The sequence below is a fragment of the Macaca nemestrina genome, chromosome 11 (assembly GCF_043159975.1).
Source record: "Macaca nemestrina isolate mMacNem1 chromosome 11, mMacNem.hap1, whole genome shotgun sequence".
In the NCBI taxonomy this organism is placed as follows: domain Eukaryota; kingdom Metazoa; phylum Chordata; class Mammalia; order Primates; family Cercopithecidae; genus Macaca; species Macaca nemestrina.
In genome coordinates, this window is record NC_092135.1 from 112,721,585 (window position 1) to 112,865,763 (window position 144,179).

The window sequence follows — 144,179 nt, forward strand, 5'->3', positions numbered from 1 at the left end:
AAGGAGGCTGTCACTGGGACAAGGGGAGCTAAAGCATACACCTCCCAGAGCCTGACAGCTGCATGCCCAGGGCTGCTGCTACCACTGTAAGCAACCTCCCTTCCTCTAGCAGCAAGGCCACTGCTCACGTCTTCAGGGGGCCTGGGTACTGGCATGAATGAGCATGTCATCCAGGTGCCCAGGGATCAATCTGCCCTACTTGTGGCCTTCAGTACCTGCACACATTACTGGGGGTCCTGAGGACAGTCCCACTCCATCACCACTGCTGTCTGTGCATGCTGCCTTGGGGCCTGGGAGTAGGCCTGCCCTGCCTGCTGCCACCAGTGCACACATGCACTGTCTAGGGACATGAGAAATGAGGCCACTCCGCCCACACTACTAGCACCCGCATGAACCTCCCTGGGGCCTGGTGACCAGCTCAGCCAGCCTACCACCACCACTGCTGGCACCTGTGCATGCCACTCAGGTTGGCCTGCTGCCACAATTACCACCACCAATGCCATGCATGCCATCCAGGAACAAAAGGCCCACCTGGCCCACCACTGCCAGCACCCAAGCAAGCTACTTGGATGCCCAAGGACTGGTCTGCCTAGGCCCACCATTGCTGGCACACACACTACTTAGGGACCTGAAGACCTGCACACCCAGCTAGCTGCTGCCACCACTGATATCCAAGGACTGGCCCTCCTGTCATCCCTGTCCTGTGCAAAACCTCACCATAGACTGCTAACAACTGCAACCTAAGCCACTGAGGAACTCACATACACTGATTATAGCAGAAAAAATTATACAGACACTATACTACTGCAGCCACTCAGAATCAAAGCCAAGTCATCCTACCCAACCAATGCTATAGATACATCTATAGAAAAAAGTCTTTCTGTACAAAAGCCAATCCATAAAATTCAAAGGAGTAAGTCATACCAAATGCACAGATATCAACATAAGGACACAAGAAATATATAAAAGCAAGGAAACATGATGCCTCAAATGAAAAACAACACTTCTCCAGTAAAAGATCCCAAAGAAAAGAATATCTATGAAATGCCTGGAAAATTATTCAAAATAATTTATTAAAGAAACTAAGTGAGATGCAAGAGAATACAGATAAACAATACAAATAAATCAGAAAAACAATTTATGGCTATTTTGACTGAGCAACCTTAGTGACAGGAGCCAAAGCAGCAGCATAGGTTGTCCCCGTTTCCCTTCCCCTTTCCCTTGTCAGGTTGACTTTCTGGGCCCTCCTACACTCCACAGACTCAGTCCCACCACATCCCAGTAACAAGAAAGACAGAACCCTGTGGAGAAGACCAGCAAGGAGAAACGAAGATGCAGGATAAAGAAGATACTCTCTCTGAGAGAGTTGAGGAGCCAAAGCTAAAGTCCAAATACCCAAGCCTAGGACAAGAGCCCAGAGGCTCCGACTTCCTCATGAAGAGATCACAGAAAGGGAAAGGCACTTTGTCTCAGGAGACTACAACATGGCCAAAGCCAAGATGAAGAATAAGCAGCTGCCAAGTGCAGAACCAAAAAAGAATCTGGTGACTAGTGACCACATTCTGCCCCAGAGAAAGTCCTTGGTTATCACCAGCAAGCTTACAGGGTAACCCAGGCTGCCCTCTCCTCCTACTCCTCACCCCACTGGATGTTTATGTATTATAGGCAGGGATGAAATGGGCACCTAGTCAGATCTCAGTTTCTAGGCAGAAATGATTGATTCTCCTAGTGGCTGCTGAGAAGGTAATGTAAGTTAAGGGGGGGCTCTGAGTCCATTTCTTTGGTTAAATTGAGACTCCTACATCCTCCCTATAGTACAGGTAGGGCCCAGAAATAGGAAAGACTAAGATTGGATAATGCTGCAAATGCTTTCTCTTTTGTGAGAAACTGGAGAGATGTGATTTCTCCTTTTGGAGGAGAATATCCCAAAATTGATTAAGCTGAGCCTTGGGAATAATATGGCAGGTTTTACATCCAAAAGCTAACCTGACGTAGCTGAGAAAGGTAGATTAAATGAGACATGTTTTTGTGCTTCTACGTGTTTTGTCCCTTATGCTGCTATTGCTTCATGTTTCCATTATGGCAGGTTTAGAAAATCCTTAAAAAGAAAGACAGACTTGCTTGCCTAAAACTACAATGCCCACTTAGTCCCCTTTACTTAGTATCTCTTGCAGTTTGCCCTGGCTCTTAAATAATTTAAAGATTGATGAATATTACTCACAGAAAATGGGTACTTTTTCTCTCACTCTCTTCCAGTATGTTGCTTTTGAAAGTATTGTGGGATAACGGGAAAAGCACTGGTTTAGGAGTCAAGGCATCTGGGTTCTAGTTCTACTTTGTCTTAGCAGAGCTCATGTATAACCTTTAAGTCATTTAGCCTCTCTGGATTTTGATTTCCTCATCACTAAAATATAGTTAAATATATACAAGATTGATTCCGATTCTAAAGCCCTATAACTTCCAGCAGAAAAACTCTGTATTGCTCATTGTAAAATTAAAAGTGAGGAAAGCAACAGGTGATGAAGTAATACTGTGGTGCTATGAAATACTGCAAAAGTATTACACAGGGGAACCATTTGAGGGCTATATGACGAGAGAGAAAGTTGAGATTTGGGAATTACAAATTCAGGCAAGTGAACCTGAACCTCATGTAGGGCATGGTCTTGAGGGTCAAAAAAAAAAAAAAGAAGAAGAAGAAGCAGCAGCAGCTAGCCATGGAAGCTTCTTGCCTCTGATGCAGCCCACTTTTCCAGTCTACATTGGGGCCTTAGGTTCTTAAAAGCTGCTCTGGCAGCAGAACTGTGCACCTGGGAAGACATGCTCAATCACGTATGCATATGCAGTCAGATATAATATGACACCAGGTGTATTGTGGGGAAAGAGGAAGAAAAGGGATAAACTGAACTAGCCTTTGGGGCTTAGTACTACAGTGGAGCTGGATGAGGAGGTACTTAGGAGATGATTCACCTTGGAGGAAGCTGGGGAGAGTGTTTAGGGAGATGAGGAAGACTGAGAAATCTCTGCCTTCCCAGAACTCGGCAACCCAGCTCTTGTGTGATGTGGAGAAGCAGCAATGATGGTGATTCATGAACAGGAGGAGGAAAGGACTTGAAAGTGACCAGCATCTACAGTCTAGTTCGCCAGCTTGGACTGAATCTTACTGAATACAACCTGCTAGTTGTAACAGAGAAGGCCAGGGTGAGAACTAACTATTCAAGAGAGCAAGATTCTGTAATCCTCCCTTGCCCTCTTATATCACAAATTCCAATATGCTAAACATTTGGCCCAATGAGAATGACTGAAGAACTTACTGATGTGCATATAGGGGGATAAGGTATGTATGTACTTCTCTTCTGACTGGCCATTCAATTGTCAGGCTGTCATTCAGATTGGACAGGAGAAAGTTGGTGAGGAAGGAATGAAGAGAGCAGTATCCCTGGAGTCTCTGGCCCCTAGACTCCTCGGCTGTTACTTGTATATAATTTCTGTGTTTCTGGCTCCATTTCCTCATGCTATCACCCTTAATTTAAAGTCCATATGGGAAGGGGAAAATGTTGAACATCATTGTATAGTTTCTTCAATGGTCCTAGCAATGTTACACATAGATATGTCATATTATTACGTATGTAAACTTTAAAAAGTCATGATCTTGATGAGAAATTCAAAAAAAGTTATAAAAAAGCTAAACAGAAATCCTGGAACTGAATAATTTAATCAATGAAATTTTTAAAATGCACCTGAGAGCTCAACAATAGATGAAGTCAAGCAGAAGAAAGAATTTTTGACGTTGAAAACAGGTGTATAGAAATAAACCAGACAAAGAAAAAGAACTTTTAAAAAAGAAGAAGAAAGTCTATATAAGATATGGGACACTGTAAAGTGACTATTCAAATGTGGCATGATTTGGAGGAGAAAAGATGAGCAAAATACAGAGAACCTATATAATGAAATAATATCTGAAAATATCTGTAATAGATATAGACATCTGGATACAGGAAGCTCAAAAATTCTTAAATAGATTCAACTCAAAAATCTTTTCCCAAGACACATTATCATCGAACTGTCAGAAAAAGACAAAGATTTCTAAAAACAAGAGAAAAGTGTCAAGTCTCACATAAAATTATCCTTATCAGACTAACAACAGATTTCTTAACAAAAACCTTACATAAATCCAGTAGAAACTGGAATGATATATTCAAAGTGCAGGAAAAAAAAAAAACCTGTCAGCCAAGAATACTACATGCAACAAACCTATCCTTCAAAACTGAAGAAGAAATAAAGTCTTTCCCAGACAAGCAAAAACTGAGGGAATTCATCATCATTAGACCAGTGTTAAAATAAATGCTTAAGAGAGCCTGTCTTAGTCCATTTGTGCAGCTATAAAGAAATACTTGAGGCTGAATAATTTATAAAGAAAAGAGGTTTATTTGGCTCTTGGTTCAGCAAGCTGTTCAAGAAACATGACACTGGCATCTGTATCAGGTAAGGGACTCAGGCTGCTTCCTCCAATGGCAGGAAACAACTACAACAACAACAACAACAACAAAAACTGGAAGTAAAAGAGGAAGAAAGAAACAAAGGATATTTAAAAAATCAGAAAAAAATTCAACAAAATAACAGGAGTAAGTCCTCACATGTCACTAACAACCTTCAATGTAAATGGTTTAAATTCCCCAACTAAAAGATATAGATTGGCTGAATGGATTAAAAGCAACAACAAGACCCAACTATATGCTGCCTACAAGAAACTCATTTTGCCTCTTAAGACATAAACTAAAAGTAAAGGGATGGAAAAAGATATTACACACAAATGGAAACCAAAATTGTGTACAAATGGCTATACTTATATCAGACAAAATAGACTTTAAGTCAAAAAACATAAAAAGAGACAAAGAAGGTCATTATATAATGACAAAGGATCAATTTAGCAACAGGATATTACAAATGTAAATATATATGCACCCAACACTGAAGTACTCCGATATATAAAGCAAATATTATTAGAGTTAGAGAGATAAAGCATAACATAATAATAGGTGAGGACGGCCGGGCGCGGTGGCTCAAGCCTGTAATCCCAGCACTTTGGGAGGCCGAGACGGGTGGATCACGAGGTCAGGAGATCGAGACCATCCTGGCGAACACGGTGAAACCCCGTCTCTACTAAAAAAATACAAAAAACTAGCCGGGCGAGGTGGCGGGCGCCTGTAGTCCCAGCTACTCGGGAGGCTGAGGCAGGAGAATGGCGTGAACCCGGGAGGCGGAGCTTGCAGTGAGCTGAGATCTGGCCACTGCACTCCAGCCTGGGCGACAGAGCAAGACTCTGTCTCAAAAAAAATAAAAATAAAAAAATAATAGGTGAGGACTTTAACACCCCACTTTCAGCACTGAACAGATCACCTAGCAGAAAATAAATTTAAAAAAAATCAAATTTAATCTGCACTATAGACCAAATGGACCTAACAGACATTTATAGGACATTTCATCCATCTTATCAGCACATGGAACATTCTCCAGGATAAACTACATGTTAGCCCACAAAACAAGTATCAAAAAATTTTTAAAATCTAAATCATATCAAGTATCTTCTCAGACCTCAGTGGAATAAAACTATAAATCAGTAACAAGAAAACTTTGGAAACTATACGAATACATGGAATTTAAACAAAAAGCTCCTGAATGACCCCTAGGTCAATGAAGAAATTAAGGAAACAATGACAACAGAAACACAACATACCAAAATTAATAGGATACAGCAAAAGCAGTGCTAAGAGAGTTTATAGCAATAAACACCTATCAAAGAAGTAGAAAAATTTCAAATTAACAATGTAACAATACGTCTCAAATAGCTAAGAAAGTAAGAACAAACCAAACCCTGAGTTAGTAGTGGGAAAGAAATAATGAAGATTAAAACAGAAATAAGCAAAATAGAGTCTAAAAAAGATACAAAGGATCAGTGAAACAAAAAGTTTGTTTTTGAAAAGATAAAACTGACAAACTGCTAGCTAGACTAACCAAGAAAAGAAGATCCAAATAAATTCAGAAACAAAGAAGGAGATATTACAACTTATAACACAAAAATACAAAGGATCATTAGAGATTATTATGAACAACTATCTGCTAACGAATTGGAGAACCTAAAAAAATGAATAAATTCCTAGAGACATACAATATACCAAGATGAAATCAGGAAGAAAGAACATCTGAACAGACCAATAAGAGGTAAAGAGATTGAATCAGTAATGAAGTCTATCATCAAGAAAAGCTCAGGACAGGATGGTTTTACTACTGAATTCTACCAAACCTATAAAGAAGACCTATCACCAATTCTTCTCAAACTATTTCTTTAAAAATTAAGGAGGAGGAAATCCTAATGTATTTTTTGAGGTCAGCATTACTCTGATACCAAAACCAGATAAGAACACAATAAAAAAAGAAAACTACAGGCTAATATCCCTGATAAACATAGACACAAAAATCCTCAACAAAATAATACTAAAGCAAACTAAATTCAACAATACATCAGAAAGATAATACATGATGATCAAATGGAATTTATCCCAAGGACACAAGGATGGTTCAACATACACAAATCAATAAATGTGATACATCATATCAACAGATTGAAGGAGAAAAACCATATGATCATCTCAATAGATGTAGAAAAAGCATTTGGTAAAATTCAACATCCCTTTATGATAAAAACACTCAACAAATTAGGCATAGAAGAAACATACCTCAACATAATAAAGGCCATATATGAAAAACTCATAGTTAACATTATACTGAATGGGCACAAGTTGAAAAGCCTTTCTTCTAAGAACTGGAATGAGACAAGGATGCCCACTTTCACAACACTTATTCAAAATACTACTGGAAGTCTTAGCCACAAAAATCAGGCAAGAAAAAGAAATAGACATCAAGACAAACAAATCAAAAAAGAGACATCAAAATTGGAAAATAGGAAGAGTAACTGTTCCTCTTTGCAGACAACATGATTTTATATATTAAAAAAACTAAAGACTCTGCCAGAAAACTTTTAGAACTGATAAATGAATTCAGTACAGTTGTAGGATACAAAATCAACATACACAAATCAGTAGCATCCCTATACACCAATAACAAACTAGCATAAAAAAGAAATCAAGAAAGTAATCCCAATGATAATAGCTACAAAACCCCCCCACAAAATACCTAGGAATAAATTTTACTAAGGATGTGAAAGACCTGTACAATGAAAACTATAAACCATTGATGAAAGAAATTGAAGAGAACACAATGACACCCTATGCTCCTGGATTAGAATAATTAATATTATTGAAATGACAGTACTACCCAAAGCAATCTATAGATTCAGTGCAAACCCTATCAAAATACCAATGGCATTCTTCAAAAAAAAAAAATAGAAAAAAAAAACTAAAAATTTTTATGCAACCACAGAGAACCCTAACTGGCCAAAGAAATATTGAGCAAAAATTAAAAAGCTGGAGGCATCACACTACCTGACTTCAAAATATATCACAAAACTATAGTAATCAAAGTAGCATCGTATTGGTATAAAAACAGACATATAGACCAATGGAATGGAATAGAGAACCTAGAAGAAAATCAACATATGTACAGCCCACTGATTTTCAACAAAGGCACCAAGAACATGCAATGTGGAAAACACCTCCTCTTCAGAAAATGGTGATGAGAAAACTGGGTATCAATCTGCAGGACAACAAAACTAGACCCCTATCTCCCACCATATCAGAAAGTATTACAGCCTTAAGAGTATGATCTGAAACCACAAAATTAGTAGAAGAAAACACTCCAGGACATTTGTCTCATCAAAGATTTTATGGCTAGGACTTCAAAGGCACAGACAACAAAAACAGAAATAGACAAATGAGACTATATTAAACTAAAAAGCTTCTGCACAGCAAAGGAAGCAATCAAGAAAGTGAACCTGTAGAATGGGAGAAAAAACTGCAAACTATTCATCTGACAAGGAGCTAGTATCCAGAATATACCAGGAACTCAAACAACTCAACAGCAAAAACTCAACTAATCCCATTAAAAACTAGGCAAAGGATCTAAATAGACATTTTCCAAAAGAAGGCATAGTAATGGCCAATAGATAGGTGGAAAAATGCTCAACATCACTTATCAGGGAAATACAAATCAAAACCACAGTGAGATATCATCTCACCCCAGTTAAAATGCCTATTATCAAAAAGACAAAAAGTAAATTCTGGTGAAGTTGTGGAGAAAAAGGAACTCTTATATACTGTTGGTGGGGATGTAAATTATTATTGCCATTATGGAAGACAGTATGGATTTTTTTCTATAAACTAAAAATGGTACTATCATATGATCCAGCAATCCCACTACTATATATTTATCTGAACGAAAGGAAATCAGGATATCAAAGGATACCTGAACCTCCATGTATATTGCAGCACTATTCATATAATAGCCAAGATATGGAATCAACCAAAGTGTCTATCAGTGGATGAATAGATAAAGAACATGTGGTATGTATAGAAAATGGAATACTATTCAGCCATAAACAAGAATGAAATACTGTCATTTTCAGCAGCACAGATGAAACTGGAGGTCATTACGTTAAGTGAAATAATCCAGGCACAGAGAGACAAATATCACATGCTCTTATGTGAGAGCTAAAAAAGTGAAAATCACAGATGCAGAGATTAGAATGATGATTACCAGAGGCTGGGAAGTGGGATAAGGGTGTAAAGAGAGGTTGGTTAATGGGTACAAACATACAATTAAATAGAAGAAATAAATTCTAGTGTTTGATAGCATGATAGGGTGATAGTTAACAATAATGTATTATATATTTCAAAATAGCTAGAAAATAAGATTTTAAATATTTCCAACACAAAGAAATGATAAATATTTGAGAACTGAATATCCCAAATGCTCTGATTTAATCATACATTGTGTGCATTTATCAAAATATCACATGAACCCCATAATTATGTATATTTATTATGTATCCATTAAAATGTGTTAAAATATTTTAAAATTTAGATAGGTTGTAAATATTCTGACAGTAATATTATAATTATTGCAAGTCTACATCTCAGAACTAGGGAGTTCCTGAAGATGCTACTCACCTCCAAGATGTCAGATTTATTTTATGTCAAAAATTCTTCCTGTTTCTCATGACAGCCAAAAACTGTTTGCTTTGGTCAAGTACATCCATCAGCTTTTTTGTCCTTAGGTAGAAAAGCTCTGAATAATGGATAGTTTGGTGTCAAAAATGTCTTAAATTATAGTCCTGCATATCCATGGAGAACCTAATAATTTATACAGGCATTATCTTATTTGATGCTCAAAGTAACCCCACAAGATGGTTAAAGATTATTATTTTTGTAATACAAGTCAAGAAAATGAGACTCTAAAAAGCCTTGTTCAAGTTGACAGTAAATGACCCAGTGGGGATTCAATCCAGAACTTCCAAAACGTGCAGCTAATGCCCTTGCTGCTCTATCACTCTGCTTCCGATCACACAATATACTTTAACTTGAGGGATTGATAGCAGAACCTACAACTGCTGTCTTTAAAAGGAAAGCATACATTTATTTTACGGTATATTAGAAATTACAGAATATTGTAAAGGACAGAGATGTAAAGCGTGGTTATTGTCAAAAAGAGGCTTTGCAAAACAGTGTCTCAGAAGAACATTTATTTCCTTCCCATGTGTCTTCTGATTCATGTCTGCTTAGTTTACTCAGAAAAATAAATATTATACTACCATCTGCCCTGCAGAACCAATATTACTACAGAAGAGCAAAATACATGCCATTCTGCTTCATGAATCAAAAATATCGCTGACTAAATTCTGATTGCAGAGTCACCATTGTTGGCAATGAAATACATGGCAAGAGAAACGCTTCTTTTTTTTTTTTTTTTTAATGTTTCCAATGCTATATTCTTAATGTATAGAATACACATAAATATTTGGCAAAATGTTATATTTGAACCTTGTTTTAGAAATACTTGGATTTATCCTGATAGAGACAAAAATGCTTGATATCTCAAGTCATGAATGTGGGAGTGTGCTCTGATATGAGTGGCAGTCACAGATCTCATTATCAGGAGATAGAGATTTAATTTAATAAATCCTTGATTTTTATGTGATAGTAATAGCAGCAAGTCTCCAAGAAATTGAGAAACATTGTCCTGGTCCAATCATGCCTAACAGTGATTTGAAATTAGCTAAAGTAGAATTCTTCAGCCACAGAAAGTACATCTACATAAATATCAGGAGTGTCTGTATGATTGCATCAGCTCTTATCTTTATAATGGCAAAGATCCAGCAGCCGAAGCCAGCAAACTCAATCAATGCCACAGTGAAACTTGTTCCACTGTTAACTGCAGGACACAAATGACTATCTGCCTCCAAGAGCAATAATGACTCTTCAACCTGCAACATTAAAGGATTAGTTAGGAACTTTGGGTACAATTCAGACAAGATCAGGCACATTCAGGGTGGTACAGATGTAGACAACTTTGGGTACAATTGAAAGGCAATCCAGCATTTAAATAGTTCTCCAAATTTTTGAATGTTCCTTTTGCACCAGATAGAAATTTTTGCCTCCTTTCTACATTATTTTGTCACTAGTACATTTAACTTAAAAAGCAAGAATCTTCTCTGAAATGGCCTATCTTGTGAAACGGCAGAAATGAACTTTATCAGACCAGAGGCACAGAGGCAAAAAATAAAAAAAAAAAACAACCTCACAAAAAACCCCGTTGAATCCAGGTCACTCTCCTCTCTTAAATTCAGGCACATTAAAATCACATTACCTTCATATTTTAAAGCAGATGGGGGAAAATCATAGTTATATTTTTCATCCAGTCCATTCACCAACATTGTAAGATAGCTACTCTTAGCAGTGAACCTGGACACTATCCTTCATGGCTATATTTCTCTTTCATTTGTCTTTCATCAGAACTCTTGAAGATTCTTTTTTTAATCCATTAATTTTACAATTACAGTTATTAAAAACTCCATTTATATGTTATCATCTTACATATTGAATACTGACAACTGGATTTGTCAAATGAAACTCAGTATCATTAAAAAATTACCTTGTTCTTAGAGTTGGCATTTTCTTGTTTATCTCAACCTTAGAAATGTGCTTGGAATAACTGTATCTGCATTTGTCTTCACATGAATTGAACTTTATCAAACAAAATGATACCAAAATGCTATCTACCTAAATGTGCTCCGATCATGCATTCAAGTTTAAATTAACCTTTGATTATATACTTGGTCTGAACAATGGAGTCTGAGCATTGAACGTCTTTATTTTCCACTGCAGATCAATAAAGCTAATGAAATCAACCATTTGCAGGTCAAATGCCAGGTAATGCATTGGATCAACTCAGGGTTAAGGAGACCTGTGAAGTGAAAGGGTCACTCCAGTGTGCAGCGGGCTGATGACAAATGGGCCCCCTATGATGGCTCCCACACTACAAGCCAACTATGTCAGCCCATCACCATATACTAACTCTTGTCTTTTAAGCGGAAATGATGCGATCAGTCATTTTCTATTAAATGAGTGTTCTGTAGTTTTGGTTTGCTTTTTCCCCTGGGAGTGAAAAAGCACTGTTGAGGTTGAGAAAAAATTTTTAAAAATTCAAATTATTGTCTGGACCTACCCTCACAGGGTAAGGGGGCAGGTAATTATTCCCTGCAAAGTCCAAGCCCAATACAGAGGCTTCGTTATCACTCTGTCTAACCAATTAAGGCAACTTCTTAAGACCTGAATGTGACCTCCTTTTATATATTTGCATGCCATTATTTTGAAAGGGCCTAGCTCATATTTTCCTGTCTTAAACATATTTTAATGTATGTAGCAGGAACATCTCATTCTCCCTGCAGCCTTTATTAGCTGCTTAGGATTGCTACTCGTGGTAGGCCGTTCTCTTTTCCCCCCATTTTGTGTTTGTTTCTGCTTCTTCTTTGGTATAAAATACACACATATAATCACCATATAAACACACACACACACACCTTCTTCCTCACTAATAGTTACATTTCTTGTTGTTAGAATCAACACTTCATTGTCAGTGATCATGTGCCTTCCTAGCCAATAAGATATAGGAAGTAGCTTTTGGGTGTGGCTGACAGAACTAGTGGGCTCTTTTGTCTGCCTCTCAGTCTCAAATGACGTGGTGGTCAGAATTTTAGTGGACACCATGTAACAATGATACAAGGTAGAAAATGGGAGCCACTGCCCTAGCCTCCAGACTTCATGTTACAGAAGAGAAAAACAAACCCCTACCTGCTTTAGGCTGCTGACTTTCAGATGCATGTGACTGATCTGAGATAGACCAAGTATTTATTGCCCTCCTTACGCCACGCACTTTATAGGTTCCCATTTCATCTTCATAGCCCTTCAAAATATCACTTTCCCCATTTTACAGATGAGGAAACTGAGTATCAGATGTGAAGGTGCTTGTCACAATCATGAAAGTTAATTTTTCTAACAAAGTCAGCCCAGTATTAAACACTATGGTGTGTGGCCTCTGACACTGCCTTTCACAGTTAGTTCTTGTTAGATGTTGCTTCAGGGAAATCAGGGGCTGATTCTTTGTGCCAGACTCTTTCCTAACCACACCTAGGTTCAAAATTGTTGTGGAAGGATAAAGTGGTAGTCGATAGTTTGGGCTCTTGAGTCAGACAATCTGGGCTCAACTCTCAGCAAGACGAGGACTACCTGCATAACCCTGAGAGCTTAGTTACTTAAACTCTCATCTTTAAAATGGGACGACAACAACACTACTGAGAAAATGTAGGCTGTTGTGAGAATTATTTAATACACATAAAAGAATGAAAACAGTGTCTGATCATACTAGGCAGGCAACAAGAAAGCATTCGTTGCTATCTATGATTACTATATGGTACTAGCTTTAAGGAGTTTATACAAATTAGAGCACTTTTGCTTTACTAATAAAAGCCAAAGGGCTGTTGACTTTCAATAGAAACTGGAGACAACAATTTCCCTAACTTTTTGATAGTTACAGTGAGTGAATGTTGGGGTAAAAGCCAAATTCTGGGGGCAAGGAGGGGAGGAGAAAGAAAGAAAGAAAGCTAATAATGTAAAGGGCAAATGGAAAATAAAAACCCATGTTGCATTCATTGAAGTGGGTGAACTTCTGATGGCTTATAAAATAGGCAATTCCAAGTATTCTGCAGAACATTTTCTTTTCCCTCTGAGATGACAAAGGTAGAAAATAACCAGAGAGCATCTAAGCTCAGAGTTTTTAAGACTGAATGCCATTGAAAGGTCAATAAGGGGTAAAAATACATAGCAAGGCAGGAGAGTGGTGGTATGGGGTGAATGGAAGTCCAGCAGCAGCAGAAAAATAATAACGGTAAGCCAAAGACAATGCGATTAGCCTTCTGTTCAAGACGTTAAGACAGGGATGAAGACAGAAACGCTTCTATGAGGGAAGATCCTACTAAAAGCAAGAAGAAAACACCCACATTTAAGATGGAGAAAAAAGAAAATTGAATAATTAAGGGAGAACAATACTTTGAGCTCCAATTCTGTAGCCTTTCAGCATACATGTGACATAATATTTAAAATAAGACAACTGAAGCAGGCTGTTATCTTTAGTAATCCTGATGACCACCTACAAATGCAAAAGATTTGTAAAGAAACAAAATTTTGGAAAAGCTTCAAAACAAGAGGAGGAAATGGCTCAGGATCAATATTTTAATTCACTGTTTCCTGACACTAAGCACATGCTGAAGATTTCAGTAGGCATGATCCCATTGAGGACGGCAAGCTCTTAAATTCTTTTTTGTTACATGAATTATTTTCCTTCAAATATTATAATATAATATTTAAAATATTTCCCAGAGGTAACCACCTGAGTATAGTATTTCTACAGATTATTTACTACTCAAAGAAGGATAAATGGTTTATTTACCCTAATTCCCACAATGTACAGATATAATGAAAATTGAATAGCTGTATTTTCTTACAGATGAAAACAACCACAAAACCACAAGCTTATCTTTCAGTGAAGCAAAATAGCTTGCCTGTCAATTCTAAAGAAATTATAGAATAACATAAAAAGACATAAAGCAATTATTATATATACTTCCATTAGTTTGTTCTTTCTTCCTCTTTCAACTGTGGTCATAGAAAATTGGTTGGGTTTCTACTTGATATCTGCTCGCCCCAAATGTCTAATTGATTATCAATTGATAGCCTTATATTTTTGTATCATAATTAACACGGCTTTTAAGAGTATATTCTTCTTATGCCCTTTTAAAACTCCCCATCACCCTCTCTACACCTACATGGCTTACATTTGCATTTTAGCAGATCTTCTATGAATACTGCCTTTACTTTTGGGTTATAATAACAAGATTTTTATACATCTCTATAGCATTACCAAAAGGAGAGTGTCTGGCCAGGAAACATTACAAAGACTTGCTGCTAAAAAGATTAACTATGAATGTACAGTTTTTTTGGTATAGAATACTATGGATAACTCAGTAGCCATTTGGGCAGGGGATGACTGGTCATTTACAGTGATCATTCAAGAGCCCACGTCTCATTCGGAAAGGAAAATGCTTTCTAAGTTTTGTCTGCAAGTTGTCCCAAGCCTCAAATGACCAAGTTGCCTTATCAAATATTCCTTTCAAATGGCCAGGTTACATCATTTTAAACAAGTCTATGCCAATTATTTCCAAATGGCAAATGTAATCCAATGCACCATTTTATATATATTGAGTTTCTGGTTTTCAGAAGAATGCGTGTGAACGCTAAAGGTGTTGTTCCCATTGACTGTCCCTTTATCTGCCTGAAAACCACAGTAAAATAACACAATGAACAACCTGATGTACCTCTCAATACAACATATGATGAGCGAAAATGACTTAGGTAGAGGTACTTTCAAATCCAAGTGCCGGCATTGGGAACATAGACAATAAGGAAGAAGCTGATTCACCCCTCAAAACCCCACTAAGGGAAAACAACTGCCACCTTATAATTGCCAAGCCAAACAGTCAGGTGTGATGATCAAATGAAAATCTTTTCCAGACAAAATATTTATTGATTGTATTCTTTCTTACAAACCAACTGATACACTCCATTGAAATATAAACATAAAGTAGAAAACAGGGAATCCAATAGAGAAGAAAAGCAACAGGGTTCCCAGCAACTGGGAAAGAAGGGGAGTCCCAGGATGAAGGTGAGGTGGCAGGTCTCACTGGCAGCCAGTCCAGATGGGAGTGGGAAGGCATTGGGGGTGCCAGGGGAAGTATTTCCAGGAAAAAAAAAAAATGAAACTATTCTTCTACTGCCTGCATAGGTTTGTCTTGGAGAAAAAATTGTATTGTAAGACTGTGAGACCTTTTAGAAATATCAAAGTCATGGAAGATTTAGATATGAGTTCAAAAATTTAGACAAATTTTAAAAACTAATAAAATGAAGAAAAACAAGGTTTACAAAAATGCAATTATTGCAAATGACTTGGAAGAGCAATGAATATTTCCATAGGCATTGTGGTGAAAACCCCTGAAAGAGATTTAAATTATCCACTAGGAAGGTGGGGAGACGGAGACAGAAGGAATCTGAGTGCCAAAATCATCATCCAATCCAACAGGGAATCAATAGATACCTAAAATGAAGGAGTCAAGAAAATGCAGTACAGACATACGTACTAAGTAGAAGGTGAAATACCAAAATAAACTGCTACAGGAGTACTAAGTGTTTCTAGGCAGAAGTTAAGAGAGGTAGAGAAGGCATATATTTTAGTCTAAATCTTTTAGCAATATTTGCATTTTTAAACTACATGCACAAATTGCTACAAAATAAAAAGATTTTAAATGCCAATAATCTGTTTTAAAAACCTCTCTGACATAAACAACCACCCTCCCCCTTTTTTTCTGTTTTTTTTTTTTTTTTTTTTTTTTTCCTTTTTCTTTGAGACGGAGTCTCCCTCTGTCACCCAGGTTGGAGTGCAGTGGTGTGATCTCGGCTCCCTGAAACCTCCGCCTCCCAGGTTCAAGGGATTGTCCTGCCTCAGCCTCCTGAGTAGCTGGGACTACAGGCATGTGCCACCACATCTGGCTAATTTTTTGTATTTTCAGTAGAGACAGGATTTAATCGTGTTAGCCAGGATGGTCCTCATCTCCTGACCTCATGATCTGCCCACCTCAGCCTCCCAAAGTGCTGGGATTACAGGCGTGAGCCACTGCCCAGCCAAAAAAAAAAAAAAAAAAACCCTTTCTAATGACTACATCTGACTTCATAGAAAACCAGCATGAATATTAAAAAGATGCATTGTTTTAGAAAGGTAGATGAAATAAATCTGGATAGATTTAACTACTGTTTAATCCCTTCAGATTAAATTTGCTAACTTAGCAAATTAAATACGGATGGCAAAAAACTCATTTCCCATTCATGGTTTCAGCAAACTGCATTTCCTATTTCTGACTTGAATTCATAATTTGAAAAAAAAACCAAAAACCGCTATTAAATATTGATAAAATGCCTTTCTCTTCTGCAAAAGACTAGAAGTAGCACTCAAGAGTAATCAAACAATGTTTAGTACATACGGTGAATATTAACTCATCTGATAGTAAGGTAAATCCTAGATACCTTGCCAAAAAATACCCTGACTGTGTCCAGAGCAAACACTGATTTGGTTCTTTTAACAAGTGAGTCATGTGTAGCAAGGTAGACTTTGTTGAAACACAGCAATACCCACTAGCAAGCAGGTCTCCAACATGATGTTTCTCTTGGACAGGAAAATAGGGGTCTGCCTTGCCAAAAACAATACCTGTGCAACCATCTGTTTATTCGTTTGGCTCTTCTACTAGAGTGTAGTAAGCCCATTGAGGACTGGGGCTATATCTTACTCACCTTTGTTCTTCCAGGTGAGCAACACTGTCTGATACCCAGTAGGTCCTCATAGTCAATGAATCAACATAGTACAAACTACTGGGTTAATTAGTAACAGATTCTTCCTCACCCTCTTAAAATGTAAAGCCAAATCCTTGGCGGGCGCCTGTAGTCCCAGCTAGTCGGGAGGCTGAGGCAGGAGAATGGCGTAAACCCGGGAGGCGGAGCTTGCAGCGAGCCGAGATCCGGCCACTGCACTCCAGCCTGGGCGACAGAGCGAGACTCCGTCTCAAAAAAAAAAAAAAAAAAAAAAAAAAAAATGTAAAGCCAAATCTTTAGGAAGGAAAAGGATAAAATGCATATGTATCACTGCAAGTGAATCTTTGCATGGCACTTTAAGTAAGAGGATACTTACTGAAAAAGTTAAATGCCTAATCTTTATACTTTCTGGCACATATCTGCAAAAGAAAGGTCAATAGAAAAATAATATCTCGGCCAGGCCCAGTGGCTCACACCTGTAATCCCAACACTGTGAGGCTGAGATGGAAGGATTGCTTGAGGCCAAGAGTTTGAGACTAGTCTGAGCAACACATGAGATCCCATCTCTACAAAAAATACAAAAATGAGCTGGGTATGGTGGCACGCACCTGTAGTCCCAGGTACTTGGGAAGCTGAGGCAGGAGGATTGCTTGAGACTAGGAGTTCGAGGCTGTAGTGAGCTGCGATCGTGCCACTGCACCCTAGCCTGGGTGACAGCAAGACCCTGTCTAAAACAAAAAACAAAAAAACAAAAAACAAAAAACAAAAACCAAAAAAACCTCAACTGACTTCATTTATTTTTCAGAATGTACTAATTTTCTTTTAATATAAATGCCATAAGTGTTAATCCTTAGTTCCACAGCCCAGAAAATTAATCTGAATTTACCACGATGCCAAAATTTCAGCACTTATAGAAAAAAGGAAAGAATTATTACAAAGAGGATGGTAATGACTTTAAGGCACATCATCATATTCTACAGCAAATTCCACATACCTTAGCTTTAGAAATGTGTGTGATGAGTAATCAGACACACTGCATACATAATATACAGTTATAGGCAAACACACATACACATACATACATACTTCTCGCATCACAATAGGTGCTTAAATAAAAAATAAATTTCTGAATGGTGTGATGATGTCACAAGTAAATTCCAGCAATAAATGGTGCTACAGCAGTAGTAACTTGAAACTGGGAAATGCAGGCATAAAAATCACCTAGAGAATTTTTTTGAACCATATTCCTTCTTTCCACTCTCTTTCTCTTACCCTTTGGTGTTTTTTTCATTTGTTTTACCCCTTCTACCCTCAACTAGGAGGGCATGGCCCTCAGTTGAAAATCACTTGTACTGAGCCACAATTATGAACTGGAATATCATTAACTGGAATATTACGTACTTCTAGTCTGCTGCACGGGAAAGCAACACACACACACACACTTAAAAATTACTTGTGTTTTTAAGCATGGCTTACTTTAGAAATGGTAAATGTATTCCAGCTGATAAACCAACTTGACCAACTAGATGTGGTTGTCTGAAACAAAAATTGAGAAAGATCTCCAGATCCTTTGCAGTCTCCAAACCAAAGTATAGTGATTAGTAAGTCTGCTGAGGTAGAGCTGAGGTTGCCCCAAGTGTGGGACTGACAGTCTTCCTTCTGGTTGTCCTAGAACAGTCCAGTAAATTCATTCAAGTAGATATCAGATCAAAGGCTCTATTAAAGCATAATAGCAAATGCTTTAATAGCCTTAAGGACACAGGTGCCCCAGGGGGTAGTATGGGATAGAGAAAGAACACAGGCATTTGATGTAGGTCCTGCCATTAGTGAGTAGAATGATCTTGGGCGAGTCACTAGAGTTCTCTGGACCAGTTTCCTCATCTTAACAAAAGAACTTCTCACAATCAATATAATCTCTTAAGGTCTCTACCAAAAGGCAGATTGTTTCTCCTTTTTCTTTTTATGGTTAGTTTTTAATGCATAAGGTGTTTTTAGTCACACAGGTTAAGTTTCACCAACTCATGAAAATCACAGCAATCAGTTAAGGCTCCTTTTCTAATTTTTGTATTTTAGATGCAACTACAGGCTATAATTTAAATGTGTAGTCTATGCAGTGCATTCTACAGAGATGGTAGCCATGGATACTGACTTAGCATGACCTTTTAAAGAAACTTAGGCCCCTCCCACTCCAAATGCATTATAAAGATAATAATATTCAAGACCCATCCTGGCCAACATGGTGAAACCCTGTCTCTACTAAAAATACAAAGATTAGCTGGGCGTGGTGGCACGTGCCTGTAGTCCCAACTACTTGGGAGGCTGAGGCAGGAGAATTGCTTGAACCCGGAAGGTGGAGGCTGCATGCAGTGAGCCATCGAAAAACTGCACTCCAGCCTGGGCGAGAGTGAGACTCCTTCTCAAAAAAAAAAAAAAGAAGTAATAATAATAATGTAGTCATTGTTTCTATAATAGAACAATCCAAATATTCAACACCAGGATTCAGTTTCATAAATCATGATGTATCTTGTTGGCTACTATACTTTTTGAAATTATGTATAAGATACTTAATTACATGGAAAAACAAGGAAAGTAAAAGCATACACAAGGTTTAATGCCTTAGTTATAAAAGCTATGTAGGTGTGCTTAAACGGGGGGAAAAACAGATTCGGAATCCTATTTCCCTAAAAAGGAAAACAAATTCTCGGATCATCATGGCGGTGGGAGGCAGGACTAGATTGCAGTTTTGGACAGAGCAGCGTGCAGAGGCTCACATCATGAGTTTTAACTCCAGATTGACTTCAAGAACAAACCAGCAATCCCGAGAAGACCCACAGACCCTCAGAAGGAAGCGAACTGCTCTTGCAGGACCCAGGAGACACTCCAAATACTGTGAGTGCCCCAATTGCACAAGTGGGAAAGGGAGACCCTCGTTTCCTGAACACACAGCCCCACTGGAGAGGCTGAAAGTCTGTGTGTGGGAGAAGTTACGGACTTTACTTGGAGCTGAGTCAGTTTGGAGAGCCAAGTGAAACACAGGGGTAGAGGAAGCAGCAGAAAGACCCTGGGAGCTCACTGGGTCCCCAAGCAGCCCATTCCTGCCTGGTTTAAAACAGGGATCCATATGGAGGGCAGCCAGAGAAGCAGGGGCTAAAACTCCACAGGGAGAGGGAAATCTCTAGCGGAAGGTTGTAACAATTTGAACAGGGTGAGAAACCTCCTGGCCAGAAGTTGGGGGCGGGCGCAAATGTGGTGTGCAGATGCCACAGGTGGGGATAGAACCAAGTCCTTTTCATTCCCAGCTGGGAGGCGGGTAGCCTGGGGCAGTTTCAAGCCTGTCTAGCCCTCCACCTGGAAACAGACTCAGGGCCGGTGGTCGGGGGAACACAGTGGGAGTGAGACCGGCCCTTCGATTTGCGGGAGCTGGGTGAGGCCTGTGACTGCCAGCTTTCCCCCACTTCCCTGACAACCTGCATGACTCAGGAGAGGCAGCCATAATCCTCCTAGGTACACAACCCCTGGGTATACCATTCCCAGTGACCTGGGAATCTCACTTCCATCCCCAGCTGCAGCAAGACTCGCCCAAGGAGAGTCTGAGCTCAAACATGACTAGCCCCACCCCCACCAGATGGTCCTACCCACCCTGGTAGCAGAAGACAAAAGGCATATAATCTTGGGAGTTTTAGGGCTCCGCCCACTGCTGTTTCACCCACATACTACCACAGCTGATGCTCTCTGGAAAGTGCCACCTCCCGGCAGGCGGCCAACCAGCTCAAAAATAGAGCATTAAACCACCAATGCTAAGAACGTTCACGGAGTCCACTGCACACAGCGCTCTCCTCCCACCCACCACCTCCACAGGAACAGGCACTGGTATCCAAGGTAGAGAAACCCATAGATGGTTTATATCACCGGTCTCTGTGCACACAGTCCCCAGTACCAACCTGGAGCCAGGTAGACTCGCTGGGTGGCTAGACCCAGAAGAGAGACAACAATCACCGCAGTTTGGCTCAGTGTATCCAGAGTTGGTTCCTTCCAGTGGGTTCTTGGTCTCACTGACTTCAAGAATGAAGCCGCAGACCTTCACGGTGAGTGTTACAGTTCTTAAAGTTGGCACGGACCCAGAGAGCAGCAGCAAGATTTATTGTGAAGAGAGAAAGAACAAAGCTTCCACAGCGTGGAAGGGGACCCCAGTGGGTTGCTGCTGCTAGCTGGAGTGGCCAGCTTTTATTCCCTTATTTGTCCCTGCCCACATCCTACTGATTGGTCCATTTTACAGAGTGCTGATTCGTGCGTTTACAACCCTTTAGCTGACACAGAGTGCTGATTGGTGCGTTTCTACAGAGAGCTGACTGGTGCATTTACAATCCTTTAGCTTGACACAGAGTGCTGATTGCTGCATTTATAATCCTTTAGCTAGACACAGAGTGCTGATTGGTGCGTTTTTTACAGACTGCTGATTGGTGCATTTACAATCCTTTAGCTAGACACAGAGCGCAGATTGGTGCGTTTACAATCCTCTAGCTAGACAGAAAAGTTCTCCAAGTCCCCACTTGACCCAGGAAGTCCAGCTGGCTTCACCTCTCAGCAGGAAGCCGTATCCACAGGAAAAGGTGGAGAGTTCTACAGCAAGGGAACACTCTGTGGGACAAAAAAATCTGTGGGACAAAAAAAAAAACAGCAGCCTTCAGCCCTAGACTTTCCCTCTGACAGAGCCTACCCAAATGAGAAGGAAACAGGAAAGCAACCCTGGCAATATGACAAAACAAGCTCTTCAACACACCCCCAAAAAATCACACTAGTTCACCAGGAAGGGATCCAAACCGAGAAGAAATCCCTGATTTACCTGAAAAAGAATTTAGGAGGTTAGTTATTATGCTAATCAGGGAGGGACAAGAGAAAGGCGAAGCCCAATGCAAGGAAATAAAAAAAATTATACAGTAAGTGGAGGGAGAAATATTCAAGGAAATAGCTTAAGAGAAAATAAAAAATCCAGGAAACATTGGACACTTTTAGAAATGCGAAATGCTCTGGAAAGTGTCAGCAATAAGACTGAACAAGTAGAAGAAAGAAATTCAGAGCTCAAAGACAAGCTCTTCTAATTAACCCAATCCAACAAAGACGAAGGAAAAAGAATAAAAAAATATGAACAAAGTCTCCAGGAAGTCTGGGATTATGTCAAATGACCAAACCTAAGAATAATCAGTGTTTCTGAAGAAGAAGAGAATTCTAAAAGCTTGGAAAACATATGTGGGAGAATAATCGAGGAAAACTTCCCTGGCCTTGTGAGAGACCTAGAGATGCAAATACAAGACGCACAAAGAACACCTGGGAAAATCATTGCAAAAAGATCTTTGCCTAGGCACACTGTCATCAGGTTATCCAAAGGTAACACAAAGAAAGAATCTTAAGAGCTGTGAGACAGAAGCACTAGGTAACCTATAAAGGAAAACCTATCAGATCAACAGCAGATTTCTCAGCAGAAACACTACAAGCTAGAAGGGATTGAGGTGCTATCTTCAGCCTCCTCAAACAAAACAATTATCAGCCAAAGATTTTCTATTCAGCGGAACTAAGCATCACTTATGAGGGAAAGATACAGTCTTTTTAGACAGACAAATACTGAGAGAATTCGCCATTACCAAGCTATCACTACAAGAACTGCTAAAAGGAGCTCTAAACCTTGAAACAAATCCTGGAAACACAGCAAAACAGAACCTCTTTAAAGCATAAATCACACAGGACGTATAAAATAAAATACAAATTAAAAAGCAAATACAAGAAACAAACAAAAATAAACCTAATGTGTACTGGCAACAAAGAGCATGATGAATGCAATGGTACCTCACATTTCAATACTAACATTGACTGTAAACGACCTAAATGCTCCACTTAAAAGATACAGAACCACAGAATGGATAAGAACTCACCAACCATCTGCTGCTGAGACTCACTTAACACATAACGATTCACAGAAACTTAAAGTAAAGGGGTAGAAAAAGGCACTTCATGCAAATGGACACCAAAAGTGAGCAGGGGTAGTTATTCTTATATCAGACAAAACAAACATTAAAGCAACAGCAGCTAAAAGAGACAAAGAGGGATATTATATAATTGTAAAAGGCCTTGCCCAACAGGAAAATATCACAGTCCTAAACATATAAGCGCCTAACATTGGAGCTCCCAAATTTATAAAACAATTATTAACAGACCTAAGAAATTAGATAGACAGCAATACAATAATAGTGGGGGACTTCAATACTCCACTGACAGCACTAGACAGGTCATCAAGACAGAAAGTCAACAAAGAAACAACGGATTTAAACTATACCTTGGAACAAATGGACTTAACAGATATATACAGAACATTTCATCTGACAACTGCAGAATACATATTCCATTAAACAGTGCATGGAACTTTCTCCAAGTTAGATCATATGACAGGCCATAAAACAAGCCTCAATAAATTTAAGAAAATTGAAATTGTATCAAGCACTCTCTCAGACCGCAGTGGAATAAAACTGGAAATGAACTCCAAAAGGAACCTTTAAAATCATGCAAATAACCTGCTTCTGAAAGAGTACTGGGTCAAAAACAAAATCAAGATGGAAATTTAAAAATTCTTGAAACTGAATTACAGTAATGACACAACATACCAAAACCTCTGGAATACAGCAAAGACAGTGCTAAGAGGAAAGTTCATAGCCCTAAATGCCTACATCAAAAAGACTGAAAGAGCACAAACTGACATTCTAAGGTCATAGCTCAAGGAATTAGAGAAATAGGAACAAACCAAACCCAAACCCAGCAGAAGAAAGGAAATGAGCAAGATCAGAGAAGAACTAAACGAAATTGAAACAAAACAAAACAAAAAATACAAAAGACAGATGAAACAAAAAGCTGGTTCTCTGAAAAGATAAATAAAATTGATAGACCATTAGCAAGATTAACCAAGAAAAGAAGAGAGAAAATCCAAATAACCTCACTAGAAATGAAACAGGAGATATTACAACTGACACCACTGAAACACAAAAGATCATATAAGGCTACTGTCAACACCTTTACACACATAAACCAGAAAACCTAGAAGAGATGGAGAAGTTCCTGGAAAAATACAACCCTCCTAGCTTAAATCAGGAACAATTAGATACCCTGAACAGACCAACAACAAGCGGTGAGATTGAAATGGTAATTTAAAAATTACCAACAACAACAAAAAAGTCCAGGATAAGACGGATTTTCAGCAGAATTCTACCAGACATTCAAAGAATTGGTACCAATCTTTTGAAACTATTCCACAAGATAGAGAAAGAAGGAACCCTCCCTAATTCATTCCATGAAGCCAACATCACCTTAATACCAAAACCAGGAAAGGACATAACCAAAAAAGAAAACTACAGACGGGTATCCTTGATGAATACAGATGCTAAAATCCTTAACAAAATACTAGCTAACCAAATCCAACAACTTATCAAAAAGATAATCCACCATGATCAAGTGGGTTTCATACCAGGGATGCAGGGATGGTTTAACATATGCAAGTCATGATAAATGTGATACACCACATAAACAGAATTAAAAACAAAAAACACATGATCATCTCAATGGATGCAGAAAAAGCATTAAAGAAAATTCAACATCCCTTTATGATTAAAACTCTCAGCAAAATTGGCCTACAAGGGACATAGCTCAATGTAACAGCCAACATAATACTGAATGGGGAAAAGTTGAAAGCATTCCCTCTGAGAACTGGAACAAGACAAGGGTGCCTACTGTCACCACTCCTCTTCAACAGAGTACTGGAAGTCCTAGCCTGAGCAATCAGACAAGAGAAAGAAATAAAGTGCATCCAAATCAGTAAAGAGAAAGTTAAACTGTCACTGTTTGCTGACGATATGATCATTTATTTTGAAAACCCTAAAGACTCCTCCAGAAAGCTCCTAGAACTGATAAAATAATTTAGCAAAGTTTCTGGATACAAGATTAATGCACACAAATAAGTAGCTCTTCTATATACCAACTGCAACCAAACGGAGAAGCACATCAAGAACTCAACCCCTTTTACAATAGCTGAAAAAAAAATACTTAAGAATATACCTAACCAAGGAGTCAAAAGACTTCTACAAGGAAAACTACAAAATACCACTGAAAGAAATCAGACAGCATGAACAAACGGAAATGCAGCCCATGCTCATGGATGCGTAGAATCATTGTGAAAATGACCATACTGCCAAAAGCAATCTACAAATTCAATGCAATCCCCATCAAAATACCACCATCATTCTTCATAGAATTAGAAAAAAAAATCCTAAAATTCATATGGAACCAAAAAAGAGCCCGCATAGCCAAAGCAAGGCTAAGCAAAAGGAACAAATCTGGAGGCATCACACTATCAAACTATACTATAAAGCCATAGTCACCAAAAATGCATGGTACTGGTATAAAAAGAGACACATAGACCAATGGAACAGAATAGAGAACCCAGAAATAAACCCAAATACTTACAGCCAACTGATCTTAGACAAAGCAGACAAAAACATAAAGTGGGGAAAGGGCATCCTTTTCAACACATGGTGCTGGGATAATTGGCTAGCCACATGTAGGAGACTGAAACTGGATCCTCATCTCTCACTTTATACAAAAATCAACTCAAGATGGATTAAACCTAAGACCTGAAACTGTACAAATTCTAGAAGATAACATTGGAAAAACCCTTCTAGACATTGGCTTAGGCAAGGATTTCATGATCAAGAACGCAAAAGCAAATGCAATAAAAACAAAGATAAATAGCTGGGACCTAAAGAGCTTTTACATGGCAAAAGGAACAGTCAGCAGAGTAAATGGACAACCCAGAGTGGGAGAAAATTGTCATAATCTGTACATTTGACAAGGACTAATATCCAGAATTTACAACAAACTCAAATCAGTAAGAAAAAAACAAACAATCCTATCAAAAAGTGAACTAAGGACATGAATAGACAGTTCTCAAAAGAAGATACGCAAATGGCCAAAAAACATATGAAAAAATGCTCAACATCAGAAATGATCAGAAAATCAAAACTACAATGTGATATCACCGTACTCCTGCAAGAATGGCCATAATCAAACAATCAATCAAAAAACAGTAGATCTTGGCATTGATGCAGTGAACAGGGAACACTTCTACACTGCTGGTGGGAATGCAAACTAGTACAGCCGCTATGGAAAACAGTGAAGATTCCTTAAAGAACTAAAAGTAGAACTACCATTTGATCCAGAAATCCCACTACTGGGTATCTACCCAGAGGAAAAGAAGTCATTATTCAAAAAAGATACTTGCACATGCATGTTTATAGCAGCACAATTCACAATTGCAAAATCGTGGAACCAACCCAAATGCTCATCAATCAACAAGTGGATAAACTGTGGTGTATGTGTATATATACATATATATACACACACACACACACACACACACACACACACACACACACACACACACATATATGATGGAATACTATGCAGCCATAAAAAGGGATGAATTAAGAGCATTTGCAATGACCTGGATGAGATTGGAGACTATTATTCTAAGTAACCCAGGAATGGAAAACCAAACATCGTACGTTCTCATTGATATGTGGAAGCTAAACTATGACAATGTGAAGGCATAATAATAATACAATGGACTTTGGGGACTTGGGAGGAAGACTGGGAGTGGGGGCGAGGGATAAAGACTACAAATATGGTGCAGTGTACACTGCTCAGGTGATGGGTGCACCAAAATCTCACAAGCCACAACAAAAGAATGTATGTAACCAAATACCACCTGTACCCAAATAACTTATGGGGAAAGAAAGAGAGACAAGAATGTTAATAGTTGTGGATTAAGTCAATGTTTCCAAGGCCCAACTAAAAGAATAAACGTTAAGGGGTGAGAGAGAAGTGGTGAGGATGTGGTGAACAGAAGCTCAGGTCCCCTGTTATCAGCATTCGATGTACTTTTAACACTATGAAGGCCACACAAAATAGTTTCGGTTTAATGGCCCCTGGATTTTGTGCCTGTTTTCTTCCTTGTGCATTTGTCTTCTGCAGAAAATTCTTTTTATATTTCTCAACTATGTAATACTTTTGTAAACAGATTTGTTTAAAAACTCAGACATTTACATGAGAAAGATTCAGAAAAAGACCTTTATTTTTAGGTTACATTATCTTACACAGCAGGCAAATGGGGTGTGGTTTTGACAAACTAGTGGTCTTAATGAAAATATGAGTCTCACAAACTATAAACTAAGGCAGGAAAGATAAACATTCTTGTCTTAGGCCTCAAGTGGAGGTGGCGGAAGGGTTTATGATATTATGGTGACAGTAGAAGCTTTGCCAGTACTGTCCAAGGTACACCACTTCTGTGTAGAGGCCTAAGCAATCTTGGTATCCACGGTAAATACACAGAGGGGATGAAAGCTAAACATTTTAGTTAAATGAGCAGGGGTGGCTATATAGATGGGCAAACTTTACCAGTGCAGATGGGATGGCGAGAAGTCAGAAACAGGAAACAAGGGCCTGGCTCTGGTTGTTGTTCAGGCTACAACCAGTAAAGTGAAGACAGGAAGACGCCCAGTAGTAGATGTGCATGGGACACAAAAGCCAGGATACTCAGGACTGACACAAGCTGTGCTACCAATAGCCACTTTTTCGTGAGCTTGCTCACAGGGTTCCTGGAAGGCGAGTTGTGAATGCCTACAGTGTGCTGAGCACTTTCACACATCTTTACACCCGGGTGAAATCAACAGTATTTCCCCCGCTTTATCACTGACGATACAGGTTAGATTGTTAACAAACTCATGTCTAACTTCAAAGCCGACGCAGAATCCTCCCTAGGGCTGGAGTATTAGTCATTAACCCTTTAAGCCTAGTCAAAGAACACGCTTTTCCCACTTCTCTCACATCACCATTCTAATAGAAACTTACAGGTATCAGAAAGTGCACCTTGTGCCTTAGAAAGCTACACAAATAATCAACAATCCCTAATTTATAAGAATGTCTGCAGCTTAATTAGCCAGGCATAAGCCACATTAGTTGACTAAAAAAAAATTACAGCTCTTAACCGAAGACAACTTCTCAGTAGCTATTCATTAGTTCCTGCCATTTTAATGTGTTCAGAGTAGGAAACAGAATAGACAATTGTGACTGCAATGAGGTCCACGAACGTTTAGAACACAATTAATGTTTTTTCCACATTGACTCATGGAAACAATAACAGCTAATGCAGCCCCATTCCCACCCGTGAATCATCTTATTCCCACAGAAAACATCAAACCTCCCCAAATATCATCCTCTAGGCAGAGGTCACTTAATTATTAAATTCACAAAGCAGGCCGGGCGCGGTGGCTCAAGCCTGTAATCCCAGCACTTTGGGAGGCCGAGGCGGGCGGATCACAAGGTCAGGAGATCGAGACCACAGTGAAACCCCGTCTCTACTAAAAATACAAAAAATTAGCCGTGCGCGGTGGCGGGCGCCTGTAGTCCTAGCTACTCAGGAGGCTGAGGCAGGAGAATGGCGTGAACCCAGGAGGCGGAGCTTGCAGTGAGCCGAGATCGCGCCACTGCACTCCAGCCTGGGCAACAGCGTGAGACTCCGTCTCAAAAAAAAAAAAAAAAAAATAAATTCACAAAGCAGGTGCAAAAAAAAAAAAAAAAAAAAAAAAGAAAAGAAAAGGAAAAAAAGGACCAATGAAATAAAGGAAAAATTCTATTTACTGAAATTCAAGTAGCTAAATTACCTTTTAGGTGAAGTCAGTGAAAACCCTCACACATTGCTCATTTACCCTTATTTCAATCATAATTCTAATATGCTTCCCATCTGGTTTCTATTTTTCAGCAGGCCAAAAGAAAAAAAAATTAAGTTAGATATGGTGAAGTATTAGCAGAGACAGAAAAATAGCTACAAAGTGGCAGCTGTCAAGGAAAAAGAGGAACAGTTACAAATTCAAGTAGAACTAGAAAATAGCCATGAGAATGTGGAAAAGCTACCAGCCTCTCACTTTTATAGAGACACAAAGGAATCGGTGTATAATTGTTTCTTAATGACGATTCCCAACTATCAAAGTTATACTATATTCGGAATAATCTAAGGTAATAAAGTATCTAGTACATTTTAGAAATACTTTTATTCAAAATTAATTAAAAAGTGTTATGTTCAAAATGGTAAGATTTTGTTAGTTAATAGATTTCCTCACCAAGTCATGTTGGGCCTCATTCAACAGCACAGAATAAGCCAATTTTATACAAGACACAGATATATGGAAACACAAATAATTTTTAATGATTTATGGTAAATAAGAAGGAAGTTTGAATCTATGATTGAAAAATAAAAATTACATATATATCTACACAGAGTGTACAATCACAAGTTTCAAGAGCTTACACAAACTAACTGCTATCAAAATAAATATTTAACAAAACAAAGATGAAACTGCTTAACAGTCAGGGAAAAACAACAAAAAGAAGGGAGGGGTGATAAACCAAGAAAATGAATGACAAAAACTGAGCAAGAGACCTCAAAGGTATCTTTACAAACAGGAATTCAGATGCAAGGAACAGACACAAACCTGTCTAAAATGTGACCTATGAGGCAATACAAAGTGACCTGAAGTCAGTTATAAATAAAAAATGACACCCAAAATCCCAGAGAGTCTTAAATTATTTAATCCAGACATTATCTAACCCCTCGGATTTTTGTTTGGTGCTATGGTGTTCGTCATTTTCCATCAGAATGAAATGTGGGACAAACGCATTACTGGTTGCAGAGAGTGTTTCAGAGCTAATTCACCCAGCAAGGTCAGGGTCAAAAGGTTATTTTGTTCATACAATATATTTCTTGATATGAAAAAAACAACACGTCAAAGAAAGAATTAAAGCAAAATGTATTTTCAAATGATAAACAGAATCTCAAACTTTCAAGTAAGTGCATCTTAAGATGTTGATGAACTTCAGAGATTCGCAATATTTTAAAACTAGGGATAGTCTATTCCAGTTGTTATCAAACTGTCCTCTTTTGTTCATGAGGAACCAAACTGGCAGGTCTCTCAGTGTCTCCTTCGCCAAGTCTTTAATTTTATAAGTATATTCAATGTCTAGGAAGGAATTATTAAAGAATTCTGCTTCTTAAAAAAATGTTTCAAAATAATCGAATGTATCCTTGTCGATTCGGGAATGAGAGCACACAGAGCAGAGTAACCTCCCAGGTCTGGCTGCTCTCAGGTGGTATCCCGCCCACTCACTGAGGCCTTGCCTGTTTGATACTAGTAAGGTCTCCCCATGCCTACTTCTACACTTACTGTATGGCCTTTTGTATGATCTGGAAAAAATCTGTTGTAAATCAAGTAATCACCAACTTCTGCCTCCATGCCAACCTAAAAACTTTTAAAAACTTTACAAAGGAAGAAATTAAGACCTTCAAAATTATTTTGCAAATACCAACAAGGTTTACCAGAAGAAGACTGCTTTTTAATTTAAAGTAATGACGTTGGACTGATAATGTGCTAGATTGGTCAGACTTCTTAAAAAAATACTGATATTAAAATGTGTTAGAGAAAATGCTCTAAGTATATATACATATGTAGTAGATAAACAGTTATATATTGATAGTTATAAGCAAATGTACAGAATACAAATATGTACTATGAGCCTAGTGTTGATTTTTACCACAAAAAAAAAATGTTAAAGATTAAATCACGATTTCCTGATGAATATACAACATAAAAAACCGAGATAAAAATGTAGAAACAGACAACAAAGTAAATTACAAGAAAAGAAATAAACACAATATAGGATAAAGACAATTGCAGATAGGAGAATTAAACACCTAAGGTGGTTAGTATATTTAGACCAAATACTCTCTTTGCAATAAAGCCAAAATATTTGATAATATTCTCTGTTTACTTAAAAAAAATGGCAAGTTTTTTCACTGGTGGCAGGTATGGATTTTATTAAAGAATATTCAAAGACTCAAACAGTAATGATACCACTTGTCCATTTAACCAGGATTCTGGTGTCCTCTCATTAATCTTTGATACTCAATAATCTGAATAGAAAGACATGATGAATCAAAAAACATGCCAATTTTAAAAAGAAAAACCTTTAAAAGCAATCCCAGCATCTAAACGGTAAACACAACATGAATTCCTAATCTGGCATTAGACCTTTTTTTTTTTTTTTTGATTCAAAGACAAATATGAATGACTCTACCTATTTGTAAAAATGTGAAAAATTAAAAACAGTACAATGACTGGGCTCTCACAAACCGTGCAAGTTCAATTTGAAATGTTCATCTGGTACAATATTCAGCTGTCAAGAGGAAGCAACTCAAAGGACATCACACAGTCTATAAACCAGCTTGAAGGAGCCTTCCAGACTTTGCCCTGCCGAACCCTCTCTGGGTGATAATTAGACAAATCCTCATAGATGATATACTGCGTGCAGAAGCGCTGATCAGAATCGGGCCTTGCATGGTATGCGACTGTATTGATGGTCTGAGTCACGTCACTGTCTGGCTTGGGCTTTCTACTGAGGATCTGGCCCCCACCTGCAGTGACGAGCTTAATAAGGTTGTCCTTTGGATGGTGTTTGAAAGATCCCCCCAAATAGAAGTAGCATCCATCAAATAGCTTTGGCAACTGAAATAATGAGAAAACATTTGTTAAAGGCAGATCAAAATACTGTATTCAAAAACACTGCATATGAATGAGGAAAATAAAAATACACGTTGAGTATCCCTTACCTGAAACATTTGGACCAGAAGCATTTCAGATTCAGAAATTTTTTGGGTTTTGGAAAATTTGCATATATATGAGATATCTTAAGGATGAGACTCAAGCCTAAACACAAAATTCATTTGTGTCTTGTACACTTTATGCACACAGCCTGAGGTAATTTTACACAATATTTTTAGTAATTTTGTGCATGTAACAAAATTTTGACCGTGTTCTGTGACCTGTCACATGAGGTCAGGTGTGGAATTTTCCACTTGCGGCATCATGTCAAAGTTCAAAAAGTTTTGGATTTTGGAGCATTTTGGATATTGGATTAGGGATGTTCAATCTGTAATAATTATGAGCAGCTAAGAAGCTACTTAATGAGGTGCTGGGACAAGTTAAATTTCAAGCATACTAATTGGATCAAGAAAAATACTTAGGCAAATAGGGGGCTTCCTATTTATAATTTTTTTCCCTAAGATTCAGTCACCATTTTGGTTCCTTTTCACTCTTCTAAAATTTTAGATGTGTTTGGTATAAAGAAAACAAAAAAATGTTCATCAAACTTTTTTAATCAGGATGTTTATGCTTATGTGGTGGGACCTAAAAACCCCACAATTCCTAGCTTTTATGAAATAGGCTTCAGAGACACAAGGCAAATGTAATTACAAGAGTAACATCTTTTCCATGGACTTTTATCCAGTTCTGCCCGTCCACATTCAGGTCCCTACACACATTACCAACCTAAGGTCTCCAGGGCAGCCACCGTGGGGGGTGTGCCCTCCACGGTTCCAGAAATGTATTCATAGGCACAACAGATTATTGTGCTGAGGCTAGGGATCCAATTAGCTATGAAACACACTTCTGTATGCTCGTTGGAAATTTTAAAAAGTTTCATAATTCCCTTCTACGGAAATTTTCTTTGTCACTTCTAATATACATATATATATCAACAGGATAATGCAATATTATCCATTAAAACTACAATATGTGGCCATAAAGACATATGGTAACTAAATCCGAGCAGCAGCTGTAAGTCTTCTTCCAAGCTACTTCCTGTATCTGAGATTTACCTCCGATTCTGAAAGGTTTATGGGAATGTTCAAGATGCCAAAAATCCATTAACAGTATGAAATTATTACCTTCTGGATTTTACTGCTCATCGTGATCATCTTTCAGAATCAAGTGCTTGAAATAAGCACAATTAAAAATTTAATCAGTCACCTGTAGTTGTTGAAAGGGCAGAAGTTTTCCCTGATGGTGATAATAATAGTATGTCATAATAAGAACAATGAAAGTTGTAGTAAAAGAAAAATACCAGCTGTTCTCTGTTGAGCCTGCTTCTGTGTGGACCTTCAGGAATTTCATACTTTTCTTCCTGTTCACATACTCTTCTTCGTAGACATGCTTTTACCCCTGGCAAAAACACAAGAATTAAAGCAAAATAAATATCAAGTGAGCATTACTTCTCTTTCATTAAAATTAAGCAATTTACCTAAGTGGTTTTTCTTCTTCATGGCAGTTTTTAAGTATTATTCTAAAATGCAAACAGAAATCTTACTTATGCCAAAACAAAACATAACACAATTGGTTTTCCATATAAAGAAAACATTTAAAATATTCTTTCTTTGGAGGATTAAGCCATAAGTTAGTACTGAACACTAACTGTAATTTTAATCTCCTTTCTGAAAAACCTAAGCCAGGATACTATTTCAAACACACACACACAAGTCTACATTTTCACTCATAGCAATTACCCAAATTTAAGGTGAATAAAAAGTCCATGATGCAGTCCTGCCCACAATAACCTAAACTGAGCACTTACCATCTACACTGCTCATTTTGGCAGCTATATGTCTAATCGTCTGTTAAACTGTAACTGATCTGACATGACGGAATGAGCTTTAGTCTACAGCACCTAGCTCAGCTAGCCACACAACAGGGGCTCAACAGTGCTTGCTAAAATAAACAGGCAGAGCTTGGGATAGGTTTGGAACGTGACAGGAACACAACTGAGGTCGCCAGTCTAGAGATGATTTGGTTGGGCTTTGCAGGAAAAAAAAGCATTCTTTTGATGGCTTGAGTAAGTCTGTTCACAGCTTCAGGTTAAAAAGCAAGATGCAATAGAGACAGCTCAGCCTGGCACTGTTTAGAGTCATTCCACTGCCTGGCACCTGGGTGGGGAAACCCTAAGTAGGGCCACTGGCTGGCAGCCAGTACCAATTGTCTTGCTAGGCTCTAGAAATGAAAGGAACCCTTAGGATGCCCAGGACCAATCATGAAGGACATGGTCAGCTTCAGCTAGAGACAACATCTTGGATAATGCCTGTTCACCAACAGGCAAGGGAACTGATGGCATGTATATATATATTTATTATGCTTCTGTTCTGATAGCATATAACTACTAAATTTGAGATTTGGAGTTGAAGGACTTGGCTATCCCAATTACTTGTTCTGGAAGTTTCCTTGCCTATGGAAATAAAAAATGAAAACAGTGTTTTTCACCGGGCTTCTGTGGATAAAATGCAAGAAGCATTCTATAAACTAGATACTATAATGAATTATCTTCATTATAAAAACAAACCCTCCATACAATTTCCTATTTGTCTTTGAGGTTGTTTTGCTCAATATCTCATTTTATCACTGAGGGCAGAAACCATGTATTATTCATTTATGCATTCTTCAGAATTTCATACACTCTCCCATAGAACAGGAGTTTAACAGCAGAGGGTATCGGGAAAGTTGGAACAATAACTCAGGTATCCCATTCACTGTCTAGTGTTGTTAACACAAAGGAACAAAAGTTTTTTAAAATTCACTATGGACACAGCATTGATAAGATTGTATCCACACCAATAAAAATAAGTAATTGTATAGCACCTGTAAGAGTTCAGAGTTACACATAGTTTTGAATATCAAACTATTATATCCTGTTATCACTTGATATCTAATGGCTTAAAACGACCAGAAAAAAAATCTATGGCAGCATAAACATATACTTTAGATCGAGGATTAGACATGTATGTTGGATATACTACAGTGTTTTGGAAACCTCTTGAAAAATGCTAGTGATAAAGTTCTGTCCAGCTGATCCCTACTTACTTCAACAGTAAATTGATTCCAACACAGGAGCTGAACCACTACTCGGCATGTAAACTCTGCATTTGCCTGTAAAAGGGCTCCTTTCTTGACTGAAGGGTGGCCAAGAACCAACAGTTAATCTGCTACCCAGAACTGTCCTGGGATTGCATCTACTATAAATTTAGATTCACTTGTGTATGAGTGAAATGTCTCTTGACCTACAATGATTTTTTTTTTTTTTTTTTTTTTGAGACAGAGTCTTGTACTGTCACCCAGGCTGGAGTGCAGTGGCATCATCTCGGCTCACCGCAAGCTCCGCCTCCTGCGTTCACACCATTCTCCTGCCTCAGCCTCGGGAGTAGCTGGGACTACAGGTGCTCACCATGCCCAGCTAATTTTTTGTACTTTTAGTAGAGACAGGCTTTCATCGTGTTAGCCAGGATGGTCTCAATCTCCTGACCTCGTGATCCGCCTGCCTCGGCCTCCCAAAATGCTGGGATTACAGGCGTGAGCCACCACACCTATAATGATTATCTTGAGAGCAAAAACTTATACTGGAGAAGATAAAGAAACGCAGTGTTTTCCGAGAGTAAGTAATGGTTCACTTTAGACTGACTCAAACTTGATGGTACAATCAGTTTTAAACTTTCTTCTTTATTACCCCACACTGACACAATAACAGAACTTCATCGGATTACAGGAGTCAATCAGCAGAATTTGGAGTACGCGACAGAACTGAAAAAACTGGTACTTTCTGGGGAAAAAAATGTGTTTGAGTCCTGTTTATAAATGTTTTATTTATTCTAATCTTGTAACTTGAATTTTGAAAATACCCAGAATCAAATTACTTACGAGGTAGAAAAGACCCTGAAGAGCTAGTCCTACTTTCTTGTTTTATAGATTCGCACAGTCAAGTGCAGAAACAGAGTGACTTGCTAAGATCACTAATAGCAAAGATAAAGTGAACCACTTCCTAAAGCAACAGACTTCCACATCGGTGCTCTTCCTGTATCATATTTACAGGCCAAGTATCCCTTATCTGAAATGCTTGAAACCAGAAGTGTTTTAAAATTCAGTTTTGTTTTGGATATTGGAATATTTGCACATACATAATTAGGTATATCTTGGCAACAAGACCCACATCTAAAAAAGAAATTCATCTATGTTTCATATACACTTTATACAGATAAAACATATATGAAGATAATTTTATATACTATCTTTAATAGTTTTGTGCATAAAACAAAGTTGTGTCTGCGTTTAGACTGTGAGCCATCATGTGAGGTCAAGTGTGTCATGCTGGCACTCAAATAGTTTAGTATTTTACAGCATTTTGGATTTTCAGATTAGGAATGCTCAAACTGTGTTAAACACCTATTATGTACAAGAGAAGTCATAATCTCTTCCCTAAGAAGAAAATCCTGCTGTTTCCTGTCACTTTATTTCAATAATCTAATCCTGAACTTTCATTAATATTAGAATGCTCTATCTCAGACTGCCTAATTTTAAATGAAATTTTATTGCTTTATTTTCCTCTATCAACAAGCAATCCATGATCAAATTTAATTTTTCAAGCACATTTAAAATTACGTCCATGTTTTAAAGATATTAAGGATGCCACTGAGATAATCTCAAGTCATGGTATATATAATAACAAAGAAAACTCCCTACTCTTGTCCAGAAATTCTAAGAACTTCATATTATGTAAATTTCTGTTACAAAGTCAATTAAAGAACAAAGGTTAATAGTTTATACATAGACAAACATGAGAAGATTCATTTTTCAGATTCAGCTTTTCCCTCTTTTTCTATTTAACATGGCTTACCTTTCAAAGAATAACAAATTTGGGAGCAGATTTGATTGTCAGAAAAATAATAAAATATTCTTTTATATTTTGCATTTATTTCAAATGTTAAAAGCAAAGATAATAGGCTTTTTGAAAAAAATGTTTGAATGCACAGTTGTTTCTGAAAATAATGGAGGACCAATATATCTTAAATATTAAAAAAATAAAATATTCTGGAAGTATTAATGGTTTACATGTATTAGTGAAGTGGTATTCAAAAATACTTATAAAGCAGGAAATAATACATAGCCAGGGTTTTAGTCATTTATAGCTCTTGTTAAACAAAAATGAAATGGCAATATTAAATATGAAAAGAAAAAGTAGAATATCATTAATAAAATATGGAATAAGTTGTTCCATTGTTACTTCCCTGGGTTTAAACTGAGTAGAACCTGAGAATTTATTTGATTGTATATAAGTTTATTTTACACCTGTAGATACTAACGGACAGAACTCTCTTCTTATAAATTGTTATTAATAGAGAACCATGAGAGCAGCATCATTTTATAAAAACTATGAATGCTATGTTACCTAATATTCATCCAATGAGCAAAATACTTTACTATAGATTGAATGTGTACATTGTGCAGTGCTCTGAAAACTTTAATTTTTCCATAATGTAGAATAAAACACTCATAAATCATAAGGCCTAACCAATCCAATGCTAAAAATCACACACCAATATTTTCTGGTCAAAGGAGAAAAAAAAAATTCTTAAAATACCAATTTATTCTATTCTGTTTTCTTTTTACTTTTCTAACTTTAAATGACCAAGGACACAACTGTTTGTTCTAAGAAAAGATCCTGATCAAAATTACTGTGATGGTAACAGCTACTAAAAGTACTTGTACCCTTCCCCAAATACAGCAAGAGTAGTATAGCCAATGCTCATTATCTGCAGTAGTTATGTTCCATAAAGATGCTATGAACACCGAATTAGTGAATAATGAACCACGGCTGTTAAAGGAAATACAGGTTTATGTTTCTGTGAGCCTGTGGTTCCAGCATTTTCATCAACTGATCAATACTTTGTTTTATGTATGTTTCTGTTTATACACATTATTTATTATATACTGTTGACTCATTAACATTAAACTTAGCACCAGCAGTACTACAATTAACACCTTAACAAAGCTTATCTAACACAGTATTTAATATTTTCCCTGAAAGGCACATCACAATCTTCTTGAGCTTAGACACATAAAACAGCACTTCAGCACTACATTATGAGGCCATTTTAAATAATAAAATCATCAACAAAAATACAAAAATGCAAAAAACATGGCATCAATAGACTGTGAAAGGGCCACTTGTTTACAGTGTGAGAGCTGGAAAAAGGAGGCAAGTATCACCTCGTTTGACCTCAGCTGGGGACACACTTGTTTGGCAACTAAAGTTCGTCACTACTCTGTACATGTCTACAAAAGCACTGTGAGTATTGATTTGGGGATTACAAGAAAAATTTTAGCAAGTAAGAAAACTCACAAACACAGAATCCACGAACAATGAGGATTTACTGTATATTACTTCCAATTCAGGGGAGGGAACTGAAATGCTAAGAAGTTAACTTGCTTAAAGCCATTCAGCCATTAAGTGGCAGAATGTGAATCTGAACCTAAATCTGCTTAGTTTTCTAAAGGCTGTGTATTTCACACTGGAATATAACTAGTGGTATACAAGATAAACCTTGAGTATTGTCTTAGCTTGATGTGAATATGTCAAACGCTTAAAAGCTGCTTGAATTGAGTGTTCCAAGGTGTTGTCTATTATAAAAAAGGTCAGAAGCAGAAGACTAACAACTGAGTACTCCATCTCTCCAAAAGCAGAGGTTTGTCAAGAGACCGAGTCTTTCCTGAATTGGATTGTTAATGCATATTCAAATTCAACATTCACACTCAGGACATCTGTAATTACCCATCATGTCAATCTTAATTTGTTAGTTTTATCTGTGCTTTCTTTGGCACTCATCTCTCTCTCCCCCATTGTTTTTAATATAAAAATCATATTCACCCAAGTTTGCTCAGCTGAGTTTCTGAATCTTTTAATTTTAAATTATCATAAATGTGCTTTGAAAATTGTGTTTTACATATAATAAAAATTATACTCTAAAAAGGGCATAAATTTTAATAAGCACTCACTGAATTAAAAACTACCTTTCTAATAAAGCTGATATGAAATATTAACTTTATTATACATTGAAAATGAGACTCAAAATTCTTGACTGGGTCAAAATACCATACTAGAAGCCCTGCCAGTGTGCTGGAATTATGTTATATATTGTTTCTATACTAAAGATCAAACCAAAAACCATCAGGAATCCAGTGAAATGGTTAACTCAAATTCACTATATGTAAATTTTTAAATTTTCCTCATTATATAAGCAGGTATTCCGCTTCCCAAATCTATTCCCCTTCCCAAATCTCCTTCCCAATGATACTTGCAGAGTGTTCATAATTGTATCTTTAACTGAATATGGTGGCACAGAAAGCCAAGGACTGAACACTTCTATGATATCTCCTGTATCAAATGAATGGCTAATGTCTAATTGCAGAATTAAGTAGGCTGTGCTTACGCCAGCTGCTTCTCCATTTTATGGGTTTGACTATTTACAAGAAATACATTAAAATGACATCTATTGCTCCTGACAACGTGCTAGCATTAGTCAATCAAAAGAATTTAACCTTAATAGATACTAGAATCCAATAAGCACGGCATCAAGAAAAATGAGATGGCAGATACCAACAGGGCAGCATGGTACTTCAATGGGAAGGAGCCGGTGTAAGTCTTAATTCATTAAGTATTCAGTTTCATGAGAGTTGTGTAGTAAGTTTCTGTCAAGTAAGGCAAATTCAGTGCTCTAATTATAATGATTGAGTTAAACAAATACACTCCTCTAATATGCTTTTACTCCAAGCAACAGTTTGCAAAATTCTTATGTCATCTAAGACCAACTAAGGAAGAATGAAAGTAGCTCTTTTTCTTTTCCTGAAAACAAAGGAAGTTTCCAGGTCTATAACTACATTTGAATGATGGCAAAGTGCTTTGTTAAGAGTTGCTGTCATAGCATAGAAAATCTCAAGAATTATTTCAAAGCTGGGAGTGACATCTACTCCAAGGATTGTGACTCAAATGCCTACAAAAGCCAAGTAGATTACATAAATGTGTGAAGAACCTGGTGTGAAGTGGTAGGAACCTATGGAGACTGTAACAAACATCATACCTAAATATATAAAATTTAATTATGTTAGAAAAAACCACAGACATTGTATTTCCTTCAGCCCTCAGAGTCCTCAGTCTACCAATTTGAAACTTCTGATGCTTTGTCTAATCAACCTCTTTTATAGATAAGGAAACTTAAGTCCCAAGAGATTTAAGTGGCTTTCTCAGTGACATAACTGGGATGAGAACTGAAATATCCTACATGTCACAGATCAAGTTTTTTTCGTTAATCTTTATTCTTAGTTGGATCAATGTGTTTATTCAATCTGACATGCTAAAGTTGCTACTCTCTAACTTGTACCCTGTGAGTTTCAGAATGATGACATACTCCATAGACATTACCATAGTTACAAGTTCATATCAACTTCCTACTGAACCCTTTTTAAGACAAATCAATGCAGTTGATTTACTAAAAAGTAAAATAAGAATGAAATGCTTTAAAATAAACTTTTAGCGATTCAAATGGTGATACATTATCAATGCAATGGAAGAATCTACCAGCCAAACATTACTTAATTAACCCAAGCCTAAATAATGACTAACATTTTAAGATTTTATTTATAGAATAAAAGTTAAGCAATCTGCAGCAAGAATTTTTAACCTATTTTCCATTTAAAACACACTTACATCTTAAGATTTAAACTATTTTATATTTGTAATAAAGTTAATAAAGTCCATAATTATTCCATCAGTTTAGTAGAAAGTAAACTCTTATACTTCCTTTTGAAGAAAAAAAAAAAGCAAAAAATACAAATACAAGACCACATTTTAGTTAGTTTTCTTGGCTAACAATTTCCTTACTAAAATTACCTTGCATGGATCAGTTGTTATTTATGTAAACATAACTTTTGCATAGGCCAGAATGATACATACTTGAAAATGTGTCAAGCCACTATCCTTATAAAATGTATGCTTTATTTCATCTTTGTTACTTTTCATATGTTCCTTTATAGTTGAAGGTTTGGACTGAAGCTATCACTTTGCAGAAACAAAGGATGAGCTACTTTTCTATTAAAACTAAGAGATCCTTTTAGCCCAGATGTATTCCTGATCATGTTCTCCATTTCATGTAAGCTTTCCTTTTCCCTGAGATCTTAATACTTTTTTAACAGAGGTAAGCAGCCCCATTCCTAAAGAACTGATTAACCCAAAGTAATTAACTCAAAGTCATTAAGGTAGCTCTGTCTACCTTAGCAAAGCCTGGAATTTTTGCATAATAATGAAGCTTATGAATTCCAGGGCTACAACACTTTTCTATAAAGAAAATTCTACTGTACAGAAGGTATTCTTTTATTCTAAATTGCTAATAACCACTCTCTCCTCCTACCTCATAAAAGCATATACATCAGTAGATGTATGTTTCTATTTTAGCTGCATGGACCACTGATGATGGTCATGGATTTATATTAAGCTTACTTTTCCTATAATAAGAAAAGATAATACAAATAAAAGGAAATTTAAAAAAGGAGGGGTGTTCCTGAATCCACAGTTAAACAAAAATGATGAGAGAATATAATGAAGGTGGAAGAAAACTTCAAAATGGAGATCTGTTAAATGCCCAAAGGAGGAGACGATTATTAACTATGCATGGAAAGCCCTACGTAGAATTTTCTCATTCTTCAAATCCCAGAGTAGTAAACAGATCTACATTTTAAAGAATTTTTAGGCCAGACCTGGTGGCTCGCACTTGTAATCCTAGCACTTTAGGAGGGCAAGGCAGGAAGATTGTTTGAAACCAGGAGTTCAAGAACAGCCTGGGCAAGAAAGTGAGATCTCTGCCTCAACTAAAAAGAAAAAAAAAAAATTAGCCAGGTATGGTGGTGAGTGCCTGTAGTTCCAGCTACTCAGGGGGCTGAAGCAGGAGGATCACTTGAACCCAGGAGTTCATGGCTGCAGAGAGCTACGACTGCACCACTGTACTCCAGCCTGTGTGACAGAGTGACGAAGGGAAAAAACGGTTGTTATTCTTCTGGAATTAATGGCTATTTGTAACTGAAATAGCTATGGGAATCAGAATTAACCACTCTTAGTCAATACAAAATATCCTAAAAAAAAAAAAATTAAAATACAGAATCAAACGTCACTACTCCATATGAAAACAAATGTTCTAATAGAATAATGTCATTAGATCTAAACTAGGGATGTTTAAACTAGGGATGCGTTTCACTCAAGATAATAAACATTACAGAATTTCCTTTTGATTCTATTAAAAATCAGCACCCAGATTGTAGAAGCAAAACAATTGTTTTGCAAATGATTTTATTTTAGACTTTTTAGTCGAGCAGACTATAACAGCACTAAACTTTAGTAAAAAGGGAAATCACAATAGGCAGCCTACAACAATGACAGAAATGAAAAAACAGTAGCATACTATTACTGCAATTTCTGAAAAACTTAAGTAAAAGAACAGAGAAATGAGTTTGAAATTTGAAACTTCCATGGCCAAAAGTGAAAGGACAATGAAATAAAGGCTGAAAATATAAAATAAAGGCTAAATGTTCCCATTTAAGATTTGAGATATCTCATTAAATACTGTCGCGGGTCATTAAATCCTGGCTCCATACAAATATCATTTAGCAATTATTTATTTTTTGACATTTTAGTAAAAATTCTAGCTATCAGCATATTTATATGTAGAAATATATTTCTGCACATGACAATATGTGTAATTTGCTATTTTACTTAATGTATTGAGAAGCAGGTCAAATTCTATTGCAAAAATATATTATTATTTCATAAATTTTTCTTAGGCAAAACTTGGTATCAATTCTAAGACCTTATATTATGAATAATATCAAAATACCAAAATAGTCTGTCTGTTTTATTATGAATAATATCAAAATTATCTGTCTCTATATAGGTATGGTTAAAAACCCGTCTAATGTCCCAAAATTGTCCTGTTAGTAAACTCATGCTCAGTGTTCTTTTGAAGTCATATATTAAAAGTTCAAATTTTTATGTAAAGATGTCTGTTCTGATTAGGGCAATCACCATATTCAAATGTATTTGCTGGGTATGCATTAAACAGGTATAAGACCTGGTGTATCAGACAGGAGGAATAAATACATGTAGGTTTGAATTTCCCTAATTAAGACCAAAGCTCTTCCCTATTCAATTAATCTTTAGAAAAGTGAAAATACTTCCAATTATTACAACTTGAAAATTTGAATGCATTAATTTATTCCTAGAGACCTTAAATTTGATCTAACAGGCACACATTATTTTTAAAACTGTTATAAACAAATAGTCCTCTTCAGTAACCCACCAATTTACTGTTGTTTCTCTTTGATTTTTTTTTACCCACATGCATGCACATATATATATATATATATATATATATATATATATTTTTTTTTTTTTTTTTTTTTTTTTTTTTTTTGAGACGGAGTCTCACGCTGTTGCCCAAGCTGGAGTGCAGTGGTGCGATGTTGGCTCACTACAAGCTCCGCCTCTCGGGTTCCCGCCATTCTCCTGCCTCAGCCTCCTGAGCAGCTGGGACTACAGGCGCCCGCCACCGCGCCCGGCTAATTTTTTGTATTTTTAGTAGAGACGGGGTTTCACTGTGGTCTCGATCTCCTGACCTTGTGATCCGCCCGTCTCGGCCTCCCAAAGTGCTGGGATTACAGGCTTGAGCCACCGCGCCCGGCCCACACATTTATATATTGTTGAAAGTGAAGATATAATTATTTGATGTGTTTAAAATCTAAACAATTCCATTTTTCATAATACTTTAGTCTTAATATTTATCATATAAAATATGAATTTTTTCCAGAGAATATCTTCAAGCATTTCAGAATTTTCCTAATCTTTCATATGTAGGTTATATTCCCTACTTCTTGCTATTAGAAGTAACACTGCAAATACTCTTTCTTTCTTCTGTATTTCTTGCATAGGGTAAATTCTCAGAACTGGAACTATTAGATCAAAGGATGTTAATTTTTTTTTTTATTCTTAGACAATCTTTGGTGGTGGAGGCCTTCTGTCAGCATAAAGTTGCCTAATCAATCTTAATTTATAGGAATGTTTTGGTACTTTTTTTTATAATTAGCAAAGTTTGTATAGAATAAAAATTGTATTTAATTTTAAAATTCCATAGTACTCTTGGTATCCATTTAAAGAAGAAAACTTGTTAGAATTTGTTTGAAAAGAATTAATGTGTTAGCCTGATTACGAGGTTATTACTTAAATGATGATGTAATGATTGTCTTCTAGGGTCCATCTCTCCTCAGCTAAAACAAAAATGAAAAAACACTCAATTTAGCCCTTCGCCATCTCACAGACATAAATCCAGTGTAAAATGTCTGGCACATTCCTTCAGTAATTCCCTTAGGTACTGGAGAATTTTACAACTTCTATAGCCGCAATTTTATTTAAACTTAGATGAGAGTGGAGAAGAGAGAAAGATTATTAAAGAAAAGATGACAGCAATCTGTTCTCCCCTTCATAATGAGATAAGATGCAGAATTCAATTTCTTTTAGAAAAAAGGCTAAGACAGAAAAAAAATTTGAAAGCAGTGTACCAAAAGAACAGGTCAGTAGAAAACATTTTATCTTGGCCTAGTTTGCATCTTTAGGATACAGTTTCATCTTATTCATACTCTATGAGATTAGTAAGATGATTTATTTATATACCTTACATTCTTTTATTCTTATCACCTCTTTAATACGAAAATCACCCTTGTATAAGGGTGGTTACTAATGGCCTGTGAGAAATTAGCACCCAAACGAGGACTAAAGTAGAGTCTCCCTCACCAATTTGATGTTGAAGAAGGGACTTTTCTTATCTATAGCTCTTATTTCTGTAAAATATAAAATAAACATCATTCTGTAAAATATCTGTAAAAGAAATATAAGATAGACTGGATGGTCTGTAAAATTATGGCTTAGTCTCAGAATCTTCATGCTAAGTTCCTTAATTGTGGCACTGTAAGATATTCTGCATAAACAATGTAGGAAAATAAGATATTAACCAATTAAGACAGAATACTTCAACAGAAAACTTCTCATAGTTAAATTTGGACCCAATGGATCCAAATATTTTGTATAATTCTTTTTGTTAAATTGTTTAGTTTGTAAAATGAGTCGATTATCTACAGAAAAAAATTACAAATAAAATTCCTCTTGAATCTATTTGGTTTATGAAAAATCCCATGAAAAGTTAATATGAAAGTTTCTTAATAGTTAATCCTGAAGTTTTATCTACCAGCAAGTTAATGGACAGACTCAAACATGAGACCTAGTTTTAAAAAGTCATAAATCTTTAAAATTAATTTTGAAAGCTTTGGTCCACCTATTATCTTTTAATAAGAATGGTTTTCAAGTAGTTTTAAATAGCTCTGAAACATTTTAAAAAATCAAAGGGCCAGGTGCAGTGATGTGCATCCGTAGTACCAGCTACTCAGAAGGCTGAAGCTGGAGGATTGCTTGAGTGACACCTCGTCTCTTAAAAAACAAAGAATCAAACTGAGATGCTTGATAGAAATAGAAAGTATAGAAACTTTATAGTATAGAAACTATGTATAGAAACACGGTATAGAAACCATGAGAAATATATATTAGGAAAGAAGTATTTGAAGGTTCTTGCCTTCTTTTTGTAAACCCAGTGACTATTTAAAGGAATTGTCTCAAACTTTGAACCTGTCTCTCTTTGGACTCTATATTAGAAAATATGAGGATATGAACTTCAATAAGGGATTCCATCCATCCTTTATCCTAAAAGAACCACTGATATTAGAGGATGTTATTCACTACTGTGAGAATCACCAAATAGCACACTATTAAGTCAGTCTGAGTCCATCAGTGATTCTATAAAAATGACACAGCCAAGATATTAAAGTGACAAAACCTACATTTCCCAAAAAAGGCAGATTTTATGGAAATGAATCATGTAGCCTGTATATGTAACCAAATGCCAGTTCAGCATATTCACAAGAACTGGACTCAAAAGTTAAGTGGTAAATGTCTTAACATTCAAAATTACATATGGCTTCTTTATTACTGCAACCTTATTATGAAGAAAATCTATTTCTTCCTATAGTCACTGGAAAGGTCTCTGGCACAGGTTTGATACAAAAGCATCCCTGATCATGAAACCATTTTAAACGAATTTTTAAAACACTGAGGCTCAATAAGACTTTCACAGATTTAAAAGGAAAAAGAAAGTTCAAAAATAAGTGAGACACATTAGTCCAATTACTTATACTTCTCAAACTCGTCATAACTAGGAGGGACTAATTAATAGGGATTGATGAGAACAGATGGAGTGGCATTGCTAGTCACAGCCTCTTAGCTGGATGAGACTGCATCGGTTGAGACAAGCATCACAAGGAAAGAAGTGGTAGCTGTATTTGAAAATGACATGAATACCAATTAATGAAAGGAAACTGTTTTACAAACCAAATCAACTTCAAACTACAGATTAAATTAATAATATAATTAAGATCTTGATAAATCAAGCATTCTACCATAAAACCTTCAAAGCACAAAGCCGTAACGATTTTTATAAACTAATTTTAATCCATCAGTTGCTTCATAAAGGGTTTCATTAAATATACCCACTGTTCTTTTTTAACATCTTATTTAAAAATAATTATAGTTACAGGAAGTTTCAAAGGAATGTACAGATGTCCCACGTACCTTTCCTTCAGTGTCCAGTGTTAACATCTCACACCACTATAACATAATACTAACTAATTGACTTCAATACGATCCATAGAGCTTACTCAGATTTCAATAGTCATTTATTTTTTTGAGATGGAGTTTCATTCTATTGCCCAGGCTGCAGTGCAGTGGCACCATCTCAGCTCACCTCTACCTCCCAGGTTCAAGTAATTCTCCTGCCTCAGCCTCCCGAGTGGCTGGAATTACAGGCATGTGCCACCATGCCCGGCTGATTTTTCTATTTTTAGTAGAGAAGGGGGTTCGCCATGTTGGCCTGGCTGGTCTCAAACTCCTGATCTCAGGTGATCTGCCTGTCTTGGCCTCTCAAAGTGATAGGGTTACAGGCATGAGCTACCGTGCCCAGCCTGATTTCACTAGCTATAAATGCACTCATTTAATTTTATCTCAGGTAGTCTTGTGTTACATGACCACCACTAACATCAAAATACTCAACTGTATTGTTCCCCATGTTCCCCCTTTGTAACCACTAATCTTTTGTAACCACTAATCTTTTGTAAACAATTAATAAACACAAAAAAGTGAATCCACTGTTCTATGTTAGCCATAGTATCAAAAGGAGATGTGTTGACTATTAAGGAGTAGAAAATAATTGTATATGAGCTTTCTTTTCAAGTCCCAAGGGAATCCGAGTAGAAATGTAAGCGAGTGACAGTGGGGAAGGTGAGAGGCAGCTCTGAAGGTGGTGGTGGGTTGACTATCAGCAAGAAGAGGGGAACAGGAACACATTTTCAGTGGAGGTTGAGAAAGCTCGTGTAGTGACTCCAACTAAAGTAGTACAAGGCAGTCATTTCCCAACAGCTTCCTAAAAATACTGGATTAAATTAACTAAGACCAAAAGGGTGTTATGCAGGTAATCATAAAGGAAAAGCAATAAACTGCTTTCATTTTTCACAGACATGTCATGCCATATATTTAAAATATGTATTATTAAATTCAATATATCATTTAACAGTAACATGAATTGCTTAGGCTTAAAAGTGCACTATGTACTCCATTTACTTTTCATTGAAATAGTTGGTATTGAAGGAAAAAAAGACTTTAAAACCAGAACATATGTGTATACATTTACTAAGGACATCTAAATGACACCATAAATATGAGAAGCTTTTTCAAAATGCAGTGACTAACCAGAGGTAAGAACATTAACAACAAGTTCCTTAATCACGGGCATTAATAACCATGAAAAATGAAACTAGTCTAATTCATTTCTTAATTCTCTCAAATCCAACACTTACATTCAAATTTTAGAATCCAGCATCCATTGAGAATCCCAAGCATACACTTCAAAGTACTTTGAACTGCATCACCAGGAACAACAACATGAGTTACTAAAATACAAAAAAGGTAGTAAGAGAAAGAAAGATAAAAGCCAAAGTATTTCTTTGGCCTGCTTTATATAACTAATCTATATTTTATAAACTTGTATCTGAATCTTCAAAGGCAACAATTTTTACACTTAAGTGTAAGACTACTTCTATTTAGTACCTCATTCTCTAACCTGGCCATCAATATGAAAAATCAGATCATAAACCATGTATCTTAAAGTCACATTGGCAAACACAAATTTTTATTTTATTTTCAAATTACACCTAAGGGATTAGGAATTACACTGCAGTACAATTTATTTGTCATTAGCAAAGTCACAAATTTGCTCTTCTGAAATACTGTCTTGTCCTAAAATATATGCAAACCTTTAAACTTTACATTTCCTAACTACATTGTCTATAAGTAGTTTATTACTGAAAAAAAAAACTTAGATTTATTACAAGATGCGAAGTATACAGCCATCACCCAATGGTTAAAATATATGTAAATTGTCAAAGGTAGTTCTCCAAAAGGATTATCTAACATTTTTTTCTACCCCCCCCCCCAAAATTCAAAATCCTCACCTGTACTGTCAAACTCAGTACATTTTTTAGCCTTAAGAATTGCTGCAAGTTCACTGAGCATCTTCTGTTGTTCTGAAGACAGCCCACTGCCTATAAGTACAAGAGGTCCATCCCTACGCTGCCCAGTGTTCATCTGTTAATATAAAAGGAGATGCCACAGTGTTAAAAACATTAGAAGACTAGATTAAGACATTAAACAGTTACTTGATATAAGCTTGAATTTCATTACTTAGTTTACTCTGTCTAATAATTTTCAGTAATTTCCATTGAATCTACACCCAGAACCTTTTAATTATTTTTCTCTTTATTTTTCCCTCAAGAAAATGTCAACTGAGATAGCTCTCCATACCCAGGGCATCTTGTTTCTTCAATTTTAAATTGCGTCTCTCCAGGGTTTTACTTCATTCTGTCACCAGTAAGTCTTTTTCTTTCCCCAAGTAACCCAAAATATCCACTTAAAATCAGCAGTTCCCTATTCCACCTCCACTAACTTGTCCCAATAGAGTAACTCAAACTTGGTCTGTTATTAAACTGAGATTATCTGAAAAATCAAAGAATGCCAAGGCTTCTAGAACAGTGCTGACCTAAAAAATAGAAAACAAATTATCAAAATAGTAACCCCTCGAAACTAAGAAAAGAGAAAAACAGACAAGTTAATTCAAAACTTAGGAGATCAGATCCATAAATAGTCCATGCAGCTCATGACTAAGAAAAAAGTGCTCTAACAAAGACTAATAGTTTCACTTTAAAATGTAGACTTAGAATTCACAGAGTTAAAAAAGACAAAAATAAAGAGAAGGTAACAGTGGATAGCATTAAGGCTGAGAAGTGAAAGACTCAAGGAAATAATATATGTCCATATATATCTCATATATATATATATTTACATAAAAGTGTTTGTAAATGACAGAATTCAGCTCATCTTTCCTAGTCACTAAATTGTAAGATGATGTAACCACATCTAACCTAAATGTTATAAATACTCCTCACATGAAAATAAATAATTCAGCATACTTTATGGATTATTCAATTACTCTTTGATAATATTTAAAAATACAGTATTTCAAAATTTCTTATTAAGTTACACAAATACCATAAAAATAGAACACATTACTAAATACATCTAAATAGAACACATTACTTCTCAATATATAACACTACTTCAGCTACATTAGTTCTCTGCACAAAATACAAGAGTGAAAAAGATATCATTTCTAAATATAGCATATGATACTATTTCTAGCAACCTAAGGAAAGCACCAAAGTGGGTCAAGTATTTTCCTATCGTACTTTTAAAAATTTGCATAAAAAATAGAAACTGGCACTCATTTCTCACAGTTAAAGAATGCTATAATAAAACATAAAGCAAACAGCTGCCAAAGCCACATGTCTGATTTGGGGTGAGGTGGCATAGGGGCTGGGGATGTGACTTGAATAAGCATAGGTCTCTGACCCATGAGGCTCAAAAGAGGTGCAAAAAAACACCCCGAAGGTTGAATACCCTGATTTTATAGAGATCAGATACTATGTTTATTAGCATTAAATTCAAAGGAATAATTAAATAGGGTACTTTTTCTTAGATAAAATCATTAGTTTTTCTTAAGTTCATCAAAAATGGGGTTAAAAAATCTAGAAAAAAATCTTCTTAGATAAATATGCTGCTCAAAATGAATCACGAACACAGAAGTCTCAAAGCGAATGATAAGGAGCTTTTTAAATTTTTAAAAGATTAGAGGTTGCTTCTCAAACTTAAAGCCGTTTTCCAACAGCCACTAAATTTTACTTGAAACACAAAAATCCTAAAGGGGAAGTAGGGAAATTCAAACCCCTTCCCATCTGCGTGACGTTCCCTAAAGCAGCTCACTGGACATCACTATTTAAAGGGTTCCAGACTAAGCTACCAAGCACTTGTGCTTGTTTCAGAGGCAAGTATGTATCATAAAGAATACTCTCATGCTCATTCATGCATTCAGCAGAAACTTACTGAACACTCAGTATGTGCCAAACACTGTTCTCAATGCTAGGGCTGTTACAGTAAACAAAAAAGCCAGCCCCTGCCCTCACACAGTTTATATTCTAGTTGAGAGGGGAAAACAACACGATAAAATAAAAATACATTACATCAAATGAGAAATAGTACGGTACAACACAGCAGGGGAAGGGGGCTAGGCAGCATTGGGAGGTTGCTATTTAATATGCAGCAGCACAGAGTCCTCTCTGCTAAGACTATGCTAGAGCTGGGTCTGAAGGGTGTGAGGAAGCTGGCCATGGGAACATCTAGTTCCCAGAAGAAAAAAAAAACAAAACAAAAAAAACAGGTGGTGCTGCAAACCTGAAATGAGAGTATGTTTGGTGGACTCAAGACACAGCAAGGCAGCCCATGTGACTGAAAAAGAGTGGGTGAAGAAGAAACTGGTAGTGGCTGACGGAAGGTACACTCCAGAGGTTCCATCTTCAGGACTGCACATTAAGAAACTACCCTTTAAACTTGAAGGACTTGATATTATCTTTTCCTTAGCCAAGTACCAACCATTAAGACAGTAAATAAGAATACTCAAAAGGCCATGTCTACATGACATGCGTGAAGTAGAGGTCTCTTCTACATAATAAAAACCCTCCTTTTCTGAAGGCATTGCCACCCTCAGACTCCAAGAATATCATCAAGATATCTTTATTCTTGACACATTTAAAATAATCATTTTCCAGCTTTTACATAAAAGGAACACCAGCAAAGGACAACTCTGTTATTCTACGCTCTGCCAGACTGCAAGTACAAATGAAGAAAACAAGTCAATTTATAGTTGCTGAGTATGGTGGAACTGAATGGAGTACTGACCTAAGGTTTCAGAAATGTAAGTTCTAACTGGTCCATTAAGAAAGAAAAAAACAACCTTTTTTTTTAAATGCTGGTTAACGCTGGGGCAAATCATAGCCTCTTTAGGTCTCACTTTTCTCATTTGTAAACGGGGAAAATTAAACTGCTGATGTCTAGCTTCTCTTCCAATTCATTAACAAAACTATAGTTTGGAACACATTTATAAGGCTGAAGTCTAAAGCAGAAGACACAGGGTATTCAAGATACGAAAGTAACTAGCTCATGAAAGCACCTATGAGAGTATCAAACTGTAGCTACCTTCGGCTACCTCTTATCTTAAACAATGGCGTCTACTACTACTCTTGTGAAGGATCCTTGACCTCAGCTCCTCCCTTTCTGTTATTTTTCCCCATCTGAGCAGTACTAGATATGGTGAGTCTACCAACTCTCTCTAAAATTCCTTCTCTCCATCCCCATATAACTACCATCTATAATTCCAGTCCTCAGCATTTCAAACCTGGACTCCAGTACTGCAGCTTCCCAATCAGTCTTCAGTCTCTTCCCACTCCCAGCTACCCTGCAGACAGTCCTATTTCAGTTACAAACACATTGAAGGTGCCCTATTAAGTCTAAACTCGTATTGGGGAATTTAAGGCTTTTCACAACCTGGTCCCAACCTAGCCCTTTACCCTGAATCCCTCTTAAACACACGTCATACTCCTCTCACAGTAAATGCTAGTTTCTCAAATTCCTAAGGTCCTTTATGCCTTCTTGTCTCTGAGCAGCTGTTCCTTAGATGTGGGCTGCCATTCGCACCTTGTATACCTGATTGCAGTGGGGAATGTTGGCTGTCCACTCAAAGTCTATTGCTCACTTCCTCCACACTAACAGAAGCCCAGTTTTATTCAGGTAGCCTCCCTTTCAAAGACTGACTCTATCCTCCAGCCCCAGGAGGGGCTGTCAAATCAATTTCTGACAATAAGACACAGGGAAAGCCCACGGAAAGTCTCTTTTCAGTTGGCCACTGTCGTATCTAGAATTGTGGCAATCATTCTACAACCACTAAAGGAAACTTCTTAGTGAGGACAAATCCCCCAAACTGAGGATGGCAAGGTAAAGAGATACAAAGAATTGGGTTCCTTGATGTAACCACTAAGTGCTAAATTAAGCAAATACAGAGCTATCCTGCATTGGGATTAATTCTATATAAAGTAATAAACTGTTTTCAAGCATTTGAGTAAAGGTTTTCTGTTACTGGCAGCCAACAGCATTCTATTAGATACTTTGCTAAAATGTTTACCCTGAAAGACTTAGGACACCTTCTCTGTGAAATTCTGTCTCTCTCTCTCTCTCTCTCTCTCTCTCTCTCTCTCTCTCTATATATATATATATATATATATATATATATGCATATATATAGTTTTTGAGACAGTCTTGCTCTGTTACCCAGGATGGAGTGCAGTGGTGTGATCTAGCTCACTGCAATCTTTACTTCCTGGGTTCAATTAATTATCACGCCTCAAGTCTCCCTAGTAGCTGGGACTATAGGTGTGTGCCACCACACTTGGCTACTTTTTGTATTTTTCATAGAGATGGGGTTTCACCATGTTGACCAGGCAGGTCTCGAACTCCTGACCTCAAGTGATCCGCCCACCCCAGCCTCCCAAAGTGCTCGGATTACAGGTGCGATCCACTGCGTCTGGCCTTTCTGTGAAATTTTTCCTGACGTCTCCTGTAGTTTCTACTTACTTTGATTCTATTGTATATTTTTATAGCTTATTTTACAAATTTATTACAATGTACAGTAAAAGTTTTTACATCTGAAATCCCTGCTAAGCTATGGGTTCCTAAGAAACAGGCACTCTTGCCACTTTATCTCTAGCTTGTACCTCTCTCCTAAGCTCCATAGTTTCATATCCAATGATCTATTCGATATCTCCATTTGATGTTTTACAGACATCAAATTGGCAAATAAAACAATTAATTTCCTTCTCCATGGCAACAAATGGCATTACCATCTACTTCACTGCTAAGGTCATACTTATTCCATTCTTTCCCCACACTTCATATGTAATCCATCCGAAAGTCCTGCTTAGATGCTTGCTAGTCTCCAGCAATAACAAACTTCTTTCTAACCTTCTAACATACCAGTCTCATTCACTGAAGGGCCTATACACTGTGTCCTCCAGTCACCTGGCAGCCTCCTCACTTCAACATTCAGGTTTCAATTCAAATCAGTGCTTTAAGGCTCCCCTCTGTGACCCTAGCTAAAGCAGTGGCCTTGCGGAAGCCCACTACCTCCATCCAACAACACTCTACAACATCTTCAAAGCACTCATGTCTAAGCTTCTGAAATTATTTTATTTCTATTAGTTCACATATTTCCAGTTTGTCTCTTTCCTACCTCTCATCAGATGGTAAGCACCTCCCTGAGAATAAGCGTTCTATCAGTCATAGTCATTGTTTTATGAATGCTGCCTAAAATACACAGCAGGCTCAATAAGTATTTCTAGATGGTTATACTCTGATTATGTCTTTGAATCCACAGTAGTTAACACTCAGGAAGTGCTCAATAACTGTTTGGTGAATGTAAGCAATTTGCCAAATGGAAATTTTTCTATTATGTTCCTTTCATAACCAATTTCAATAAAATATATAAATGTCCCAAAGCTGAATCCATACTTACTACCGAGCAATGGCTAGTTGTGGATGATTCATTCTTCTCTGGTAGCAGCAATAGTGATTTCATATTTTCATCGTCTGTATAATCCACAGGCCGCAGACCAAATATGTTACTGGTAAAGTAAGTGCAGATGTGTTTAAGTAAGTCAAATGAGTCTCTTAACTACATGAATGCACCAGTAGAACAATTTTCCAACATCCTTAATAATATACAATTTTAACTAAAATAAATTACTCAGAACTCACATGAGGTAGAAGAATCTAGAATCAAAAGCTGCTGAACTCAAAGGAGAAATGATGTAAAATTTCAGTCTGACATCAGATTATAGGGATTGTTTTTATTGAATATAGTATTATGAATTTTTTCACAACTGTATTCTGCATTCTTATTCATATTAAAATATGGCTTCATAATCACCAATCACTATGAGTGACAGACTTTCAAATGCCAATAAAAATCATTTACTACAGCTATTATAGGCCCTATAGTCTTTATAAACCAATACAAAATTAGACAAATTCACAGGACAGGGATTTTGTTCTATTAGAAGGAAAATTATGCCACATAACAAACAGTTTAATAACGTAGTGAAAAGAGTACTTTCAAAATTAATTTAAACATGTATGCATACAATAACTTGTAATAATCACAACCATTGCAGAACAAACTATTATGGCTCAGAGAGATACAAAAGTCTCAGCATGTACTAATTCACGAGTCACAGAATGTTATGCTGGAAGAGATTGTAGAGATCCCAGTTTGATCCTGTTCGAGACAAGAAAACAAAGAGAGAAGAACAAGTTCCAATGGCTTAACTAAGGTCATATTCTCCTTGTTCAATTTCACTGAAATGAAATATTGCCCAGCCTAAAGTCTTTCAATTATAAGTAACTTGTTAAAACTAAAGGACTTCTGTCTACTATTCTGTTTCCTTACATACGGTTTCAGAATATGATTTAAATACACTATACTATGGCAAAAAGTTTTCAAAATGAGCAATTCTTTTATAGTCTTTTATGGTTTTTATTAAAGATTATGCTATATTCATATAATGGCCACTGAAGTTCATGTGAAAATGCAATGTGGTAAATAGGATATAAAGTTATAAACATGGTATAATACTAACTCTGTAAATTGTATCAAATGTATAGAAAAAGATCTGGAAGGAAACAGAGAGAAACATCAAGGGAAGTGGAAGGTAGAGAATGCCAATTCTGTTTGATGCTGCATAGAGGTCACGTAGATGAAGGACATAAGCATCTACTGAGTTCACAGACAAGGTCATTAATGACCTTGGTGAAAATTGTTTTGATGGCAGAGTGGGAAAAGAAAGCTAGTGTAGGCCGGGCGCGGTGGCTCAAGCCTGTAATCCCAGCACTTTGGGAGGCCGAGACGGGCGGATCACAAGGTCAGGAGATCGAGACCATCCTGGCTAACACGGCGAAACCCCGTCTCTACTAAAAACACAAAAAATTAGCCGGGCGAGGTGGCGGCGCCTGTGGTCCCAGCTACTCGGGAGGCTGAGGCAGGAGAATGGCGGGAACCCAGGAGGCGGAGCTTGCAGTGAGCTGAGATCTGGCCACTGCACTCCAGCCTGGGCGACAGAGCGAGACTCCGTCTCAGGAAAAAAAAAAAAAAAAAAAAAAAAAAAAAAAAAAAGAAAGCTAGTGTATTAGAGTAAGAAATGAACCACAGCAAATGTTTCTCTAATGACTGCAATTCGTGACTATCAGGTCCACTTGCTTTCTTCTTTGGACAGTCCTGGGTAAACACTGACAAGTTTGTATTCTGACTCTTCTTTATGTCCAACAACCTTCCTCTGGCAACAGTCTTTCTCCAGCCAAGATATAACACAGTGGATTGCATTTCAGCTTTATAATTTAAAACAAAGCGGCACACATCACAGCTTACATTTAGAGCAGACAATCTCAGGGTATTTTAAAAGAAACTCATCCACTATTTTTGATACTTCCTAATTCATTCTCTAAATTATGTTCATATACCAAATACACAATCTCCTCACACACATATGCTATACATATGACAATAAAAAAATAGAAATCTGAGTTGAAGAACCAATGTTCTAGGTCTTAAACCACCAAGTGCAAATATGAATAAACAAAACAACAAAAATACGTCACATTAAATGCCATCCAAAAAAAATAATAAATAACTGTGTAGCCATGATTGTGCCACAGTACTCCAGCCTGAGTAAGAGACACTGTTTCAGTGAAAAAAGAAAAAATGAGAAAAAAAAAAAAAATCCATGCATACACTAGGACTTTTTGACAGAGACAAACGTAGATCTTACACCTCAAAAAAATAAAAAATATAAGAGCCCAATCAAGTGCATTTTAATGCACGGCAACTTAATCCATTAGCGTAGTTATTTTACACATATATGAAAAAAAGTCCATGATGACAACACGAAAAACTGGTAAGTGCTTCTCAAAGTACCACCATCAGCTAGGGAGGAACTTAAACCAAAAATCAACCAGTAAAACATAGTCTAAGCCAGTAAGATGATTTTACAAAGTGACTACCAGAGTTCCAATTTATATTTAGGATCCTTACTATACAAAGCTTACTATCTCATATGGTCTTAAAACATGTGGTTTCTCTGCTTGGATTATGGATGGCTTCTGCTCACACACAATTCACTAAACTCTTAGCCCTCCTGTAACGCTAATGAACTGAATGGCACATTACAAGTGCTACAGATGGAAAGATAATCGGTTAACCTCAGTCCTGCATAATGGGAAACAGAGCCTATTAAATCCAGTCATGTTGCTTCTGCTTTGTCATGAACCATTAACATTTGGAAGTAGATGTGAGTTTACATGTGAAACCTTGAAAGACCACAGCAAGGAGATGGGGCGTGGGTAAGATTTCTTATTATTTGGGCACAATAATGCGTGCTTTCTTCCCATTGATATATTTGAAGAGACTAACACTTTAGTTAGAGAATTAGTGTGAAAAATCAATTTAAAATGCACAGAGGTGGATTTTATTCCCATTATAAAACAAACAGGTACTACATAGAGGAAAAGTTATGTTGCAACATATCTCAGGCACTGTTAATATGACTCATTACTAAAGAGAGAAGTCAGTGATAAATACATTATTCTTCATCATTATACAAGGGAAGAAGACTTTTTAAGATTTACTACATCATGGACTCAAAATAGATATCAATAACTTAATGTGCTATTTATTAGAATGGGTGACCAGGGAAGCTTATAAAATGGCTTTTTCTAAATACACTTAAATATAGTAAATTCTCTCTTTTCTAGCATGATTTAACCTAAAGCTTTACCACTCAAACTAGGTGTTTTGGAGGGATACATAAGACTTAGAAAACACTGTCCTTGCCTATAATCCTACTGAGGATAAACATTCCTTCAACAAGCAGGTATCAAACTGATAAAGTACAAATCAAAACAAGTAATAAGGTGAAATAAAAGATGGATTTAAATGGCCTTGAGCCCAGGACTAGAAACTGGAATATGGTGGTAAGCCATTAAGGGCCCGTGTAGGGAATAAGCAACATGATTACTGAAATGTACGGAACTGATGGAAGAAAGCCTTCTATCAAACCTTCTAGGCACTGTGTGCTCATGTGTAGAAACCAAACACAGCATGAAAAACCAATGAAAAAATCAGGCATAAAGCAACAAACATTAGAGACAAAAAGTGTACGTCGCTGTGAAAATGGAAAGGCACATGCATCTACTAGTTAAATGGTATGGGTCAACGCAACACCAAAGTATTTAAAACTATTTTGGAATATATGAAAATGTCGAGATCTTAACTGCTGAATTTACATCTAGTACATGACAGTATATTAGTATCTTTTACATGTACCACTTTCGACAGTTCTTTTAATGCCTTATCAAAGACACTCTCGAATTCAGTGAATTGCAAATGAGTACATGTAGATGATATACTTTACTTATACTGATATGGTTTCGATTTGTGTCCCCACCCAAATCTCATGTCAAATTATAATTCCCAATGCTGGAGGAGGGGCCTGGTAGGAAGTGACTGGATCATGGGTGCGGATTTCCCCCTTGCTGTTCTTGTGATAGTGTTTGAGTTCTCACCAGATCTGGTTGTTTAAAAGGGTGTAGCACTAATGACCAGGCAAATGCAAATCAAAACCACACTGATACCACCTTACTCCTGCAAGAATGGGCATAATTAAATAATTTAAAAATAACAGATATTGGCATAGATGTGGTAAACAGGGAACACTTCTACATTGTTGGTGGAAATGTAAACTAGTACAACCACTATGGAAAACTGTGGAGATTCCTTAAAGAACTAGAACTATCATTTCATCCAGCAATCCCACTACTGGGTATCTACCCAGAAGAAGTCATGATATGAAAAAGATACTTGCACACGCATGTTTATAGCAGCACAATTTGCAACTGCAAAAATGTGGAACCAACCCAAATGCCCATCAATCAACCAGTGGATAGAGAAACTGTGGTGTATTATACAATAGAATACCACTCTGGCATAAAAAGGAATGAACTAATGGCATTTGCAGCCACCTGGATGGGATTGGAGAATATTACTGTAAGTGAAGTAACTCAGGGGGGAAAACCGAACATTGTATTTTCTCACTCCTAAGTGGGAGCTATGCTATGAGGATGCAAAGGCATAGAATGACACAACAGACTTGAGGGACTCAGGGGGAAAAGGTGTGAAGGTGGTGAAGGATAAAAGACTACAAATTGGGTTCACTGTGTACTGCTCGGGTGATGGGTACACCAAAATCTCACAAATCACCACTAAAAAACTTACTTGTGTAACCAAATACCACTTGTTCCCCAAAAATCTATAGAAATAAAAAAATTATAAATAAATAAACAAAAAGGGTGTAGCACCTCCTTGCCTCTTCCTTCTGCTCCGGCCATGGAAGACGTGCCTGCTTCCCTTTCACCTTCCATCATGACTGTTTAAGTTTTCTGAGGCCCTTCCTGTACAGCCTGGGGAGCCATGAGTCAATTAAACCTCTTTTCCTTATAAATACCAGTCTCAGGTGTTTCATAGCAGTATGAGAACGGACTAATACATATAATGAACCCTAAAAATTCGAAGGTTCTAATTTTTTTTCTGTTCCTTGACAACACAGTACACTGGCAGATTTCACCAGTTTTTTCTCTCTAATGTACTCTAGCGTTATTCCTTTACCTATGATTTTAAATCATAATGTGGAAAACAGGCTTCATATAAAATCTTTAAAGATATGACTGGAGATTGTAAGTTTTAAAATCTTAAACAGACAATCCAGGTGTTCATGTGTCATTGCTTTTTGCTATCTAAAATGTAGTACGAAATATTGGATGATTTATTACTGATGTTGATAGATTCGATGTGAAAATAGATATATATATTAATATACATAATGTGTGATATACACACTGCATATATCAGAAGTAGCATTAATCATTTATTTATTTAACACACATGGAATGAGTATATTTGTATAACCATGTAGGGGAAAAGTCACAAACACTGTTTTGTAATTAGTTTGGAAAATACTCATCATTCCACAAGTACTTTGAAGAAAATGTACCAACAACTTTTGGCACTAAAGAAACAATGAGATAAAAGGTAGTTTCTGGCCTCACAGAACTCAGAGGAGGAAAGCAGAGAGGCACACAGAAAAGGTTTTGCAGTCTGGTGAAGCTCCCCAGACCTGAAAGGGTAAGGAAGAAAAGAAGGTACATAAAAAAATAAGAATAAAACTTTGAAAATCCTTTTCCTAACTAGGAATCTTTCTGATCCTGAAGATGAGGAAAAGGAAGTACTTATGAAAGGGTTAAACTGTGGTGTTTAATGTTTCAGTTTTGTCCCAAAGGCCATATTCAGGATGCAGTAAAACCTTTTAATATCCTTTTCCCCTCAGTAATAATATGGTAGACAATGGTGATCTGAATTCATTACACCACTAATAAAAGAAAGGAGAGATGGGCAAATTTAAACTTGTCCTTCCATGTACAGATCATCCAAACTGCAAAAACATATGAAAAAATGCATTTTTACTAATGCTAAATCTATCACCATGACAGGATACCAAGAGAGTTCATGAATGAAATCCTTCATGAACAACCACAAAATTGCAAACACATAGATTTAATTTTTCAAGTCACTTTGCCTGCTATGGAGCAGGATAAAGCAGAGTAATTCAAAATAGTGACATGGGTTTTTTAAGCTATAAAACATAAATTATCTCTGTTGTAGGCAATTAATTTTTTAAAATTAACCTAGGGCAGTGGGACAATTAATAGGTCCAATGGTCCATATAATATTCTCTACTTCAGAATTCAACATCCTTCCAAGGAAAACTCTGTTAATGGTAGATCAAGTACCACATTCTAAAATCCTACATATCCATTAAAAAAAAAAAAAAAAAAAAAAAAGCATATGTTACTCTCCACACACTCAAAATGGTTCTGATGTGACCATAAGAGCTGTGGTTCTAGCTTCACACTGGGATGTACAGAAGGCAGTGGGGAAGACAGATTACCAATGATGTTTTGAACAATTATAAATATTCCCAGACAACAAAGATTATATAAACCTTTTTCTCATGATCTAGGGTTAAAGCAGAACTGATTTTCTTTCTTATTGTTTTAGCTCACAAAAGGTACATTTTTATGCCAAAAAAAAAGGGGGGGGGTTAAATGATTTTATACTGTTATTTAAATGCAAAACACATAAAAAAAAGTAAGTTGCCAGAATAGTAAAGTTAAATCAAAACAAAAGAGAAAGTCTGAAGTAGATATATGACTTTGCCCTGTATATTCGAATCCTCCATAATTATAAAGATTTAGGGCCCAAAAACATTGCAGTAGGAAAATTAATAAAAACATAGCCTCTATGGGAAAAAAATAGGGTTGGGAGACTTCACTGGTGAACTATAAAAGCTTGTTTATTTTAAAATTAAACAGTGAAGATGGCAAATAAAGAGTATCACTGACTTTAAATTCATACCGCAATATGGTTAATTCTTAGTTATTGTGTGGCCTTATAAGGTTTCAAGATTTCCCTCCACCAATATTCAATAGGATGCTTTTAAATTCACTTGGCTTTGCAGCAGAAAATACTCCATTCTTTTTCCTATGTCTAGTTTTCCACACACATTCAATGCCTAACTTACATGACTAAGGTATTAACTGTACCCACTTCCTGGGCTACAAAAAAAGCTCTCAGTTATCTTTGTATTTTATAAGCCACTACTGAAAAGACAGTTCTTAAGCCTGGTCTCCAATATTTAAAGTCACATCTTACTTAGCACCATTCATGGTAGCTTATTATTATTTTTTGAGACTGAATCTCACTCTGTCACCCAGGTTGGAGTTCTGTGGCACCATCTTGGTTTACTGCAACCTCCGCCTCCTAGGTTCAAGCAATTCTTGTGCCTCAGCCTCCCGAGTAGTTGGACTACAGGCATACACTGCCACACCTGGCTAATTTTTGTATTTTTAGTAGAGATGGGGTTTCACCATGTTGGCCAGGCTGGTATTGAACTCCTGACCTCAAGTGATCCACCCTCCTCGGTCTCCCAAAGTGTTGGGATTACAGGCATGAGCCACCACACCCGACCCATAACTTATTAATAATACCAGAACATGTATCAGGATAAAACCTGGATTACTTAGCCCTCTTATACAAGCTTTCCTCTCTCCCAGTGATATCTGAGACTAACTCTAAGGCTGGACTTTGTCTTAGTTTTTCTTCTCTCTCCTAGGGCTGCATTACAAAAATATTTACTCTTCTAATTCAAACTAATATTCTTACAGTAACAGGAAAGTTATACATTTAATCAAAATTGCAGCCTCAGACAAAATGGCAAAATAAGTAAAATTTTTACAGTCCACAGGGACTTTTTAAGGATGAACTTCATGGGATAAAAAGAAAAGTCCATTTTCTCTTTAGTGTCTGTATTTTATTATTAATACATTAGTATATCAGATTACTACTAATAACAAAATTGGAGAGATCTCCAAAAATTATATAATATGTGAGTTATCAAAATAATGTTATGTCAACTTAGCAGGGGGCAGGATATTTCCAGAAGATATTCTATTCATGTTCCAGAGAACAGAAAAGGTAAAAAGAAAAAAAAAAAAAAAAAGCATCCTGGTTACTTTTTAGAAACTATGACTATAATTTTGGTACCAAAATCTGAGGTAAAAAAAGAAAGATAAAAATCACAAATCACTCTAACTTATAATCATAAACACAAAATTCCTAAAACCCTAGCAAATTTATGTAAAATTTGTGTTTAAACATACTACACCACGTCAAGTTTATCCCAGGAATACAAGCATGATTTAATATTTAAACATGTATTAATAACATCAATAGTCAAAAAAACATAAGCTTTTTGGGAGGCTGAGGTGGGAGGATCGCTCGAGCCCAGGAGTTCAAGACTAGCTTGGGCAACACAGTGAGACCCTATTTCCAAAACAAAAACAAACAAACAAGTTTAAGATCATCTCCGCAGAAGCTGAAAATCATTCAATAAAATAAAATACAATCTTATCAGAAAATAATAAAGGGAAGAAAGCTTCCACATGGCAATAAAGAACATTAACCTTTGTATTTAATATGGATATTAAAATTGAATATAACTCTACGGGTCAGTACTTTTTTAAAAAAGGAAGAACGAAACAAGCAAGCCAACTATCATTATTGTATCATTCTGGAAGCACTGACAAATGCAATAATAAACAGAAGTTAATAAATTAGATCTTTAGAATTAGGTGCTGACTGGATAGAAATGTACTAAATTAACAGCTCTCCTATATATCAAGAATAACAAATTATGTTTATTAACACAATATCTAGTTTACTAGCAACAAATAATCAAATACTATACAGGTTGAGCATCGCTAACCCAAAAATCTGAAATTTGAAATGCTCCGAAATTGGAAACTTTTTAAGCACCAACATGACGCAAGTGGAAAATTCCAAACATAGTACTTACAAAACCCTTTTAATGCATAAAATTGTTTAAAATATTGTATAAAATTACCTTCAGGCTATGTGTGTAAAACATTTATGAAACATAGATAAATTTCACATTTAGTCTTGGGAAGCATCCCTAAGACATCTCACTATGTATACACAAATATTCCAAAACGGGAAAGAAATCCAAAATACTTTTGATCCCAAGCATTTTGGGCAAGGAATACTCAGCCTATACCTAGAATAACCTAAATTAATAGTTATATGCATGTGTATACATACATACATATGAAACAGACTAAAAACTTTACTAGGATATATATAACAGAACGCTTAAACAAATGGAGACATATATCTTGGTCCTGATTACCTTTTAGAAGTTATGAGTGTAGTTTTGGTACCAAAATCTAAGGGTAAAAAATGAAAGATAAAATCACAAATCACTCTAACTTTTAAAAAGCAAAATTCCTAAATAAAAACCTAGCAAACTGATATATTCATTTAAAGAATAACACACGACATCAAGTTTATCAATCCACTTGATAAAAACCAACTTTACTAATCCACTGTAATCTATACACTTACCCAATTTCAATCAATATCCTAATCGGTACTCCACTAGAATCTATGTACTTACCCAACTTCAAAACATCCTAATATGGTATTTTTGAAACAGTACAAAGTAAATCAAACATCATTTGAAAGAATAAATTAATAAATATGGCTATTCCCCATCCCACCCCCCTCCCACCACTACTGTCACTACTTTGATTTGACTCTCATCACTCCTTTCCTGGATTACTGGACAAACCTCTTAACTGAGTTCCCTCCCCAGTGTGGAGGAGGAGATTTTCAACTTAAAATCAGCACTCTGTTTAGCACACACAGCCTTCCAAAGTCCCTGCCCACCTTCTCTGGCCTCTCATCCTCCTCCATCCTTTTATTCCACTTACATCACTAACAGAAGTTCCTAGAACGAATGAAGCAGCAGTCTGGCCTCGAGTACCTTAGCACCCGTATGTTGTCTTTCTGAAAAGCCCATCCTCCTGTTCTACGTTTTCAAAACTCGGAGTTCTTCTTCTTCCAGAAAGCCTTCTGTGACTTCCTCTGGTCTTACTTGCAGCCCTAGTCGAGACTTGCATACTACTGTGAGCACCGTGCTATGCAGGCATGCCTCACACCATTCTATAATCAGTGCTTTAACAGCCTGTTCACTCCTACTAGAACAGAAGCAGCCAGACCACTGAGGAGGTGATGAGGCAAAGGAGCAATGGAGGGACTATGAGAAGACTTGAGAGGAGAGGAAGGCATCTAAGAGAAAACTTCAACCTTGAGGTCATAAAGAAGACAGCCAAAGTGTCTGTCCTAGAGCTAAAGGAGGCCATTTAGAAATTTACAATAAGCAAAAAGGACTTTACTTCTTCAATCAAAGTAGCAAACCCTAAAGAGGGTCAGACAGAATGGTGTTTGCCCTTGCTGGTTCTTACCCTTCTTCCGTGGGAAGAGTTTAGGCCTACTTCTTGAGAAAGGAGTTCCACCAAGAGTAGAAGAGATATAGTAAGCAGAGAAAGAAAAAGTTTGTTTGCCAACTCAGATTCAGAATCTGAGCTGTTAATGGTTTATAAAGAATAAGAGCTTCAGGAAGAAAAATAGTAGTAAGAATCCCATAGTCTCCATGCTCCGATCCCCTTCCCATGATCTTCTTAAGAAATGGAGGAAAGGGCAGGAATAAATTTCATCTATTCTCACCTGTTACTACCTAATTCTAGAAGACAGTATCTAGAACACTGAGAGAGCGTGCACTTAAAAGTCAAGGCTATAGGAATTACTTTGGGTAGCCACAATCCCACACAAAGTAACATGCCATGGATGCCAATTGGGCAAAAGCTACCAGGAACCAGTTCAACCACCTTAGAAAAGGCACAGATAAGGGAAACTTGGTTTTAGACATCTTGTCATACAGTAAAGGTAGTGACAGAAGGACGCAATTCCCATTTTCATGTCATCTGACCTTTTATCAAAAAAGAGGAAAAAGTATACCAAAATCTTCATTCATTCAAACACGAATTAACTCTACAAACAAATGTGGATACAGACTACATTAGGCACTTGGCAGAGCTAGGGAGGGCAGACGTGATCCCTGGCCCATACAGTTTACAGCCTCATGAGAAGGTAGGAAACAGTAAGTCCTGTGACTGGGGAGAAGCACCACATCAGGAAAAGGCAGCCAAAAGGACAGGATAACCCAAGTGAAACTCAAATGAGAAACTGGCTACCAAAAACAAATATTCTAGACAATGCAAAGGCATGTACAAAGGCTAGGAGATAAAAGATCCTAAACATTTTAAGGAAACAAAAATTCAGAAAAGCTGGTGCAAAAAATGCTTGAAGGAAAGGGGGAAAGGAGAAGCTGTGGAAAGAATGATGAGAACAGAGAGGAAAGTAGCACCAGACCATCCAGGGTCTTATAAACCATATTTTGGGGTTTAACCTTTATTTTAAAAAACATTAAGAGGAAGCCATGGAAGGGTTTTAAGCAAATAAATGATCTGGCCAGACTCATGTTTTTCTGAAGGCACTCTGGCTACAGTATGGAAAGAGAATTAAAGAAAAGTAATATGAAAAGGAGGAGAACAGTTAAGAAATTTGTAAAGCCAATCAGATGAACAATGACTACAACCTTTTTTAAAAGGCAAAAAACACAGGAAAATACTTAAGTATGAAGATCAATAGTCTGGAAAGGAAATTTTTAGAAACAGCTACCACACTCTTGTACCCTAGGATTAAATGTATGCTTTCATCTGCCCTACTATCCTTTATCCAATATCAGTCCCAACATCTTGTGTGAAATAAACCCTACTTCCCAACTATCCAGCTGTATCAACCAGCTGTCCAACACAGTAGTCCCTGGCACATGTGGTTAAAATAAAATCCATTTTAAAATGTATTCCTCAGTAGCAACAGCTAATTTTCAAGTGTTCAACAGTAGAGGTGGCTAGTCGCTATTGAATGTCTAGCATAGATATAAACATTTCCATCACCACAGAAAGGTCTATTGGACAGTGCTGAGGTATAGATATACCTAAAGTTGCCACTTTACTAGGTAGTCCTACTTAAAACAACACTGAAGGCACCTATAAAGGCAGACTCACTGTTTCATGCCACTCCTTGTATATTAGGAAGCCCTCACAGTGCAGTGACGAATCATGGTGTACAAACCACAAGAGAGGCTCTGTGTTTTGGCTCATTAATCCTCACTATGCTCTGAAGAAATAGAAACGCAGCAGGCATCACCCATGTTTTATAGGTGAGGACACCAAGGCACAGAAATTAACCTGCCTGAAGCTATAAAGTCAATAATGGAGTCACAAATAAAAGCTAGATTCCCTAACGCCCTGACCAGTGCTCTATTCATTAAAGTAGTCATGGCTGATTTAAGGACCCTAGAATGAAAACTAGTCAGTTTCACCTGACCCAAGCAATAATTTGCTTTACCAAATAGCTTGCAACACATACAGGAGAGTCATATCGGTTAGGTCCTTACAAAGAAATAGTTATCTCTGTTAGGTCTATGTATATGGAGACACAGACACAGACACATACACACACACACACACACACACACACACACCCCCAACCAGAAGAAAAAAAATATATATATATGTATGTTCAAATATGAATTCAAATTCAGGGGATGTATACATACACACACACACACACACACATCCCCTGAATTTGCCCCAATTATCTTATAACCTGTTATGAGAGATAAAAGAGATTAGACACATTTACTGAAACTAACAGCACCAAGGTATGGTTTGCATTATTGCATTATTAATTTCGTTTTCAATTATGTTAAATAGTTACCAATAAAAAATTACAACCTAGAGGTTCTGCATTTTATAATTCTTATTTGCATCTGTTACCATTGGAAACTTAATTTTTGTGTGCTCTTTTCAAACCTATAGAAGCAACAAGGGCAGAGAGGCAATACCTGCATTTTCATTTCGACTACTTAATTAACTGAAAAAAATAAAATAATACATAGGGAAACATGAACCAAGTTACAGATTAAACATACAAAATCTACATACAGCATTTACTTGTGACACACTTGACAATACCAATTTTAAAATCCAGCTGCTGGCATTCTCTAATGCATCTCTGTGTCCTGATATTGCAAAAAGTTTACCTAGAACCTCATGTGAATGATGTGAAAAATCTAAGAAATAATTCAACTGCACTGGCCCAATATTTAAATTCTTACATGCTTTACCTGTCGTTAAAGTAAATATGCAGAAAAAATAAAATGGGAATGAAATATTTAAAATAATTCCAAACTATTAGGAAGCATACAAAATAATTATTTCTACAACAATTGCTTATGAAACTGTAAATCAATCTACAGAATATAAACACTAAGTAAATTTTTCCATTAAGTGAAGGCTTCCAAAATGGACAATTGTTTCTGAATTAAGAAAGTAAATCTCCCCTAAATATGCCAGTTATCCCCGTTGGTATCTATGGGGAATTGGTTCCTCAATCCCGATGATGTCAGAATGTGCAGCTGCTCAAGTCTCTTGTAAAAAATGGCACAGTATTTACTTGTAAACTACACACATCCTCCTGTATACTTTAAATCATCTCCAGATTACTTGTAATACCTAATAGTATGAAATGCTGTATAAATACTTATACTATATTGTTTTACCTATATTACGTATCATTGTATTGTTATTCTTTATTGTCTTCCCCCCCCCCTTTTTTTAACTTTTATTTTATTTTAGGTCTCTATTTAAGTTGTGAAGATTTGTTATATAGGTAAACTTGTGTAACAGGTACGTGTTGTAGAGATAATTTCACCACCTATGTATTGAGCCTAGTACCTAATAGTTATTTTTTCTGCTCCTCTCCCTCCTCCCACCCTCCACACTCAAGTAGACCCTGGTGTCTGTTGTTCCCTTCTTTGTGTTCATGAATTCTCATCATTTAGCTCTCACTTAGAAGTGAGAACACGCAGTACTTGGTTTTCTGTTCATGCGTTAGTTTACTAAGGATAATGGCCTCCAGCTCCATCCATGTGCCCACAAAAGACATGATCTCATTCTTTTTTGTGGCTGCATAGTATTCCATGGTATATATGTACCACATTTTCTTTATCTGATCTGTCATTGATATTTCCCAATTATTTTTGATCTGCGGTTGGCTGAATCCTCAAGTGTGGAACCCAAGAATATGAAGGACCAACTGTATCATAAAGAGGAAGGGCATGAATGCTGATTACAAATGCAGAATTTGATGATCACATCTAATTTTAGTTGTGAAAGTGAAGAAAGCCATCAACTTGAGTATTAAAGTCTCTGCTTTATCACATACCTTGATTCAAGAATATAGATCGATTTTAAAAATAATTTTTAAGTTGAACTACTTACACAGCATTTCTGGAGGCTCCATAGGAAAGTAACAGCTTGACTATATCCATGTGCCCATTCTTGGCTGCATCGTGAAGTGGTGAGTCATTTTGATACCCAGTGGTGTTTACCAATGCCTTATGCTCGAGCAATAATTCCACTACCTTCAGGTGCCCATGACTGCAAGCTTCATGCTAATTAAATTTTTTGAAAAAGAAGTGAAAGAAGTGATAAGAAAGAGCAATGGATGATATTATAATACCACACTTTAGAAAAATAAATGTAAACATCAGGCAGCAAATTTATTGTTACCTAAATACTCAAAAAGACTATAAGTTGTTGACAGAGTGAAAGTTACTATTAATAATCTTTCGATCAAGATCTGTGTAATTCATGAAAAAAGAAAAGGCTATTCTCATTTGAGCCTTAGGTCAAGCACTTTTTTTTTTTTTAAGAAGAAAATGTAGTTTTAAACCAATGGTAGCTCCTTAAATGTTCTACAATAAATGTAAAACATTAAGAAAAAAAGACTACATATTTAATAACAAGATGATATATAAAATTTGTACCAGTACATACACATATCGTGCAACAAAGTAAGTATCCGTGACGGAGGGTTTTAAGACAAGCTATTTGCTGAACCTACAGATTGCTGTATGGCTGCTGTTATTGATAAGAGAAATAACACGAGTAGGAATACAAAAAGAGCTTGCTGAATGACAGAAGTGGCAACAATGGAGTGTTCAAAGACGCCTTAGATCTAAATCTTTCCTTATGTCTAATGAACTACAAACAATGCTGTATTCTAACAAATCTCTGGCATTCTATACTTTTTAAGTACATCTATTTCAATTCATAATAAGCGATAACACACTCAATATCTATAGGTCTATTTTTAGGAGAAAGGAATCCAAATTAGGCACTAAACCCTCTAAATCACTAACCAATCTTGACTACAACTTGCCTTAGTGGCTTTGAAGACAAAAATAAAATTAACCTTTCTTTGAAAAGGTTAGCCAGCCAGTAGAGTCCAGCCAGCAAAGTGACTGATCTAGACTAAACCCTCCCAGCTTTTTCGTACCTAGCCTATTGAGTCTCCTAATTTCTGGGCTGAATCTCTAGTTTACAGGATGAAGGCATCTACTTCATTTGCTGACACTTCTGTGGCTGCATTCAAAGCTCATGTTTATTGCCCTAATGTAATTGGCCTACATAGCAATTGTTTCCAAGTATTTGTGTCATTCTGTTTCCAGATTATGCTTCACATTTTTATTTTTAGTAATAATAAGTAAAGACTTTTAAAAAATGTTTAGTATAAGCAAAGATTTCTACTGCCTTATATATCTACAATTGGATAGGGTATAACTGAGGCTAAGAAGGACCCTCAGTAAGAATCACTTCCTTGTGATCACTTTCCTATACTCAGTTCCTCTGACCTCTTTTTGTTCCAAGAAATTTGGTTCCAGTAACATGCAGTGCTACAGAATGGAGCCTGATGTCAGCTGTAGCTGTTACCTCCAGACATTAGCTAAATTCTGCAATATAGTACAAGTGGATTCCTAAATCTAAAGGTAGTATGTCAAAAGGTAACCAATTTCTTGCCTGTCACAAATGAAAAGCTAGAAGGAAAATAATCATGTCCTCATACTTGATGAAAACATAAATTCTTCACACTAAAAAGAGGGCATGTGGCAGAGGATGATATATAGACAACTACGTAACTATAAACTATAATAACTGTAAAACATAAAAAGAATGAGAATAAAAACCAGATAACTACCAATGGTGTCCATCCAGCATGGTCTTTAACATTTGGATCACTTCCATTTTGTAAAAGGTATTCAACAGAAGGTATGTCACCCTAGAAAAATGAACAAAATGGAAATTAAAAAGCATTAAGGAAAGAAAGGAAAATATTGAGATTTTTTAAAATGCTGTCTTCTTCAATATAAAGTAAAACTTAATTCGTTTTCTCTTAAGGCTACTATTCATGAGTTAATAAATTATTAGGCTAGGTGTGGTGGCTCACGCCTGTAATCCCAGCACTTTGAGAGGCCAAGGTGGGTGGATCACCTGAGGTCAGGAGTTTGAGACCAGCCTGATCAAAATGGTGAAACCCCGTCTCTACTAAAAATAGAAAACTACTTGGGCATGGTGGTGTCAGCCTGTAATCCCAGCTACTTGGGAGGCTGAGGCAGGAGAATCACTTGAGCCCGGGAGGCAGAGGTTGCAGTGAGCCAAGATCATGTCACTGCACTCCAGCCTGGGCCACAGAGTGAGACTTCGTCTCAAAAAAAATGAAACAAAAAAGAAATTATCTATGTATAAATTATTCTGAGATATCAAGAAATACAGCCATGCTTAAATACAGACTACAAAACCTATTAGAAAGTCATATTCAAAATTCATTTCAAAGTACCAAATAAAGGACACTGGCCAAAGATCATCTGCTCATAATGAAGTTGTAAAAGCCATAATTTCATTTGTTTTAAGAAAAATATAATTTTTTGTATTTGAAATAGAAAAAAACAATTTTTAAGCATATATGTAAATGGCTTCTTAGTATTGTTTAAAACAAACAAAACTGTTTAGCCCAGAAGACTACTCAGTGAAACCAAAGTTAAAAAACTGCCATTTTATTGGCAGTTACTCCATCCTAATACATTAATCTAGTTTATATTCACCTTATTTGTTCAACAACATTTTCTAGGAAGCAACAACTGCTCTGTTTAAAATGGCAAAAAAGATCAGTACAAACCTATTCAAATCAGCCCACAGAATCAACATTACATTTTTATTCCCCTGCTCCCCGTCCAGTTCAGGACTAAAATCACCACCCATTATCAACTAACTCAACTATAGGAAATAGAGCTTCTGTGATGTAGCCTTACAAGTCTTTTCTTTTCTTTCTTTCTTTTTTTTTTTTTTTTGAGATGGAGTCTCGCTCAGTCGCCCAGGCTGGAGTGCAGTGGTGTGATCTCCGCTCACTCCAAGCTCCGCCTCCCGGGTTTGCGCCCTTCTCCTGCCTCAGCCTCCGGAGTAGCCGGGACTACAGGTGCCCGCCACCTCGCCCGGCTATTTTTTTTTTTTTTTTTTTTTTTGTATTTTTTTTACTAGAGACGGGGTTTCACCGTGTTAGCCAGGATGGTCTAGATCTCCTGACCTTGTGATCCGCCCGTCTCGGCCTCCCAAAGTGCTGGGATTACAGGCTTGAGCCACCGCGCCCGGCCAGCCTTACAAGTCTTTTCTAACAAATGGTTTTCAATTTCTCACTCTATTTCTCTATTCCAGTACTCTGGAGAGCTACGCAACAATGTTGGAACAGTAGCAACAGTAGCACACTGATGCAGGGCAGAGGAGGCAGATGAGGAAAAGAAAGAAATACAGTAACTTTACTTTAGAATTCACAGCCTCTTTTTAAATGAGATGAACAAGATCTGGGGAATAAGTGAATTAAAATGAGGCACAAGGCAAGGAAAATACTCTAAAGGCAGACAATATTAATTCGGCTTTCATATTAAGGCAGTGTCAATTATTAAATGGCATTAAAATTGAAGACCCCCCTTCCAGTTTTGAACCCTGTCTTGTGTGTCATGATCCAACTAAATCTTACTATAAGTGAGTGGACTTTTAAGGTCACTTTAAAGCTGTCTTTTGAAATAAGGAGGAAAAAAAAAAAAAAGCTTCCCTCTGCTGCCAGCCTCCAGCACAGGTAGACTGTGGCAAAGGAATTAAGTCAGCAGAACTGGTCTCAGGTAGTCTGCCCCCCCACTCTTCTTTTTAGTTCATTTTCCTAGAAATGAGAGATAATAATCCTCAAGCTATCTAATACCAGGGTCTCTTAAATTTGTCCCTTCATGTAATGTGTAAAGATCTGACATCTATCGTTTATATTTAATTATATATTACATTTTAAGTATGTGTTAACGCTTAAAGCCTTTTTAAAAATCTCTAGCTGTAATATAAAAGATACTGTCCCTTTGTAAAACAATGTCAGGCTTTAGGAAGGAGGCATTTATGCAGTGGGATGAAGGTAAAAATTTTCTTGAAATTACACTATTATCACCAGTCACTGCAAATATAACTAAATCAGTTCTTTTAGGATAACAGGGCAGGGTGCGGTACCTAAGTCCATGAATCTAAAGCAAAAATAACCAGCAGAGCATACTCTCAAAAAAGACTGAATAAAAAGCTATAGACAGAAGTTACATGCATAATATTGTGTTCAATGAGCTTTGTGCTTCTTTAGTGAATAAATCTCTCCCCACCCACCCCCTCTCCCAATACTCTTTCCTGAAATGAATTTTTTTTCCTCTGTTGGTTTGATAATGTAGAAATCACTAATTCTCCTAAATATTTGATTTTTTTGTTGGTTTTTTTGCTTTTTAAAAAATTTTGCTGGCCAGATGCAGTGGCTCACACCTGTAATCCCAGCATTTTGGGAGGCTGAGGTGGGCAAATCACAAAGTCAGGAGTTTGACATCAGCCTAGCCAACATGGTGAAATCCCGTCTCTACTAAAAACACAAAAAGTAGCCAGGCGTGGTGGCGCACGCCTTTAATCCTAGCTACTCAGGAGGCTGAGACAGGAGAATTGCTTGAACCCAGGAGGCGGAGGTTGCAGTGAGCTGAGATCACGCCACCGCACTGCAGCCTGGGCAGCAGGGCAAGACTCTATTTCAGAAAAAAAAAAAATGCTTTTTATTTCTAATTGTCTCTGTTTCTGTGCTCTGGGCTGTTGCTCAAATCTTCCGTTTTCTAAAAAAGTAAATCCGCATGCAACACATATTTTATATTCCTAAATTAACAAAATGACCTTAAATGCTCAATGGGACTAAAAGGATTATAGGTTTCAAATTACCCCAGTTTCAAGAAAGAAAGAAAGAAAGAAAAAAAAAAAAGGCGACATTTTCCCAGATTTCTTAACAGTGCAAATTCCATTTCTAGAGCAAGTTATCATGTATTTAGCAACTGGAGTGCAATGGCACGATCATAGCTCACTGTAACTTCAAGCTCCTGGGCCCAAGCAATTCTTCTGCCCCAGCCTCCTGAGTAGTAGCTAGGACTACAGGCATACATCACCAGGCCTGGCTAATTTTATTTTATATTTTTTTGTAGAGATGGGGGTCTCACTATGTTGTCCAAACTAATGGACTCAAGCAATCTCCTGCCTTAGCTTCCAAAATGATTGGGATTACAGGTGTGAGCCCCTGCAACTTTTGCTTCATATTCATATCGGTTACAAATGAATGCAGGAATATCTGCCAAGATACAAATTTGATTTTTCTTCCAAAACAATCCTGTAATAAGTGAGCAGATAAACTGCCAGAACCACACACATTCCCTATCTTCAACATGAAAGTACTCACACAAGAAACCTTCTCAAAAATTTCCCCATTCTAATTCTCCATGGTAATGCAAAAAAAAATTAACTTAAAGAAGCTTAAAAAATAATATAAACACAATTGTGAAATGGAAGAGTCTCATGGGAATAGTCAAACAGAAACAGAGTGACAATTTAAAGAATAAAGGTAGACTCTCTTTTAAGGTTGCTAGACAGTTGCTATTTTTCTTTCATGTCACCTCTTCATATTATCAAAGTGTCTTCTGTTAACATTCTCCCCACTCCTGAACCGTATAGCTGATTAGCAAACGGCTTGCTTTTTATAACCAATCTGCTTTCTCCTCCCTAGTACTTGAAAGTTTGTCATATTTTCATCTCTCTACTTCATGTAAATGTAATGTCATGTGCATAAATAAAATTATGATAATTAGATAGAGTCTACAGTAACTGGATAAGCTTGAACCGATATGAAGTAGCCGGGAAATAAATTAAGTTTTGATTCTGGCTTCTTTAAATTACTTTCAAATACTCACTTTTGAGCTTCTCACAACTTGAAAGAATAATTGAACTTTTCTTAAACCATAGCAAAAATAATTTACCTAAGGAAAGTATTTGCCAAGGCTTATTAAAAATTTTCAATGAATTCGGTATTTTCAAGTAATATATTGAAGGCTGAAAATAAGAGTGTGTGTGTATCCCACTGAATCTTTTATTGCTAATCTTTCAATCAAAGGAAAGATCCTTCACACATTTGTACATATTGCAGATCCACACATATTCCAGCAATATAAACTTTCCAAAAACATACCCACACAAACAAAACTTTTCCTTATTATAAAGCTTAGCTCTTCTAAAATACCATTAATAATAAACATATTCATAAAAACAATACAGAACATTACAATTAAGTATAAGACAAATGACTTGCCTAGCATGGTTAAGCTTTTCCATGTAAATGAACTGACCAGGAACCAAAAACTTCCCTTCTTGGCAATTAGATGCCATTAAAACAAACATACAAAAATTAACCATCTGGAATGAAGCTCTAAAATATGTTAAATATTTCTCTGGCTTCTTAGTTAGAATTTACTGAATAAAATACAGGCATACCTCGGAGATACTGTCGGTTCAGTTTCAGATCACTATGATACTGTCGGTTCAGTTTCAGATCACTGTGATAAAGCAAATACTGCAATAAAGCAGGTCACACGAATCTTCTGGTTTCCCAGCGCGTATAAAACTTATATGTACACTATACTGTAATCTACTAAGTGTGCAATAGCATTATGTTTTTTAGAAAATGAACAGGCCTTAATTGAAAATAACTTTATTGCTAAAAAATGGTGACAATCTTTTTGCTAGATGGTCTTGCCTTGATGCTGTGGCTGCTGACTGAGCAAGCAGGTAGTTGCTGAAGGTTTGGGTGGTTATGACAGTTTCTTAAAACAAGACAACAATAAAGTATGCCACATCAACTGGCTTCATTTCATGAAAGATTTCTCTGTAGCATGTGATGCTGTTTGGTAGCATTTTATCCATGCAGAACTTCTCTCAAGATTGGAGCCAATCCTCTCAAACCCTGATGCTGTTTTATCAACTAAGATGATGTAATTTCCTAAATCCTTTGGTGTCATTTCAACAATGTTCACAGCACCTTTACCAGAAGTAGATTCCATCTGAAGAAACCACTTTCTTTCTCATCCATAACAAACAATGCCTTATCCATTAAAGTCTGATCATGAGACTGTAGCAATCAGTTGCACCTTCAGGCCCTACTTCTAATTCTAGTTTTCTTGCTATTTCTACTGTACCTATAGTTACTTTCTCCACTGAAGTCCTGAACCCCTCAAAGTCATCCATGAAAATTGTAATCAACTGTTTTCCAAACCACTGTTAATGTTAACATTTGGACATCCTCCCATGAATCACCAACGATATTAATGGCATCTAGAATGGTGAGTCATTTCCAGAACCATCAGTGTAAGCCCATCTATAGCAGGTATAGCCTTACAAAATGTTTTGGTTTTTTTTGTTTGTTTGTTTTTTGAGACGGAGTCTCTCTGTCGCCTACACTGGAGTGCAGTGGCGCAATCTCAGCTCACTGCAAGCTCTGCCTCCTGGGTTCACGCCATTCTCCTGCCTCAGCCTCCCGAGTAGCTGGGACTACAGGCACCTGCCACCACACCCAGCTAATTTTTTAAATATTTTTAGTAGAGATGGGGTTTCACCGTGTTAGTCAGGATGGCTCCATCTCCTGACCTTGTGATCCGCCCACCTTGGCCTCCCAAAGTGCTGGGATTATAGGCATGAACCACCCCGCCCAGCCACAACACGCATTTTTTTAAATAGTAAGACTTGAAAGTAAAAGTTACTCCTTGATCCATGGGCCACAGAATTGATGTTTTGTTGGGAGGCATGAAAACAGCATTAATCTCCTTATAACATCCTCATCAGAACAGTTGGGTAACTAGGTGGCACTGTCAATTTGTAGTATTTTGAGTATCTTTCCTGAGCAGTAGGTCTCAACAGCGAGCTTAAAAAATTTAGTAAACCATGCTGTCAAGATGTGCTCTCATCCAGGCTTTGTTGTTCCAAATGGTAAATGAGCATTGGCTTTCACTTCAAGTCACTGACTGCATTAACTCCTAACAAGAAAGCCTGTCCTTTGAAGCTTTGAAGCCAGGCACTGACTTCTCCTTCCTAGCTATGAAAAACCCAGATGGCGTATTCTTCCAACAGAAGGCTGTTTCAACTTCACTGAAATCTGTTGTTTAGTGTGCCACTCTCATAATTATCTTGGCTAGATCTTCTGGATAACCTGCTGCAGTGTCTCCATCAGCACCTGTTGTTTCAATATGCATTGTTATGTTATGGAGATAGCTTTTTTCCCTCAACTTCATGAACCAACCTCTGCTAGCTTCCAACTTTTCTTCTGCAGCTTCCTTACCTCTCTCAGCCTTCACAGAAGTGAAGAGATTTAGGATCTTCCACTGGAGTAGGGTTTGGCTTAGGAAATGTGGTTGGTTTGATCATCTATCTAGACCATTTCAACTCTCCTCATGTCGGCAATAAGGCGGTTATGCTTTCTTCTCATTTGTGTATTCAACAGGGTAGCACTTTTAATTTCCTTAAAGAACTTTTTATTCGCATTCACAAATTGGCTGTTTGGCAAGAGACCTAGCTTTTGGCCTATCTCAACTTTCAACGTGCCTTCCTCACTCATCATTTCTAGCTTCTTATATAAAGTAAGAGATGAGCGACTCTTCCTTCTACTTGAAAACTTAAAGGCCATTGTAGTGTTGTTAGCTGACCTAAATTCAATATTCTTGTGTCCCAGGAAACAGGGATTCAAAGGGAGAGAGATGGAAGAATTATCAGTAAGTGGAATAGTCAGAAAAGACAACGTTTATCAATTAAGTTTGCCATGTTACATGGTCAGGGTTTGTGGTGCCCCAAAGCAATTACAATAGTAACACTGAAGATTACTGATCACAAATCACCCTAACAGATACAACAGTAGTGAAAATATCTGAAATATCGTGAGAATTACCAAAATGTGACACAGAGACACACCGAGCATATGCTGTTGGAAAAACAGCACTGACAGACTTGCTCAATGCAGGATTGTCAAAAAACACAAAAACAAAACTCTCTGCGAAGCACAAAAAAAGTGAAGTGCAATTAAATGAGGTGTGCCTGTAATTTAACAGATAATTCTGATAACCCAGTCAATGGCACAATAAGTTACTGGTAATATAGAAGCAGACTTATACATATGTGGTAAGCAACAGAGGAGGAAAATAGATATTGACTCCAAGAGGTATTTTAGAAATTAAACTCTTGAGAAAATATCACATATGCCAAGGCTGCTTTTGTTTCCTTTGTTACCTTCTCATGAAGCTGCTATGAAGGATACATAATTTCACACACAATATAACATGACTGTGTTCAAGCATAATAAACTACAGAGTTAAACTCTTAATGAGTCTCCTCACAAGGGATCTTCTCTCTATCCAGGGGATCTTCACCACCTTTGTTATGTTCTAAGCATACCATGCCCTGTAAGTTGCATTCAAAACATTATCTATTATGTCTACATCACTAATACATCATGTCATGCCAGCTTCAAGCCATTCTTCTATTCCACAGTAAGTCATTGCTGTGGCATAAATTATGAGTAATCACTGCCATTTTAAGAATTTGTGCTAGAGAACTTGGTAGGGGAGTGTGGGGTAAGAAAAGAGGAAGGTGAGTATGATACAAATTCTCAAGCAAAACTGACATAATAGAAAATAAAAAATTTTCTCTATATCCTTAGTATTTTGTTTTCTACTGGGTTGGTGCAAAAGTAATTGTGGTAATAAATCAGAAGAACAAATAATGAGTATCTTTGTTTCTACTTAGGTACAATACTTTCTCATAAAATCTCCCATTCGTAACAAAGGTTTAACAAAGGTGATGCGGACATTCAAAAAGGAACATGAGTTATGAAGATATTCAAATAGGAAGAGGGGTATAAAAAAGACTTATTGATAGGACAGTAGAGAAATGACAATTTTGACTTCGGTCAGATTACTCTGGCTGTTACATAGAGAACTGACTGCAGGAAATACAAAGGGAAATTAGGAAGCTACTTCAGTGGTGTGGTCAAAAAATATGACCCCCCAAAATGTTCACAAATAATCCCCAGAACCTGTGACTGTATTACCTTACGTGGTGAAAGGGACACTGCAATATAATTAAGTGGACACACCTTGAGATGGGGAGATTATTCTGCATTTCTCAGGTAGCTCAATTTAATCACATGAATTCTTAGAAGCAGAAGATCTTTCCCGGCTATGTCAGAAAGATGAGATGTGAGAAGGACTCAATCTGCTGCTGCTGGATTTGAAGATGAAGAAGAGGACCATGAACTAAAGGAATGTGACAGTCTCTAGAACCTGGAAACAACTCTCAGCTGAAAACCAGCAAGAAATCTGGATCTCAGTCTTACCACAAGAATGATGAAGTCCCTGCTAACCATCCAAATAAAAATAAAATGGATCTTTCCTAGAACCTCCTGAAAACAGCTGACAGCATGATTTTAGTGTGATGAGACCCATACCAGACTTCAGGTGTACAGAATTGTAAGAAAATTAATTTGCATTGCTTTGAATCGCTAACTTTGTGGTAATTTGTTTTGGCAGCAATAGAAAACTAATGCAAGTGGTCGGGACAAGAAAAGAGAAGTAGCTGCTAGTAGGGTGGTAGCTATGAAAAGGTTATGGCCAACGATGATGCCCAGAGGTAGTTTGGGGCCAGGTATTATAGAATGTTTATTAATAATGTTTCCAAGTTCAGAAATCAATCAGTAAAGCCCTACCTGCAGTAGGGGAAGGTAACTAGTGCAGGAGAACAAACTCCTGCTGGGTTCTCTGCCCTCAGTGCATACACCAAGCATGCTCAGTGCAACCATGTGCTCAAACTGTAGAAACTGCAAGTTTACCAACATGCTTAAGAAACAATACAATGCAAGTATAAATAACTTTAGAGCCACTTCAAATCCTTTTCTGAAGTAGGTGGGTACAAAATATAATCACCACCAAAAAAGACACATACCTTTTGACAGCACAAAACCTGGTCCTTCCCCTTATTTGCTGTGGCTGCCTTTAAGGTCACCAAAACTAAATTCACTCCAGTTGTAGTAACTCTTTCCTCTTAACCAACTCCTTGTTCCATTTTATAGTAGTTTTAACTTTAGAGCCACTTCAAACCCTTTTCTGAAGTAGGTGGGTACAAAATATAAATAAGATGGCAGAACTGCAATATGTGTACACATAGATTATTTATTCTTGGCTGCAAATGAGAAAATTAGGATAGGAATGAAATGAAAACTGTTTCTAAAAAGATTGGCCGGGTGTGGTGGCTCATGCCTGTAATCCCAGGACTTTGGGAGGCTGAGGCGGACAGATCAACTAAGGTGAGGAGTTCAAGACCAGTCTGGCCAACATGGTGAAACTCCGTCTCTACCAAAAATACAAAAAGTAGCCTGGCATGATGGCAGGTGCCTGTAATCCCAGCAACTCGGGAGGCTGAGGCAGAAGAATGCTTGAACCCAGGAGGCAGAGGTTGCAGTGAGCTGACATTGTGCCACTGCACTCCAGCCTGGGTGACAGAGCGAGACTCTGTCACAAAATATATATATATATAAATAAATAAATAAATATATATATAAGCAAATCTACTGATTTTAAGGATATGTCTATTAAAATAAAGCTAAGGTGAGAGGCATACATTCAACTCATAAAAAAATTTTAAAAGGACACTATTAATTGATTTTGAAAACAATAAAAATTAACTTTTAAAAAATGTGCCATCACATAATCTGATAACTGGTGACAATAATCACATTTAATAATTAAGTCCAAGGAAATAAAAATGGATTATTCTAATTCTTGCAGAACTCTAAGTAAACTGACGAAACTCGTATGAAGCAATCTATGGCAACTTTTACCCCAAGACAGCAGAACTGAACAGTTATAGAGACTTCATGGCCTGCAAACTGAAAACGTTTACTCTAACTACCCCTTTAAGAAAGAATTTACGAAACTCTGGCCTAGACCCTAGGGATCCTCATTAATAAATTATTCTTATGGTTAGAAGAAAAAGTCTCCACCAATATAAGCAAATGCTTGCCTGATAGTCCAAAAAATTCCCAGAAAGCAAAATACATAAATTACTATGTATTAGTCAGAAAAATGAACAAAAATAATAATTACACTAGTTACTTATGTCTATAACTTTATGTTTACAATAGCTTATATATACATATAATATACATATATATAACAAAGATGACAAAAAAGTCTGATTTTGTAAGTCAGGATTTGCAGAAATAAAACTAAAACACAACCAGAGCCAAGTCCAAAAATTCAAGATGTCCAAAGGATATGAGGTCATGCTGTAAGGTCCCTGCCTCACTGGTATCAGAAATAGAGTACAGTCATCCCTCAGTATCTGCGGGAGACTGGTTCCAGGGTCCCAGCAGATAACAAAATCCACAGATCCCTTATACAAAATGATGTATTTGCAAATAACCTACACAGATCCTCCAGTATACTTTAAATCATCTTTAAATTACGTATAATACGTAATATAATATAAATGCTATGTAGATAGTTGTTATACAATATTTTAAAATTTGCATTACTTTTTATTGTGTATTGTTATTGGCTTTTCTCCCAAATATTTTTGATCCGCAGTTGGTTGAACCCATAAACATAGAACGCACAGATACACAGAGCTGACTGTATTCCTTATTAATCTGGAAGAAAAGCAAGGAAAACAAACCAGCAGCAGTTGGGATAAGCTCTGTTTGTGATATTCCCTTTCTCCACACAGAAATACAGGAATCTTTGGACCACGCTCAATGTCTACTCCATGTTCTTCCCAAATGTTTTATGTTGCCCTGGTGCCTCATGTTTGTGGGCCTCCAAGTGGTTCCTCCCAGATGCCCCAAAGTTCTCTACCCATCCAGAAGACCAAAGGGTTTCCTGGGTGAACTGACTACGTAAAGTCGCTAAGAGAGCATAAAAGCTATCCTAATTTAGTACTAAGGTCTACCATATCATACTTTCCTAACACTTGCATGAAATCACAGAGCAAAGCCTATAAAGCTGTGGTGCCTACTGCTCTGTTTCACATGTAGTGTCTGTGTCAATTTCAAAGATTTAGAAAACAGGCCAGGTTCCAAAAAATGCTGCCACATCCCAGGTGCTGAGAATAATTAAAGAGAATTAACGTTCATTGAACAGGTCAGTAAAAGGAATGGCTGACATCTTTGTGGTGAACCAGAGGAGCCATTTCTGATAGTCAAATGTCCTGGTCATTGGAGAAATGTACAGACCACATCTTTCAACCTTCCAAATTCTGGTGGGCTCTTTTACTAGGAAAACATTGTTGCCTGTAATAACTTAGCAATTGTCTACATTCATAAAGCATGAGGACAGGTAAACAAAATGATAAAAACTGAAGGTAAAATAGACAAAAGCAGAAGCACTTGGCAAAATAAAAGCGGAAATATTCAAATACTGGTTTTCTCCTACAAGATCCTGCTGCCCAGACTCAGGGGCCACTGCTCCAACTGAAGTAGAGATGCTGTCCCTGTGAATTTGGCTTCTCTGGTTCAGAGGAAGTATCATGTCTGTGAAAGGTTAATTATCCTAGTAATCCTATGCCATTTTTCACCAACTCCAAAGAAATTGCTTTATAGGTGGCCTCATTCTGAGATGGTATTTCAGAGTAAGCATCCTACCTTAATAGAAGCAATGTGGAGCAAAGTCTCTCCTCTATGATTTCTTTTCACAGCCATATTGGGCAACAGCTTCATTGCTGAGGGGCTAGACATCACTCGTCTGTAACTTGAACTATTTAATGTAGAAGGTGGTGTACCCGGAGAAAGACTAATGAATTCATCTGACAAGTTACTCTTTTTCCTCCCTGATGTACCACCAACTTTACGTTTGCATGAAGGTGGTGAAGAACATTCAGGCAATGGTGTATTTTCTGAGGGCATCGTTTGCTTAACAAAATCTCCACTGGTGCTCAGAATGCTGGTTCTACATCTCTTAGAAACGGGACTGGAAAGTCTATTGTGATGGCCACGTTTTCCATTATTTTCTAATGGCCAAGATTTCTTAGATGTAAGATAATTTTTGCAGACCTTCTCAGGAGTCACTACTTCATTCCTGCTCTTAGTGTCCGGAGACTCTATTTGCTCAGCCAATGGTAAAGAGACTTCAGTTAAACTTCCAAAACATTCAGATTCTGTCAAGGAGCCACTTGCTAGTAAGTCTATTTCACCATTTATCTGAGGACTGGAGATAACGGATGGTTGGCTACAGAAAGATACCAGCTTTTGCTTTGATTCCTCTTTGGAGTCAAATTCACCATCTTCTTTTTCTGCCTCTAAATTCCACTTTTGGTTGATTTCAGCTAAACTTTTCTTTTTTTGCTTTTTTCTGGATCTTGCAGAAGCCTTTTTAGCCCTCTCAGAAACATCTGCAGGAGGACTTGTGGAAACAAATTCATAGGAGTCTTGCTGACCATTTGCATCTTTTTTTATTTCAGGCTGGGTTCGCACTGAAACTTTACTCACAACATATCTGACTTTCTTACTTCGAGGGCTAAACCACATTTTAATTGAATTCTTCTTGTTTTCTGCATCATTAAACAAACTTCTCCTAGGGTCATCTTCTTTCAAATCTGACAGGAAAAAAAGAAAAAGAAATCTGTTACATGAACTTTATTGCTCCCACAAGGAGCTCCCAAAGAATTCTGTTCATAGTTCCCCTAAAGTGTATCATCTTTTAATTATGTACTTCTTTCTCAGCGCCTAGAGTATGAACTCTTTGACAGCAGATATTCACTCCTTCAATAAATACTTACTGAATCCAACTTTGTGCCATATCTTAGAGACTGAAGATATAGCAGAGAACAAAACATAAAACTTATATTCCAAATATAGTACCAAAAAACCCCATAAAATACAAATCTAACAGAATGTGTAAGTTCTGTTTGCTAGGAATTACAATATACTTATTAAAGAATTCTACACAAACGGAGAGATATACCATGTTCATGAACTATAACAATATTGTTAAGATGCCAATTGTTCCAAACAGATTTACAGATATAACAAATCCCAATGTAAATTCCAGTAGGTTTATTTGTAAAACTCAACAAGCAATTATAAAATTTACATGGAAAAGAAAGGTACAATTTGAAAGGCAAAAGACTTAGAACGACCAACATAATACTGAAGAACAAAGTTGGAGGACCCATACTATATGATTTCGAGACTTATCTCTGACAAAATGAATACAGGGGATTAAAGACAATAGTCATGACCCTTTAGGTATCATCTAATATTAACTTCAAGCTGTATAACCAAAGATTAGTACGAATAAACAAACAATAACTACATACTCAAACATAATCTCTTAAGCCAAAGAAGCTACATACACATTGTATGTTTTCACTTACATCAAATATAAAACAGCCAAAACTAATTTAATGTGTTAAGTCAGAATAGTAGTTGGTTATCCCTATAGGGAAAAGCAGTGACTGAAAGGGAGCACAAGAGGGACTTCCATGGTATTGTTTTTGTTCTGGGCAAGTTCAGTTTGTGCAAATTCATTAAACTATACAGTTAGAAAATATATATATTTTCTAAATGTATAAATAAAATAACTTTTTAAAAGTTTTTTAAAAATATAGATTTATAATTAAGAATTAAAACACAAAGATTCCATGGAGGGTAGACAGAATATACAAAGATTCAGTAGAGTTTTTAAGAAGAAAAATTAAAAAATTTTTCTGCACAGCAAAAGAAACTATCATCAGAGTGAACAGGCAACTTACAGAATGGGAGAAAAATTTTTGCAATCTATCCATCTGACAAAGGACTAATATCCAGAATCTACAAAGAACTTAAACAAATTTACAAGAAAAAAAAAACCCATCAAAAAGTGGGCAAAGGATATAAAGAGATACTTCTCAAAAGGAGATATTTATGCGACCAATACACATGAAATAAAGCTCATCATCATTATTAGAGAAATGCAAATTAAAACCACAATGAGATACAATCTCAGGCCAGTTAGAATGGCTATCATTAAAAAGCTAGGAAACAACAGATGCTGGACAGGATGTGGAGAAACAGAAATGCATTTACACCGTTGGTGGGAGTGTAAATTAGTTCAACCATTGTAGAAGACAGTGTGGGCATTCCTCAAGGATCTAGAACCAGAAATACCATTTGACCCAGCAATCCCATTACTAGGTATATATCCAAAGGATTATAAATCATTCTACTATAAAGACACATGCACATGTATGTTGCAGCACTGTTCACAATAGCAAAGACTTGGAACCAACCCAAATGTTCATCAATGATAGACTGGACTAAGAAAATGTGGCACATATACACCATGGAATACTACGCACCCATAAAAAGGATGAGTTCATGTCCTTTGCAGGGACATGGATGAAGCTCGAAACCATCATTCTCAGCAAACTAACACAGGAACAGAAAACCAAACACTGCATGTTCTCACTCATAAGTGGGAGGTGAACAATGACAACACATGGACACAGGGAGGGGAACATCACACACCAGGGCCTGTCGGAGGGTGGGGGGTCATGGGAGGGATAGCATTAGGAGAAATACCTAATGTAGATGACGGGTTGATGGGTGCAGCAAACCACCACAGCACATGTATACCTATGTAACAAATCTGCACGTTCTGCACATGTATCCCAGAAATTAAAGTATAATTTAAAGAAAAGAAATAAAGCCGTTTGTTCTTCCCATAGAAGCCTTTTCTTCCCTCCACCTCTTCCCATTAATTTAGGTTTATAAACCCCCATTTTTGCCAGTTTGGGGAGTCACATTTTTCTGTGAACTTACATGTATATTCATAAACAAAAATCTGTCTTTTCTCTTACTAATCTTTTTTACAGTTTAATTCACAGGCCTCCATACAATGAACCTAAGAGTGTAGAGGAAAAGTTTTTTTCATTGACAAATCATACAAATCATCCACTTTTCTGATTTTGACAACTCCCTTCAAGTTGTCTTACGTTGTTTTTGTCTTTGGGATATTCATTTTCTCCAAGAAAAAAAAAAAATTGCCTTAAAATTCTCTCCCACTCCATGTAAACATAGGTAAAAATCAACCCAGGTCAGCCTAGCACAGTGGTAAGCACATGAATAGATAGTACTCAATAAGTACTAGTGAATACATTATTTGATAGTCTCTTAAATCTTTCCAAATGTTTATGTAAGAGATGTTAGAATTAATTTTAAGAGCTAAAAGAAAACTTGAAAATAATTTAGTCTAATTCTTTCATTTTAACAATGAAGGACTAAAGTCAAAACAAAAAGAAGGAAGTAGTCCCCTAACTCCCAATCTGGTGCTTTATCTCTCCACACAAACTGGATTAGCAAAAGGTAATTTCAGGTCCAGGAAAAAAAAAGAAAGAGAGAAAGAAAAAAAGAACATAAGAAAGGGAAGAAAGTTGGAAAAATAACAATAACCTGATGAGATTAAAAAAATAATTAACAAATGATTTCACGCTGCCTGACAAACATTCTCCTAATTAACACAGACAATCTCCTTTGACCAACCAGGCTTCTTACAATATGTTTTGTGATTCCTATTAAAAGAAGAAAGAGGAGAAAAGAGAGAGACAGAGAAAAAGACAGAGAGAAAAAGAAGCTACCCAAATTTTGTTTTCATCTTTAAAGTTGCTCTTCATTCAAATCGAAAAGAATGCTGTATAAAACTCTACTTACATTACAGAACCAAAGAAAAATTTTAATGGAATGGAGTTCTAAACATAAGGTACCTTAAGAAGAAAACCAGTGGCCACTAGTCTTATTCCTAAGGGCTAAAACATCCACCATACAGGAAATAAACATCTGATGTTACTAAGATATTCAATAACATTTTCAAATGGTGATTATTCTTGCAAACTTTTAATACTTAAGAGATACATTATTTTCATTTTCTTACTGTTTTGTGGAATAAATTTCTTCTCAACATTCTCATGTCTTTATTAGCAAAAGAAAAGTACATCATCAATTATTTTTTATTTTTTTAGTCATTTTTTATTCACACAGAACAGCTTGTTTTATTGTTTTACCAGCTTAAAATTATTAATGCACCAGAAGATTGTTAATGATAATCTCAATTCTTTCAAGTTCGAAATTGCTTCTTCTGCCTATTCTTTCACCTCATATTTCCTGAGTACAAAAGTCCTATCTTTAAAAATACATTCAACTGGTAAAAGAACCTTAAAACAGGTAAGAAAAAATGGGAAACAGGTTTGAAAAATAAAATAATTATTACTTAACTCTAGAAATTTCAGACATGATCCCTGCCTAGCAAAAGAGTAAAGATTTTCTACTCCGAAGTGTAGCCATTGCTTCCTGCAGAAGGAATGGAAGCACGACATTGAAAAGGCAGTAAAATGATAAACCTGCTGGAGGCAGGAGTACATATCTGAATAAGGGCAGATTCTCCTACGTAAACCCTTTAAATGTCATAGGTGAACATGACCTGGTCCACAAAGTGTTATTAAGACAGGATCTTGGAAAGTATCAGAAAGAGGTATCCATTCACATAGAGACTTTATGTCTAGATTCAACAAGGTCTTTTCTTTGCAGTGATAAGTAGATTTCAAAACCAAGTCACTTCTGATACAATCTCAAGTCTATAGGAAAGGTCAAAATGAAATGTTGCCAGGACTACTTTTCAAGAAAGACTCAGGATTACAAAGACATAAAGGTTAATCCTCTGATAGTCTATAATAACTTGCATTTGATTTTGTTTTAAATTATTTTAAACATAGATGACATTTTCAATTAAAACCATGTCAAACCCTGAGGTTCTCAATGTTTGAAAAACTTTAAAAATGTAGAATTGAGCTTTTAAAGGAAAAGTAAGCCTTATATATAGCAGCAACATACTCAACTGACTAAAAACCTAAATCTAAAAAGACCAGAAATTTCATACTCAGATGTACATATTTCCTACCTTAAAAATGAGTAAATGAAGATAACATATTCAACGTAATTGATATGAACACAATTTTACTATTCATCTGGTAATAACGTTACTCAAGAAGATTTTAATTATGTGTCTTGCATAACTAAGCAAGGAGCACAATAACAAAGATAACTGTATATTCTGAATTTTATTAGATATTCTGAATATCTAAGATAAAACTGTAAAAAGCAAAACACTACTGCTGGAACATAAATCACATTATTAACAACTACCAACAATTTTTACGGGTGAATGCTTCTCAGCACGATAAATCATAATATTCATTTCATGAAGAAAAACATTGGTCCTTCCTCTGCACAGTAAATTCCTTAATAATAATATTTAAAAGAAAATTCTATTCTCTGAATTTCAGAGTACATCACAAAATATTGAGGAACAGAGATGCACGTGTTACTAAAGAGCTGCTTAGCCAAGTTTTTTCTTAAAATTTAATAATCAACTATAGAAAAAAGAGGCAATTAGAAAATGTGATTTAGCTATCATTAATCTACATCAAAGGATTATAATGATGTACATTGTGTGCCTTTCAAATTATTCTCTATTATAGGTTTCACAACCGAAGCTGAGAAATCTCTTTGACGAACCAGTTCCTTATTAAAAATCAAAGGAAAGTCCTTTGCTACCATCTGTGCAACATTAACGCCTTCACTAAAGAATGATTATTTTATAACTTAGGAAGCATTTAGCTCTATTTAAAAAAAACAACGGCAACACAGCTATTGAAACATTCATCTTCCTCTATTATAAAAACGTCAGAGCATATATGAAACACTGTGTAATCGTTACAGAAAGACCAGCATCTCTCTCTAAAGCAGAAAATAGAAAGGGAAATTGTAATACTGTAAAAGCATAATCAAAGTTTTTTTTTTAATGTCACCAACACCAACATGTTTCACAGAACCTGACCAGCACCTGTAAGGTCTGACTTAATATGATATGGTTCAAGAGAAAATAAAAACTTTTAAATTTAACTCCATTAGTAAAAATAAGATCATGTTATAAAGTGTTATAAAGGATAAGGTAAAGTTATCCATAAATGGTTGTCGGCAAAATTTGACAATCTCCTCTTTAAAGTACACTGAACCAAGAAAAATCTGTTCAAGTATTTAGAAGCTCATTTTAGAAAGTATTACTATAAATCTGGCTTCTTTATCTCCGGTATACCATACACTATGTTCATGATTTGACAAGTTCTTCCTAATTGCCCATCTTAATTACAGTAATTATATATATTATAGTAAATGCAAGTAACAAGGTTCATTTGAAAGATAAATTGTGAACTACAGGGTTTCTAAAAAAGAAAATGTGAGAGATGTTCACCATTCCACTTAATTCATCATCTTCTACACATGACCATTTAACAGAATCATACAATTTTGGAATGACAGCTTAGGAATCACTTAATCTAATACCCTTATCCTAGTGAGATCATTTTCCAACATCCTCATTATTATAAAGAAGACTAACTGTCTTTTGTCCCCAACTATCAGTTCCTGGTATATCGTTTACCTTCTAACCTTTTAGTTCTAGAAGTACCTACTAGATAATCAACTACCACAAAGGTACTGCATAAAATACATAGAATAGACAAACTGTAAAGAAACAAAGGGAAATGTTCCAGAAAAAAATCTCAAATGCCCTTAAGGCTAATTTGTTTTCGGAAGAATTTGGGATGAAAAACTGGGGACTACACAACTTTAATATAAAGTAGAAAAAGCTCTGCACCATGGAATTTAGAGATCTCAACAGAAGGTTACAATTCAATGTTTATACTCTAAATTTATTGTCATTTTCTATCAAAGTAGCAAAGAAAGATACTACTATTATAATTTTTTAAGAAGGCCTAAGAATGCACAGATGTTATCACTATAAAATGAATTATTTAAACCAAATTCTAAGAATGTATTTTAAAATTATTTTAATTAGGTCAGGCACAATTAGCTCATGCCTCTAATCCCAGCACTTTGGGAGGTCAAGGTGGGAGAATCATTTGAGGCCAGGAGTTGAAGACCAGCCTGGGCAACACAGCAAACCCTATCTCTTCTAAAAGAAAAAAAAAATAATTAACTGGCTGGGTGTGTGGTGGTGAGTGCCTGTAGTCCTAGCTATTTGGGAGGCTGAAGTGGGAGGATCTCTTGAACCCAGTTCAAGGCTGCAGTGAGCCATGATGGTCCCACTGCACTCCATCCTGGGCAACAGAGCAGGACACTGTCTGTCTCAAAATAAGTAAACAAATAATTTTAAGTTTAGTCTCTAGGACATGAATTAGCACTGCCAATTTTTATGCAACTCAATTCAACAAACATAATGAATACCTACGCTTCTAACCAAAAAGTTGTGCAAAATAGAAAAACAGTAAGAAATGTACAACACAACTGCCCTGTGTAGCCTGGGTCTTGTTTCCTTACCTACAGAATAACGGGATCAAAGATGACCTTCACGTTCCTAAATTCTGGATTATGTGTTATCTAAACAGTGAAATTCAATTCAGCTTAATATAAGTAACGTTGAGGGCAGCAGTGCTGAAGTCCAGTAAGGAGGAGAGTAATTATTCCTAATTATAATAAAGAAAACAAACACAAAATGGTCTTTGGGAAATTAATCACTAGAATTCTCTCTACAATCTCCAACTCTACTTAGATGAGAAAGACTACATTCTTAAAGGCCTCAGAAACTTGTTCTAAACACAATTTTCCTAAATATCTTTAATGATGAAATATGAAGAAAGCATTTCATATTCCATAGTCCTCAAAATATAAATGATTCAAACATCACTAGCTAGAGTAAAATTTCTGGAAAGGAGTCTATCTTACTCTTCTTTGCACCCCTATGGTATAACATAACTGACAGCAGTAAATCCATCAAGGGTTACCCTGCTCTCCATTTATCACCATTAAAAATGTTATAGTGTTATAAATTGAGTTCTTCCCCCAACAAAATTCACATATGTTGAGGTCCTAACCCCCAATAACTCAGAATATGACTTTACTTGGAAATAAGGTCATTGCAGATGTAACTAGCTAAAATGAAGCAATACTGGAGTAGGGTGGACCCCCAATGCAATATCACTCCTGTCCTTTTAAAAGGGGGAGATTTCATACAAACAAGGAGAACACTATGTAAACATAAAGATGGACATCTACAAGACAAGGAGACTGGCCTAAAACAGGTTCTCTCTCACAGACCTCAACAAAGAACCAACCTTGCATACACTTTGATCTCAGACTTCTAGTGCCTGGAATTGTGAGACAATAAATTTCTGTTGTTTAAGCCACTCAGTCTGTGATACTTCGTTACAGCAGTTCTAGCAAATGAATACATTACCATACAGCAACTGGTGAAGAACCAAATCAAAATATCATCATAGCCACAAACCCCAAAGTAGCACTTCAAATTTCAATGCAAAGCCAATAATCCTAACAGACCACACACTCCTAAGAATCTAACAAAAGTCACTTTCACACAAACATGAACAGTTTTCATACTGCACAATTAACTCAAGAAACTCACTGATGCCTTACTGTTGGGAAGAGATCCCCCCAAAATCTGACCATAAACTGACCCTAAACAAAATCTCTGCAGCACTGTAACATGTTCATGATGGCCATGATGCCCATGCTGGAAGGTTGTGGGTTTACCAAAATGAAGGTAAGGAACACCTGGCCCATCAAGGGCGAAAAACCACTTAAAGGCATTCTTGAACCACAAACAACAGCATGAGCCATCTGCGCCTTAAGGACACACTCCTGCTGCAGATAACTAGCCAAGCCCACCCCTTTATTTTAGCCCATCCCTTCATTTCCTATAAGGGATACTTATAGTTAATCAAACATCTGTAGAAACAATGGTAATGACTGGCTTGCTGTTAATAAATACGTGGGCAAATCTCGTTCGCGGCTCTCAGTTCTGAAGGCTGTAAGACCCCTGATTTCCCACTTCACACCTCTATATTTCTGTGTGTGTCTTTAATTCCTCTAGCACCGCTGGGTTAGGGTCTCCCTGACCAAGCTAGTCTTGGCAAGTGGCGCCCAATCTGGGGCTCGAATCCAGGTTGAAGGGTCGCCGGAGCAACACTTGGAGAACGTGGAACTAGCTGGAGGACACCTGAGTACTCTTAAAGCAATCCCCGTAGTAACAAGGGGAGCTTGGAAGCATTGGGATAACAATGGGACAAGTATGGGCTGTGGTTCGTTCCACCTTAGAACTTTTTCACACTGATGAGAGGGAGGAAGGAGAGTATAACGAAGTAACAAAAGAGGTTACAGAGCATGTTTTTTGGCCAGGTAAAGCTAAAGCGGCAAAGGAGGGAGAGGTTCTTCCCTACCCTTCTGCACTCCCTCGTTATTATTTTCAAGAAGAAGAGTGGCCTGACCCTCCAGATCTTCCTTTTCCAGAGGACGGTGGGTGAAAAGTAGTTGCCCGAGTGACTGTTCGAGCAGTGCCTTTAGCGACTGCTCTTAGTTCTATTCGGGCAGGAATTCAGCAAGCTAGATGAGAGGGTGACTTAGAGGCTTGGCAGTTCCCTGTTAGAATACACTCCCCAGATCAACAGGGAAATATAATAGCTACATTTGAGCCTTTTCCTTTTAAATTACTCAAAGAATTTAAACAAGCTATAAATCACTATGGACCAGGTTCTCCTTTTGTAATGGGACTGTTAAAGAATGTTGCTGTTTCCAGTTGGATGATTCCTACTGACTGGGACACTCTTACTTAAGCTTGTTTAACTTCTGCTCAGTTCTTACAATTTAAAACTTGGTGGGCAGATGAAGCTTCCATTCAGGCTGCTCACAATGCCCAGGCCCAACCTCGAATTAATATAACTGCAGACCAACTTCTGGGGGTTGGCAGCTGGACTGGTTTAGATGCACAAGTGTTCATGCAGGATGAGGCCATAGAACAGTTTAGAGGAGTGTGTATTAGAGCTTGGGAAAAAATCACTTCAGGTGGAGAACAATACCCTTCCTTTAGTGTTATAAAACAGAGACCCAAAGAACCATATGTTGACTTTACAGCTTGGTTACAGGAGTCTCTTAAAAAGATGATTGCAGATTTGGCTGCTCAGAATATAGTGTTGCAGTTATTAGCTTTCAACACTGCTAATCCCGATTGCCAGGCTGCTCTGCATAGTATCAAGAGGGAAAGCACATTTAGTTGATTATTTCAAGGCCTGTGATGGTATCAGAGGTAATCTGCATAAAGCTACTCTGCTAGCACAGGCAACGGCAGGACTGAGAGTGGATAAAGGAAATACTCTGTTTCCTGGAGCTTGTTTTAACTGTGGGAAGCATGGTCACACTAAAAAAGAATGTAGAAAAAATATGCAAGTCAGGTTGCCAGATAGAGGAAAAAAGAAAACTACTGATCCTGAAATACGTCCAAAATGTAAAAAAGGAAACCATTGGGCTAATCAGTGTCACTCTAAGTTTGATAAAGAAGGAAACCCGATTTCGGGAAACGCCATGAGGGGTCCGTGCCAGGCCCCATTCTAATCTGGGGCATTTCCAGCTCAGGCCATTCCTTCACCCCTGTACAATGTCTGTCCCCCACCACAGCCAGTAGTGCCACAGTAGATTTACGCTGCACAAAAGCTGTGAGCCTTCTACCTGGGGAACCCCCGCAAAAGGTCCCAGCAGGAGTCTGTGGACCCTTGCCAGCAGGGACAATAGGATTACTTTTAGGAAGGTCTAGTTTAAGTTTAAAAGGGGTACAAATACATACAGGAGTCATTGATTCAGATTACAATAGGGAAATTCAAATTACGATATCTACTTGTGTTCCCTGGAAAGCAGACTGAGGAGAGCATATAGCACAGCTCCTGATTGTGCCATATGTAGGAATTGGAAAAAGTGAAATTAAATGAACAGGAGGATTCGGAGGCACAAATAAACGAGGCAAAGCAGCTTATTGGGTAAATCAAATTACTGATAAATGTCCTACCTATGAAATAACTATTCAAGGAAAGAAATTTAAAGGTTTGGTAGATACAGAAGTAGACATTTCAATCATTTCTCTACAGCACTAGCTATTCACATGGCCAATTCAACCCGCTCAATTTAACATAGTTGGAGTTGGTAAAGCCCCTGAAGTATATCAAAGTAGTTATATTTTTGCATTGTGAAGGGCCCGACAGACAACCTAGGACTATTCAACCAATTATAACTTCTGTACCGATAAATGTATAGGAAAGAGATTTATTACAACAATGGGGAGCACAAGTCCTAATTCCAGAACAATTATATAGCCCTCAAAGTCAACATATAATGCATGAAATGAGGTATGTCCCTCGTATAAGACTAGAAAAAAAAAATTGCAAGGTTTGAAAGAACCGCTTCAAGTGGAAAGATAAAGTTCTCGCCAAAGATTAGGATATCATTTTTGATGGCGGCCATTGTTAAGCCTCCAGAACCTATACCTTTAAAATGGTTAACAGAGACGCCAATTTGGATAGAACAATGGCCGCTAAGTAAAGACAAACTGGAGGCTTTAGAGAAATTAGTTACTGAACAATTAGAAAATGGGCACACAGCACCAACATTCTTCCCCTGAAATTCTCCAGTTTTTGTAATTAAGAAAAAATCAGGTAAACGGAGAATGTTAACTGACTTAACTGTCATCAGTTCAGTTATACAACCTATGGGAACATTACAGGCAGGATTGCCTCCTCCTGCTATGATTCCAAAAAACTGGCCTTTAATAGTCATAGATTTAAAAGACTGTTTCTTTACTATCCCTTTAGCTGAGCAAGACTGTGAACGGTTTGCATTTACAATTCCTGCGGTAAACAACCTACAGCCTGCTAAGCATTTTCATTGTTTTACAGATAGGTCTAGTAATGGTAAAGCTTCTTCTTCTGTCTTGAAAAGTTTTCCAGTCTCCCTATAAAAAGCAAAGCTTGTAGCTGTAATTAAGGTATTGACTGTTTTTGATATGCCTATTAATGCGATTTCTGATTCTTCATACATGGTTCAGTCCACACAGTTAATTGAGAATGCTCAGTTACGATTTCATACAGATGAACAACTGATAACAAAAACAAAAAAGGGGGAGAAACGGATTATAGCACAGCCCGTGCACAATTGAATTTAGCATTATTAACTTTAAATTTTTTGAGCCTGCCCAAAGGCCAGATGTTATCAGCAGGTGAACAGCATCTACAGAAACCAGCTGTAAAGACAGAAGCAGAACAACTGATTTGGTGGAGAGATCCAATAACAAAAAATTGGGAAATAGGTAAAATTATAACTTGGCGTAGAGGTTATATTTGCGTTTCTCCAGGTCAAAATCAACAGCCGATTTGGATATCATCAAGACACCTGAAACCTTATCATGAGCCAGATGACAAGGAAGAGTTTCTGGGAGCATCCCGAGGACCCCCTGGTTGCAGCCATGTTGAGGATGATGCTGAGGAGGACCCCAACTGTCACAAGCAACACCCATTGAACAAAGTCACCCACCTGGGGACAGATCAAGAAGCTGTCACAGATGGCAGAAGAAAACCTAAGGAAAGTAGGACAGCTAGTCACAATGAATAATTTAATGGCAGCTATGACAGCGAAGATCACCATTGCCGAGGGTATTCCTTCAACAAGGGCTGACACAGAGAACAATTACACTCATTGGGCATATTTATCAATCTTGGCTGGCAATAATGCCTAGATGTAATCACTCTATGATGCAGTTACGCATGCTTTCTGATCTCAGTATTTACCATAAAAAATCTGCACCTATAATAGAGGCGTATCGCCCTCAAAAACCTATTTGTAAACAAAATTGAACCTGACCAGAAAAAATGAACGTACTTGTTTAGGAAGATTGCACTGCAGAACAGGCAGAGGTGCTGCACAATGATTCCTATGGTATCACTATTAATTGGTCCCCTAAATGGGATGTTTAGCTTAAATTGCACCTCTCAGTCTGCGTGCCACAGCAACACTATGTTCCGCTGATCTGAACAAAAGGGTCAGATGGTAGAAATGAAAAGAAGTACGGCAAGAGTTCCTATTATCTGGAACCATGGCGGTATAGTGGCACCTCAACCGCAAATGATATGGCCCACTGTAGGAGCCATAAGGATTTGTGGAAACTATTAATAACGAGATCAAAATTTAGGAAAGAATAAAAAAGCAACTAGAAAGACACCCTACAAACTTGTCTTTGAATATTGCAAAATTAAAAGAACAAATATTTAAAGCATCCCAGGCACACCTGACCTTCATGCCAAGAACTGGAGTGCTTGAAGGAGCTGCAGATAGATTAGCAGCTAGTAACCCATTAAAATGGATAAAAACACTTGGAAGCTCTGTCATTTCTATGATGATTGTGCCTTTAATCTGTGTTGTTTGTCTTTGGATAGTCTACAGATGTGGATCCTGACTCCTGCGAGAAGTAGCTCAGCTTGACAGAGCTGCCCTTGCTTTTATCACTTTGCAAATCAAATAAAGGGGACGTGTTGGGAAAATGCCCCCCAAAATCTGGCCATAAACTGACCCCAAAACTGGCCATAAACAAAATCTCTGCAGCACTGTGACATGTTCATGATGGCCACGATGCCCACGCGGGAGGGTTGGGGGTTTCCCGGAATGAAGGCAAGGAACGCCTGGCCCACCCAGAGCAGAAAACCGCTTAAAGGCGTTCTTGAACCACAAACAACAGCATGAGTGATGTGTGCCTTAACGACATGCTCCTGTTGCAGATAACTAGCTAAACCCATCCCTTAATTTTGGTCCATCCCTTCATTTCCCATAAGGGATACTTTTAGTTAATCGAATTATCTACAGAAACAATGCTAATGACTGGCTTGCTGCTAATAAATATGTAGGAAAATCTCTGTTCTGGGTTCTCGGCTCTGAAGGCTGCGAGACCCCCGATTTCCCACTTCACCCCTCTATACTTCTGTGTGCGTGTCTTTAATTCCTCTAGCGCCACTGGGTTAGGGTCTCCCTGACCGAGCTGGTCTTGACACCTTACCCACTTCCACTCTGAACACTGCCAAAGGTGCAGGGGCCCTTAAGAACCCCTGCACTGACCCTTGGTATCTATGTGGGGAGAGAAAGCTAGATCACACATCAATCTTTTTTAACTAGAAAATAAACATTGTCAGTACTGTCTTTGAATAAGAAGAGTTCAGATGAACTAATGACATAATTTTTCTTCAGTGTTCTTAAAAAGGTTTACAACTACAGTATCATTTTTAAAAAAGGGTTAACTTTCAAAAATGTGTGTTTATAGTTACATCTGAAAGTAAGAAAAACTTCTGCACTATAGCACATTTTATTATAAAAGAAGGGAGTTGAATACAATGATGCAGATAACCAGCTGAAGGAAAATTTTCATAGGTATAGAGTGATGTAAGTTCTAATTCTTAAAAATACGGACTTGTAACACTCAAAAGTTTTTGTCACATTTCTTGATTTTGTACAATCAACTTCATCTTTAGTAGCTAAAGTATATAAGTAGAATAAGTATAATTGTTCTTTAAGACATCATGGCAGGATTCTAAGAACAAAAGATTTAAAAATAGAAATCTAACAATTTTATATGAGCATTATCAATCATCCATGGCATCCTGCCAGTCAAGAACAGGTTCTTCTACAAACACACACTAAAATAGCATGATCTGGTCAATAAAAAGACAACTGCAATATCCAATTATGAAGACTCAAAACATTTTACTTTCTTTCCATAGTTAATTAGTTCTTAGCAGAAAGCATAATGGAAAGATATATAGTTAATACACAGAGTCTAAGGACAATTTGAAAAACATTAACCCCCACTTAAATATAAAAGAAAATGAATATTAGATTTCTGCTCTTTCAAATGTGCTCATCTAATTAAATCAGTCTAGAAAAGTGATCCATGGAAAAATGTTGTATTCTATCTTGGGAAAGTGTATTTAAGTGAGTTAAATGCTACTAAGGCCAAAATCACCATTCCATATATATTCTACAGAACTTATCATAAATGTAAAAAAGCAGGCAGTGTGAAGCAGCAAAAAAGTTCCTAGATTTACAGTCAGAAACGGGTTTTATTTTTCCAGCTTCTAGTACTAACTACACATGTGGCTGTAGGCAAGGTTATTTCACCTCTCTGGACCTTGATTTCTCAACTATAAAATAAGGGGGTTCGACTTTAATTATCTCTACAGTTCCTGTCATTTCTCAAAATGATCCTCCAAAAAACCACCAGGTGTGGTGTCACCTGCATGTACCCGAGAGGCTGAGGTAGCAGGATCCCTTGAGTTCAGGAGTTCAAGTCTGGTTTGGACAACATAGAGAGACTCAATGGCTACTAAAAAAAAAAAAAAAAAAAAAAAAAAAAAGCTACAGATTTTAAAATCTGAAACATGTATTTCAGAATTCCAGACAGATGTTTCATATACTTTATGTGAAGAATATGAATTCATCAGTTTTTAACTAAGAGACAGGGATAGTTCTTACCTGAGAGCTTATTGTCATGTAGCAAATTTCGAAGCTTACTACAAAGTTGAATCATGCTGTCCAGTTGTCTATTTATCTTCACATCTTGTATCCAGGCTGGGGTGTAACACACTGGACATCCAGTTCCAATGCAGTCACTTACACAATTACTTTAAAAGAATTAAAAAAAAAAAAAAAAAAAAAAAAAAAACCCATTCAGCAAAATCTAAGTTCCAAAAATTAAACAGTTTGAACAGAAATAAATGGAGCGGAGGTTATTCTAACATACATTAGTCAATTGTAATATACTAATTAAATACTGTTTTAAAGAGTAAAATACGCACATCAAATCTAAAGTTGCTCATGTAATTTGCTATGAAGAGACTTTATTTAGCCTGACATTAGTCTGCATAACTTTTCCTACAAATAAATCTGTAGCTTCTAAAGGTTACAGAGATGTAACAGAAAGATAGAATGCCTAATGTATGGTAGTCGTGCATCCTAACTTTTTCTATCTTAACATTCCATGAAAATACCTAAAACTACTGCAGAGACCGGGAAAGACCTTTTGTTTTGTTTTTGGACTAGTATCTCAAGGCTTTAAAGCAGGTTTTGGGAAAAGATCTTTGACTCAGATAATTTTAACACCTATAGACTCAATTACCTGGGTTATCAAAGCACTAAAGTTTCAGAGTTAGAAGAGTTTTTCTAATTTTGGGGTTTTTAAACCTTTTGTAAATCTGATGAATATATATACACACTCATGTAAAAAGAGGGATTCACGATCCCCCCGCCCAAGCCCATCTGTGAATTCCAGAATAAGAATTCTATAAATCTCCTCCTTCATTGGCCTCACGAGATGGGTTCCAGTAAGACTGGGTAAGGTAACGGTTGAAAAGCCACATCCTCCCCAAGCACCACAGGACATTCCTTGTCACAGGACTCAATCCTCTGTAGGCAGACAGGATTCTTACAACATGAACTATCTTCAGACAAAACCTATGCCATTTCTAATTTTTGTATCCTTGGCTTCTAGCATGATTCCTGACAGAATCTAACTCAAAATAATTGTAAAATGAATCTGTAACCCATACCAGAGCTGGCAGAGACTTTTGGGACCACCTAATTAAAAAAATGTCACTGAGGTCAATAAATGTCAACTTTCTTTAGCAAAGGATCTTCTGTACATTTGTTCGCTAGCAGTGAAGAACTCTAACTTGAAACCCCAACACACAAAAAAATGTAAAACTGACTACTCACACAATTTAAATCATTTGTGCAATACTTAATTATCAGTAAAATACAATCTGAAATCAACTCATCAAGAACTACCACCTGATTTTTGGATGAAGAAAATCAGATCCAGTTATTCAAGTTACTAGTCCAGCACTGCATTGGTACTCAGATCAGACTAGTATTTATATATTCGGTAACATTTTATAAACTATTCCCAAATTATTTTATATACATTAATTCAGAATTCTGAAAAAAATGTCATTTTTCCATGGATCTGTATAGTTCAGTGAGTGAATATTTCCCAAATGACCCATGTGTGATGTCATAAAACCATGCTGAGTAAAAGATAAATTCAAAGTACTAGATAAACCAATGAAATTTCATGTAACAGAGTATAAAAATTTATTGATATAGTTTCAGATTCCACACTGTGATGAACCTAAAGAAAACAGCACTTTTTGGCCAAGCATGGTGATTCACGCCTGTAATCTCAGCACTTTGGGAGGCCGAGACAGGAGAATCGCTTGAGCCCAGGAGATCAAGAGCATCCTGGGCAACATGGCAAAACCTTGCCTCTACAAAAAAACTACAAAAATTAGCCAGGTTTGGTGAGGCACAACTGCAGTCTCAGCTCCTCAGAAAGTGAGACTGGATGATCACCTGAGCCCAGGGAGTTGAGGCTGCAGTGAGCCAAGATCGCGCTACTGCGCTCCAGCCTGGGTGACAGAGTGAGTGTCTTCAAAAATTAAAAAAAAAAAAAAAAAAAAAAAACCCTTGTCAGGTTTTGGTGTAGTATTAAAGGAGAATAGCCACAATTATCTAAAAAAGCTACTGAAAATACTTCAATACTTCTTCCAACTACAATTATGTATAAGGCCAGATTTTCTTCATCAAAAAAACATATAACAATAGACTGAATATATAAGCTGAGAATGTAGCTGTTTTCTATTCAGCAAGACAGAGATTTGCACAAATGTAAAACAGTGCCACTCCTTGTATTTTTTTCTTTGACTTGTAAAATTGTTATTTTTCCTTAAAAAGTGTTATTTGTGTTTGTAGGTAATGGGTTTATTATTTTTAAATGAATTCTTTTTTTTAACGTCTCAGTTTTGTATGGCAAATGCATGCACATACAAAAGCTCTCTATGGTTCTCAATTTTGAAGAATGCAAAGTGGTCTGAGACCAAAATGTTTGAGCACCCCTGCCACGTAAATTGTATCTGAGAGAGTAGAGGAACTACTTTTATCAGTTGAACTGAGCTACATCAAAATCATTTTAAAAGCTCATTGCTGAGCAGTTTTAACTCAAAATCTGCAAGAGTAAAAACAGCTACCATAATTTTTGGCATTATATAATCATAAATCAAAACTGCACTGAATGAATTCTTTTCTATGTTCATGTCATATACACATAATCATCTTCTCTTTTAAGATGTTCTTGGCCAGGCGTGTGGTGGCTCATGCCTGTAATCCCAGCACTTTGGGAGGCTGAGGCAGGCAGATCACAAGGTCAGGAGATCGAGACCATCCTGACTAACACAGTGAAACCCTGTCTCTACTAAAAATAGAAAAATTTGCCGGGCGTGGTGGCAGGCACCTGTAGTCCCAGTTACTCGGGAAGCCAAGGCAGGAGAATGGCGTGAACCCGGGAGGCGGAGCTTGCAGTGAGCCAAGATCGCACCACTGCACTCCAACCTTGGGGACCGAGCAAGACTCTGTCTCAAAAAAAAAAAAAAAAACAAAAAGATGTTCTCATATCTCAACCTTGTATTGGCTGTTTTAAGTCACAGAGTCCTTTAGAATCTCATTAAATGTATGGATCCCCCACCCCACCAGACACACAAAACAACTTTGCATAAAATGTCATGGAGTTCATCATGCTCTAGCAGCTTTGTGACTGACCTATTGTATACAGTGAGAAAACCCATCATCCATCAGCTGAAACAAAATACATCTGCTTGCTACAGAGTGGGGACAGGGAGTGGACATCCGTTTTGGAGGCAGTGACATTTCAGTTGATATATAACTGATAAAAAGTAAGCCTCACAGAACTCTGGCCTAAGTACATTTCACATGGAAGAAATAGCAAGTGTCAAAGTCCTGGGGCGGGAGTGAATTTGGTGTATTTCCTGAACTAAAAGGAGAAGTGCTGGAACAGTGTGAGCCAGAGGTAAATGATGTCCAAGAGGCAGACTGGGTCTAGGTCCCATACAGGGTTTTGCAGACCAGAGAGGAGAGTTTGGATTTTTTTCTAACTGCAATAGGAAGCCACTAAAGAGTTTAAACAGGGTAATGATACGGATATTATTGAGATTTTTCAAAGATCACTGTCAAGAACATAGAAAATGAGGAAGGAGTGATGATGCCAAAAAGGGAAGACCAGTTATAAACCTATCACAATAGTATGAGCAGAGGTAATACAATGATGGCTTGGAACAAACTATAAACTGTAGCAAATTCAGAAAAACAGGTGGAAAAATTCAAGATTCAGGACACAATTTGAGGCAGAACTGATAGAACTTAGTGACATGGGATAAACAACCTAGCAGTAACTGGTACCATTTATTGTGATGAAGATTACCCAGGCAGGAAAAGGCTGAAGAGGAGGATGATCAAGAGATCAGCTCTGAAGATAGCAACTTTAAAATGCCTTTTCTTTCATCATCCAAACAGACGTATCTGGTAGGCAACAGGTACCATCTCCTACTCCATCCTCCTGCTGGATATCCCTCATATAACAGATCTGTTTTTCCAGAAACAAAATTGCGACCCAAAACATAGCTGCCTCCCAGACGACCTTAGCCCATGAAGTAATACACAAGGTTATTTTCATATATGTTCAAATTTCCGGATGCAGTTTATTCATGCAAGACAGTAATATACTCATAACTGGAAATAATTAAAAGATTAATTCAAAGGAAACTATATTTTCCTTGTCTCATAGGCAATTAAACTAAGACACTTAATCTCTCAACTGATTTCTCCTGAACAAGAAATAAGAGATAAAAATCTAATCTTCTCACCTATAAGCCAGGGCCGTCACATGGATATAATTTCACAATAACTGTTATGCATTGAATCGTGTCCCCCCAAAAGGTGTTTGAGTCTTCACCCCTCAGTAACTGTGAATGTGACCTAATTTGGAAACAGGGGATCTAGATGATCAAGTTAAGATGAGATCATTAGGGTGAGCCTTTATCCAATATAATTGGTATTCTTATAAAAAGGGGAAATTTGACACAGAGAGAAGCATGCACTCAAGGAAGAATGCCAGGTGTACACGAAAGCAAAGACCAGAGTGGTGCATCTCCAAGTCAAGGAACAGCAAAGATTGCTAGGGGAAAGGCATGGAGCAGATTCTCACTCGCAGCCCACAGAAGGAACCAACCCTGTCATCATCTTGATCTTGGACTCCTAGCCTACAGAACCAGAGAGACAATACGTTTCTGTTCTTCTAAGCCACCCAGTTTTTGGTTCTTTGCTATGGCAGACTTAGGAAACTAATATAATAACCATAAGAACTATACTTTCATAATTTTGAGTCTAGATTCAAAACTTAACTAGAAAATTTTAAAACACCTATTTGAATCATATAAACAGTATTATTTTCTTTCCTCAAATTTGGCAAAGCTGTCTACTAAGGTTTGTAACTTTGGGCAAGTCATCCTCTTCGAGCTTTGGTTTTCTTATTTGTAAGTTAAGACACAGTTTTAAAGACCAAACTAAGATAACATACAGTAGGTTACTCTGCAGACTTTGAAAGTTACACAAATATCAAGTACCATTATTATCAACAAAATTACATGACTGTTATCTAGTAAAAAATACAGTTGTACTATATACATCAAGCCATAATTACTTACCTACAGAAGATGTGCTCACATCCTCCTAAGCACACAGGCTCTCTCAGAATGTTAGTGCTGTTTGAAGAAATTAAAACAATCAAGACTTGAGTCATTGTTAAATAAACATTTCATACCCAATACTTCATCCAAGGCCCAACACTACCATATTTCTCACTTTCTCAAAGCAGAAGGTACTAAGGATGAATATTTGAAAGGCTGTTACTCCTTGGTTAAATATTATACCATAACGTACCTGCTGATTTTAAATAGTAACTACCAAAGAAAGTTGGAGAAAGGAACAATTTTGTTCAAGTGTCCCTAAACCTCTTGAGGCAAAACCAACTACTGGCTGCTTCTTTTCAACTACTAAGGTGTATCTTCCCCTGAAGTGTAGATCATATACCTCAAAATGTCACCCACACATAGAATGACCATATAATGTATTGTCCAAATGAGAAAACTGAGAGTGAAGAGGAGTGATCATTGAATAGGATACTGGGACAATAAGAATAAACCAGGACTGTCCCAGACAAACCAGGACATCTGGTCATTGTGACTGTAAGAAACCACGGTTTCCCATTTAAAAAAACATGTGCTTCTTACTATGGTAAAGTAGCCACTCATTTTTCAGCTATATTGTGAAAAATGCAGCCATTCTTTCAGTTCACAGAAAGTTAATTGTTCTTTAAGCAAATGTAAACAGAAATCATCAGATTGGCATTCTGTCTGCAGACAGAATGAAGTTCCCTGCAGTCAGCAAAGAGGCACAGAAACAAAATATTCCTACTACTGTCCATCAAAATACCTGCTACATTTGTTAATCCTAAGAAGGTAATGATACTAACAAATACACACCAAGACATTTTACTCAGTGGATGTAATGTACCCAGAGAAGTAAAGCCTTTTAAATGATGAGCACTTTTTGTGCTTGGTTTATTATACTAACTCTAAAACCTTTAGGTATTTACACCCTTATTATCAAATTACCTCTGTACACATAGCACATATCAAGAAAAACAATTCTCCACATTTCTTGCAAGATTGAAAGTATCACACTGTACATCTTAATAGATATGAACATTCAAGTGAAACTGAGCTTTTCAGAAAGATTGCTAAAAACAGAGTACACACCCACAATGTTATTCTCAAGATACTGAAAATGGTGCTCACTGACATTACAAAACCTATTACTTTTTAAAAACTCACCATGCCTGATTTTTGTATCACAGTATGTACAAAGTACTGATAAAAATATGACTTGTGACTCTGCCAATTAACATGATCTCTTTTAACACTCATGCTGCGCCTATAATTTTTGTTATTTGACCTACCAAACCTAACCTCCTTTTCTCCATCAAGTGTACTGAATTCTATTTCGTGGCAAGCTCCTCCTATCACAATATCCTTCCTTTCTTTTATTACATCGCCCTGGCCAAACCTCCACCTTCAGGTTGCTCTCTACTTTGAAAAAATTCCATTCAGTTTCTGAGCACCTTGGATTCCGATTCCGTATCCAGCCCAGGCCAGAGTTAACTATTTCCAAGCTGCCTTCCCCACTACCTAATTGTGCTGACCTCTTAGACACTCATGGATGCCAATCTATAATGCTAGATAGGCCCCAGAGCCTACTTCTTCCTTGCCTACTCAGGCTGTGAATAACCACTATAAAAAGAAAGAAAGAAAAGAAAGAAAGAAGGAAAGAAAGAAAGAAAGAAAGACAGAAAGACAGACGGAAGGAAGGAAGGAAGGAGAGAAAGAGAAAGAAAGATGTATAAACTTCTCTCTATAAATTCATTTGGTAGCAACTGGGTACTGCGGCTCATGCCTGTAATCCCAACACTTTGGGAGGCCGAAGCGAGAGGATCACTTGAGGCCAGGAACTCGACCGGCCTGGGCAATGTGGTGAAACCCTGTCTCTACTAAAAATACAAAAATTAGCCAGATGTGGTGGCGCATGCTTGTAATCCCAGCAACTTGGGAGGCTGAGGCATAAGAATCACTTGAACCTGGAAGTTGGAGGATGCATTGAGCCAAGACTGAGCCACTGCACTCCAGCCTGAGTGACACAGCGAGACCCTGTCTCAAAAATAAATAAATAAAAATTTAAAAATATAAAAATTAGCCAGGCATGGTAGTGCACGCCTGTAATCCTAGCAACTTGGGAGGCTGAGGCACAAGAATCACTTGAACCCAGTAGGCACAGGTTGAGGTGAGCCGAGATTACACCCCTGCACTCCAGCCTGGGTGACAGAGCCAGACTCTGTCTCAAAACAATAACATAACATAACATAACATAACATAACATAACATAACATAACATAACATAACATTCGGCAGCCTCTTCCTTTTTCTATCTCTACCAAAGTCATGTGTTAGATATTCCATAAGTAAACAAACAAATGAATAGATGGCTATTCAAAACAATCTCTATGCTTCCTCATCTCATTAACTTTACTGGAACTTCATGGTGTAGGTGTTTTACCACCTAAATACATTTTTATCTTTTCACCAGTCATCATACCCCTTCCGAGAGTCTCAGAGGAAATTTCAATCTCTAGTCACTCTTCCTAAAATGTGCTGCTCTATCTCTAGTTCCCATATCTTTCCTGCCTCCCAAAGCACTATATATTCATAATAGTTGCCTTTCTTCTCTCATTTGCATTTACACAGGAACAGGTAATCTCTCCTTCAATGCAGGAAAAAAACACTGTTTTGATCATACCTCCCATTCTACCTGCTGCTCCATCTCTTCCCTTTCTTGAACAGATAAAAGTTCTCAAATGAGTGCTCTATACCAGCTACTCCCATCTCCTTCTGCCTAGCTTTAACTCCCTCCACTCTGCTGAAACTGTTCTCCAAAGCATTTTTGGTCCCTTTCTCTCTGACCACTCTGGGAAATAACACTGATCTCATCTTCTTTCCCGAAACCTTTCCTTCCACCGAATTTTAATATTTTAATACACATTTATCTGCCTATTTCAGCATTTCCTTAGCTGCTTCTCCTACCTCTCCATGTAGGCATACCCCCAGGATGCAGTCCATAGCCTTCTGGCTTTCTCTGGCAATACTTGACTCAATGCCTTGATTCTGGTTTTCAACTTTAAATTTCCTTCCTAAGATGACTGAACTCTTTAGCTATAGTTCGTAACCTTCACTCTAGCAATAAGATGTTATCATCTATTAGTAATGATTTAATATGTGGGAATAACTGATCAGTATACTCATTATTCTAGCTAGTGAGCTAGAATATATATTTGTGTTGCTGTTAACAGATAAGGAAAGATAATGGAAATGTGAATGAGAAGTATGTGCACTTGTGTGTATTGGGGAAAGGAACAAGGAAGAAAGTGTGTGAGCCAAGCTGAGAGAGAAGGCAGTGCCAAATTCAAAAGAATTTCAATGGAAAAGCTCAAAAGGTGAACTCATCTGTGCCAAACTCAGACTTTGTGAGGACGGCTAGCGCTCAGCTAAGATATACTGGAATAAAAACATTTTCAGCCAAGTGCAGGCCTGCAATCCCAGCCACTCAGGAGGCTGAGGCAGGAGGATCGCTTGAGCCCAGGAGTTCAAGGTATACCGTGTCATGATCATGCCAGTGAATAGCCACTGGGCTCCACCCTGGACAACACAGCAAGAACATGTATCTTTAGAAAAAACCTTTTTTTAAAAAAATTCTTACAACTAGGAGATAACTATCAAGAATATAAATGAATCCAACTTTAACTCAGCTATTCCACTGCCAGGAATTTATTCTTCAGCAACATTAGATCCTTGCAAAAATGAAACTTTCAAACACCAAAGATATCTAGACAAGATTCTAAAAGCTTCCAGAGATTAAGAAATAATAAAATTAAATGTCATATATATATTTTTAAAAGGAAATAGGATAGCATAAAACTTCTCAAGGGTAATAAGAGATGCTACAGAACTGTGGAATGATGCCTTCAAAATAATTATTGAAAATTATTTTTACTTTGAATTATATATCCACTCAACTTTCGCTGTCAAAATTAACAGGAGTAAGAAAATTCATCTTTGAGAGTAGTTAGGAAGTTAATAACGTCTAAAATGGAAAAAAAAAGAGCAAGAAATGGCAATATAAACATATTTGTAAATGTAGAGGTATATGTTTGTAAAACTAAAAAAAAGACAAAAGATGTTTCTGATGCATAGAACTCAGAGGTGATGAAGGATGAATCAAAGAATGTTTTCATTAATAGTCTGTTCTATTGACTCTGTCAACTATGTACATGTATGACTTTATTTAAAAACATTTTAAATGTAAAGGCACATGATATCAATATCACTCCAGGACTGCTTGTTGCAGCAAAAGACCACAAACAACCTAAATTTTTCCAATAAGGAAATGGTTAAATGACTCATGCAACAACTACATGGTGTTTAGTGTCCGCTTGTCTGAGGCAGTACAATGCTTATATGAACACAGAACTTATTGGAGGATACACAAGAAATTGATAATTATGAGTTACTGAAGAAGATTCACACTTATCTGTCGTTCATTTAACAAATACTGAATGGCCATATACTGTGTTATTTTAATTCTTTTCACATACTGTTTACCATTTTAAAAAATTTACTATTAAAAAGTTGTTCACAAACTGTAACACCTAAGCCATGCAACCTTTTCTGTCATTGCTCCTCAACAAAAACTCTGCTGTGGTCAGGCCAGTGTCTCTTACAACTTTAATTAGCCTGTGTCCGACTCCAACCCCATGATTTCACTCAGGTCATGCTCCCCAGCCTCGAATACAGTCCCTTCTCCCCAGCAACTACTCAAGCCAAGACATTACCCAAACACGGTTCAGGATGATATAATAAACATGACACTAAACCAGTTAGCACAGGAATTCTTGGATTTTAGTCTCTAGCCATCACTTCTGCAAAATTCATGCCACGTAACATCTGAAGAACAAAGTTGACTATGTTCCACTCTTTTCTAAAGGACTTATAATCTGGCCGATTAATCATATAAACCAAATTAATATGACTTAAAAGATGTACAAAATGCTCTAAAGTTACAAAGAAGAGAGACAGCATCTAGTTGGGGCTCTGGGATTCAATGTTGAAAACCAAATATTTGGCGGGGGTGGGGTTGTTTTTGTTTTTTTGAGACAAGATCTTGCTCTGTCGCCTAGGCTGGAGTACAGTGGCACGATCACAGCTCACTAAGCTTTGAACTCCTGAGCTGAAGAAATCCTCCCATCTCAGCCTCCCAAGTAGCTGAGACTACAGGTGCACACCACCACAACTGACTAATTTTTTGTAGAGGTGGGGTTTCATCATGTTGCCCAGGCTTGAAAACAAAATACTTTGTACAGATGATCCCTGACTTTCAATGGTTCGACTCACAAGTTTTCAGCTTTATTATCCTGCAAATATAATACACATTCAATAGAAACCACACTTTGAATTTTTATCTTTTCCCAGACTAGCAATATACAGTACAATGCTGGGCCACAGCAGGAAGTCATTCTGTTTTTCATTTTCAGTATGGTATTCAATAAATTACATGAGCTATTAAACACTCTATTATAAAATAGGCTTTGTGTTAGATGATTTAACCCAACTGGGCTAATGTTAGTGTTCTAGGCACGTTTAAGGTAGGCTGGGCTATGCTGTGATGTTTGGCAGGTTAGGTATATTAAATATATTTTTGACATACAATATTTTTAACTTACAATGGGTTGATCCAGACATAACCCAATCTCAAGTTCAGGAGCAGCTGTATTTTAACTTACTGATTTTCTATTTTTCTTTTCTTGAAATAGACTCCAGTCCTACAGACAAGAGATCTTACTTTCATTTTTTCTGAGCTCCCCAACTCACCATTACGTAACTAGCATGCTGCTAGATTAACTGCAGGATTTCAATAAGTTCTTAGAGAATGAACCAAATGGAAGTCTATATACAAAAATGCATTTGTATTAACAATTCCATTTTATCCTTACCCTATTTTCTGTTTGATATACATATATATTAGATAGAAAAAGTCCACACAAATAAGAAAAGACATTTGCATGGTAACAGGATTTCTGTACCTTGAAAATTCAGCTACTCTATTTTCTCCATCTACAGTCATACTTCTGTAACTTTACATGTAGTTGATTTAGAAAGATCAGTGCTGTCAGAGGATAACTTAGGGAAGAATTAAATAGTGAGAACATTTGTTTTTTAAAAGAAGTTCTTACTGATATAAAATTTTCTTTGAAAAGAAAAAAAGTAAAGTAAATTCATCTGAGATTATAATACCGAGGCAGATCGGTATTATAGAATCTTGTTATTCTTAATAGAATGGCTCGCCTATGTTTCCATGAGATATCAACTGCTATTTAATATGAGGCAAAACAGCTCCCACAATGCTCTTACATTTGAAAGAATCCTCAAGGTAATTTTAAAGTGTGGACCAACATATTGAACATCTAAGTGTGCAGGCTCACCAAGCCAATTAAACAATTTTTCTTGTGTTTATCTTTAGAAGAATAAAGTGTTTAACAAGTAAAGTATATGGATAATGACATGGAACCTATAGGGGATTCTTAGCAATTCATGTAAATTAACTAGGTCCTTCTGGAAACCACTTGCAAAGGCCCTTCAAATGTGATCCTACCTTAACCTAAGTTCTTTCATACATTAATTAACATACACTAAGAAACCATGTGTCTGGCACTGTGGCTACAAACGTGAACCTAGCTTTACTAAATATATAATTGAAGGAGACAGACATCATTCAAAATATTCCATAAATAAATATCACAAATAAATTCTAATTTGGAAGATATGATACAAGCTGAACACCAATGACTTGTGCCTTTTCTGTATGTATGTTAAACTTCATCCAGTGGACACAAATAACTATGAAATCTGCAAACTGGAGAGAACTTTACAAATCAACGAGTTCATTTTCCTCATTTTATAGATGAGGAACCAGAGTCCAGGAAAGCTACACAAATTGCTCTCTTTAGGAAGTTAACCATGTAAACCAACTGAGTTTTCTGTTGTTAGGCTATTAATCACTGATTTGACCCTGTCTTAACTCTCTGCTTGCCTGACCCAGTCCCCCTTCATCCTACAATTCTTTATAGCTAGTTATTTGCTAATAACACCCACTATCGCAACCTGGCTCCATTTTAAAAATCTATTCATATCTCAGCTGTGTGTGGTGGCTCACGCCTGTAATCCTAGCACTGTGGGAGGCCAGGGAGGGCGGATCACAAGGTCAGGAGTTCGAGACCAGCCTAACCAACGTGGTGAAACCCCGTGTCTACAAAAATACAAAAATTAGCCAGGTGTGGTGGCGCTCACCTGTAATCCCAGCTTCTCAGAAGGCTGAGGCAGGAGAATCACTTGAACCCGGGAGGCGGAGGTTGCAGTGAGTCGAGATCACGCCACTGCACTCCAGCCTGGGTGACAGAGGGAAACTCTGTCTCAGAAAAAAGAAAACCTATTCATATCTCAATTTAAAAGCCTACGAAGCTTCCTTCCACTGGCCCCACCCAAGTACTCTTCTCAGCACCATGTCGATCTGCACAATTTTCCCTAAACTTGTATATATTTTACAATTAAGCATACACTCAAGTAGAAAATGCATCACCTTACCACCCCTTATGCAGTGTCTCAGTGATTTCCTGTTATTCTAATGAATAACCAGTGCCACGGAGAAGTCATTCCATTTGGGGATCACTGCGCTGTGAGAATGCCTCTGAACATTCAAAACTCATGATGAAAGGCAAAAGCTGAACCTGGAGTCAGAAAACCTATCCTTTATTTTACAAATATTCATACAGCATTTAGTAATAACAGACACTGCTCAAGGTATCTTATGAATATCAACTCATTTTTTGCAGATGAAGAAAAGGAAGCATAAAAAGATAAAATAACCTAAATAACGGAGCCAGGACTTGAACCCAGGGAATATGACTCCAGATCCACGCTCTTAACATCTACATCATGCTGCCTTAAAGTATAAGAGAATACAAAATTAAGCTTGATCACCTCTTAAACATGAATTCAGAAAAAAAAAAATATATATATATATATATATATATATATATACACACACACCTATCATAAAGGTTAAAAGATTCTAACTTTTCATTAAAAGTTGATTAAAATGGCCCAAGTTACGATTGTCAAAGATGTCTAATCCCACTCTCACCCTAAAAAATATGCCAAGAGGTACCTATTAATTCACAAAACGGTGTTAAATGACACCTGGGGCTTCTACACTGTAGCTCCTATTATCATTTCCTGCTTCCTTTAGGAACACATTGTTATTGTGCTTTCTGCCAGCCTCTCAAATAATATGGTCTTCCTGTCTCATTTTTCCAAATCCTTAAATAGCTTCTATCTGGTGGTGAGGCTTGGTCCTAATACAAATGTCACATCTGGCCTCTTGAACACTTTCATCAGCTTCACCTTGAAGCCATATTCATGCTAAAGGTCAAGAAAGGATGCCCGGTTATGTACAAATCCACCCTCACCAGCAAGTAATGCCGGCTGCAAAACAGATCCATGTGCAACACAAGACAGATGACAGCTGCAAGCTGAATGTGAGGGTAATCGGGGTAATCACTAGCCCACTGGGTAGAACTCTGAAACTCTGTAAAAGGACATACTGACACAATTTCAAATAATATGTCGCTGCTTTGAATGGAGGGTAGCAAATGTAAGAAGCAGACCATTCTCAGTTGCTCCTTGCTGGCACTGTCAGGTGGCTACCAGGGAAAAGGCAGAGGTAGGAAGAATGTTTTTCCTCCTTGAGTAAGGTGCAGCTGGCCATGTTTTTTTTTTACTAAAGATAGTGCCAAAGTTGCAGAGACATCTACAGAGGAAAGCAAAATCATTTCTAAATATTAAAGCCCATGTAAAGGCCAGGCATGGTGGCCCAAGCCTGTAATCCCAGCACTTTGGGAGGCTGAAGTAGGCAGATCACTTGAGGTCAGGAGTTTGAGACCAGCCTGGCCAATGTGGTGAAATCCCATCTCCAGTAAAAACACAAAAATTAGCTGGGCATGGTGGCATGCACCTGTAGTCCCAGCTACTCAGGAGGCTAAGGCAAGAGAATTGCTTGAACCCAGGGGACGGAGGTTGCAGTGAGCTGAAATAATGCCACTGCACTCTGGCCTGGGTGACAGAGTGAAACTTTGTCCAAAAAAAAAAATAAGGCAGCCCATGTGACGTAAAATTGTACACCAAAAAGGATTTTTAAACTTAAGATGTTAAGTTTATTAAAACTTTATTGACAGTTTAGCAACTATTACCTGTGGGCCAAACCAAGCCAGCAGCCTGTTTTTGTACACCCCTTAAGGAAAGAATGTTTTTTACATTTTAAAGGGAAGTAAAAATAAATAAGAACAAAAACTATTTGTGGGCAGCAAGGCCTAAAATATTAATTATCTGACCCTTTACTGAAAAAATTTGCAGATCCCTATGAAACATGCATTCGAAGAGTTAAGAGTTAATTCATCCATAGAGGTTTGGATACAAATTAAAAAAAAAAAAAATCAATGGCATTCAATAGCATTCTCCAGACAAATGGGTGAGCCATGCTACAAGTCTGGGCCTAGTTACTGATGTCTACTTACACTCCTTTGGCTCTTACTGTCCACCCACTTCAGTTAGAAACTAGAAAAATATTTGGTAGGGGATAAAAAGTGAAACTGGCTTTGTTATTTTTCAGGACAACATATATTGATATATATTATCTATTTTGACTCTCCCAAATCATGTAGCTAGCAAACATCACATTCTTTTAGATGAAGACACCCATTATTTATCATTTATTCTATCACAACCACCAAACTCAACACTTTACACACATGTAAAATTTCATTTAGTGTCTTCCATATAAGCTCCCTAAGGGCTGGAATTTATTGTCTGCTTTGTTCACTATCAAATCCCCAATACCCAGAATAGGGTCTGGCACTTTATGGGTGCTCAATAAATTTATGATTATTAATGAACCCTCACAAGAAAAGCTAATTAGTATTACTCATATGCAGAAAATGAGGCTCAGAGAGATGAATAACTTGGCCTACTCAATAGTGTCAAAGCTAGAACTTGAACTCAGGCATTCTGACTTTACAGTCTAAGTGAAGCCCTATGCTTCCCTACAGATACGTGCCAATGGAATGTCTAACTTTCGTTGGACTATTAAAATGTGAACTATAATGCTTCTGTTATTGCAACTAGCAGTGCCAGTTTTAAATTTCCTATTCTCAGATGACCCATGTGCTACAGGAAAACACACAACTCAATGTCTTCATGTACTCACTCTAGCAAAAGTGTCACTCTTCTAAGAAGTGCAATGTCATTTTGTCACAGATATTAAAAGTTTTCGTAAAAGAAAATATAAGTGCAAAACTCTGACAGTTAAGTCTTTTTCATTTTTAAAGAAAAATTTCGGTCAGGCACGGTGGCTCACGCCTGTAATCCAGCACCTGGCAGGCCGAGGTGGGCGGATCACGAGGTCAGGAGATGGAGACCATCCTGGCTAACACGGTGACACCCCATCTCTACTAAAAATAAAAAAAATAGCCGGGCGTGGTGGCGGGCGCCTGTGAGGGTGAGGCAGGAGGACGGCATGAATCTGGGAGGCGGAGTTTGCAGTGAGCCAAGATCCTGCCACTGCACTCCAGCCTGAGCGACAGAGCGAGACTCCGTCTCAAAAAAACAAAACAAAAAAACAAAAAAAAACTTTATGCAACTAAGTGACTTAAGTTCTGCAAATTAGAAGTCAAAGGGGGGAAAAAGTCCAAAAAGAATATATGCTTTTGACAGCTACAAATAACAAAAAACCTGCCAGTGATCTTCATACAGAAATACTTACCTGTACACACAGCAAGTGCTCAATAAAAATGCTTTTCAGAAGAAATGAAAATGAGACAAAGCCTTTCTTGGGGTTTACAAACCTTCTTGGTATACTAGAAAGTGCTACACGAAAAAAAGCAAGAAGTAAATCATGAAAATGCCTCTGGACGGAATGAAAACCCTGAGAGGACTCCCATAGTGTGACAGCAGGAAGGAAAACAATAAACAGCTGGAACACCAGACATAGTCTTTTCAGCAAACTAAGGAAATGAGAAATTTCCTGCCATCTTCAATCTACACCTATGGTAGATATCCGATGCCCCATGCCATCCCACCTGAAAAAGCTAGCACGGAGAAAATGTCAAAAAGGCCAGTTTAATTTAGAGTGGCAGCTGCTTCTAATTTAGAGGGTCTCCGGGGCGGCCCGGCAGCCCAATGCGCTATAGCTCCCGGAAAGCAGCGGGGTAATCCAGGGCCAGGTAAAGCAGAAGCCTTAGCCCCACCCCAGCCCCAGATTCAAACTCTGGAGGCGGGGCCAGGATGAACTTGTTTTTAGCCACACCTCCAGACGGTGCTTCAGCCCGCTCAAGTTCAAAAACTACCGTTTCAGCTGCATTTAGGGCAAGGGGAGGCTGGAAAGCCGCCTAAAAAGAAAGTGAATGAGAGCCAGAAGTTGTTAATACCATATACCTGGGCAGGTGCTAACTGCACGCCGACCCGACTGCAGCGCGGGAATGGAAGGAGGAAACGGGAGATTTGAAAAGATTCCCCAGCCTCTAGAAACTGGGCGACCCGTGCCCTCGCGACCACCCCCTCGAGGCTCCGTCTTTACCAACGCGAGCAGCGCAGCAGCTTCTCCAGGCGGTCGAGCGCTGCGCGACTGTGGGCCCAGGCCCCGCGACCATCCGGCTCCATGGCGGGAGCGGAAGGAGGCTCGTTCCCGGAGCGGACCCTCGGCTGCCGGTTCCTCCGCTGCTGATTATCCGGCATCGCCCCGCCTTCGGGCGAAAGGCTTCTCGGGGAGCGGGAGGCAAGGAGGTCTCGGGAAACCACAGGGAAGTTGCCGGCCAGCAACTCGAACTCGGCCGAGATCTTCCCGCGTCTGGGACGGCGGGCCGCCAGAGGGGCGGGGCGCGCGGGGCGGGGCGGGGCACGGCGGCCGAAATGCTCCCAAACTAGGGACGCTCGGGACACAAGGGCGGGGCCACGAGAGCCAGCCGCTGGCCGAGTGGGCGGGGCCTAGGGTTGGGGCTGGAGGCTGAAACTTGCCAAAGTCCCGGCGCGTGGGGCTCAGGGGCGGGGCCACGAGAGCCGTGGGACCGAGGGGGCGGGGCCGGAGGACTGAAACTTGCCAAAGTCCCGGCGCGCGGGTCCTAGGGGCGGAGCGGCGAGAACACGCCGCGGGACAGAGGGGGCGGGACAAGATGGGGAAACCGAAATCCCGGCGCGCCGGGCCCAGGGGCGGGGCCTGGGGTCACGACAGGAAGGCTGAAACCGTGATCCCGGCGCGCGGGCCCCGGGGCGAGGCCGCCAGCGCACGCCGCTTGATCGAAGGGGCGGGGCCTGAGGGCGGGGCCGCAGTCGCTAGGCTGATGTTGGCGGGAGAGCTGGCGGGACCTGAAGCCGCTCTGGGCTGCCTGGAGGGATGAAGTCCAGGTGGAAAGTCATTCGCCGTTGCCCGGGGTTATGACTCCAGGGACCCTCATCCGAACTTAATCGTTGGAACAGTGACCAACCCAGAAACTTTTAGTTGAGTGTTATTTATAAAAAGCGCTGTTTTGACTACTGTTGAACTTGGAAGAGCTTTGCCCACGATACTGAAGGTACCACTCTCTTTGTTCCTAAGAAGGCAACCTTTGTTTCCTCTCACCCCACCTGTGGCGTATATTGTAACTGAGTAAAAATAAGAAAAGTTTGTATCTAATTCTAACTGGTTACAAATATCAGCTCAAAGCCATGTTTGAAAAGATCTGGTTTACTTTTAAAATATGACTGGTATAAAATTTCAAAAAACAATTTTTTTTGTTGTTTTGTTAGAGAGTGTGTTCACCTTCCTCCTCCGGATCTTTCACTGATTACAGTAAGACCTACAGAGCAACTCGTCATGCCTCCCTTCCGCCCCCCGACTTTATTTCCAAGTCCTAGCATTTTTCCCCCTATCTTGTCTCGAATGCACCCCTTTTCTCTCCGTCTCTGCTCCACAGCATCCTCAGTTGCCTCATCGTCGCCTGGTTTCCTGTCGTAGCTTTCTATCTGGTATCCAAGTGTCTATACAGGTCCCAGCCAGTTCCAAGACTGCGGTGTGGACGCCTAAAACATTTCCAAACACAAAACTCATCGTGGCACTTACCTTCCTTAAAGCTCTTTAAAGTTTTTCGCTGCTCTTTGACTAGCCTCTTGTCAAAACCTCCTCTGGCCATCATGGTCCCAACACCACAGTGCGTTCCCTTAGGTCATTAAAAGCCCCTGCACCTTGTTGCCTATGGCTTTTGCACAAAGATTCACTTTGGAACCTGGAATTGTCCTCCTCTCCATTCCTCATCCTTCAGAATACAGTTCAAATATCACTCCTTAAAGCTTTCCGTAGTTCCTAGACTAGATTCTCTCAGGTGCATCATATCACCTGTGTATGTAGATACACACACACACCATTATGTGCGTGTCCCCTTCTAGTTCAAAACCTCCAAAAGGCCAGAGACTGGCTGCATGTGACTCATTTCCCAATATAGCTTCATGTGGCACATGCAGTGCTTGGCTCCAAGCAGGTGCTCGGTGTTTGTTGAATAATTGGACTACCTCTACCCAAGCCAGACCCCGGCTTTAAGTGCTTTCGGGACCCTATGAAATGGGCATTAGTATCTGTTGTGTCACCCCCAAATTCATATGTCAAAAGCTGTAACCCCAGCGTGATGGTATTTGGAGGCCGCCTTTGGGAGGTAATTAGATTTAGGTGGGGTTATGAGGGCAGAGGCCCTATGATGGAATTAATGACCTTGTAAGAAGAGACAGTTCTCTCTCTCTCTCCCACGTGAGGACACAGCGAGAATGCAAAAGAAGAGGGCCCTCCCCAAAACCCAGTCATACTGGCACCCTAATCTCAGACTTCTAGCCTCCAGAAATACGACAAATCTCTGTTGCTTAAGCCATCTAGATTATATTATTTTGTTGTAACAACTAAGTGCTTTCTAGTAAGAGGAGGCAGGTGTGGCTCAGAGATCTTAATTTACTTGCCCAAGGGGCTCAGCACATGCCTGTAGTCCTAGCTACTTGGGAGGCCGAGGCAGGAGAATCACTTCAGCCCTGGAGTTCAAGGCCAGCCTAGGCAGCATAGCAAGACCCCCAACTTTAGAGAAAAATAAGATTTGTAAAAAGAAAAGCATACTTGCCCAGGATGGAGGCACAGATAAGAACAGTGGCAGAATATTAACCCAGATCTTTTTGATTAGTAATGGACCCAGTAAATTACGTTTTTGGTCTTTTGGGGGATTTTTTGAGACAAGGTCTCACTCTGTTGCCCAGGCTGCAGTACAGTGGTACGATCTCAGCTCACTGCAGCTTCGAACTCCTGGGCTCAAGTGTCCCTCCCACCTCAGCCTCCTGAGTAGCTGGGCACTGTACAGGCGCACCCCACCATGCCTGGCTAATTTTTTAAAATTATTTGTAGAGACAGGGTCTCTCTATGTTGGCCAGGCTGCTCTAGAACTCCTGGCCTCAAGCAATTCTTCCGCCTCAGCCTCCCAAAATGCTGGGATTACAGGTGTGAGCCACTGTGCCTTGTAGCTCCACTGAATTATGAAAGCTCAAGGAGTTTAAATGACTTGGCCAAAATCACACACTTGGTTAGAGTAAGCACAGCTAAATAAGGCTTTATTAAGTGTTTTAACTAAAACAATGATAGCTCACAAATGAACCAATATTAAAAAAAAAAAAAAAAAACAAAACTCAGAGGCACCTAAGAAGTTAGTCCTCATTAGTCCTGTTAAGCCATCGCTTATTCTTTGTTGAGCATGGGAGAAATCCAATTCTAGAAAACTTAAAATGGGTCGGGTGCGGTGGCTCACACCTATAATCCCAGCACTTTGGGAGGCCAAGACAGGTGGATCACTTGAGGTCAGGAGTTCAAGGCCAGCCTGCCTAACATAGTGAAACCCCGTCTCTACTAAAAATATAAAAATTAGCCAGGTGTGGTGGCATGTGCCTGTAATCCCAGTTACTTGGGAGACTGAGGCAGAAAAATAGCTTGAACCCAGGAGGTGAAGGTTGCAGTGAGGCGAGATTGTGTCACTGCACTCTAGCCTGGGCAACAGAGCAAGACTGTCTCAAAGAAAAAAAAGAAAGAAAGAAAGAAAGAAACAGAAACAAAGAAAGAAAGAGAACTTAAAATGTTAAAACCTGGAGCGATACTATGGTGTTAATGGAGTAAACTGAGGATTTCAGGAGACAGATTGTTCCACTTCTAATCCCACTTTCACTAAATAATTGAGTGATTTAAACCAAGCCTTAAGCTGTCTGAGCATTGGTTTCCTTGTCTGCAAAATGGGGATAATATTTATCAGATAGATTTGGAGGACTATTAAATAAGATGTAAGAGGACTATTAAATAAAATGTAAAATCAGATACACCATAAGTACTCAATAAATGGTAACTGATTGAGGATGATTATTTATAATCAGTACTGTTAATGTTTCATCTACTAAAGAATAACACTGAACATTATAATCAACGAGTCTTTCTCTGTCACCCAGGCAGGAGTGCAGTGGCACAATCTCAGCTCAGTGCAACCTCTGCCTCCTGGGTTCAAGGGGTTCAAGCAATTCTAACGCCTCACCCTCCCGAGTGGCTGGGGCTACAGGCGTGCGCCACTACACTTAGGGCATAATTTAACTGTGATGAGAGTAAATGAAAATTTCACATTTTGGTAAAATGCTTTGGGACCAGACATTTATAATTGGTGTATTCATACCATGCTATTAAATGAATTATGATGCAGATACAATGAGTTCTTTCTACTGTCAGTTTCCTTTCTTCCTTTCTTCTGCCAGTGTCCTGTTCCCTCTCCCCAAGGGTCATGACATTCGTGGCAGCTGTTTAATAGTGGCCATAATGAAACTCATACAGAGAATAAGCAGGTTTACTCTCCCATGTGCAACTTCCCCTTCCATTTTCTTCCTTCTAGCCTTGCTCTTCTACAGCTTAGCTTGCTGGTGCTTTGCCTTTAGTGGAGATGAGATGTTTGTTTTGAACCAACTCTTCCTCTTAACCCTGTATCCTGAGTTTCAAGGGCAAATTCCTTCTCCCATGGGGTACACCAGCAATGTGTAACATCCTGGAATTCTTGTCCCAGAGAAAAAGTTCTGCAGGTAACTCCAGCCATCAGCAGGGTCTCAGTAAAGCCGTGGTTTAGGACATGAACGATGACCTCTTGTCACTTTGAAAAGTACTAAATGGTATCCTTTCTTTTTCAGAGTTTTCCCTGCAAGGACCTCCTGTGTACATAAAAGTTTAGTCTTGTTTCTCCGTTTTATTTCCGTGACGTAGTAATTAAGTATACAGTGATTTGGAGTCAAGCGGAACTAAATTATAATCCTAGCCTTGCCATTTCCTAAAATTTTGTCCATTATGTAACCCATCTTGGAACTTAGTTTCTTCTTTTGTAAATTTAGGATTAATGTATATCAATTTCATACTCAAAGGGTTGTGGTGAGAAAGGAATTACAGTTTATGAAACTGTCCTGAACCAGAAGTGCAGCACAACCAATGGACATCCCTTTGCAATGTACTGTCCTAAACTTTAATATATATATTAAAGCTTAAAACACGGTAAGTGCACAACATATTTTTCCATTTTTAGGACTGGCATTGTTGAGTTGCATGAAGCCAGCTACACTTGCTTATGATTTATCCTCTGAAAGAGTACATATTCTAAGCCAGGAACCACTTATTCTGTGGCTATTGGAACAGAGATACTTACAGTAGCAATTCCTATGCAAATATAATGCAATAACCTTGAAAGGAAGCTTAAATCATATTTACTGATTATAATCTATTTTAGTATCATCTCAGATAAAGTATCCACCTGATTCCTAACACCATCGTTGGTATAATATTAGGATGTGACAATGAAAATGTTTATAATTTTGTTTCATTAACTTAAAGATCTTTTATTTACATCATTTTGTTGCTCATTTAAGAACAAAAAAAGCCTAAGCAATTAAAAACAGTAGTTTTGTCCTATATACTAGAGACAGTGTATATGAAGCAAACAAACCACCCATGAATATCATCATGATTAATGCGTATTTCAATCAGTTCGATTGTGTGTATATGTATTGATCAACTTACTGGCTGCAGTGTACTGTACTGAACCATTTTAGCATATACTAGTATATACAAACTCAGTCCCTATGTCATGTACACCTTGGCATTTGGTTTAGAATTACCCAAGTCTCTAGAAGCATCTAGATGTTTTAAGATTGTTTTTGAAAGGATGTTAACTCCATTCTTGTGGACACCTGCCAAATTTCTGTCACAGGCTTAACAGTAACAAGTCTAAGGACATACTTACATTACTATGACCCTACAGTAGTTGTTTTAAAGGTTTTGGTATCTTCTGTACTTCCTGATCATTTATCAAATTCAATCTGACACAGATATTTCACTGGTCATTGTTTTTTGTTCAATAGACTTCAGAGTTCAGCCCATTCCACTGCCTTTTATTGCTTGCTATTTTTAAGGAGACACCTCAGTAGAAATCCCGTTTTTCTGTACAGTGTAATTACTGAAGCACATAAAGTGGTTATAACAGGAATTTATCACTTTCAGGTGGAAATACTCCCAGCCAAATAAAAGATAGAGTAGGAATGCCAGGAGCAATTTATAACAGGCTCACTGACATTTTGTGTTGAGAAGCTCTACCACTGAATAAGCATCAAGTCATAAATCTCTGTAAACGTGATTAAAGCAAGCAAGTTATACTTTGAGGGGATACTATAATAAAAGGATGCTGTGATGCAAAGCAGGAAAATTCTGTTGACAAAAATCACCAAAAACAGCTGTCAGTAAAATTTACAAACAGCTTGTTTTAAATTCTGTTAGATTCTAGCAGCTGTTTGTTTGCACATAAAATGTTCATTTAGGAAATGAGCATTGGCCCTAGTTTGGGTTCCATTGTGTTTCAAAATTCTGTAATCAGTTTAATCAAAATTCATGCAATAATTTAAATTTCTTTCAAAGCACAAGCAAGAAGTAACCAATATATTTAAATATGCCTCATATACAATTTGTGTTCAATAAATATGGGAATTAAAAAAAAGAATGACTATATACCATTATCTGTAAAAGCAATGATCAATTACAACTTGCATTTCACGTTAATTTTTCTTCATCCATATATATTCTTTTAGAAATTATGCCTTGTTCGTATTGGACTCATTTTACTCATATTGGTAATAATCCTTAACAGCTCTTCAGCAATATATTTAGAATTTAGAACACTGACTTAAAATTTAATTACAATTATAAAGTCACTTTCTATGAGACATAGTCTATTAAATTTTGCTCATGCCTTTAGTTACTTTTCTCACTATCTCAAAATATAGCCTACGTATTTTTTCATCTGCAAAGTAGGGATAACAGAAAATACTTTATTGCTATTATATGGATAAAATAAGCTAATACACTTAGAAAAGTGCTTGGAACATATTAAGTTCCTAATAAATGCTAGCATTTACCACTGTACAAAAAACTCTAGGTTCAAGAAGAATAAATTGATCAGAATTTTTTTCAGGTAATAAGAGCATGTGTGTATATATGTGTATGTGTGTGTATTTATGTGTGTGTATATATATGTGTGTGTATATATGTGTGTATATATGATATGGTTTGGCTGTGTCCCCACCCAAACCTCACCTTGAATTGTAGTAATACCCATGTGCCAAAGGTGGGGACAGGTGGAGATAATTGAATCATGGGGGTGGTTTCCCCCATACTGTTCTTGTGGTAGTGAATAAGTCTCATGAGATCTGATGGTTTTATAAACGGGCATTCCTCCACACAAGCTCTCTTACCTGCTGCCATGTAAGAAGTGACCTTGCTCCTCCTTCACCTTCCACCATGATTATGAGTCCTCCCCAGCCATGTGGAACTGTGAGTCAATTAGACCTCTTTCCTTTATAAATTACCCAGTCTTGGGTATGTCTTTATTAACAACTTGAGAACAGACTAATACAATATAGGTATATACACACACAATACACACATACCATTTTTAGGTATTAATTTGGGAAATTTGGAAGCTGAGTCAAACCAAAAAATACTATCATAAAAATAACTATAACGTTATGCTCTCTTTATTCTTAAACCAAACACCATGATCATCTTTCCTTCCCTGATATTACACAAATCACTGAGAAAAATATATTGCTTTGGTTATATTTTCTAGAAAAAAAGTCTGTATAATCCAGATTCATCATATAATCCTAACAATCACCCAGTAGTATAGACACCATTATCCGGTTTGACAGAAGAGGAAAAGGGACTTCAAGCTATTTAGTGACTTCCCAAAAACATACAGCTTACAGATAGCAGAGCAAGGAAATAGATCCAGGTTTGCCTGACCTCAAAACCCAAGCACATAAGTAGTACATAACCTAGTTTTAATTACGTTCAACTTCAGAAAAGGATGTTATTTAAATCCCAGTCAGTTGAAATATGAGTTCATACCCATTTTCAGCACAATTATACATTGTTAATTACAAAGCTTATTATAGTCTCTCTCAGAGAATTTAGTGCCTAGTTATTAACAAGACTATGCAAGACACAATATAAATAAGACATTATAATTAAGTGTTCAATTCTGTGATCCACATGAAGTATCACAAAAGGTCATGGGAGAGAATCCTTACAATTGCTTAATGAAGATTGGAAAGATCATGGATATCTTTGAGTGTGGGAGAGGTGAAAGTGGGAGTTAAGTCATAGGTTTGAATAGTAGAAGGGAGGAGGAAAATTATTTTAGATGGGCAAAATCGTAGGAATGCAGGCACACAAATGATAGGGGAACATCACTACCAGTTTAACTAGAGCAAAAGTGTTGATTGAAGCATATAAAATTACTGGTTTTGTAGATCAAAAATGGTCAGACAACAGCAATTTCATCTGGCTCAACCTAATACCTATTATATAGTAGTGACTATAGTTAGTACATACCTAAATGTAATAAGGAACTCCTAGAATTTGGGGAAGGATCAGTGAAAAATCACTTTCTGAGAGGGAAGCTAACAGCTATCAATAAATAATGGCTGAGATTTTTATCTGCTCATATATGTCACCCTAAGAGATTTGGAAATACGGTGCTTAGCTATTCAAAGAAAAGCCCCATTGCAATCAAAGCAAATAGAGTAAAATTAAAGCCCGGAAATATTTTTTTTAAAAGCTTGCCTTTCAGAGCAACTTGAGCCAGGGAGTAAATATTAAGTCACATTATTAATAACAACCCACATTTATATAGCTTTGCCATCCACCAGTGGTATGTGCTAGCTGGCATATTTAGGTTCACAAGAGCCATTTATTAAATTTTCAGGAATTTTTAGGAGTTTTGCCAGCTGTTTGTTAAATGTTACCATTATTTAAAATTATATTATGTGAACTTAGAATTAATAATTTTTTAAAGCAAAGGTAATAAATATTGAAAACTCACTTCCTAAATATTTTACTACATTTACTTGTTGTCTATGCTCTTGAAGTTATTTACATTTTTTTCTATCCCTATAGTAGGAATGCTATAGTATATGATGGTGTGCTCTTGCACATCTTATCAGCTTCACATTCAGTGACATCACTTTGGTAGCTTGAAATCAGCCACGGTGAGAGTATTTACAACAGGAATATCCATGTAGGGCTTAATTACGGCTTAATATATTCCTTCATTGATTGTTTATTCTAGATATAGATGAATAAAATGTCATAATGCAGAATACATTTACTTTAGTATCTTGAAATCAGCCACGGTGAGAGTATTTACACCAGGAATATTGGTGTAAGGCTTAATGAGTGCTTAATATATTTTTTCTTTCTTTTTTTTTTTTTTTTTGAGATGGAGTCTCGTTCTGTGGCCCAGGCTGGAGTGTAGTGGCCCGATTTGGGCTCACTGCAAGCTCTGTCTCCCAGGTTCACACCATCCTCCTGCCTCAGCCTCCCGCGTAGCTGGGAATACAGGCGCCCGCCACCACGCCCGGTTAATTTTTTGTATTTTTTTAGTAGAGACAGGGTTTCACCATGTTAGCCAGGATGGTCTCGATCTCCTGACCTCGTGATCTGCCCACCTCTGCCTTCCAAAGTGCTGGGATTACAGGCGTGAGCCACCGCGCCCGGCCAATATATTCTTTCATTGATTGTTTAGTCTAAACGTAGATGAGAAAAATGTAATAATACAGATTACTCTTAAATGTATATCATGTCTGCCATGGCAAAAGAAATATATTATGGACGTTGGGGACTCAGGAGGAAGGTGGGAGTGGGGTGAGAGAGTAAAGACTATATGTTGGGTACAGTGTATACTGGTTGGGTGATGGGTGCACCAAAATCTCAGAAATCACCACCAAAGAACGTATTCATGTAACCAAAACCACCTGCTTCCCAAAAACTATTGAAATAAAATACCTTTTATAAATGTTTAAAAAGTATGTCATGTCTATAGATGTTGTATCGTGAATAGGCACAAAAATTGGTGATATATATCTATATATAGATAGATATATAGATTTTTTTATGTCTATAGATGTTGTATTGTAAATAGACACAAAATTGGTGATGTATATCTATCTAGATCGATATCTCTATCTGTTTTTTGAGAGGGAGTCTCACTCTGTCACCCAGGCTGGAGTGCAGTGGCACCATCTTGGCTCACTGCAACCTCTGCCTCCTGGGTTCAAGTGATTCTCCTGCCTCCACCTCTCAAGTAACTGGGATTACAGGCACCTGCCACCACACCCAGCTAATTTTTGTATTTTAGTAGACACGAGGTTTCACCATGTTGGCCAGGCTGGTCTCACACTCCTGACCTCAAATGATCCACCCACCTCAGACTCCCAAAATGCTGGGATTACAGGCATGAACCACTGCACACAGCCTAAAATTGGTGACATATTCTTTCAGTATTCAACTTGCAAGCAAGTCACATCATTGGTGAACAAGTTTCACTTCTGTCTGACTCTAATACAAATAATAACCAACATATATGTTGCAACTACACTCAGAATGCTCATTGTTCAATATTTACCAGCATATCAGTGCATCTACCTATTATGTGCAGTAGTGTCTACCCTGCCTACCACCATGTGGAAATCTCAGGCTGTGTTTGACATTTAGTCGCAATCACAGTGCTGTTGGCACAACATAGGATCCAGACTTTCCCTCCTCTCAGGATCTGTCTCTGAGCTCCATAGCGATGTTTATTGCCTAGACTCAGAAGCTTGGCATGCTGGCTGGGCACAGTGACTCACGCCTGTAATTCCAGCACTTTGGTAGGCTGAGGCAGGCAGATCACCTGAGATCAGGAGTTTGAGACTAGCCTGGCCAACATGGTGAAACACCATCTCTACTAAAAATACAAAATTAGCCAAGCATGGTGGTGCGTACCTGTAATCCCAGCTACTCAGGAGACTGAGACAGGAGAATCATTTGAACCCGGGAGGTGAAGGTTGCAGTGAATCGAGATCATGTCATTGCACTCCAGCCTGTGCAAAAAGTGAAACTCCTTCTCAATAAATTAATTAATTAATTAATTAAAGAAGCTTGAAGCTTGGCATGCTCTGAGGTCATGAGCTCCTCGCTCCTTCAAGCCCCTCAACCCCTCAAAATTGTCTCTAGGTGCTGCCTTTATAAGGTACTCCATTTCCACCCAGCTCTGCTAAAATAGGGAGTATGGCTTTTCCCATTTTTGTTTCTTTTCAAATAATTTAGTGCTGCCAGAGCCTTCATTATTTCTCAGAAGTGTGCAAAATTGGCTCATGTGGTTTTGTGCATTTTCCATTCATATCACAAATACACGAGGGGCTGGTTTGGAGGAACACTTTCTACCCCACTTTTCCTTCTTTATGTGTTTCACCAACTCACACATTATATATTTAACTTGTGTAATTTATTGTCTATATTTCTTTATGCAACACCTGCTTCAAGAAAGCATAAATTTTTGTCTGTACATTGCTATATCCCCAGTACCCAGGACAGCACCAGGGATGGAATAGGTATAGGAATGAATGAATGAGGGCAGAGTGAAGACACATGCTGTAGTCAAAATCAGCTTGGCCCTTAGATGCTAAGGTATTATTTCCAGACCAAAATTGCTCTTTTCTCTTAGGAGAAGGCTTCCCCACTACCCCTAGAGATTTCCAGATATTTGTGCCCTTTAAATTCTCTAAAATGATTGAATTTTTCTGGCTCTTGGTGAGTACTGCTTAGGTTTGTACAGGTGGAGAGAAAGCTTCCTCTCCACTTGCTGAAGTTTGACTACAATAGACAGATTAATAGGAGAAAAAGGCATGCAAATTTATTTAACATGCATAAACATAGGAACCATTTAGAATATGAGATTCAAGGAAGAGCCAGATGGTTGATGCTACCATCTTCATTAATAGACAAGGAAATATGAGATATAGTCAATCATGAGGAGTAGTAAATGATTTTCAGGGGAAATGGATGAACCCCAAGAACAATGGCCTGGGATGAAGTTTCTCAGAGTTCTGGGGGAGGTGGCAGGATGACGAGTGGCTGAGCTTCACTGGGAAAATATGCAAATAGTCTTGTAGGTAAGTAATCTCTCGAAGCTGCCGTCAGAGAAGAGATTAAAAGCCTGGGTATGGTGCTCATCCCAGTCTGTTTCTTCTCCAGTGGTTGATCTTTCCTGGTCATTTGATGAGATTTGTAGGAAGCGGGTCTTAAGACAATTGCATTTCTTTTGGAAAGAAGCTTCCCTAGTCGGATAAGGAAATCTTAGAATCTCTCCTGGTGCTTTGAGCAAGGAAATGGGTCAGAGAGACAGGGTGGTTGGGGAAGGTCAGAGAGAGACCTTAGTTCTGATGCTCATTTCTGAGGCCTTTCACTTTTGTTTAATTCAAAGCACTCAGCTTGTCAATGTGGCATATTTTAGGATATTGTTTTCTGCACCCCAATAAATTCACTCTACTTCTTCTCTTCCCGTTGTCTGAAGAAAAATAAAACCTAGGAGTGTATAAAATCAAAAGTTAAAAAAAATTTCATTTTCTTAACATGACAGATCACATTTCTTTTGTGGGATGGTTTGGGAAAATTCTTGATTAGATGCTTGGCTAAGGCCGGGCATGATGGCTCATACCTGTAATCCCAGCACTTTGGGAGGCCGAGGTGGGCAGATCACGAGGTCGGGAGTTCGAGACCAGCCTGGCCAACATGGTGAAACCCTGTCTCTACTGAAAATACAAAACTTAGCTGGGTGTGGTGGCTGGTGCCTGTAATCCCAGCTACTCGGGAGGCTGAGGCAGGAGAATCACTTGAACCGGAAGGCGGAGTTTGCAGTGAGCCAAGATCATGCCACTGCATTCCACCTTGGCCAACAAGAGCAAAACTCCATCTCAAAAAAAAAAAAAAAAAGATGCTTGGCTAAGAGGGGAATTAGCAGAATCCAAAGTGACTTTCCATGAGGCAAAGAGAGAGAAATTAAGTTTAAGGCATGGGAAGGAGGAAGAGAGGAAAGAGGGTGGTTGGCAAAGAGAGGAATTAATATGTCATAATCATAGACTGGACTTGAATCGATTAAAAGCAGCCAGGGAAAATCCCAGGATTGGGGTGGCTGAGAACTTTAAGAATTATGGAGTGTTTTTAGCAGAATATAGGATTGCTGTGGAAACAAATCTGAAGTCTATGAATTTATGAGGGCTGGCCCCTGGAAAATGCTATGTTAGCCATGTACCTGAGTATAAAGGTGAAGATGTTTCTTGCCTCACCAGGCCTCTTTTGTACAAGTGAAGTAGCTGTACACATTATATATAGATCATCATGATGTGATGAAAGAAAGGAGGAAGGGAAGGAGAAAAAAAAGAAAAGAAAAAGGAAGGAGGCGGGTGCCTGCTGAAAGCTCAGATTTGTGAGAGTCGGGTTTAAAATCTAATCTTTTGTTTCATCTCAGTAAGGCTGGGTGAAGGCTTCTATTTTTTTGTTACGTTTTTTAATATCAGAAAAACAATACATCCTGCTCCCAAGGGGAAACGTTTTGCTCCCAAACAAGATGGGCAAGATGGATATGGTACTAGGTGTTTCAGGTTTCTATTTACCTCACTCGCCAAACTGTCCAGCCAGCCTATGAAATGCATGCTTATCATTCCAGAGGCAAGACATAACAGTCCTTATGGGTAACATATTACCTGAATTTTTTTCTGATCATATTATCTTCTCAATAGAGTTCTGTTTTCACACTCAGTGACTTGATGTCGAAGATTTTCACATGTTTCAAGCTTATTGCTTTAGGTGAAGGAGGATGCTGTGATAACAGTAATTATAAGAACCAAGAACAGAAAAAGGAAAAATATTCTTTGTTTTCCGACTATTTTTAATGGTTAGGAGTATTTAAAAATAAAAGAAAAAATACGTTTTAAAATGTGTATGTTTTTAAAAGAATGTATAAGCATTTTGGGGGGGACAAAAGATAAACAAAAGGGATGAGATAACTACTAATGAATAGGAAAAAAAAAAAAAACTAGGGCAGCAGTGTTCTTGGGTCTGTAACGTGTTTATTCAAGCCCTAGCCCTCCCATTTACTTTTTTTTTTAAACCATTAAAAGTTTTACCAGGTGGAATGACCTTGGGAAGAAGAAAAAGTCTTAGCATTAAAAAGCCATTTAATGCTAAAATCTTTCCAATTAATCTCATGCATCAAATGGTTCCTCAGAGCTTATCATATGCCAGTTGCTATATTAGGTGCTGGAATTACAGGGGTGAATGAGACTGACCTGACCCTGTCCTCATAGAGTTCACAACCTGTGCTTCCCTTTTATTAACTCTAAAATGGAAAAAATAATAATTGCCTTCTCGTAGTATTGCTGTGACGATCAAATGAGAATACCTATGTAAAAGCAGTCTGTAAAGTGTACATGTGAGAGGTTATTATACTTCTTTGTCCAAACTCAAAATAAGAGGTACTCAGCCAACCCCACATTTGTTAAAATTAAAACAAAATTATTAACTTCAGTTGTCAGTGCACAATTGCCTCTGTAGAAAAAAATACCTTCTTTAAAAGCTACCAAGGTTTTGTGTAATTCCCATTATGATCAATAGATAATGTGGTTTGCTTTGAAATGTCTCCTCTATATTTCATTTCCAAGTAAGAATTACATTTCCTTTCTTGAATTATAGAGTGCCAAAATAAATGGTTGAAGCATTGGGCGAGAATCACAAAATCTAGCTTATTCTGTCCCAATAGGTGAACTGCAGACAAAAAAAAAAAAAAAAACCTATAATTTAAATAAAGTATCCTAAGATTTAAGGTAATTTTTAAAATCATACAACATCAGTACAAGATAGTAAAAAATCTATATCTAAGGATAATTTCTTAAAATGTGGAATTAAAATAACCATTTTATCTGCTCATTCAGTGGATAATTTTAATATTGGATCTAACAGAATCATAGCTCTGTGTTCCCTTCTAGTCTCATTTATATACTATGTGTCTTCAAATTATAGCAGTAATATGTTCATAGATGAAACAATTTTGACAAGCTTAGCTCTGCTAAGTGTTTTGTAATTATTCAAAAACTGTTAAGTATTACTTGAGTATTTCTTGAATATCAAGTTTTACTTGTTGACAAGCCACACCAGTTTTGAAGTAGTGGTGATACCAGCTTAAAGGGTATTTGATTCATTAGTCTTCTAAATAAAGTTATCATTAACTTTTGAAAATAAAGGATAGCAATATAGACCTCGCAAGACAATGACATAGATAAATACATCATCTTCTTTTACACAAGCTGAAATGCTTCTAGTTTTTGTCCATAAGTCAGTTTGTAGATGCATTTCTCTGTTGTACTTTACCTAAATTTATAAGTAAGCCTAGAACAAAACCACTATACATTACAACTAAAATCAAATGTATATAAATATAGTAGGGCATACATACAAATATATGATGATACTAGGATATAAGCTTAAACTGACTCATTCTTAAATTTATAAGATTAAAGAGTCACAGGTTGTAGAAATATAGGAGTTTTTCTGCAGTAAATAATTGCAGATCACAACATTCTGAAGTGCAAACAACTTGGTCCATGCAAGCATGAAAAATAAACAGATCGCTAAATTTGGTTTATGTGGTGTTTAAACACAAGTAATGCAGTTTTTTGTGTTATAAGACGAGTGTATTTTAAAATCAATTTGTAATGTGACAAAGCTAGTAAAATAGTTTTGGTAGTGATATGATATACTTTGATAGCTTACTTGTGTGCAAACATGAATCAAGACCTTCATATTCTATCAGAGCAACAAAGAACCTCGCCTTGCTAAGAAAGAAATATGAATTCCAAACAATACACTTTTTTTTCTTTCCCTGACTACAAAGTCCCAATAAAGACCAAACAATGCACTTCCTAAAGGAAAGACTTAAGGTAAAAAATGCCACCACGCTTTATGAAAAAGAAGGGAAGTACAACGATATTCCCAGTACTTGCACAGCAGCCTCTATGTTTTAAAATAACTCCACAGGTTATGTTTTTCACGTGATAGTTACTACAAATGGTTTATTAAAATGCCTACAACAGACTTCAAATAAAAATATAGTATTCATTATTTTATAAGTTTTGGCATTTTTTTAATAAAATAAAAGTTGAAAATGTGAAAATCAGTATTTTAACTCACAGAAATTAATTACAAAAAGAATAACTTTAAAATTGTGAATTTGTTTTTAAAATGATAAACCTGGGCCGGATGTGGTGGCTCACACCTGTAATCCCAACACTTCGGGAAGCCAAGGCAGGAGGATTGCTTGAGGCCAGTTTGAGGCTAGCCTGGTCAACATAGTAACATCCTGTCTCTATGAAAGAAACTTTTGAAAATTAGAGGGGTATGGTGGCATGCACCTGTAGTCCCAGCCACTGGGGAGGGTAAGATGGGAAGATCACTGGAGCTCCGGAGGTCAAGGCTGCAGTGAGCCATGATTGCACCATTGCACTTTAGCCTGGGCAACACAGCAAGACACTATCTAAAAAAATAAAATAATAAACCAGTTTTAAATTGCTTTCTGACATGAATTAGAGAGGTTAACAGTTCCTTTTCCATAATACATTATTCATATTCTGCATAAGTGAAATGAAGAATATCACAAAATTTTTTTTTATTATTATACTTTAAGTTCTAAGGTACATGTGCACAATGCGCAGGTTTGTTGCATATGTATACATGTGCCATGTTGGCGTGCTGCACCCATTAACTCGTCACTTACATTAGGTATATCTCCTAATGCTATCCCTTCCCACTCCCCACTCCCCACAATAGGCCCCAGTGTGTGATGTTCCCCTTCCTGTGTCCAAGTGTTCTCATTGTTCAATTCCCACCTAGTAGTGAGAACATGCGGTACTTGATTTTCTGTTCTTGCGATAGTTTGCTGAGAATGATGGTTTCCAGCTGCATCCATGTCCGTACAAAGGACACGAACTCATCCTTTTTTATGGCTGCATAGTATTCCATGGTGTATGTGTGCCACATTTTCTTAATCCAGTCTGTCACTGATGGACATTTGGGTTGATTCCAAGTCTTTGCTATTGTGAATAGTGTTGCAATAAACATACATGTGCATGTGTCTTTATAGCAGCATGATTTATAATCCTTTGGGTATATCCCCAGTAATGGGATGGCTGGGTCCAATGGTATTTCTAGTTCTAGATCCTTGAGGAGTCGCCACACTATTTTCCACAATGGCTGAAGTAGTTTACAGTCCCACCAATAGTGTAAAAGTATTCCTATTTCTCCACATCCTCCCCAGCACCTGTTGTTTCGTGATATTTTAATGATTGCCATTCTAACTGGTGTGAGATGGTATCTCATTGTGGTTTTGATTTGCATTTCTCTGATGGTGAGTGATGATGAGCATTTTTTCGTGTGTCTGTTGGCTGTATGAATGTCTTCTTTTGAGAAGTGTCTGTTCATATCCTTTGCCCACTTTTTGATGGGGTTGTTTGTTTTTTTCTTGTAAATTTGATTGAGTTCTTTATAGGTTCTGCATATTAGCCCTTTGACAGATGAGTAGATTGCAAAAATTTTCTCCCATTCTGTAGGTTACCTGTTCACTCTGATGGTAGTTTCTTTTGCTGTACAGAAGCTCTTTAGTTTAATTAGGTCCCATTTGTCAATTTTGACTTTTGTTGCTGTTGATTTTGGGGTTCTAGACATGAAATCCTTGCCTATGCCTATGTCCTGAATAGTATTACCTAGGTTTTCTTCTAGGATTTTTATGGATTTAAGTCTAACATTTAAGTCTCTAATCCATCTTGAATTAATTTTTGTATAAGGAGTAAGGAAAGGATCCGGTATCAGGTTTCTACTTATGGCTAGCCAATTTTCCCAGCACCATTTATTAAATAGGGAATCCTTTCCCCATTTCTTATTTTTGTCAGGCTTGTCAAAGATCAGATGGCTGTGGGTGTGTGGTATTATTTCTGAGGGCTCTGTTCTGTTCCATTGGTCTACATCTCTCTTTTGGTACCAGTACCATGCTGTTTTGGTTACTATAGCCTTGTAGTATAGTTTGAAGTCGGGTAGCATGATGCCTCCAGCTTTATTCTTTTGGCTTAGGATTGTCTTGGCAATGTGGGCTCTTTTTTGGTTCCACATGAACTTTAAAGCAGTTTTTTCCAACTCTGTGAAGAAAGTCATTGGTAGCTTGATGGGGATGGCATTGAATGTACAAATTACCTTGGGCAGTATGGCCATTTTCACAATATTGATTCTTCCTCTCCATGAGCATGATATGTTAGAGATTTTGTCACCACCAGGCCTGCCTTACAAGAGATCCTGAAGGAAGCACTAAACATGGAAAGGAATAACCGGTACCAGCCATTGCAAAAACATGTCAAAATGTAAAGACCATCGATGCTAGGAAGAAACTGCATCAACTAACGAACAAAATAACCAGCTAACATCATAATGACAGGATCAAGTTCACACATAACAATATTTACCTTAAATGTAAATGGACTAAATGGTCCGATTAAAAGACACAGACTGGCAAATTGGATAAAGAATCAAGACCATCAGTTTGCTGTGTTCAGGAAACCCATCTCACATGCAGAGACACACATAGGCTCAAAATAAAGGGATGGAGGAAGATCTACCAAGCAAATGGAAAACAAAAAAAAGCAGGGGTTGCAATCCTAGTCTCTGATAAAACAGAATTTAAACCATCAAGGATCAAAAGAGACAAAAAGCCATTACATAATGGTAAAGGGATCAATTCATCAGGAAGAGCTAACTATCCTAAATATATATGCAGTCAATACAGGAGCACCCAGATTCATAAAGCAAGGCCTTAGAGATTTACAAAGAGACTTAGACTCCCACAAAATAATAATGGGAGACTTTAACACCCCACTGTCAACATTAGACAGATCAACGAGACAGAAACTTAACAAGGATATCCAGGACTTGAACTCAACTCTGCACCAAGCGGACCTAACAGACATCTACAGAACTCTCCACCCCAAATCAACAGAATATACATTCTTCTCAGCACCACATTGCACTTATTCCAAAATTGACCACATAGTTGGAAGTAAAGCACTCCTCAGCAAATGTAAAAGAACAGAAGTTATAACAAACTGTGTCTCAGACCACAGTGCAATCAAACTAGAACTCATGATTAAGAAACTCACTTAAAACCGCAGAACCACATGGAAACTGAACAACCTGCTCCTGAATGACTACTAGGTACATAACGAAATGAAGGCAGAAATAAAGATGTTCTTTTAAGCAAATGAGAAAACAAAGATACAACATACCAGGATCTCTGGGACACATTTAAAGCAGTGTGTAGAAGGAAATTTATAGCACTAAATGCCCATAAGAGAAAGCAGGAAAGATCTAAAATTGACACCTTAACATCACAATTAAAAGAACTAGAGAAGCAAGAGCAAACACATTGAAAAGCTAGCAGAAGACAAGATATAACTAAGATCAGAGCGGAACTGGAGGAGATAGAGACACAAAAAAACCCTTCGAAACAATCAGTGAATCCAGGAGCTGGTTTTTTGAAAAGATCAACAAAATTCATAGACCACTAGCAAGACTAATACAGAAGAAAAGAAAGAAGAATCAAATAGATGCAATAAAAAATGATAAAGGGGATATTACCACCGATTCCCATAGAAATAGAAGCTACCATCAGAGAATACTATAAACACCTCTAAGCAAATAAACTTGAAAATCTAGAAGAAATGGAGAAATTCCTGGACACATACACCCTCCCAAGACTAAACCAGGAAGAAGTTGAATCCCTGAATAGACCAATAGCAGGCTTTGGAATTGAGGCAATAATTAATAACTTACCAACCAAAAAAAGTACAGGACCAGATGGATTCACAGCTGAATTCTACCAGAGGTACAAGGAGGAGCTGGCACCATTACCATTCCTTCTGAAATTATTCCAATCAATAGAAAAAGAGGGAAATCCTCCCTAACTCTTTTTATGAGGCCTGCATCATCCTGATACCAAAGCCTGGCAGAGACAACAAAAAAAAGAGAATTTTATACCAATATCTGTGATAAACATCGATGCAAAAATCCTCAATAAAATACTGGCAAACCGAATCCAGCAGAACATCAAAAAGCTTATCCACCACAATCAAGTTGGCTTCATCCCTGGGATCCAAGGCTGGTACAACATACACAAATCAATAAATGTAATCCATCGTATAAACAGAACCAAAGACAAAAACCACATAATTATTTCAGTAGCTGCAGAAAAGGCCTTCAACAAAATTCAACAGACCTTCATGCTAAAAACTCTCAATAAACTAGGTATTGATGGGATGTATCTCAAAATAATAAGACCTATTTATGACAAACCCACAGCCAATATCATACTGAATGGGCAAAAACTGGAAGCATACCCTTTGAAAACTGGCACAAGACAGGGTTGCCCTCTCTCACCACTCGTATTCAACACAGTGTTGGAAGTTCTGGCCAGGGCAATCAGGCAGGAGAAACAAATAAAGGGTATTCAATTAGGAAAAGAGGAAGTAAAATTGTCCCTGTTTACAGATAACATGATTGTGTATTTAGAAAATCCCATCTCAGCCCAAAATCTCCTTAAGCTGGTAAGCAACTTCAGCAAAGTCTCAGGATAAAAATCAATGTGCAAAAATCACAAGCATTCCTGTGCAGCAATAACAGACAAACAGCCAAATCATGAGTGAACTCCCATTCTCAATTGCTTCAAAGAGAATAAAACACCTAGGAATCCAACTTACAAGGGATGTGAAGGACCTCTTCAAGGAGAACTACAAACCACTGCTCAACAAAATAAGAGAGGACACAAACAAATGGAAAAATATTCCATGCTCATGGATAGGAAGAATCAATATTGTGAAAATGGCCATACTGCCCAAGGTAATTTGTAGATTCAATGCCATCCCCATTGTTACCAATGACTTTCTTCACAGGATTGGATAAAACTGCTTTAAAGTTCATATGGAACCAAAAAAGAGCCTGCATTGCCAAGACAATCCTAAGCCAAAAGAATAAAGCTGGAGGTATCACACAACCTGACTTCAAACTATACTACAAGGCTACATTAACCAAAACAGCATGGTACTGATACCAAAGCAGAGATATAGACCAATGGAACAGAACAGAGGCCTCAGAAATGATACCACACATCTACAACCATCTGATCCTTGACAAACCTGACAAAAACAAGAAATGGGGAAAGGATTCCCTATTTAATAAATGGTGCTGGGAAAACTGGCTAGCCATAAGTAGAAAGCTGAAACTGGATCCCTTCTTACACCTTATACAAAAACTAATTCAAGATGGATTGGAGACTTAAATGTTAGACCTAGAATGTTAGACTTAACATTAGACTTAAACCACAAAAACTCTAGAAGAAAACCTAGGCAATACCATTCAGGACATAGGCATGGGTAAGGACTTCATGTCTAAAACACCAAAAGCAATGGCAACAAAAGCCAAAATTGACAAATGGGATCTAATTAAACTAAAGAGCTTCTGCACAGCAAAACAAACTACCATCAGAGTGAACAGGCAACATACAGAATGGGAGAAAATTTTTACAATCTCATCTGACAAAGGGCTAATATCCAGAATCTACAAAGAAACAAATTACAAGAAAAAAATCAAACAACCCCATCAAAAAGTGGGCAAAGGATATGAACAGACACTTCTCAAAAGAAGACATTTGTGCAGCCAACAGACACATAGAAAAATGCTCATCATCACTAGCCATCAGAGAAATGCAAATCAAAATCACAATGACATACCATCTCACACCAGTTAGAATGGTGATCATTAAAAAGTCAGGAAACAACAGGTGCTGGAGAGGATGTGGAGAATTAGGAACACTTTTACACTGTTGGTGGGACTGTAAACTCAAGGATCTAAAACTAGAAATACCATTTGACCCAGCCATCCCATTACTGGGGATATACCCAAAGGATTATAAATTATGCTGCTATAAAGACACATGCACATGTATGTTTGTTGTAGCACTATTCACAATAGCAAAGGCTTGGAACCAACCCAAATGTCCATCAATGATAGACTGGACTAAGAAAATGTGGCACATATACACTATTGAATAGAATGCCGCCATAAAAAAGGATGAGTTCATGTCCTTTGTAGGTATATGGATGAAGCTGGAAACCGTCATTCTAAGCAAACTATCGCAAGGACAGGAAACCAAATACCGCATGTTCAATTGTGGGAATTGAACAATGAGAACACTTGGACACAGGGTGGTGAACATCCCACATCGGGGCCTGTTGGGGTGGGGAGAGGGGCGAGGGATAGCATTAGGCGATATACCTAATGTAAATGACGAGTTAATGGGTGCAGCACACCAACATGGCACATGTATACATATATAACAAACCTGCACATTGTGCACATGCACCCTAGAACTTAAAGTATAATTTAAAATAAAATAAATGAATTACATTTAATATTTAGTTTGTAACTGCAATTATGTGTTGATTTTTAGAATGAATGAAAAAATCCCATAGTTTGAGAGTGTAACATTGTAAAACAATGCTTTTTTATTTTTTATTATTATTATTTTTTGAAATGGAGTCTGGCTCTGTAGAATGAATGACAAATAAAATTCCCTAATTTGGGAGTGTAACATTGCATAACAATGTTTTTATTGTTATTATTATTATTAATTTTTTTTTTTGAAACGGAGTCTTGCTCTGTCGCCCAGGCTGGAGTGCAGTGGTGCGATCTTGGCTCACTGCAACCTCCACCTCCCGGGTTTAAGAAATTCTCTGGCCGGGCACGGTGGCTCGTGCCTGTAATCCTAGCACTTTGGGAGGCCGAGGTGGGTGGATCACGAGGTCAGGAGATCGAGACCATCCTGGCTAACACGGTGAAACCCCATCTCTACTAAAAATACAAAAAATTAGCCAGGCATGGTGGTGGGCGCCTGTAGTCCCGGTTACTGGGGAGGCTGAGGCAGGAGAAGGCGTGAACCCAGAGGCGGAGCTTGCAGTGAGCCGAGATTGCACCACTGCTCTCCAGCCTGGGCGACAGAGCGAGAGTCCGTCTCAAAAAAAAAAAAAAAAAAAAAAAAAGAAATTCTCTGCCTCAGCCTCCCGAATAGCTGGGACTACAGGTACCCGCCACCACACCCAGTTAATTTTTTTGTATTTTTAGTAGAGACGAGGTTTCACTCTCTTGGCTAGGCTTGTCTTGAACTCCTGACCTTGTGATCCACCCCCCTCGGCCTCCCAAAGTCCTGGGATTACAGGTGGGAGCCACCACGTCCTGCCAAAACAATGTTTTTGATAGTAAGACATGACGTTCTTAATCCCCATTTTCGTAAGGACCAAATTATTATCTTTTGAAGCTCCTAACTTGTCATCATGGCTCTTGCATTTCTCTTTAGTTGTTGAGTGGTTTAATTCTTATTTGCTTATGATTCTGATAATTCTCCATTATCACTTTCAATGACTTGAAGAAAGCTTGCATGGAGTGCAATATTTGCATTTTCACTTTGAATTTGATTTGCTTTGTGTTTTATATCATATTGTCCAGGTACTGATGCTTTAGGCAATGAGAAGTATAGAGGCTAATGAGAGGCAGACAGGACTCGTGTTGATTGATGACTAATTTTGTAAGTGGCCAGTTTTGTATTATGTATTATGAAGTCCAGGAGTTTGATTATGAAAACTCACTCTGATCTCTGAATAGTCAAGAATGGCCTGTCTTTCCAAACATCCTATAAATGACTAAATTTTTAAAACATTAGAAGTATGTTTTGATTTTACCCTTAGAGGTTTGACCTTCCTTAACTTTGTTGTATGTATATATAGGGAAAACATAACTATAAATTAAGACAGTTTAAAATGTAATTATGGTCTTATAGGAGACCAGAATATGTCACCTCAAAATATACTCCTTTGGCATAAGGATTATTTTGAGCTGACGGCATTGGAGAAGAAGCAGATACAAGAAAAGATCTCTGCCCTTCCTTTTTTTGCCTAAAAGCAAGACATAAATTTATAAAGACAGAGGGGTCCTCTTCCTTTCTTAACCAGGAATGATTAAAGTTGATCACTGAAGACAACTTTATAATTCATATACGTATGAATTATATAACACACACACACGTAAACTTAGTACATAAAAATTGCCAAATGATTTAAAAGTTCCCAAGGGGGGATTGAAAAATTGTATATCCCTGTGAGAGATGCATAAAAAAAAAAGATTATGAAAATTCTGGACCAAAGTAACTGCCATGTCTTTCCTATACACAATCTCTGTGGATTGCAAACAACTGCTGGGTTTTTTTTTTTTCTTTCTTTTAGGAGTGGAGAAGAGAAGAGAAAGAGAAACAGCTTCCTCTGTGGAGGAAAAGGGTCTCTGAGTGGAAAATACCCCCTTGACATTTTACTCTACCTCTCCGAAGCTTTCAAATTCATGATCATAAAAATAACAGGCATCAGATTATGATGGAAAGAACCTTGAATTGTGAATGTGGATTCTGGGGTTTCAAATTGGGCTTCCACTCAGAGAAGTCACCATACTCATAAATTTCTACTGAATCTTCGCATCTGCTTTGCTCCAACTTAATTTGTTTGCATAAATCGGACAAATTGCAACTTGGTCTTTGTTATGTGATTCTCTCACTTTTACTTGATTCTGCATTTATTCCTACCCCCAGCCCTTTCCCCCTCCTTTCTTCCAAAGGGGAAGAACCTTAACTTCTGCAAGAAAATCAATAGCGATAACAACTCATTGATAGTTTTCCTAAAGTCAACCTACCTTCCCCCTTATCCTAAGCACTTTGCAATCCTCTTAGACTTGCTGTATACAACTGTAACTGATAATGAATAAGATTTAATGAATTTGGGTATTCTCCCTTGGATTTATTGTATTTCCTCAATTGTAATTATTTGTACCCTTATTATTCTATAGGCTCATAGAATAATAGAATCCATTCTCCTTTCACTGAAGAAATTATATGCAATTAAACTTGCAATTAGACTGCCCACTGCTGAGACACTGCCTACCAGGCCCAGAGCCTCTTTTTAGAAGGTACTTCTGTAGGAAGTTCGTTATGCATAACTAGACCTTCTGATTCTCATTCTGTAACTGTTAGACCAGTCCTGGGTGCCTGCTAATAATATGATAGTCTGAAAAATTAACTGATACAAACATGTTATGGATCTCTGGGATGGCTACCTTATAGCTGAGCGCCATCACACAATTTCATGCTGGGTCTATACCGTAGGTCCTGTGTGCCTGTGGATTCCATGTCTGAACCATGGATTGATTCACACAACCATAGATTGAAAATATTCCAAAAAACACTGCAAGAATACTAATAATACAAACTAAAAATACACAGTATAACAACTATTTACATAGCATTTACATTGTATTAGATAATATAAGTACTCTAGAGGTGATTCAAAGTATATGGGAGAATGTGTGTAGGTTATTAGCAAATACCATGTCATTTTATATAAGAGACATGAGCACCTGAGGATTTTGGTGTCCACAGGGATCCATTAATGGATGATTATATTTACTTTTTTTTGGTTGTTCCAAGATGACACAATATAAATTCAAGAAATATGAGACGATGGACTATTAATATGTGGTGTTGATAGATGTCAGAAATATAAACTCCGTAATTCTGACTCATGTCTGAAAAGGGAAGTCTTTCTGTGCTCCCAAGTTGCCCTAATGGGCTCTTCCTTTATACTCTCAGGTTACCTGTCCTTGCTGTGCTATTTCACTACCAAACAGTGGGGAGAGGATGGGGTTAGTGTTTGTTCTTTTAAATCTAATCACTATCTCTATTGTCTCGAAGGCAAGCACTCCTTTTCCTCCCATACCAGCATGCCTAGTATATAGTAGGCACTCAGTGTTTGTTGAATGGAGTCTAGCTTCTGAAAGTGCTACGTTCTGGCAGGAGGTGTGCTTTTAAAGAGGCACTTTCTCAGGGGCAACTCAGAAAATGTCAAATCTTTTAAACTGCTGCTTAGAAAAATCTGACTCTGGTGACATTAACCTTTAGAAGCCATATTAGCATTTACTTGAAGGCCATGTTTTGCGATGAACAGGCTACATCTAAGTCTAGTAACTTGTAATCTAATAACACAGGTTTAATAAAAGTATAAAATGGATTGAGAAATTATCAGAAACCATAAACTCCCAGATTATAACTATATAGCAAGGAACATATTATCTTGTTAATCTTCCACTTCCCAGTGATCTATGTTCACTTCATCATCCCTAGAATTCAGTCAAATTAATTATAGCACTAGTTCTTTTGGCTTCCAAACAGAAATATTATTCATCTGCCCAAATCCTGATGATCACTTGTGGATCCAGGTTTCATTATATCACCTGGTGGAAACTTATTGAAAAAGTGACATTTTTGTTGAGAGATTTGCCTGTTTGAAAAAATAGAAAAAACAGCAGGCGTTGAATAACAAGTAGTACAGTCAAACTTAATCGGTGTCTATTAAGCTGTCATCTATACTCACTGCTTTGCTAAGCCATGGAGCCTATAAAAGAGGGACAAGACACCAAACTTTGTATAGCCCTATGGCACAATCATGTTGCAAAACATTTAATAACATTGTAAAGCAGACTGTGATTGTCCAAATGAGACACATAGACAGTTCTGAAGTTCTGCTGAAAGAGGAAGATGTCAGCAGAGCTCTAAGGGAGTTAGCCCAAGGCAGATGCAAGACACAGATTGTTACCCAGAGACAATGGACTTGGGTAGGGGGCAGCCTTGGGGAACTCTGAGCAACCAAGGTAGCATGAGCACAATCAGAAAAGGGCGGAGAATAACTTACAAGGAGAAAATGAAAGAAGAAGAAAAAGCTAAGAGGATACTAGAGAACTGTCTTTACTTCACAGTTACTCTTCATTTGGAACAAATATATGTCCATTAGTATTACTCCTGTTACAGTTTAAATAAAAGGAATTTTAGAAGGTCAAGAACTAGGAACAAAATCAAACTGAAAAGTAGACATTTTAAGATTTTACATTATCATTATGTTAGAGCCATAGATCTGGGTCTGAGCTTCCTGGCAGTTAAAGAAAAAAAGAGACATCATTATAATATTGTAATATTTTATTTGTTTAACCCAGGGATTCTAAAGCTGGGTCCATGTAATCCTTAACAGTTCATGAACACCCTTCAAGGGGCCCATGAATATCCTGAAATTTTATCCAAAATGTCATTTGTATCAAGTTGTTTTGAGGAAAGTATCCATAATTTCATCAGATTCTTGGAAAAGTGTGTGACCTAAAATGTTATGAACCACCAAAACAATGGTGTTTAGTTTACTTAGCACTGTCACATAATTATATCATCTGAGGCCCGGGAAGATTAAGTCCAAGGTCAGAATTAAGAATCCAAGAGCCAAATTTGGCCAGGTGGCATTTTCCGAATAATGGAATTGCCAGTGTGTAAAAGTCTTGAAAAATGGAAGCATCTGGCAATATGGCACTCTCAATCCAACATGATAATGACTAAAAGAGCTGAGAAATACATGCTTCTGAACCAAGCAAGTGTCCTCTAGTTTATTCCATGCTCACCACTCCCAATGGTTCCAGTGCCTTTGCTCAGCTATTTCCTGACTGGCTGCTTTAGACGTTTGTGTTTGAGAGACCCAAATTAAGTAATTTGTATAGAACTGATAACTGGATCTAGTTTTTAGCTACAATTCAGAATGAATTATTTTGTCTGAGTGATTCTCAGACTGACTTCCAGAAGCCTGCTGTTACAGGTTCACCATTGCTTGTTGCTACCATTTGTCTAACAATCAAGTGTTGTTAACACATCTCTAAATAGTTGATGATGTGTAGTTGCCTTTTTCATACCTCTTTCATGAGCGTATGTACTCAAAATTTTGTATTTTATACATCTTTGCATTTATTCAGCAAGTGTTTCTTGACGATATACTATACTACTGTATATTAAAAGTGCCAGGCACTTTTTAGATTTTATATATGTGTATATATATGCTAATTTTACATATATTATATATAACATATAAATATTTATTCTAGCAAAGTGATTTCTGATTTATTTGATAAAATTAAATGTATCAATGTTTTATAATATTCAGTAAAAAGTGCCAGGAGTCCATGTACATTGTCGCATAAACGCAATCACTGTACGCTGTAAGCTCCGGCCCATTAAATAACTTGTGCCTATTTGTTAGCCTTCTGTGCATTAAAGTAAGATAATCTCTGGAAGAATCACATTTCTTTCCTGCTTAATTGTAGCTCAGCTAACACTGATTGATGTATTTCATGCTGTAATCTGATAGCTATATTATTCTGGTATATTACTTTCTCTTTCCTGGGGTTCCTACTTTTCATAAAATTTTTGATTTTCCGTCAAAAACTTACCCACCCTTAGCCTTATCTCAGTAAATGACATGCTATCAACACAGTGCCTCAGTTAAAAAATTTAGGAAATATCTTTGATTTCTCTCCCTCATTCTCTCCTCAATATTTAATATTTTGATTACTATTGGCTTTATCTTCAAATGTATCACGAATTCATTAACTTTTATCTCTCTACCTTGCTCTTACCCTGGTCCAAGGCACTAACATCTCTCTTCTAGGCCATTGCAGTAACTTCACTATTAGTTTTCTATTTCCAGTCTTGCAGTTTTATAATTCATTCCACACAGAGCAGCCAAAGTGATGTTATAAATGTAAACAGACCCTGTAACTACACAGCTTAGGACTCCTATGGCTGCTTCTCCTGCTTGAAGGAAAAGCTAAACCTCTTACTTTGATCTTTATGAGCTCATTATGTAGCCCTACTTTTTTTGTTTTTGAGACAAGGTCTCGCTCTGTCACCCAGGCTGGAGTGCAGTGGCACGATCTTGGCTCACTGCAACCTCCACCTCCTGGGTTTAAGTGATTCTCCTGCCTCAGCCTCCCAAGTAGCTGGGATTACAAGCACCTGCCATCACTCCCAGCTAATTTTTGTATTTTTTAGTAAAGACACGGTTTCACTGTGTCGGCCAGGCTGGTCTCAAACTCCTGACCTCATGATCCACCTGCCTCAGCCTCCCAAAGTGCTGGGATTACAAGCGTGAACCACTGTGCCCAGCCACGTAGCCCTACTTCTGTCTCTTTTATGTCCTACCACTTTTGCCTGCGATCACTAAGCAGCATACATGGTGTAATTGCCCAGTGGGTTATTCTTGCCTAATATGCAGATAGAACCAATGTACTGAAACAGCAGTATTATAGTAGAGAAAGAATTTAATAAATACAGAGCTAACCAATCAGAAGGATGGGATTTTGTTACTTAAATCAGCCTCCCTGAGAACTCAGATACTAGGGTTTTTATGGATAATTTTACAGGCATGGAGCTGGGGAAGGGGTGCTGCTGATTGGTTGGGAATGAAATCATAGGGATGTGGAAAATGATTCTCATGCACTGATCCAGCCTCTGTGTGGGAGCCACAGGACCAGTTGAGTCATGAGTCACAGGTCTGAGTGGAGTCAGCCGCAGAATGCAGAAGTCTGAAAAATATCTCAAAAGACCAATCTTAATTTCTACAATCTTAATTTCTACAATAGTGATGTTGTCTTAGAAGCAGTTGGGGAAGTTACAAATATTGTGGTCTCCAGCACAGTAAAATGATTACAGAAAGGCAAGCTATGCCTACATCTTAGCAGAAATCAGGCCCTTCCCATAATCCTAATCTTATGGCTTTTCATTAGACTTACAAAGGTGGTGTCAGTCCCCAGACAAAGAGAGTGTCAGTTTTAGGGAGGGACTATTGTTATTCTTTCTTCAAAGTTAAACTAAAAACTGAATTCCTCCCATGGTTAGCTTGGTCTCACCCCAGGAATGAGCGAGGACAGCCAGCCTTTGAGACTAGAAG

General features: G+C 37.6%; 1 protein-coding gene and 1 pseudogene across 6 annotated transcripts; one reads left to right on the forward strand and one right to left on the reverse strand.

Annotated features, from left to right (window-relative positions):
• The first annotated feature begins 505 nt into the window (after window positions 1-505).
• Window positions 506-1,610, forward strand: LOC105481332 (alpha-endosulfine pseudogene; annotated as a pseudogene).
• A 27,011-nt stretch (window positions 1,611-28,621) lies between these two features.
• Window positions 28,622-114,674, reverse strand: LOC105481158 (BRCA1 associated RING domain 1). 6 transcript variants are annotated; one of them, XM_011740506.3, is made up of 11 exons: window positions 114,382-114,674; window positions 102,738-102,794; window positions 97,660-97,808; window positions 81,901-82,850; window positions 70,045-70,125; window positions 68,286-68,458; window positions 53,869-53,977; window positions 48,368-48,500; window positions 47,714-47,806; window positions 32,970-33,067; window positions 28,623-31,573 (listed from the first exon to the last, which is right to left on the reverse strand). In XM_011740506.3, the coding sequence occupies exons 1-11, from the start codon at window positions 114,537-114,539 to the stop codon at window positions 31,241-31,243; spliced, it is 2,334 nt and encodes a 777-aa protein (XP_011738808.2). In that variant the 5' UTR covers window positions 114,540-114,674; the 3' UTR covers window positions 28,623-31,240. The 6 variants fall into 6 exon arrangements, with proteins under 6 accessions (XP_011738813.2, XP_011738808.2, XP_011738810.2 ...); XM_011740508.3 differs by lacking the exon at window positions 114,382-114,674 and adding an exon at window positions 114,240-114,371; XM_011740507.3 differs by lacking the exon at window positions 114,382-114,674 and adding an exon at window positions 104,061-110,685.
• Between the last annotated feature and the right edge of the window lie 29,505 nt (window positions 114,675-144,179).

Excerpts from the sequence above, each read along its gene's own strand:
- LOC105481158 (XM_011740506.3), bottom strand. The coding sequence starts at position 114,539 with ATGCCGGATAATCAGCAGCGGAGGAACCGGCAGCCGAGGGTCCGCTCC. Across the intron at positions 48,501-53,868 it reads CAACTAGCCATTGCTCGGTA|ATGAACACTGGGCAGCGTAG; the intron begins GTAAGTATGGAT and ends TTATATTAACAG. Across the intron at positions 47,807-48,367 it reads TACTGAGTTTGACAGTACAG|TAACTCATGTTGTTGTTCCT; the intron begins GTGAGGATTTTG and ends TTTGTATTTTAG.